Source organism: Serinus canaria, chromosome 3 (genome assembly GCF_022539315.1).
Source record: "Serinus canaria isolate serCan28SL12 chromosome 3, serCan2020, whole genome shotgun sequence".
Lineage (NCBI taxonomy): Eukaryota > Metazoa > Chordata > Aves > Passeriformes > Fringillidae > Serinus > Serinus canaria.
Window position 1 is genome coordinate 89,903,788 of NC_066316.1, and position 142,184 is coordinate 90,045,971.

General features: G+C 40.8%; 6 protein-coding genes across 44 annotated transcripts; 4 read left to right on the top strand and 2 right to left on the bottom strand.

The window, feature by feature from the left end:
• Window positions 1-2,285: 2,285 nt before the first annotated feature.
• Window positions 2,286-21,472, bottom strand: FBXO9 (F-box protein 9). 2 transcript variants are annotated; one of them, XM_050972766.1, is made up of 13 exons: window positions 21,100-21,472; window positions 17,259-17,332; window positions 16,119-16,277; window positions 15,629-15,686; window positions 13,083-13,182; window positions 9,873-10,003; window positions 8,493-8,607; window positions 7,851-7,969; window positions 7,498-7,588; window positions 6,396-6,491; window positions 5,592-5,685; window positions 4,749-4,903; window positions 2,286-3,684 (listed from the first exon to the last, which is right to left on the bottom strand). In XM_050972766.1, exons 3-13 carry the CDS (start codon window positions 16,263-16,265, stop codon window positions 3,576-3,578), a joined length of 1,215 nt encoding a protein of 404 aa, XP_050828723.1. In that variant the 5' UTR covers window positions 16,266-16,277; window positions 17,259-17,332; window positions 21,100-21,472; the 3' UTR covers window positions 2,286-3,575. The 2 variants fall into 2 exon arrangements, with proteins under 2 accessions (XP_050828723.1, XP_009092908.1); XM_009094660.4 differs by having other exon boundaries at window positions 17,259-17,336; window positions 21,100-21,248.
• Window positions 21,457-48,808, top strand: CILK1 (ciliogenesis associated kinase 1). 19 transcript variants are annotated; one of them, XM_050972758.1, is made up of 15 exons: window positions 21,457-21,555; window positions 21,838-21,940; window positions 27,400-27,661; window positions 29,559-29,613; window positions 31,112-31,233; window positions 32,530-32,609; window positions 34,934-35,066; window positions 35,499-35,670; window positions 36,194-36,361; window positions 38,632-38,928; window positions 40,017-40,207; window positions 40,718-40,872; window positions 42,211-42,342; window positions 44,643-44,756; window positions 45,226-48,808. In XM_050972758.1, the coding sequence occupies exons 3-15, from the start codon at window positions 27,561-27,563 to the stop codon at window positions 45,378-45,380; spliced, it is 1,875 nt and encodes a 624-aa protein (XP_050828715.1). In that variant the 5' UTR covers window positions 21,457-21,555; window positions 21,838-21,940; window positions 27,400-27,560; the 3' UTR covers window positions 45,381-48,808. The 19 variants fall into 19 exon arrangements, with proteins under 19 accessions (XP_050828715.1, XP_030092398.1, XP_050828714.1 ...); XM_030236538.2 differs by having other exon boundaries at window positions 27,479-27,661; XM_050972757.1 differs by having other exon boundaries at window positions 21,492-21,555; window positions 21,824-21,940.
• A 1,258-nt stretch (window positions 48,809-50,066) lies between these two features.
• Window positions 50,067-59,082, top strand: LOC103820060 (glutathione S-transferase 3). 2 transcript variants are annotated; one of them, XM_009094673.4, is made up of 7 exons: window positions 50,067-50,196; window positions 52,531-52,637; window positions 54,427-54,478; window positions 55,217-55,349; window positions 56,509-56,650; window positions 57,637-57,768; window positions 58,314-59,082. In XM_009094673.4, the coding sequence occupies exons 2-7, from the start codon at window positions 52,551-52,553 to the stop codon at window positions 58,455-58,457; spliced, it is 690 nt and encodes a 229-aa protein (XP_009092921.1). In that variant the 5' UTR covers window positions 50,067-50,196; window positions 52,531-52,550; the 3' UTR covers window positions 58,458-59,082. The 2 variants fall into 2 exon arrangements, with proteins under 2 accessions (XP_009092921.1, XP_050828711.1); XM_050972754.1 differs by having other exon boundaries at window positions 50,173-50,272.
• An 8,670-nt stretch (window positions 59,083-67,752) lies between these two features.
• LOC103820069 (glutathione S-transferase-like) lies at window positions 67,753-97,069 on the top strand. 15 transcript variants are annotated; one of them, XM_050972269.1, is made up of 13 exons: window positions 68,737-68,796; window positions 71,023-71,045; window positions 72,533-72,649; window positions 73,330-73,381; window positions 76,546-76,678; window positions 76,999-77,140; window positions 78,152-78,283; window positions 82,302-82,415; window positions 83,081-83,132; window positions 93,669-93,801; window positions 95,704-95,845; window positions 96,312-96,443; window positions 96,766-97,069. In XM_050972269.1, the coding sequence occupies exons 3-13, from the start codon at window positions 72,563-72,565 to the stop codon at window positions 96,883-96,885; spliced, it is 1,239 nt and encodes a 412-aa protein (XP_050828226.1). In that variant the 5' UTR covers window positions 68,737-68,796; window positions 71,023-71,045; window positions 72,533-72,562; the 3' UTR covers window positions 96,886-97,069. The 15 variants fall into 15 exon arrangements, with proteins under 15 accessions (XP_050828223.1, XP_050828226.1, XP_050828225.1 ...); XM_050972268.1 differs by having other exon boundaries at window positions 68,739-68,808; XM_050972260.1 differs by lacking the exons at window positions 93,669-93,801; window positions 95,704-95,845; window positions 96,312-96,443 and adding exons at window positions 84,889-85,021; window positions 85,893-86,034; window positions 86,691-86,822 and having other exon boundaries at window positions 68,771-68,796; window positions 70,988-71,045.
• Window positions 97,070-99,734: 2,665 nt separating this feature from the next.
• On the top strand, window positions 99,735-110,539 carry GSTA1 (glutathione S-transferase alpha 1). Of its 5 annotated transcripts, XM_018920082.3 has the most exons (8): window positions 99,845-99,983; window positions 100,331-100,410; window positions 103,853-103,959; window positions 105,366-105,417; window positions 105,650-105,782; window positions 106,345-106,486; window positions 109,342-109,473; window positions 110,200-110,539. In XM_018920082.3, exons 3-8 carry the CDS (start codon window positions 103,873-103,875, stop codon window positions 110,320-110,322), a joined length of 669 nt encoding a protein of 222 aa, XP_018775627.3. In that variant the 5' UTR covers window positions 99,845-99,983; window positions 100,331-100,410; window positions 103,853-103,872; the 3' UTR covers window positions 110,323-110,539. The 5 variants fall into 5 exon arrangements, with proteins under 5 accessions (XP_018775611.3, XP_018775627.3, XP_009092963.3 ...); XM_018920066.3 differs by lacking the exons at window positions 99,845-99,983; window positions 100,331-100,410 and adding an exon at window positions 99,735-99,804; XM_009094715.4 differs by lacking the exon at window positions 100,331-100,410 and having other exon boundaries at window positions 99,852-99,983.
• Window positions 110,540-112,083: 1,544 nt separating this feature from the next.
• On the bottom strand, window positions 112,084-120,202 carry TMEM14A (transmembrane protein 14A). The gene is made up of 5 exons (XM_030235636.2): window positions 120,157-120,202; window positions 118,794-118,879; window positions 117,021-117,122; window positions 113,565-113,652; window positions 112,084-112,553 (listed from the first exon to the last, which is right to left on the bottom strand). The coding sequence occupies exons 2-5, from the start codon at window positions 118,867-118,869 to the stop codon at window positions 112,514-112,516; spliced, it is 306 nt and encodes a 101-aa protein (XP_030091496.1). The 5' UTR covers window positions 118,870-118,879; window positions 120,157-120,202; the 3' UTR covers window positions 112,084-112,513.
• Window positions 120,203-142,184: the final 21,982 nt, after the last annotated feature.

Consider the following 142,184-nt stretch of genomic DNA (forward strand, 5'->3'; position numbering starts at 1 on the left):
TTGCAGTTGCCAAGGAAGGATGCCAATCCCCAACAATGCAGGAATGTTGTCCTCAGAAGCAGTCATGTCCCATGATTTTTTTTCCTATTCCTACTCTGAACATGTGTTCCATGGAATCACTGTGCACTGTAAAGTTAACACTTGTCTTTTACTGCCTTGAATGATAGGTACACACCAGCACAATGCACCTTTCAAATGGGCTACACTACCAGAGCTGAAAGCAGTTCTAGCTAAAAGAGAATGCCACTTTTATAATGGACCTTCCTCAGAAGGTCCATTTGATAAGAGTCTTGTTTTTCTTCCCAATCCTTTGTTTCAGTCAGTTTTAAACAGGACTTCTGGCTCTAACAGTTATTTTAAGGACTCAGAAACTATACAGTGAACAGACCAGAGGCAAGGCAAAGATGCTAACTGTTCCTTTTAAGCAAACAATTAGACAAATTATTTTAATAAGCAAGCTGCTTATTAAGCATAAAGGACAAAGCTTGAATCCAGACTGACCAACAATTAAACGAAAATCTTTGATTTCTCTACAGGTGTTAGTAATACAATTAATTAGCATAGGTAACAGTAATTTCTGAAATCCAAATTTCACAAATATATAGCAGATTTTATGTTTTTCTCATATTGGACTGAAAAAAAAATGGTGACGCATCAGTCATTTTAAAGCCAACAAAAGTTTCCAAATACCCTGGCACACATTCCAAGGGAATTCTTTTGAATTTAAAAAAAAAACCAAACAAACAAAACAGATTCTATTGTTCTCTTCCATTAAAGAACTTCATGTAAACACCACATGTTTTTTATATCCTGACCAAACTGGCTCAGGGGTATCAGTGACTCAGGAGCTGAACTAGCAGCTGGAAAATGTCTACCTGCTGGTCCCTTGCTCAGGGCACTGAATTAGTTTCTTTACAGAGAAGGTTTAACTGATGCTAATCTCCAATCAGACTGAGACAAATCAGTTTAACACTTGATCACCTGAGCATCTTCTCTACACTAAACAGTGCACCCTGCTGTCTTTAATTCAATGCATACAAGAAATCTACAGCTCGAAGAATTATGTTTCTGTCACCTTTTGTAGTCCCCCTTCAATTTTTATAAGTTAACTTGTCTCAACGCCTGCAGTAAACTCTTGAAAAAAAGGGCTGTATAGGTGCACACCTTATTCTTTTACTCAAGTTACTAATACAATTAGTAAAGAACGATTTCACAGCAGTAAACTAGTTATACCAACTAATGTCATTATATGGTAATTACAAGGACAATAAAACTAAATTATAAAAACATAGAGCCTCTAGTAGTTAGAGCCCTGGACTACTGGAAAACACTATACAGAATGAAGGAAAAGCAACTAGTCACCAATTCTTTGCTGAAGCAGGTGCTATTTTAATAGCTGCACAAGAACAAACAGTAATAGTATCTGCTCATTAACCATTTCAAAACACAAAACTAGCTTGACTCTTAAACTGCTTAATGCAAGCATATTCATCACATCTCAGTCTTATAGATAGGAGGCTCACATAATTTTCTTGAAGGAATATTTAATATAATCTCAAAATAATCATTGCTTGAGACTTCTGTCGAATCAACATCTCTGTTTGTAACTAGCTATCTTTTCCTTATGCCCAGACTAATACATGGCCAAAGCAAGGAAAAAAAAAGGTGAGAAGAAGCAACTAAGTCTTGGTATGAAAAGAGCTCTGAGTTAAAAGGCTCCTCTATTACATCCAACTTACTTACCGGACAAGACTGTACCTAAACTAATAATCACTATCATCATCTGACTCTTGTGGCAAAACTTTGACACTTCTCAGCAGGCAGAATCAGACCTTTACCTTTCACCCTCAACAAAAAGTGTAGCTAATTAACAGATTTTCCTGTTTACAAACTTTGCAATATTTCAGAACCTCAAGCAGATATTCTAAGCAGTTGCTTTTCCTTTGAGCAACACAGCAGACTCCTTATTAAACATTCTGTTTATGAAGTGTTAAGTGAAACTGCAGTCTAAGGACACAGACCAAAGTCTTATAGGCAGAGTCTTACTAGAGCAGCCAGAAACATCATCAACTTTCAGATATACATATCCTTATTGAGAACTCATGCACCTGAAAACATCTATTTTTCTCAGATAATCTGTAAGTAGTGTAATAAAAAGTCATTAAGAGGTTAATTCTACCTGTCAATCTTGCCTGGCATGTAGTTTATGTATGGTAGCTCGTAACTAATCACCATTAACTGTATGACAATAAGAATTTCTTGGGAAAATAAGAAATTGCAAGGGATTGCATGTTCAAAATCATAATTTATTGATGTATTTTTTTAATCATGTAGCTCCTTGCAAAGATACAGTTTATAAATTATAGAACAAGTATAGTTCTTTCCACAGCTTCCATATTTTAGTCCCCAAGTCCAGGTCAGTATTTTGAAACAAGACGGTCAAAAGTAAATTATGCAAAATGGCTTAAAAAAAAAAAAACTACAGTAAAAAGCTTCAGTTCTTCCAGGATCCAAGATACACACATAATAAGCAGCATTACAATGTCTGCACTACACCCCCAAGCGATATATGCAGGAGAAGCAGCGTACAGTACCTGTACCAGACCTCAAGGAACACTTCATGATTAGCAGTACACAGCACCTGAACATCTACAGCAGCCTCAAAATTTATTTAGTAAAACAAATGCTCAAAGGGTTTACAGCATGTGTGGCAAGGTTAGATGATGGGTGGTAGCAGGTGACAATCGTGTCCAAGTGAGCCCTGCCTACCTGTGTATTCACACCAGGCCAGTGCACAAGCAGTACACATCACCATTTCACCCCTGCACTGTGACACTGCCCAAGCAGGGCCATGTACCTGCAAACTCATCCTACAGCACAAGGGAACAACTCACTGCCTGTACCCTCCATGCACATCCTGTGGAGAAGGCAGGCTCCACTGAACTTCTACCAAGATCAAATTACACTGATGACCAACTGACACCACTGCATTGGTGGGAATGTACCTCTGCAGTTAAATTTTATATTTTGTGCTTGCTCGCCATTGACGGTTTTTCCCTAAGGTTGATGTCAACAAAATGCCAGATCTTAAAGGCAAACAAAATAAGTTTAATTTAAAGAAAACATTTATTTGAAGTTCTTTTAAGTCACAGATGACAACTTTCTCCCTTTTCACATTTCAAGTCTTCAGCAGAGACCATACACACTGTCCCACGGACAGTGAGATTTCCTATTGATTCCTTTTGAATGAATTGGTGTCTAGGCAGATGAAGAGACATTTTAAGCAAACTGATTTAAAAATATTAAAAAAAAACCCAACACAACAAAACAAAACTTTGTTTATCAAATTCTTATCACAGATAAAAGGTGTTTAACACTCATAAACTTCTCAAAACAAAAATCAAAACAAAATCTCAAAACAAAATCCCAGCAATTCACAATCAAATAAAACATACTGCCTTCAAGACATTTCCCAGAATTTTAAAATGCTCCAAATATATACACATTTATAACTTAAGTGCTTATTAGCTACAACCTTTTACTCATGCAAAAGTTGTGAGAGGAGAAGGTGTTTCTTAGAGCGGCTTTTCTGAATATGCAGTAAAACTCTTCACTCGTGCAAAGAACAAAGGGGTGTACATTTTGTCAATGTCAAAAGTAGTAACAGCTGTCTCACCAGTCGATCTGCAAAGAGCATTGTAAAAGTTAAATGAGACACAAGTTGCTGTTTGAGTCCCTCATGCAATCATCTTCCATAGTACAGCATGTGCATCAAACTACAGTTGGAATAAAGTCTCTTTTATAATGCCTTGTTCTGAAAGCATTTGACTTTTAGCTGAATCACACTATACAGAATCCACTTCTACATTCATACCTAAGAAACCACTTTCCTTTTCCACTCATGAGCTCCAAGACCTGAGCAGTACAGAAACTTCATACTGAGAAGAATGTCTGCAATATAAATTAGGTATGACAACACTAACTTTTAAAAAAGCAATTTTTCTGTTTATGGAAGTTACCTATACTCCCAATACCCAAGAATTTTATTTCCTGCATTTTATATTCTCACAGCTCAAGAGCTGAGCTACATTCCTATAAAAACTGAATATTAAGAACACTGAAAGACAAGGACTAAATCCACCCTAACTGCCAACATCCAGCATCTGGAAAGCCAACTTGCCAGTAATTTGAAGTGTCAGGTGCAAGAACAGTGGTCATGGCTCCTGCCTGGCAAGTGATCAGAACAGCTGGTCACATCCCCATATTCTGCATTGCTGAATTATATAGTTAGTAACACTGCTGAATTATTTAGTTAGTAACATTAAGGGTTCTCACATGAAAAGTACAGACATCTTTAGGCTGCACAAACCCAGTGGAAAAGATAAATTTCTCAATGAATATCCACTTTCCATACCCCCTTCACTAACACATCAAGTCATTCAACCCTGATTCAGTTCTGAAATCAAACACTCTGCATAAATCTTTTAAAAAGCTAAAAAACTATAGTTACACTACTTAGGAAACTTCCTATTATCATTAAAACAGGTTACCAAAATCTTGGGATTTCTTTACATAAAAGTTCATTCTGTATTTCAAATCAGGACCAGTTACCATTTTCATTACATTCTGTTAAAGTCACCTAAGTCTCAGACTCCTCACGTTTTCTGTACTTAGTACTGGACAAATTAACGTCACCTTTAATTCTACAGTTTAGTATCTTTCTTGACTCTTGTTCTCCCTTTACTGACCTGCAAGTGATGTGACAAGAATGATGTATCCACACAAGTTTGTTGAACCTCTGGCGCCCACTGGAGCATAACTGTAGTCCTACATGGAAACTGTGATCCGTTTCTTGAGCAGGAACTCGGCGGAAATACCTGTATTTGTGGTAATCAACTGGTTTCTGTACAGAGAAATAAGAAGTTTCATGACCTACAAAGAACACACTGTGCAACTATTTATCCTAAGTAACTGTGAGACCAAATTGGTAAAGCTCTATATTTAAAAACAGGTACTACTGCTCCTTCAAAATACATAAATGTGTATGTTAACAATGGAAGAAGTTTTCACAGAAAGCAAAAGAAGCATGCAGGACTCCACCCAACTGTGCACAGTCACTGTAACACTTCTTACTCTTCACAAGTTTCTCTTGACTAGCACTTTTGGTCATCAGAAGAACTTATAAGTAAGTTGATCAAATCATTCAGAGTTCAATTAACATCTAGTTTTACTAAATGTTGTGGAACATAACTGCACACAGTCAAATCTGTTCTCTGAAAATGACCTGTTTGTCCTTCTTTCCCGTTAACGATGTTGACACCGAATAGCACCATAAATAAAAACTAGGGGTGAGAACAACTGTTTCAATTTGAACCAGGTATTTATTTGCCTTAATAAATTAATACAGATTTGGGGACAAATGTAAGTGACATCACCATACTTATTTATTTATATTTTATTTTTAAACAGTTTAAAAATTAATTTGATTTTTAAATCTTTTGGTGTAAGGCAAATCTTTAGGTCCCTTTAAACACTTAGTCTGAGTAAAATACTGTAAATCTATTTCTCCTCTATTCTGTTGTTCTACCTACCTCTTCCTTTTTCTTCATTATTACAGCAAATACTTTGGTTTGATTGTCTGTTTCCTGGGAAAGGCGATAATGGCCAAGCAAGATTGCATCCGTTCTGGAAGATTAAAAGGAGGATAATGTCAAGGACATGAAAATATTCTGTGTCTCAAAAGTGTGCTGTTCTTATAATACAAGCATCAGCAATGAAACAAAGACGGACTACATAGCATTATGATACAAAATATTTCTTACTTCCAGTCAGTAAAGCCTAATCAATTGTATTAAATGGTGAAAACGTTTTGGAAACTTGTTTCTAATTTTCCCAAACAGGACAGTAAACATAAGCTAGTTGGTTCTACCTAACCTACTGCTAAATATTTATAGATTTCTGGTGAACAGCTCAAACCTGTTTTGAAGTTCCAAACAATTTTCAATGTTTTTATGTCCAAACATCAAAAAGTACTAATCGCAACATATCTCACTGAAATCTTCACTTTCTTTCAAGTTAAGGAAGTGTGAGAAGGCAGGCAGTAACAAAATAGTATCTTTAAAAGGACTGTTCTGTTTACTTGCCTTAAAAATTTCAAATCACGTAGCCCATAAAGGAAATGTAATTACAATATCAGGACCCTAAAATTAAAGATATCTTTGCATAAAGATCAAAATTTTTTGTAGTTCTTAGGAGACAATCATAAACATCTATAACACAATATAAATAACACTGTTTTGCTAAGACAGGATATAGCATCTGAGACAAAAGTAAATAGAAATTGCTAGGTAAAAGCAAAATGAAAACTGTAGAGCCAAATACTTTATTTCAATAACCTTGTGTTTTTAGTCCGTAAGCGAGGAACTATAGATTGAGGATCTTCAGGAGTTGTCAGCATCATAACTTGACCATCTGGAAAGAATCTCAAATACCTGCAAAAACATAATTACACAATGCAAACCTAGAAAATATATCCTTTTCCTGTTTTTTTTTCCTGTTTGCTGGCTTTTAAAATCACAGGATGTTACCCAGAAGGATTTAGAACTTAATTGGTAGTAGCATTTGAAAACACATTTCTTCACACATAACAGAAAAAAAGATCAGAAATCAGAAGAGAGTTATGAATATTGAAAGAGGAAGTTATGAAGAGTTATGAAGTTTTGTCACCTCTACCAAAGCAAGGTGGCTACTCTGGGATCGAAACTGACCTCAAGTTTCTCCATTCCTATCCACTGAGACCAATGCAACAAAATCTAAATTATAGTATCAGTACAAAAGTAGTAATGTCATACGGACTTTTTCAGGTTCTGGAACCTGATTGATTTTTACAGCACTCAAGTACTGTGCTAATGTTTGAGAGCACAGCAACAGCCATCAGGTTCAATGCTTTCTATGAACAGTTTCCAGCCTCAGAAGAGACAGCAGAATGAAACAATAAATTCTGGGAGCAGCAAGATGAACAACAGCAAAAAATAAGGCTGAGGAAACAAATGGCAAGGCATTTACAGCAAGATGAGAAAGCTCAGTCTCTTCATTTTTACAACTGATTACACATATGCTAAATGACTGATCTTGCATAATCACATGTATTCTCTTTGCTGAATTGTATCATGTGTTGTATCAGACATGGAGAGCAAATGTCGTTTAGGGAAAGAAATCTGTAGGTAAGTATTAATTGTTATAAGCCTTCAAGCTTTTGCCACACGGCACGGTTTAAGTGAGGATGAAACATGTTTCTAAGCTACTTTCTAATTATCATAGAATTATATTATTAGATTCTATTTCTAAAACCTATTCTCAAAAAATACATATTGCTTTACACACTGCAGCAGTCCCATTCACTTTTACAGAATGATTATTGTCTGTGATTGCCAGGGGCGGATTTAAAGAACTTAAGAGAGAGAAACATTTCACTCACTCATTGTACTACAGTTCTACCTGTAATATTCCACTTGGTGCCACGCTCTATAGAAACCATCAAGAGACTGTTCTCCTTGACGTATGTATTTTGTCTTGCTGACATATACACCTACAGAAAAAGAAGATATATGAACAAAAACTAAGAATGTAAAATATTTACAATGAAAAAGCCAATTATCTAAAACTTCTGAGTATGGTTTTGTTACTTGAATACATTTTATTTTCATCCCTTGCACCTTTCCTTTCTCTTTGCAGATATTCTACGAATTGCAATGCACAAACAAATTCAGATTAAGTCTACCAACATCACAAACATCAAACCCACCTTTTTTTGTCACACAGTTACAACTATTTCCAAAAGTACAGCTTACCATCAAATCGAACACGAGGCCTTTCCAAAAACATGTCCCTCCAAGACGCATATGGAACAAGTTTATTGCAGCTCCTGCCCCATATTTTCAAACAGACTTGATGCCAGATTTCAGGATCTCTAGTGAAAACAAGAAAAAACCAAACCCCATAACTTCCCTACAAACCCTGTTTAGCTTTTATATATCAAAGTAACGCTCTCTTACTTTGCTTGGATGCAACTAAAAGAAACTTTCTTGGACAAAAATAGCTCATAATTTAAAACCCTTGACAAATTTACTTAATCCTGGATTGTTAAAAGCCTTTCCTTCTTCCCAGTGAAACTGAAGAACAGAGTGTAATTTTCGTCCAAGTACAGAACCACAACACTGCAGCACCCTTGCACGTCTCAGTGTGGCTATATGAGCATGACAAGATTATTCTGGAGACCTTAAACACTAATTTACAAACCAGGCAGAACAAGTAATACTTTCTGCCAGATTTTTATTGCAGTAAAGTCATCTATCTCACATTCCATTTAGTAGTGTATTCAGAAGTTCATTAGCACTATGAGGAGCTTAACATGAAAATGTCCATGGGAAGGAAAAGCAGGACATATTAGTGCAAAAATAGAAGTTTCACTCTAGATAAATTATCTACAATACCTGGCACAAATGTAAAATCCTCGACAAACAAGAGATAATTGCTCCAATGATCTCAGATCCAAGTCACTTGAAACCACCCATCGGAAAATGTACATTAGTACTTCCATAGGCAACGCTAGAAAGAGAAGATAAATCCTTGTTAGATACAACCTGAAAATCAACAGGTTATTTATAATCCCAGGTTTGGCTTTTGACTTTCCATTAAAAAATCCTACATTTCACATTGTAGCCCAATGCCAGAAAACAAAAAAAAACCCAAAACAAAACAAAAAACCAACCAACCAACCAAACAAAAAAAACCACAAAAAAAAAATTAAAAGGTCACTACAGATAAGATGCAACGCCCATAAAGGATCCTTTTGATCCTTTTTAGCTTACTAACTTCTGAAGCTGATGTGATCTTTTAAAAGTTTTCTTTCTGCGATAAAGCAAGTCAGAAAAATGATACTAGAACACAGGACTGGCTGGAAAGTAAAATATTAATCTAGAAAGACCAACACTGCTGCTCCAAGGACACATCTCCTGAGATCATTTTAGAGTAACATCTGCAACATCTTGTCTTTACGGGTAAAAAAAGGAAATACATTTTCCCAAGTGTACAATGCACCAGTTATTAAAATAAAATAATGCTTAAAACCCTGTCTTCTTTATGTTCTGATTTGGTTCATTTACTTTATTTTCTTTTCTTGACCACAACAAAGGAGATAAGGACAAGATTTCAAAGTGCAATTGATAATTTAGGATGCAGAACCAAGCCATCTGTCTTTAAGAGAGATCATAGCTCATATAAACTGTCTACAATTTAGATCTCATAAGAAAGTCTCAGGATAACTGTCCTAGAACTGAAGCACTGAAAGTCATTAACCTTCAAAAGACTTTCTAGCTTTGTTATACAGTCTTTCTGACCCTGAAAACACACTTGTTGCAAAAATCTCATCCACAGTCAGATAAAATCAAGAAATATAAAGATGCATAGTCTGTAAATCAATTGTCTCTTACTCACACTTAAATATGGTAGTAATAACTGTATTTGCAAACCAAACCAAAAGAACTGGAAAGAAAACTGGAATACACTTACTTCAGCAAGTCCATCCATAGAAATTTCTACTTATAAGTATGCCTCTGATCCTGAAAATTCTGCTCAGAAATACTACATGGAAAAAGCTTGTGTGATAAAGGCAAGATCTGGTATGAGAACAAGATCTGTTTACCTAGCTGATCATTTTTTCTCCTTTGTATCTAACTACAGAAGTAAATAAAGAGATTATGTATGCACTTCTTCAAAGATGGCTTTTAAATGAAGGAGATAAATGTTTTAATAAAGTGAAATGTCAATATAAATTCTTCCTCTCAACTCTTACAGCGCATCTTAACTCTTACCTGAGATGTGGGTCTGGCTGACATAAACTTCAGGCTGACAAAGTTTGACTGAAGATTCTTGAAGAGTTAACTGCTGCTGGAAATCCGTCAGGAGGTCTGCCATTTTGTCATCCTCTTTGCTATCCTCAACACTAGAAAAGGGGCAATCCAACACTGTTAGTATGTTTTGTATTGGACAAAACATACCAACAGATGTCCTCATCTTGGCATCAATCCACTGCCATACTCGCATTCAACAGAGTTGTTTCCTGTACATTTTTAAAGCAATCACATTTCATCATACAATAAAACAACTACTGAAATATGAGCAACATCATTAAGACATTGCTGAAATGCCTCTTAGAGTAACAACTGGGGCTTTTTCATTAAATTCCCATCCCAGTTTTTATTTAAGTTACTGAAGAATTTCTTGACCTCATGAAAAGAAAAATCTCATCCTTTACTTTGTCTAAGATATGGCATATGCAGGAAATAAAGTGTTGTTAATTCAAGTTGTATTTTGTAATTCCACTCATTATGTAAGATATTGGAAACAATTAAGGATTATTTTTCATGCTCATGTAACTCACTAAAGAGTGATCCTTGGTAGGTGTATTCAACACTAATGAAGGTAAACTACTTTTGTACGTATTCTGTAAATAGGCAGAAATAATAAATTTCAGGCGCCAGAACAAGATAGCAGAACAGAAACAACAAGCTTGCTACTCATCAGTAAGTTTGAAGGATTACTAAGTAATAAAAGAACATTACCACATTAATAAAAGAAATCTAAATTTAAATTGTGTATCATAATATCATCTTTCCATAGCTACCTGCTTGCTTGCCCCAAATAACCAGAAACAACACAAAACTCCTTGAGCACATCACAAACCACCTTTTCTTCCCTGACTTGGTATACACCCTAATTAAGAAATTTTACAGTACTTTTTAAAACTGTTCAATTCTACTCTAAACAAGGTACTAGAATGAGTTGAGAATATAAGCAAGCAACTGGTAGACCTACCAATGGGTTTTGAAGTATCATACAGAAGACAATTATGTTTGGGCCTGTCCTAACTAAGACTACAGTAAGAAGTTGCACTGAACATACCTTCCTTTATTTTGATGAGTATGACTGTCAGTCCCAGTACCTACAGGCCACACTGTAAACTGTTTTTTCAAATCTAATTGTGTAATTTGTTTTTTCTCATCAAGATTGTATGAAACACCTACAACAGTAATTCAGAGAGCACAAACTGAAACCTCTTCCAAGAAATACATCTCTACAAACACTGCTTTTAAACAGTAGAGTAACAGCTGAGACTACTCATTTTTTTTCCCTCACTGCCACAAAGTGCTTGGAAAGTATGGCAACATTTAAAAAAAAAAAAAAATCCATGCAATTGTAGAATTATTTAGGTTGGAAAAGACCTCTGAGATCATCAGGCCCAACCATTCACACAGCACTAAACCAAGTCCCTAAGTGCCACATGTCACATCTTTTAAATAACTCCAGGCATGATGACTCAACCTCTTCTCTGTGCACCCTGCTCAAGCACTTGACAACCCTTTCTGTGAAGACTTTTTCCCAGTATTCACTCCAAAGCACACCCTGAGGCCATTTCTTCTTGTCCTGTCGCTTGTTATTTGAGAGAGGAGACTAACCCCTACCTCAATATAAACTCCTTTCAGTTAGTTGCAGAGAACTTAAGATCTCCCCTGAGCCTCCTCCTCTCCAGGCTAAACACCCCCAGCTCCCTCAGCTGCTCCTCACAGCACTTGAGCTCCAGACCCTTCACCAGCTCCACTGCCCTTCCCTGGACTGGCTCCAGCCCCTCAGTGCCTTTCTCACAACGAGGGGCCCAGAGCTGGACCCAGCACTGGAGCTGTGGCCTCAGCAGTGCTGAGTGCAGGGGGACAATCCCTGCCTGCTCCTGCTGGCCACACTATTGCTGGTACAGGCCAGGATGCCACTGGCCTTCCTGGGCACACACTGGCTCATGCTCAGCCAACTATCAACCAGGAGCCCAAAATCCTTTTCCAAAAGGCAGCTTTCCAGCCACTCTGTCGCCAGCCTGTAGCTCTGTATGAGGTTGTTGTGACCCAAGCACAGGATCCAGTACTTGGCCTTGCTGAAATTCACAAAATTGGCCTTGGCACAATGATCCAGCATGTCCAGATCTCTCTGCAGAACCTTCTCACCCTCCAGAAGGGCAACTCCTGCCCAACTTCAGGTCAGAGAGTCTTAATGGAATGGAGAAAATGATGCTAAAGTAAGAAAATAATCCTATAAAAATCAAGGTTTTTACATGATTATAGCACATGATCCAGTAGTTTTCCTAATGCACAAACGCACAGCAAAGATTTCATGCCAGCAACACATTCAGATATGAAACTAATGGATGGAAATAAAGCACTTAGCTCATCCTGCACTCTTTTATATTAAGTCAACAGCTGCATTGGAGCTGTACTGTCCTGGGGCAACAAGACTGAGCTAGTAATACCACAGTGATGCGGTTGTGCTTTACTTTTTCATTCTCCATGTTAAAAATCTGGATTTTTTTATGCAGCTGTCAGGGGCACCAATAGCTGCTATGAGTAAGCAAGAATTTGGGAAGCTGTTCCATAAGCTTGTCTGTGTTAGGCTGCAGGGGCTGGAACAGAAGTTTCGGCCCTCCTTAAACATGAGTCTTGGGCTCAAGTTACGGCAGCCCTAAGTCACTGCACATCTGCTGCACTGAGGTTAGGTATTCTGATGTGTGTCCTGATGAAAGACTAGACCACTCAGATTGCAGTCTCTGAGCTTCTAAATGTATTGCTCTGCCGAAAATGCTCTTATTTGGCAGTGCTGGCACAAGAGATTATGCCTTTGCTTAATTAAGATGCTTATTTTATTAGTATGAAGCTTTAGCTAATTCCTCTTTTTGCCATCTACAACTTTGTATATCATCCTAGATATGAAAATCAAAAATCAAAATAGTGACTGATGCTTTTTTTAAATTAAGTAACAGCCTAACTATTTGTAATCCTTCCCCCTGAAATTAGCTAGCTCCAAACAAGTTTGTTACTGTCTTTGGAAAATATAAGCTGCTCAAGTGAGAGTAGGTAAGTTTTCCAGATACTAAGAGACTTACAACTGCATATTACAGCAGAATATTGAAATCCTTCAGAAAAAAAAAATGTTATGTTTCAGTACTCCTACGCACTTAATTAGTAAAATTTCATACTCACCACCTCTTTCCAACTCCATCACCATCTGGAGACCGTGTATAGGTGATCTTAAACTCTATATCAGGTACAAGCTGCATGGCTAGACGGTAAAACTTGATGGCTGAAAATAAAGGTTTGATGTTCAAACATATCCAATGTCCAAACTAGCTTATCAAAGCAAAGACTGTTTTCAGAGATAGTTTCACCTAAAAGCACTAAAAATGTGGAAAATGCCCTTGCCTAGGAAAGCTTGTTTAGTCTAAACTGCAGGTTTCAATTCAATGCAGAAGAGAGGAACATTAAAGACCTGTTTTCGAAACTAAAAACTCATGTATTTTTTCAGAACAAACAGTTAGTTCAGACCTGTTTCAGCTTTTACAGATTTACCATAATTACCACAAATTCAGCTATGGAGTACAAAATTTTACACTAGAACATTACAAACTCCTGATGTTGTTTGGTGCCTGGCACTGGCAAAGATTTCCCAGAGAAAGAGGTTCAGGAACATCACTGTGGCAACAAACTGTTATTTAAGCTGCATTATGTTTTCCTCCTGAGTCAGCTCTGTGAATGCTTCTTAATTTAAATTAATTTGATGTATGCATATTCTATCTATTTTAATACCAGCAGTAAAATCATATATGCATGTATATGTTACTTTGTAGTCCATCACAGTGATACCAAGATCAGAGGACAATTCTTCTTCAGCCTGGACTCTTAAAACCAAAACTCAAATAAAACATCAGTGAGTGTGGAGCTCAGAATTTGTCTGATAAGTCTGAGAAACTTCAGTTTGGGACTAGTAAATGTTCCTATTTCCTTGAGTTCATGTCAGGGCCAGTGACTGACAAATAGTATCCTTTGGCTGTTGAGGATCGAAAATACCAGGAACCAGCTAAATAGAGATCAGTCTCAACTTTAGCATTTAATCTTGCAGACAAGGCCTCTACTATACTTAAGCAAGAACAAGCTGCAGCACATAACTGTCTTACAAACATCAGGTATCAGCAGATTTCAGAAGCAGGCTTGGATTCTGGTGACCTGGGCCAGGTCAGCAAATAAAAGCCTGGTATGAAAACAGATGTCCCAGCATATGCTCAGTAATATATCTGTGTCTGGCATAGGACTGTGCCTCTAAGGTCTCATACAGATCTATGTGTAGAAATAGTTCAGTTTAGTTTCTCTAAGTTCCAAATCAAATTCAATTGAGAAAGATGAATTCACATTTATGCAATCCAGATGTCTGAAATGCTTTTGTGAACGAACTGTTCGATATTAGTATTTCTTCCCTGCTATGTTTAACATACAAGGAGAGCACTGAAGCAGATGAAGCCACAGCTTTCATTTTATACACACAATGTTTAAATAGACTGCTTTCCTCACCTTTTTTTAAAATTTATTCAGAAATAACCTTCACAATCTACTGCATTATTTCCTAAATATGTACCAGGTTTTCACTGACATATTTTTTACTGTGCATTTAATCCTTTACCAAACATTCATCATATCTTAGCCTAAAGTAATTTTGCCCTGTAAAAACAGGTAACTAATTAGAAAATGAGATAACTGATTTAATTAAATACAAGGGACTCATATTTCTCTCAGTTAATATGAGATATGAAAAAACAACCAGAAATCCCTTGAAAATGAAGGAAAAATTCCCATGGTGAAGTGAAAATTTTGTATTCAGCAGATGGCTGAGTTCAGGAGCTTCTAGCATTCTCCCAGATTTCTGTATCTTATCTTATTTTGCACCTGCACTATAAACACAGTTGCCAAGCCCTCTGGTGGATGAGCAGGATGGCACATACATTCTGCTTTGCATTCTTTCACACATGAAAGAAAGAGAAAATTAGTATCTCCACTACTGACCTACAGGACTTGGAAGTTAGAATAGTCTTCTTACTCTCTAGATTCTGAAAACTAAATATAAGGAAAAAAACTTTGAATTTCCATTGTTACTACTGCTGATAGCAAGAGTGCAGGTAAGCAGGCTAAGCACCTTAAATATTTTATAACACACCTCAAAGACTACCAGATTTGAATGTTCATTGCAGGAATTCTTGAAAAAGCTATTTAGCATGCTGTGTTAATAAAAAAAAAAACAAACAAAAACCCCCAAACCCAAAGAGCCCTCTCCAAAAAAAGAAAAAAAGCACCAAAAATTTCCAACAACCAAACAAAAAAGCACTAAAGCAGTAGATAGCAGTAGATTTGTTCACAGTAGAATGATGAGAACTGTGAGCACAGGAAATAGTTTATTGCCTTGATTAATTATTATGCTAATTTCAAGTTGCAGAAGTCACATAAAGAGGCATTCTAAGATACTGTTATATTGCCTGAAAGTCAGAAATTCCTTCCTTGATGTCATTTGAACTTTACCTCAACCTTAGAACTGATATGATGGTTCCTTCTATAGCATGTCTGTTTGCTTCTCTGAATGACAGAGCTCTGAAACCACTGTTAGCCCATAGTTTATGTTCACTGGCACCATGAAGATTTGCCCATAAATCACAGGTGTTAAATTTCTCTACAATAAGGGTGTCCATTGTAGACTTTCATATTACCTTCATAAAGGGCCCCATTTCGTTCTTCTTCCACTGCCTTCAGGAAAAGTTCTTTTGCCTGCACAGTAAATTACACAGAGCAGTTCTTTAATTCCTTATAAATACAAGTGCAACAACACTTGACTTAGAATTATTTTTGATCTTACCTACTATACCTATGACAGAGATACCAAAATAAGTCCATAGAGGAGACATACTCATGGGCTACAAAACATAAGATGACTGAAATTCCCAGTTAACAAACTACCTGTATTCCTGCTGCTCACCCCTTACATACAGTCTTTCAGAAAGCAGATTGTGAAGGTGACACCAAGGCAAACATAAAGACTAGAAAAATCACTGCAGTATTATGCAGATATTAGTATGGAGATAATGAAATAATAACCTCTGTTGTTTCTCCAGATGTAATTCAGCATTGCTTTTAGAAAAGTTATAGTGGAACAATAATACAGACAAATAAAACCTCAATATTATGCATATTTTTCTGTACCTTTTCCTCTTTTGCTATCTCCTGTTTTCCCCTGGCATCGACAGACTTTAGTCCAGGTTCTCTTGATGATGCCCTGCATGGCAGAGGTTCCAACCCACTAGAACTCACACCTGGGGCAAGCTCAAACATCCACTGAGCTCTGAACATCTGGAGCTCTGCCTAAAAAACATGATTAATTCTACATAGTATCACATATTCAGACAGTGTATCTTCTGAGGAGAAATTATAAAGTACAAACACAAAAAGAATTTCAAAACTATGCTTTACATTTCCAAGTCTTAGATGGTTTCAGTAAATTTAGGCACAGAGAGTTAGCAATTGTTTTATTGTAAATTAAAACAAAAAAGTGCACAAGTACTTGTTCAGTCTCATTCAATAACAAAAATGCTTTTTTCTGGACTGTTCACCTCAGAAGGAAAACTGATGTTTCAAGAAGTGCTTGTTAGCATTATGGTTATGACCTAAGATTCCACAGAAAAGTGATCCTTCCAGACGTGATCATGTTTGTTCTTGTTCACGTAGAATTATCATAAGCAATAAATCAATTAGCTCTTAACATTGAAATTTAGAAAATCCAGGTTTTTGTACACAAGCATTCAAAGTTATCTAACATTCAAGATGGCAATTTATATAATATACAAATAAGACCTTACTCCTTTCTCTTTTAAAAGTATGGACTACGCTTCGTGAAATAACACAAGTTGCAATTCCCGTCATGCCTTTTTTTGGAGCATCTTTGAAGTTACACTTTACAGGTCTCTTGCAATCATCAGAACTTCTGGGGAGCAACTAAGTTCTGGGAGAACACACTTTTCTACTACACTGCTTTTATCAGCTTTTTGGTCCAGTACAAAGTGACAAGTTAAACTGGAATTCGATCACAGAAATTGCTGTCCAAGTTCTACAGCTCTTCAAAGAAATTCCAGATCTGTCACAAGCTTTCTTTTCATCTACACTGACAGCTGAAGACTGAATCTGACACTTGGAACACAATGTAAAATTTATCTCACTTTTGGAGGGGCAGGAAGATTAATCATTTGTCAGATCAACAAATGTGTGGTAAATAAATGAAGATAAGTGATGCAGTTTAAATCACAGCAGTACTATGTTTGTAAAAACCCACAAGCATGAGAGACATACCTGAAGATTTGCTTCACCAGATCTTTCACTGTCATCGGTTCTTACCAAATCAGCGTGACAATCTTCTTCAGCTTCTGCCTAGTAGAGAGCAGTGAAATGTGATTATAGGGTCTGCATAAGTCCCCAAAGACATAAAGAGCAACTGTCACAGACACACATTAAAATAAAAATTAGGCATACTTCCCTTTTGATGATAAAAATTAATTTTGAAACTAATGAGATCAGTTGTACTTCCATATTAATGAAGTTCATATTCAGTGAAGATGGGTTTTGCATTTTAATCCAACACAGATTAGTTGTGTATCATTTGAAGGCTTCCATGCTGCAATACACCAGCATACCTGACTAAATACACTGTGTCTGTGTCAAAGCACAGAGCAAAAGCTTCAGTATTAAACAATAATGTCCTATGTCCAACAAATTAAAATTTAATCACTATCTTCTCATTGTGAAGATAACCAGTAGTTTTGATTTGTTTAATATTTGCAAGACCATAAAAGTACTCTGAATTAACAATAGATACTTTACATTTACATGTGAAACTAAAAAAGAATGTACTGGAAAATAAAATAAAAAGCTAGCATGAGAGCTTGACAGTTGGTTTTATTTACAGTACAGCTGTGAGACAGGTTAAACAAATAAAACCTGAAATAAGACCTTTGATTAAACCTAACATGGCTCTACATAGAAAGTTAAGCTGGCTAGTTTAAGAGGAAAACTTAAAAATATGCAAATTAATTATTATAGTGAAATATACTGAGATTTATGGAGTGTATACTAAAACAAAGGAAAACTCATTCTGAGCATTAGTGAGAAGCCACTATAATACCATCAACAGCAAGATGCCAGTAAGGGGGAAAAAAACACCCCAAAATCTCAACTAAGACATTTGTTTAAGGTTCTTCCTACAGCTGAAGCAAACCAGTTTTTCTGCCATTCTGCACTGAAATTCACATCTATAGTTCTGCAAGTAGATAATGCAAAGTGAGATTACAAGCAGACAAACCTAACATTAAGATTATCACAACTACTTAAACAAATTTTATTTCCCACTCCTTCCTATTGTACTCAGAGACCTGAAGTGACATTCTGTCAGTGAGATTCTACCAAGCTCTCAAAAAGAAATCTCTACCTCCTGCACAATCAAAGTGCAGAAATCAAAGCATTCTTGTACTCAGAAAATTTATACCATTTTTAGAGCACCTGGAAGTTCTGACCAAACTACAGAATACTAGCAAGCGTGATGGGAAGGCAACCTGTAATGTCTCTTCTTGGTGACAAGCACCTCCTTGAAATTAGCACATGTCTTCATATTCCCCAACAACCATAAACATAGTGGTTTGCCAGCTGTAAAAGTGTTTTCACTGAGGTTTCAGATAATTTATCATTAACAATTGACAGACATGGTTGGTTGCTGAAGATAAACAGATATTGCATCTATTTCTACATTCTCGTTTTTAATTTCCCAGTAGAGGAAACAGGTGAGCCAGAACACTATAAAACAGTAGTGGCATTAAATCTCAGCAAGAAGTAAATAACTTGGAAATTTCATGGGCTTTGATTCCAGAATTTAATTGCAGGCAGTTAATGCCCTATGAGTACGACAGTCCTACCACATTATTAGCATTCAGGAATATTTTGTTGGCCAAGCAGAGCCAGCCTAGGAATGAGCTAGCTCTGAAATGGGTGTCTGAAAGTACATTATTATGGCAGTGGGCTGACAGAAATAAGGCCTAATTCTGTCTTTGCAGAGTGCAAGTCTTCTGGTTTGCAGCTGAATTATGTCCAGGCAGCTCTCCAGTTTGGGCAGAATAAGGCTGGTTTTATCTGCAAAATGCAGAAATTAGCAATTTCTAAACTAAATCAACACACTATCATCTTGTGCATAAAGCCACGCCCATTAAAACCTTTAACTCCTGAAGTCTGTAAACAAACTCATTTAAGCTCTGAAACTACTTAGAAGGTTAGGAAGCTGGATGAAGTTTACCTCATTCAAAAATTTTATATTTCACTAATCTGTTCAACTCTTGATTTTCAACTCCTCCTCTCCATTCACCTGCCCTACTTCTTCATTTCTGAGTCACAGTCAGACATGGTAGTGGACCAACTGCATCCAAAATGTCATTTGAGGCTCTTTGAAACTTAAATATGCTCTCAACTCAAACCAAAAGTAATATGAAGACCTGGCCTACAGTCTAAAAGTTGTCAAAAACCATAATGAAATTGATTACAACCAAAGTGTTGTCATTACCTTCTCTATACCGTAGGCATGTGTGATGTGCAATCTCTCATACCAAAGGCCTGTCTTGTGGCAGTAGTAGCAGCCTAAGAGCCCAGCCCTCTGAACTTACCGGTAAAGCAATTAATTCATTGCTACTGCATAGGAATGAACTGGAAAACTGATGTCTATTAACAACCTTCCACTATTTATCTGACCTGCTGAAACCCTATGGTTTTGCTGGGACAAGTGAGTAAACACAGGTTCTGTGATGCAAGGACCTTTACCAGCAGACAGCTCATGAGATCACACCTAAAGCACTTGCCCCCACTCCGAGAATGCTTGTGTTGTACTTACAGTACACTGTAAGTACACAGTGAAAATTCACTAAAATTCACAGAACACTGTGCTCTAACTGCTACTTAGGGGATAAATCTAGATAGTTCATTGTTGTGCTGCTGGCCTTTCTCCTGACACAAGTCAGCTGTCACATGGAACAGTGACTTTATCCTGATTGAAAGGAAGACATCGTATTGTGTACTGGCTGATTGGCTTGATTCATTTTCCATGAGGAAAGTAGTAGTCTATCAAGCCACGAAGAAGTAACATGTCGAAAGTAAATATCTGATTTAGGCAGTAACTCATAAAAAATGAAGTCAGCTGAGTAGATTCAATTCTGATTTGCTTGCAAAGCTTTAGAAACCATTTGCCAAATGCAGAACTAGTTTATTTGCACAGTTCAGTTTTGTCCTGCAATCAATAATTGCATGCTGATTTCCTCAGAGTACATTAACCGCTCACTAAACTATCTGGAACGTCAGGACCTTTAATAGTTCTGATCTGTGTTTCAGCAAAATAAAACCAAGATCAGAAACAGTTCAAAGTTGAGTGTCACCAGTTGAACAGGGTTGTGTTATGTGTGAACCATACAGAACTCAGGGAGGAGCAAGCATGGCAAAGCAAAACAGTGACTGCCAGCTAACATTCCTCTTGGCTTTATTAAAAAAATGAGAAAGCCACCCTATTTTTCTGTAAATGTGGTAGAAACAACACTGTGTTCAAAACCAAGAGTTTTTATAACCGTGGTGAGACATTTTAACAGCTCCTGTGTGACAGAAATGGTTTAACTTTGAATGATCGAGTTCTCATCATGGATACTTGAATCCATATTGAGGCGCAGTCAATAAATCAATGCCGAACCAGAGTATTTCTGATATGTTAAATGACAAGCTCTACTAGATTCCCTGGCCCACAGAGTCCTTTGAATTACTGAGTGACTTTATGCCACCACATTTTTGAGGGAATAAAGGGAAAGGAAGGGCACGCTCCCCTGTAATGACACAGGGATTTTGTTCACGCGTTCCTACGGAGGGCTAGATCGCTCCAGAAGCAAGCAGCCCCACTGATCAAAACCCTCTGCTGGAGGCGGCCGGGTCAAGCCGCGGTGGGGCGGGATCACGGCACGTTTCCCACAAGCATCGCTCGGTGCCCGGAGGCGGGCAGGGCAGGGCTGCCTGCCAGCAATTCGGCCAGGGGGCCGCTCCCACACACACACCCCTTGTCCCGGTCCCGCCCGGCCGTCCCTGCACGGCAGCTGAGCCCCCGCCGCCCGGGCCCGCTCACCATGCTGCCGACGCTCGGGCGGCGCTGTCCCGTCCCGGGGGCTCTGCTCCCCCGGTTGGTCCGTGTGTCCTCCCTGCCCGCGAGGGGCACTTAGCAGAGTTCTCGGTCGGAGAAGCGCACCACGCAGCGGGAGTCCCTGCGGGCCCTGCGGACGGCAGCCATCTTCCCGGCGAGCAGGGCCGGCGGCGGGAGCGGCGGGACACGGCCCGGGCAAACCCGCCAGGTCAGAGCGCCGCCTCCCGCGCGGGCCGCTACGACGCGCGACTGCACAGACTCCGCGTCCCAGTGCGCACCGCGCCCCGTGCCGCCTCTGCCGGCCGCGGCGGCGCGGTGCAAGGTCTGCTGGGGAACGTAGTCCGCGGCGGCACACCAGGGGAAGGGCGGCAGAGCAAAGGCTGCTGGGAACTGTAGTGAGGGGGAATCCCGGCAGGAACGATCCCAGGAGTGGGAACCGAGGTAAAGCGGCGATGTCCGGGAGTCGCGATTTCCGCCGCGACTGCGGTCAGGCCGGGACCTTGGCACAGGCAAATTGCCGACGAGGTAACGGGAGAGCGCTCGGTGTCGCGCTATAGAGATAACAGCGGTACCGAGGCCATTGAATCTCGTGGCCTTGGTAATTTGCCCGTCCAGTTCAGTGAGCACAGTTATCCGCTGCTGTCAGTACACGCCTTGTCAGGTTTTCTAAAATTGGATGAAACCCATTTTTTTAAAAAGCGTACCACAGTCTTTTTGTTTCAGAAGAAAACCACGTGTATGGATCTGTGAACCTTTGTGCACGTCTCCTGCCTTGAGCGGTTTCAGGAGGAGGATGAGGAGGCGTGTGTCTTCTCTGGAGGGGCAGGTGAGTGCCCAGGCTTGCGCAGCGCGGGCGGGAAATGGGGCTGCAAGGGCTGTGGGAGCCGGCATCCACTGTGGGTTTCAGATCCAGCTGCTGACTGTAGAGCTGCTCTGTGGAGAGGAGAGAGTGAGAGGCAAGGGAGCTGCCGATTCCTGGCCGGCAGCCGAGGGTGGTGGGGAGCGGGGGAACTGGGTGCTGGTGGTGGGCTGTGTGAGCAGTTGAGATGGCACAGCATGGCCACCTGAGTTTTGAGATTGGGTGCTCATGGCTACAACTGGTTATCATTAGTGCTGCTTCTTGTTTGGACTCAAAGCTGATTTTCACCTACCTGGGTGTGCCTCTTCTTAGATATTAAACGTTACATATTAGTAAAAAATCCTTTACTGTGAGGACCGTGAGGCACTGGCACAGGTTGCGCTGAGAAGCTGTGGATCCCCCATCCCCGGCAGTATTCACGGCCAGTTTGGGTGGGGGTCAGAGCAGCCTGGTGTAGTGAAAAGTGTCCCTGCTCATGGCAGGGTGGTTGGAACTAGATGATATTTAAGGTCACTTCAAATCCAAGTAATTCTATTAGTCTACTGGGAATGAAAAAGCCTTGTCTGTAACAACAGGAAAACGGCATCCTGTGGCAGTCGCAGGGCTGAGTGCTAATACGTGATTTGCACATGGGATGTAATATAGGTGGCTTAAAGCAGAGATCTCATGTTAGTGTACGCTGCTCCTCCTGGCTTCTCTGAGAATCATGCCCTGTGTGTTGGAGGGAATTGGAGTCTTTATGATATATTCGTGTAAATATAAAGATTAGCCTCTGACTAGATGAGGTGGGGGAGGCACCCAGAGCTTTGTTTTTCCCCACACCTGTTTTAGCAAATGACTGTCTTGTCCTCCACTGTATTCCTCAATTACAGCACTAGCTCATCCTGTCTTTCCAAACCCTGGGAATTAACTCTATGATTTACTTTTAAAAACTAAAGGATGAAGTGTAAAAAAGAAGCTGACACTTCCTGAATCACTATTACAGTCCTTAAATCAATTGTTTTAGAACAGTTTTTTGTTCCTTGTTTTCCTTTTACTGCTCTTCCCATTATGTTTTAGGCTGACTCTGTCAGAGCCAGGATGAGCTGCTGGTGCTTGGGTGAGGAAGGCACAGGCCCCCACTTAAAATGTCAATATTCTTCCCACTTGTTTGCAGTTTGGTATTTCTGCATTTTAGTTTTGTTGTTGAAACTCCTCTCTGAGATGTGAGAGGCCCGTCAGTGTGGAGTTCATCTTTGTTCGGCTGGGTTTTGTTTTCACAAGAATCACAGAACTGTTAGGCTTGGTTAGGTCCTCTGGAAGTCATCTAGATCAACCCCCCTGCCAGGGCAGGGTCACCTAGAGCTTGTTACACGGGGATGCATCCAGGGTGGGTTTTCAGGGTCTCTGGAGAGGGAGTCTAGACTTCCCTGTGCAGCCTGTCCCAGTGCTCTGCTACCCTCAGTGTAAAAAAGTTCTTCCTCACGGTTGATGGAACCTCATGTGTTTCAGTTTATGTCTATTGCTCTCCTCTTGTCACTGGGCACCACTGAAAAGAGTCTGGCACCATCTTTCTTGGTACCCACCTCTGAGATAAATCTACGCATTAACGAAATCCCCTCCCAGTCTTCTCCAGACTGAACAGGCTCAGCTCCCGCAGTCTCTCATAAGAGAGATGCTCCAGCGATGATTTGGTTTGTTTTTTTCCCGTTAACACTCAGCTCAGCGCCCTCTCTGCGTGGGGCCCGGCGCGCCTGCCCCGGCCGCGGTCGTGGGGCGCTGTCCCCCCGCGGGGAGCCCTGGCGGGCCGGGCCGGGCCGGGCCGGGGGCGCGGGGGGCCGGGCCGGGGCCGCGCCATGGGCCGAGCGAGGCCGGCACGGGTCCGCTCTGGGCCGCAGCTGCTCCGCGGGGCGGCGGCGCCGCCATTCCGGGCCTGTCCGCAGGCCGGGCCCGAGCGGGGAGACGCGTCCGCGGTGAGTCCTGCCGGCCATGGGCACGGGCACGGCGGGCCGGGGGACCCGCAGTGCCGTACAGTGAGGAACGGGAGCGGGGGCACTCGAGTGTACCGGGGCCGAGGTTGGGCGGGCGCGGAGGCCGGGCAGGAGCCGGGACCTGGCCTGAGCGGCGGACCCGCTATCGCACATCTGTCCCTGCCTGGCTGTGCAGCTCATGGGGCACCCTCAGAGCTCTCTGACAAACGCGGCAGCCGCTGGGATCGCACCCATGGACACCCACGGCTTTGAACCGCGGCTTTCTCACTGCTTCCTGCTAGTAATATCTTCGAATATTTGCCACAGCGCAGAACAAGTTTAAAAAGGCACATGCTATTTGTTTACTTGTCTGCGTTTCTCAGCTGTGGCAGAACGAGCCAGTTTCGCTTTCAGTTCTCAGTGCTTCGGCACTTCAAACAGGAGTGGATACGTGTATAAAGGGTTCATGAGCGACAACAGTAGGTTTGAGTTGTACTTAGTTAGAAAGCACTCTCGATATATTGAATTAGGCTTGGTATTGAAGGCGTTTTGCTGTTCGATTTCTGTGGAGAAAAATGTATAGTAGGTGAGTTTGTACACGGTGTTAAAACATGGTGGAAATAAGGGGTTTACATTTTACTCTTTAGTAACAACCCACTTTTTGCATTAAGATATTTTTGCAGTTTATATTTACATTCTCTGACGACGTGAATATGTGTGGAATATACTTTTAGATTAGATTGTACGTATTGTACCTCTGCAGACTGCTTGTCAGACACTCATGCTCTTTTCAGTAGTTTCAGTGGGACTCAGGAGAAACAGTCTGAAGGCCGAGTAAAGTAGATTTTTAAAACAACCTCACTATTGACAACAAGAAATGGTGCTGATCGAGTTAACTGGAGAAGACTTCATTCAGGTTTTGTCAGTGGGTTTTCACACAGGTGGATTTGTGCTTCCAGGGGAGCTGGGTTAACTTCTGTGCATTCTGGCATTTCTTTTAGTGTTAATTTCTCACTGAAATAAGTGTTTTCTGACTGGTTTGGTTTTTGTTGTTTTTTTTTTTTTTAATTTCGTTGGGGTTGTTTGTTTGTTTGTTTTTGGTTTTTTGTTTTTGTTGATTGGGGGTTTGGGGGTTTCTTGTTTGTTTTTGGGAGGGTTTATTTAATTTGGGTCAGGGTTGTTTTTTTTGTGTTTTGGCTTTTTGGTTTTGGATTTGGGGGGTTTTGTTTTTTGAGTTTGTTTTTTATGTTTGGGATTTTTGTTGGTTTTGGGGGTTTTTGTTTGGTTGGTTTTGTTGGTTTTATTCCTCTACTCACTTTTATTCCTCAAAAAGTATTTCAGTCTGTTTTGATCACATTTGACAATTGCAAACATAATTTCATACAAGTTTTTTGAAAATTGGTGGCTGTGGGAAGGAGAGGCAATTTAATATCCTCAGTAAGCAGTAAATAGTTAGGCTCACCACTTGTATCTGTTCAAGAGATATCAAGCAACCAATCTATCCAGCCATTGTTGATTACTGCTAGTAGTGTTCAACATCTTTAGTTTTGCTGTGGTTATCAAATATGAGGCAAGGGTGCTCCTCCACTCTTCAGTCACAGTTCTCTGAAAGGGATATGTGAATGGTAAATCAGGGACAGCATAGGAGTCTGAATTTTAAGACATCACAGCTGTCAGAACTCTGTCAGAACTCTGTCATCAGGGCAGTATGTGCAGAAGAGTCCACAAGTCCCAACTGTGTTGATTTCAAATTACTGTATAAAATTTCTTGGATATTAGTAAATTTTAGATTTTCAGACTAGGGAAATGTGCAAGACAATGTCCATGTTTGAAATCTGGTTGCCAAGGTTATGAATGAAGGCTTCTGAGCTGCCATGCAGTCACTGACCAGTTGGAGTAAGCAGGTTAAAGCTTTTTAACTTGGATGCAGACCACTGAACATAGCTTTGTGCTATTCAGGTGCACAATCTGAAAACCAGCCAAAAAGGAACTGGTACTTGAAACTGCTGTTGTTAGAGACAGGCTCTGTGTTCCTTGGCAAGTAGTACAGAATGTGGGATTAGGTCTCTAATGTAAGGTGCTTAGTCCTGGTTCTCTGTAGTAGTGAGTGTGTGGAAAGAAACAGGTACTGCTAGAGCGCAGTTCCTCCTGCCTGTCTGAGACACTGACCAGTGTCTGAGGTAGATTTAGAGACATGATGCACAGTGGGTAAATTGCCAAAAGGTCTTCTGACTTCAAACTTCCTGGTCTTTATTCCTGTACCAGTATTAGTAGGGCTAGTAGGCTTAGAAGATGGAAAATAAAGGATGTTCACAACATCCTGCATCTGTTTACAATATCCTGCATCTACAGGATTGTGGCTCTGCACTGATGTCAGTTCAGAGTTCCAGTAACATAATCCCATTACCTCAAAAATCATAATACAGTTTTGTGAAATAAGGGAGATATAATGCTACTACAGGAAAAAATTGTGAAAATGTAGTTAAAATACACACTACAGGCGGCAAAAGTCATAAGCCATGAATATTGTTGTCTATTTAAGAGGTGAAGAATAAGAGAATGCAAGTGACCAAACCTTCATTGCAGGGGAATTTTGTTTTATTTCAAGTGTATGATTAGTTTACGTAGAATAGATTACATTTTTTCTAAACTGCAGTTGAGGAAATACCAGCAACAATTACATTAAACTAGAAATAAGAAGTTTTTTGCTTTATTATCCAGCAGAGATTCTGTGAATGCCCCATCCCTGGAAGGATTCAAGGCCAGACTGGGTCAGGCTTTGAGCAGCCTGGGTACTGAAAGGTGTCTCAGCCCACGGCACAGGGGTTGGAACTAGGTTATAAACTGTTCTTTGGGTTTTTTTTTTTTTCTCATGCAGTTTTACAACAAAAGATTGGGAAGATAAGCTGATGTTGCCACTATTTCTAGAGACTGATTTATGATTAGAGTTACTGTAGTGAAAAACATTTGGTCTTACCTGACATGAATGTCATATTCTTCCTCTGCCCGCTTTGTTTAAAGGAATGTGTATGTGTGTGTTATCTCACATAGGACCATATGGAAATTCAGGATATTGGTTCAACTGATGGCAGTGTAACTTGTAAGATGGTGACTTACATGCCTAAAAATTTGGCTAGGACAGATCTCTGTCTATTGTATTGTAAAACTTCATTTTTTTTCTTTTAGTAGACTGTTTTCTCCAGGCTGTGAGACTTTATCCTGTGACTTTAGTAATAGTGTCTCCCATCAGGGCTGCCTGCAAGCTTTCTGAAAGATACCTTTAGCTTTAGCATGGGACTGGCTTTAGGGATTTTACCCAGTTACATCCAGATACAGGCTGGCCCTTTTTGGTTAGCCACCAGGACAACTGTTCATGTATGGCTGACAGGGACTGTTCTCTTGGAGGAGAGTGCAGTCTGCAAACAAGCAATCTCAGAAGGGTACAGAAATCAAATGTATTATGTTCTATGCTTTCAGACCGAAGGCTAAGTCTTGAAAACATGATTGCTGCAACTGTTCACACTGTCCTGAGTGCTCTATATTTATGCTGCCACAGAAAGAACTGGTTACACTCGGAGGAGAAAAAACACGGGAAACGCCAAGGACTGAAATGTGCTTGCAGCTGAAGTATCCTCATCATGAATAGGTACAAAACTATCAGACAGCTTGGTGATGGGACCTACGGCTCTGTTCTCCTAGGGAGAAGCATTGAATCTGGAGAGCTAATAGCCATTAAAAAGTAAGTGTTCTCATACATTACATAATAATGCATAGTCGAGGTTTTTCCTTTCTAGGTCCGCATCAACTTGGTCATGCTGGTTTGAGTACTTCACATTCCATGCAGCTTTTTAATATGGAGTTGTATTTGGGCAGCATGAAAAAGTTCCTTGTATCCTCCAAAGCCTCATCAGGGTATAAAGAGGGTGAGATACATAGGCTTATTGTGTAACAGCACTCTGCTGCCATGTGCAGTCAAACGTGTTTTACGTATTACTTAGAGTATTCTGCAGTGCTGCTTTGGAATCTATAGCCCTTTTGCTGCTGCATATATGGAACATGTATTTTGTAATCTAATTTTCAATAGAATATTAATACTGCAGTGATAAATAACACAACTGATCTCATTGTCCGTTATCTCTATCTTTTATGCTATGACATATTGGTCTTTTCAGCTTAAGATTTTCTTTAAATCCTTTGAGAAGTTGGCTTGATTTTTCTCTTCTGCTTCAGTAGTGACTTTAGTTTGTAAATGGCTTATTTGTCTCAGCTATGGTAAGAGACAGCTGTAAAGCATTGCAGGCACCTTCCTGAAATACTGACCATGACCATGACAAGGGACAGACTTGTCAAAAGAGCTTTTAGTACAATGCTGTTTTGTTTGAGGAGTCAATAGCTGGCTTTATCAACTTTCAAAATCCCCTCTGTCTGTATCAGACCTTGCTTAGAACGTCTTGCTTTAATTTTCAGTTTGCAATATGGGAAAAACTCAGAAAAATCAGAACAAGCCAGAAGTATTCTCTTAGCTTAGGTGTTAATGCTGGTCCTTTGTTAAAAACAGAAGCGGCCTGTAACTGAGTGCACAAGAGAGTAGCTGCAAAAACACTGCTAAGAAAAAAAATCCAGACACCTTCATGTCATGAAGGGCTTGTAGTTCTTAAACTAGTCTAATTGTGAGAGCCAATTTCAAACTGGAAACTTGCTACAATAATAAGTAGTATTGAATTATCATTAAAGGCAAAGGCTCAGATCTTCAGAGAGTGCCTAATTCACTCTGAAATCCAGACTCTACACAGTTGAGTATTTTTGTAAGTTTTAGTCTGTGATATTCTGTGTGCATGTAAGTGTGAGCCTTCATCCTTTTGGTCCTGAAGCATAGAGTTACGTCTCAAAGAACTGAATGGTAATCAAAATGTGTATGAACACACAGGACCATACAATACAAACACACAAATATTGTGTTCGGAGTTACAGTCTGGCTTGGGAGAAAACTGCCACACAGTTTGTTTCTGTTTGTTTCTGTTCGAGCAGAGTTGCTTATAAGCTTGAAGGTGAAAGCAGAATTCGAAAAGCAGTTGGCATGATAGATGCACCTTGCAAGGGAAGGAGAAACATGGGGAGTAGTGGACAAAGGAAAATGTGGAAATACAGCAAAATACTAAAATCACAGAGAAATCAAAACTAGAGAAGAAGAGCAAGGAAAATATGATAAAATTGGAGACCCAGTGAAGTGATTGGATCTTCATATGATTTGTGTCAAAACTGTCAAAACTACCCTTGTTGTTTTCACAGTTAGACTCTATTCTACTACATCATAAGACCAGAAAGAAAAATAGCATGCCTGAGCTTGTTGAAAGCTCTGAATTATTTTCAGCAAGATATATATACAGAAAAATGCAATGCTGTGTAAGAGTAACTGTTATTTGACTGTAATTCAAATAACAGAAAAATTTGAGTGTGTTTTGTAGTAAATCAACTTGACTGTACCTTGTAAATGTAACGTTTTTTGACAAAGGAGCTGGCATCTTACATTTTCATGGAAGAACTGAATTGTTAAGATGCAGTGAGGCTTTTGGTTCTAAGAACAGCTGATGTTTTCAATGCATTATTAGTCATTCTTTTCCCCTCTACTTTTGTAGAATGAAGAGAAAGTTTTATTCCTGGGAGGAGTGCATGAACCTTCGAGAGGTTAAGGTACTTGTTTTGTTCAGTGGTTGACTTCAAATTAGGTGATCACTGTCACATTTGGGGGTTACATCAAATTCTTTACAACTCTTGTGTCAAAACACTACTCCCAAAGTGAGCTGTAGCATATGATATTTCAGTTCTGTTCCCTGACTCTGCATTGGAAGGGACTGTCAGTCATCTTAAAAAAACACATATTGAAATTCTGCAGTCTTACAAAAATTATTTGGTTGTAGACAGCTGCTTCCTCCCTGCAGTGAGGAGTGTGTGAATGAGAGCTTTCCTGTCACAACACCTGGAGTTGGTGTTTGTTTTTCAGAGCTTGAGAATACATACTCTTTGTGCAGCATTAACTTTTGTACATGCAGTTGTTTCTCTATAGTTGGCTTGGGGACAGACAGACAGTGTGAAATTCTGATGCTGATGAAACTTTGGGGGTAGGCTCTAGGGGCCTCCTTAATTTATAGTCAGCACAGAAAACATGCAGAGAACCTAGGTCATTTTTCTTATGGTACCCTGTAGAAATGGGCATTGAATACACTGAAAATCTAAAAAAATAAGGAAGACCTAAGTTTACTAGTTTTAGCTAGGGTAGAGTTAGTTTTCTTTGTAGCAGCTTCTGTGGCTCTGTGTTTTGGATTTCTGACCAAAACAGTCTTGACAACACAAGTATGTTTTAGTTATTGTTGAGCAGTACTTTCACAACCCTCAGGCCCTCTCTGGTTTTCTTGCTTCCCTGTCAGTGGGTAGGCTCAAGGTGGGCAAAAGGCTGGGAGGGGACACAGTTAAGACCGCTGACCAAAGGGTTGTGCCACGTGACATTGTGCTGAGCAACAAAAGGTGGGGAAAGGAGGAGGAAGCAGGAGACCTTCAGAGTGATGGCATTTGATTCCCAAGTAACCATTATATGTGATAGAGTCCTGCTGTACTGGAGGTGGCTGAGCACCTACCTGCCCATGGGAAGCAGTGAATGAATCCCTTAGTTTGCTTTGCTTGCATGCTTGACTTTTGCTTTACCCATTGAACTCTGTTTCTCAGCCTATGAATTGTCTCACTTTCTACCCTTTGATTATTTCCCCCATCTCACTTGGGGGGCTGAACAAGCTCAGCTGCCTGCAAAAGTTAATCCACAGTACCAAGAAAGACTTTCCAGGGTTGTTTTTAGTATTGACTCTAACCTGACTGTTGCCAGTGCAGGTGCAAGAAGAGTGTGAATTTTGCCATTAGGAAGTTTCTTACAGAGAAAATGCAATTGTTTTGGTGCTTACAGTGATAGCAGATAGCTGCCTTTTGAATGAGCAGCACTTTAAATTGATGTATAGACTGTATATGCATGTGGTAATACTTGGAGATCTGGTCTTGGTTCTCAGAGCTGTCTGATTATTTAAGACACGTAACAGTTTTTGAAGTTAATCCTTCTGCAACAGTGAAATAACTTGATTTTTTTTTTTTCTTCTTCACTATATTAAGACCCTTGTAAAATTATCTTTGTATTTTCTGTTTCTAGTCTTTGAAGAAATTAAACCATGCCAACGTGGTAAAGCTGAAAGAAGTTATCAGGGAAAATGATCATCTGTATTTTGTGTTTGAATACATGAAGGAAAATCTTTATCAGTTAATGAAAGAGAGGTATGTAACAGCATCACCCATTCCTGATATAAATTAATTACTTTGCCTTTTGTAATGTGCTTTGCTTTGTAATGTGCTTTTAACACCACTGATTCTGTTCAAAGGACTTCCTATTATTTGTTTAGGCTTGGATCACTATAGCTTAAAGCTGCAGGCTGCAGCAGGACCTCTCACTGTCCCCTTTGAGCATATCCCAGCCAGTCTAGTGAGAGTTTCCAGAGTCTTGTCCCACATTAGTGTGGTAGGGTGTTCTTTTCAGAGGTAGGAACTATGCGTTTTAATAGTCCTCACACTGAGGAGGCATTGGACCTAGAACTTCTGATTTCTATGTAAGTATTCCAGTGATACTTTTAATAAGAGATTGGTATCACCATCTCTTCTTTTATGGCTTCCTCAAATAAATGAATAAATAAAAAGTCATTGGAACAGTAATCAAGAGGTGTCAAATTTTGGCTTGCTTCCAAGAATTATTTTTCCTTGCTGTTTGAACTGACATGATCAAAGACTGCTTATTTCATTTGTCAGCATTCTGAATAAAATGCAGCTTTTTGGTATTTGCTGGAGCATTAAGAAAGTCTTAATTTTAGCCTTTGGGCCATGGTAGCATCCACCAGAGGATAACTGACAGAAAAATTTCCTGCTTTGAATTGTTTTTTCTATGGACCATAGTATCAGCCTGGCAGATGACAAGAATCTTCCTTGATTTAACAAAGTAAGGTTATTATTATAATATATCTATGTGAATGCCACATTAAATACCTTTTTAAGCATGAAACCACTATTCGTGCACGGGTATAGAAAACTGTAATTTAATTGGGCACATACATATGGATGTATGTGAATATTATTTCATACATATAGATGTATGAAATAATGAACTTTGAAGAAATAGTTCAAGACTATAACAGAAACCAATTATCTTTGGGAATTTCACAGAAATGCTTGATATCCTGCCTTCTTATGAAAACAGAAAGCCCAGATGTCTCTAAAAGTAAGCTTTGCATCATACACTCTACAGTTTAGCTAGGCCACGGACTTGTTAAGCATTGTGTAAGTCAGACCTTTAAGAATGTGAATTATTTCCTTAATTCTTAGTTAATTGCCAGTTTTGTGCCAAGGGACTATAGAATAAGAAATAAGAATTTCTTCTGTAACAAGAAAAGAAAGTAGGCAAATATGAAAAGCTGACTAGCAGTTTTATTTGTCATTGCTACCTTTTATCTTTGATTCATTAGATAGCATAAGCTGATGTATGAATTTAGTCATTAATATTTATTTCTTCCCTTTATTCCACAGAAACAAACTGTTCCCTGAGTCTACAGTTAGGAATATTATGTATCAGATCCTGCAAGGGCTTGCATTTATTCATAAGCATGGTAGGTTATGTTTTAGCTATAAACCTTCTGAATTAGAGACAGATAGTGTTTGTGTAAGTTTTTCGATTAATAGAAAAGCAATTACATTACTAACTTGAGCAGAAAGAATGATCAAAAGAGTGGCTGTGTATGAGAGATTCAGATGATTGAAAACACCTGTATTTTATAGTTGCCTAATACTTCATTCTGGAGGTTTTCTCAGTTGTTTCTCTGTAGATTTTCACTTTCTCAGTCTGGCAGCTGGCCACTCAGACTCGTTGGGTGTTAATGAACACATTTCTTGATAGATTTAAAGGTCCCCTGAGACTGAAACAAAGAAGAAACTACTCTTTTCTCCAGGTACACACAGATACCTTAATAAAACACACATTTTTCTATAGGATACATTTAAAGTAATAGTCTGAGTGATAAGCAGCTTAACTAATAAAAAAATCTCAAAACAAACACCTTATTTTAACAAAACCTTCCTCGCCTGCTGACCTCTGCAATTCTGTCTGCTAGATACACTGAAGGGTCTGTTGCTGGGCAGATCTCTGGGTTATCAGAAGAGAGCTGACATCGCTGGCCAGAGTGCTGGAAGCGAAATGCTTATAAGGACCAGCATTGCAGTTCACTTGAAGAGCACGTTTAACTGTGGTTTGCAAAATACTTTCCAGCTAATGACTTTATTCACTCTTCTAATGGAGCTTGGATACTCATCTGAAACCTAACAATAAATTCCAGTCTGTTTCAGTGACATAGATAATATGTAAACACAGAAAAATATCATGCTTGATTTGCAAAAATCTAAGCCAGCTTTTTTTAATGAATTGTCAAATGGATCATAGCTTTTATTGGTATTTAGCTTACTGTAGCTGTTAAGACTGAACAATTCTACGTTGGAACTGCCTTCTTCACTGACTTGCTGCCACACTAGACTTGTGTTTCTGCCAAGATGTTTCAAATCTGTAGTTAAGAACACCTGGAAATATTTGGCAAACCCAACAGGATGATTGTGATGATATTGTGGCTCGCAGTGTAAGAATGAGCGTCCCAAGATTCCTTCCACAACAGTTTTGGAAAAAATCTCATGACCATTTTTTCCCTCTCTGTTTCTCCATTCTGCTGCTGTGTGGCATAGAAATGCTTGTCAACTAAACTTCTTACATTCTTTGTCCATCCAAAGTCTTAAGCATCTTTTTTTATTTGAGTACACGACAAATTGATCTTTCTACAAGTTTTGTCATGAACTAAATTGCCTCACGAGCATTCTCTTGGTGCATGTCTGTGCAGCAGAATACAGAAGTGATTGTACTAAATGCTAAGAACAGCCTTGATTGTTTTGCCTGGTATCTTTCACAAAGAAACAGTAATTCAGGCTAGTACCAGAATATCGACTCAACATCCCTAGGAAGGATGCAGTCTCCTGGTTAGTAGATACCTACAGCACTATGTCTTCAGGCTGATATACATTAATCTAATGAACAAAAGCTAATCTAGTTATACTGGACAATCCTGTAGATTGTCCTGTAGACATATCCTGTGTCAGTGTTTAGTCCATTCTCTGTGGGAACTTATTCAAAGCCATGGAAGAAGTAAGCATATTGAAGTCTCTGGAAAGGAGCTGGGAGAGCTTCAGTTAGGTACTGCAGAGGGAGCTCTATCTCAGAATGGTGGTTCAGGTGCTTGCAAGAAAGATGCAGAAGGACAAGATTTCTGGGCTAATGGTGGAAGCAAATTTCAGACAGTAGTCAGTGATACACCAGCCCTCTTCTCTCATTTGTATTAAAAGAGCTCTTGCCAAGCACTCATTCATGATCAGTTTTTGCTGAATGCAGGGAACACTAAAAAAATATACTGAGATCCTCTTACGTGGTGTTGAGTAGCTCAGTGCTTGCAGATTATGGTCTCAGATTTAAAAAGAAGTTTGAAGTGCAAAAAACTTCCTCATTTAAATTTATATTCTGTTTAAAATAACATTTTATATAATTGATTGATAATTTCATTGGTCAGTTTCCAGTTAGAATGATTAAAATGGTGGAATAGTTAGCACCAGTTAGCATTAAAATGGTGGAATTTTATTTATGTTAGAGAAGTGTCACTTGAAAGAGAGCTGTCTGAATAAATGCTCTGAATTGTTACAAGATAGCCAACTTGTGTATACTGTTCTTCACAACTTAACAACACTGTACTGATCAGCTCTGCTGATCACATAGGACTTTGATATGTGTGGTGCTGTTCCAGCTTCAATGCTAATAACTAAAGAGAAACTATCCAGTTAGAAAATAAAGGATACAGCTCTGAATGACATTGCAATCCACATCAATATTTCATTTGAATTTCAGGGTTCTTTCACAGGGACTTGAAACCTGAAAACCTGCTTTGCATGGGACCAGAACTTGTGAAAATTGCAGATTTTGGCTTAGCCCGAGAAATCAGATCTCGACCTCCTTACACAGATTATGTATCCACGAGGTGGTAAGTGCTAGTACTCACTTACATTGTAGGAACTTGCAATCAACACTTGAAAGTAGTACAGTACTGAATTCGTGCTGATTGTTATGCTACTTTTGATGCCTTCTCGTTATGAAACTTTTATTTAAGCTTGGTGTAATTTGAAAAGCTTCAGTTAGTGCAAGATAGTTTAGAGATGGCAACAGCACAGGAGCAGAGTGGGAGTGTAGTAAGGGAGGTGGGAACGTGCTAGGATTGCTGTGTGCCAGGTGTGAGCGTTTACAGAAGATTTTGTAGTTTTAATCAAAAAAAGAAAAAATGTCTGTGTACAGGAGAGGAGAGGAGGTTTTTAAAGAATGTTTGCTCTTAATAGCAAAGAGTGAAGAGGTGAGCAATTTCATGTATGTTTGAATTGTGTTGATTGTTGGGATTTCCTTTTCTTTCTTTCCTCTCCAGGTACAGGGCTCCTGAAGTACTTCTGAGATCCACCTGCTATAGCTCTCCTATAGATATTTGGGCTGTTGGGTGCATAATGGCAGAAGTTTACACGCTCAGGCCTCTCTTCCCAGGCGCTAGTGAAATTGATACTATATTCAAAATTTGCCAAGTCTTAGGGACGCCAAAAAAGGTAACTGAAGTGATATTCCAGACTGCAGTAATCCTGGAGCTGTTCTACAATACACAATGGCACGGTAGAAGTAAACATAAAAATAGTAATTTTCCTCCTTACTGTTAATTTATGGTATTGATCTCAGATATAATAAACTAAATTAAGACTTATTTTCTGTGCAGTAATTATGCTATACCTGACACATAGTGGAGGAAAAACAGACCCCTACAGCAAACAAAGTTCTTAGACTGTGATTTCTTTAGGTGGGAATTTAATTTTCTCTTGTACATTGCATAAAAACCTATGGTTTAAGAGGTTAAAAACTGGAATCATGGGAAGATTCCTATTTCCTCATTCCATTTGTGCCCTTGACTCTGTCAGATGTACAGCAGGACTCACCTCTTACCAGGTGTTTGGGGTGAAGATTTGTAGTGAAATTTTCAATGCAAGACCATAGTAAGCTGGACATGGCCTGTTACTGGTAGAATATGTGCTAGTGTGCTTAGGCACTGATACTTGTTTGAAAATCTCATTCTTGCAGAACGACTGGCCTGAAGGCTACCAGCTTTCAGCTTCCATGAATTTTCGGTGGCCTCAGTGTGTACCTAACAACCTAAAAACTCTCATACCTAATGCTAGCAGTGAAGCAGTGCAGCTCATGAGAGACATGCTGCAGTGGGACCCCAAAAAGCGACCAACAGCTAGTCAGGTTTGACTTTTTTTTTTTTTTGTCTGCTTGTGTTTTTTTCCTTGTGATTTTTTCCTCATTTCCTGAATGACTGCAAGGAGCAGTCATTTAGCAGTTGCTCAAGGGTGCGGTTCCTAGAAGGGAGGAAAATCCAAGAACAATTTGAAAGACAAAGGAGGTTAATTAAGAGTAATTAATCTTTTGCATGAAACATCAACTGCTTGGGGTATGTGCTTAATAATCAAATGTGTAAATACATTTGAATTAAGTGTAATCCAGTCACTGTGAATAGCAGCAGAGTGAAGGTAGGATGTGTGGCTGAAGGTTGTGATGCTGTTCTTTCATTGTGGTGTGCCACAGAATGACTGGAATCTGTTTCAGTCACCTTGCCCTAGGCAGCCTGTGCTAGTGCTCAGTTACTCTGAGAGTAAGAAAGTGTTTCTTGATGTTCAGAAGGAGCTTCCTTTGTTTCAGTTTGTGCCTACTGTCACTGGGCACACCTGAAAAGAGACTCATTCAATCTCCTTTGCATTTTCCCTTCTGTTTTTTTGCATACTTTGATAAGATCCTCAAGAACCTTCTCTTCTCCAGGCTGAACAGTCCCAGCTCTCTGTCTTTGCTCATATGTGAGATGCTCCAGTCCCTTAATCACCTTTGTGGCCCTTTGCTGGACTCTCTCTGCTATGTCCATATCTCTCTTCTGGGAAGGCCAAAACTGGACACAGCAGTCCAGGCATGGCGTCACCCATGCTGAAGAGAGGGGAAGGATCACTGCTCTTGACCTGCTGGCAACACTCCTGCTCAGGCAGCCCAGGACTTAGTCTTACTTGCAGCAAGGGCGTATTTGGTAGCTGTTCCATGTTCAGCTCGGTGTCCACCAGGTCCTTCCCTGCAAAGCTACTTTTCAGGTGGTTGACCCCAGCATGGACTGGTGCACGTGGTTATTCCTTCCCAGGACTTGGTATTTGTCCTTGTTAAATTGGTGAGGTTCCTGTGAGCACGTTTCATCAGCCTGTGGAAGTCCTGCAGGGTGGCAGCACAATCAACCAGTGTGTCAGCCCCTCCTTCTACTTGTGTCATCAGCAGAATTGCTGAGGGTGCACTCTGCACCACATAAATGGAGGTGTTGGAACAGTATTTTTCCCAGTAATGAGCTCTGGGGAACACAGATACTTCCTGGCCTCCAACCAAGACTTTGTTGCACTGACTTGGCCTTGACCTTTCAGCCAGCTGTTAGTCCACCTTGCTCTCTGTTCCTCCAGCTCACTGCTGCCTGGATAAGGCTTGCTTTTGCTGGGCAGCCTCAGCTCAAGTGCATTGCAGTTACATTCCGACATCCTGTACATAAGCATTCCCCAAGTCATCAGTATTGCACGTACAGGTGGTGGTAGCTGCTGGTTTTGGGTAGTACTCAACTAATACAATGAGCAGGGCACCTTTTGGAAAACAGATGGGATTCTTGACACTTGACTTCAAGGGCCATAGCTGAGCCTTTGTGATTTAATTAAACTTTCAGTACAAAGTGCAATTAAAGTCTTGAAATTTAATGAAAACTGTTAAAAAATGAAATAGATTATGAACTCTCAAAGGTAATGAAGAACAAAAAATCACTTTAGGAGTATTAAAAACATTAAGAAATGTTTTACAGTAAAGTACAAATAGAGTGAGGAATCTGAGCTTTTAGAAGCTTTTTGCAGTAAGAAGTCTTTGGGAAGGGAAGATGAGTGTGCCTGGAACAGCAAGATAGATTAATTGCCTTTACTGACAACTTCCTAATTACTTGTAAGGCAGATAAAAGTACTTTTACTAACTAACTTTACTAACTTTTCAGAAAAGGTAGATGCTAATTTCCATAAGGGTCATATTTCTTTCACATAAATCAGTCTCAGAAATGGAGAATGGAGGAGATATCTCTGGGGTCATTGAGTTTTGCTGGCTGAATCTGTAATGATGAGTGGGATGTGTTTCACACACACACATGGAGAGACAGCATGTAAGGAAACATGCCTTTAGCTGCCATACACCTGGGTAACTATCTCAATTCTACAGAACCTTTCCTTCTGTAGTAGCCCACAGAGGATTTGATAACTTGGTATCTCTTGAAAATTCCCTACTATTGCAACTTTTTTTTTTTTAAGTGGGCTGTACTCACTAGAATCTAGTGTTGAGAGATGGGTCTTCTACTGTTTCCTACCCCACAAAAAAAGGAAATGAAATTTGTGCTGACACATGGGACTGGGGTAAATGAAAAACTTTGGTTTTCTAAGCCTAACATTTCTATTACTTTTTAGGCACTTCGATACTCGTACTTCCAGGTTGGGCATGCCCTGGGCATTCAGGAACTGGGAAAACAAAAGGAGCTGCAGAATAAATTGTCTCTGCAGGTTAAGCCTGTCCCTCCAGCACAGCCCCCTCTGAAACCTCATGCCCGAATTTCATCAAAGCCTTTTCAACAAAGCCAGTCTTCTCAGCACATGGTGTATGCATGTAAGACAGACAACTCTGGGGCTGAGCACAGTAACTATTTACAGGAGGACAAGTCTAACCAGGTTCTTCTGCCTGCAATACACAATAAGGTTCCTCAGCAGGTAAAGGTCCACCTAGCATAACATTAGCTTTCTGATATAGTGCCTGACTTTTTTTCCTTGTGTTTCTTTTTCTTGTTCTTTTTCAAGGTTCTTGTACTTCACTAAAATGACAATGAGTGGAACTGAAAAATGGTTCCAATGTTCCAACTTACTGCTAGAAACTGGAAGTTCCTCTCTTGAACTCTAAATCCAGTTGCTGTAAAACAAGGAGGTCAATTTCTCATTTTAGAGCCATTTTGTGGTACCCTTTACACCTGCACCACTTACAGGATGACACTGATTTCATATGAATAAAACAGATGTACAGTGTTCAAAATATTAATGGGATTGATGCCAGAGAGAAAAGTATGAAACTAAACAGGACTGAAATGAGGGAGACTATTGCCTTCATCCATTTAAGGCATCCAATTTATTGACTGGGAATAATAGTCCCTTTGGTCTTCCAAACTAGAAATGGAAACCAGCAGATTCTTCTTGCAGCATGAGAATGTGCCCTTTCTGTCTACTAATGAGGAGACTGGATTCATAACATAGGTGATGGGAGCAGACAGTGTGACTGCTGCTGCTACAGGGTCAGTCATAAGCAGGGTCTGTACTGACCAGTGTCACATGAAGTCGAAATGTACTGCTGAGTCTGAATGACTGAAATTTGTGCCTGTGATGTCCTGCAAGAGAAAAAAGAAAAAGAAAAAAGAAATTAAATGTCTAGACACAGGCTTGTGGAAACATAATCATTCATGCAGTTTTATATTCGCAACGTGGGTCTAGAAGTAAAAATTGAGCATAATGTAATGGTTTGGGAGGTGCATACTGGATCATGAATAGTATTGGAATTGAGACCCAAGAAATTTCTTCTTCTGTAAGTTCAAGGCACTTTATTGCAGGACAAAATGCAGAAGATATGTAATAATGTCAGCAGGCTATAGATTGTGTTCTTAGGATGTTTAATGGAAGTTGAAGATTGTATTGTTACACCTCTACTCCCACTATTACTCTTTGAGATAGAGGAAAAAAAAGTCCTCTTTGTTCCTGTCACTTAGATTGTGGTCTGAGCATGTGGGTTGGTTTCTTTTCAATCTTTGTAACAGAAAACGTCTGCTGGGTCTGAGAATTTAAATGGTGAAGTTAAACCAAAACCTAGGCGCAGATGGGGACATGTTCCCAGGACAGTTAAGAGTTCTGAAGACTGGGATGATTTGGAAGACCTTGATTTCAGCTCTTCCATCATGAGAACGGACTTGAAAAACAAAAAGAGGCAGAATGATGAAACTCTCTGTAGGTAAGGGGTTTTTTATGTGTACATGCTATTTGGTCTGTTTCTTTGCCCTTTTCCTCTTTCTTAGTAATGTTGCTCTTCATGCTTTCTTTGTATCCAGAAATGTATATCTATACAATTTCGTGTTCTTTTTTTTTCTCCACTGAAAATTATAACTGGCTTAAGTCTCACCAAGTTAATTTTTGAATATATACTTTCGATTTTACATGTGGACCATTTTGACATATTCAATGCATATAAACTGTTTTGAACAAGTCTGAGCTGCAGTTTCCACGGATGGTATACAGAAGAGACAAACTTGCTGACTGACTTAAAAACTTTAAGGGAACTAGAAGCACAAATCTGATTTTCAGGGTCACTTGCATTACTTCAGCTTGATAATACTCCCAGTTGCCTGTGTGTTTATGGTGTAGCAAACACATTACAAGGAAATGATTCCTGGAGATGGGGAGTAGTTGAGAAAGTCAGCTGTGAATATACATGTGCTATAAGAATTGAATTTCTGAATTACAGATTTGAAAGCATTTTGGACCTGAAGCCTTTGGATGCTGTAGGCTCTGGCAGCAGTGCACGAACTTCCCATGGAACCTTTTTGCGGCAGGACACTCCTACATTACAAGTTTCTGCAGCAAAGCAACACTACTTAAACCATTCTAGGTATCGACCTGGTTAGTAAAATACTTTTGTTTTCTTCCTGAAATTCCAACAGGAGTATGAAATAGTCATTGGTGCATTAGCTCTTATCCTTTGAACTTGTGGAGGCGGGCTACTGCTCAAAGAACACGAGGACAGAAAGAGTTTGTAGTATAGATGGCTACGACACAACTACATTCTAGTAGTCCAGCAGTACAAACAAAGGGACAGGACTGTTGGTATTGCTTCCTCCTGATGGATACTTAGAAGTGCATTAGAAAATGTCTGTATATATGCCAAACTGTTTCCTGTCTCCCTAAAAAGTATAAGACAGTTCTTCTAGACTGGAAAAGAAAGTGCCATGTGTTTATCTCATGAGCGCATAGTGCCATGCACAACAGGCAAACTAGTAGTGGAATATGCTTTGCTGTAGTTTGGAGTTAAGTAAAACGCAGATCTGTGTCTCTGTAGAGAATTACATGCCTGTCTTCATGATAACCTCTCCTATACTGACACCAGTGCTGAGGCAGGATGAAGTACAGGAGGCAGACAGCATGTCTTGCCAGTATTTAAAATGAGACAAAGTATATTCTTTCTCATAATATCTATTCATAAAGGTAGTGTTAGCTATTTATTCATTTGTAGTATTACTACTTCAAAATTAATTAAGTAAACTAGACGGTATTGTGACAGCAAACTCAGTCTTTTTTCCTGAAATAATAAATGACTTCAAATTGTTTCACTTAGACAGAGTTTTGGTAGCTAAAACTTGTTTTACTAGAGGACATTGTGAAACACATGGCTCCCAATACTGCTTTAGCCATATCCTAAATTGGGAGTGCATCCTTGAATGTTAGGCACCCTGCTTAAATATAGGAGCTATATTAAATACAAATAATAGGTGTCATCTGAACTGTAGTGCAAACTATTTGCATAATCTGAGGTTTCAGGAGAGACAAAGAAGAGTACAGTAATAAGAAATGGAATTGCCATTATTGCCTCTCAAGTTATCTTGTTGCTGTTAGGCTTTTATTGGAAACACAGATTTCATGTATGTAGCAAGGTTCACTTTCTGTGACATGAGAGTATTTGTGGCCTTGATGTAAGGACCCTGTCCTGTGATATAAGCAGCCATTGATGCTAGTGGAACTACTTATATTGTGATGTCTGCAGGATTAGGGCCTGTGGCTAGTTCCAGCATTCCTGTATAATAAGAGGATGGAGAGTGACTCAGAGAGTTACTGAGAGGGGGGAGGTATTGGCTAAGTTGAACCAGAGATCTTCTCTAAGATTGTGCATTCAGGTGGAATGAATGCAGGCCTGTGTGGCAACAGGGATTTTAGTGAAGTAATCTTTGCATTTTTGCAATACAGGAATAACCACCAGGAATAGCATAGTCTCCACTTCAAACAAAGAGTCTGCTCCATCTAATCACTGGCCCAGTTCTGGTTTGTCTGGGAAAACCTCTGGTCTGGGAGGAAGTACTACCAACAGGATGAATTCAGGTAAGAAGGTGTACGTAAGACTCTGAGGAATGATAATAAGTGATGTCTGTTCAGTTCCCTACTGTTGTATTTTGCAGTCATCTATTTCCAGAACATTGTCAGCTCTTAAGACACCTGCTCACCCTGTGTGTTCTTGAGTTAAAATCTGTGATGAGCGCTCTTTGGGGGACTGCCTTAAAGTGAAACTTAATTTCTTCTAAGGAATCTTCATGAGGCTGAAGTACCCCATGCATGGAAGGCTGGACAGCTTAGATCTGTTCAACCTGAAATACTTCCTTCTGCTTTCAGTTTCTCTCTTCAGTTTCTTAAGTCATGTTTTCTTGTTTCCAAACTATTTTAGTCTACCTGGTACATAAATGGCTGTCATTACCAGAGGAAGCTGGTATAAATTGAACTAGCCCATATGCACCACACTTGCTACATGAACTAAGCAAAAAAAAAATCTATCATTGTGTCTTTAAATTGATGTTGTTTAAAATAATGTAGTAATTATAGTTTAAAAATTTAGACAAAAAGCAAAACTCTTAAATCTTTCTCCTTCACTTTTTTTTTTTGCATTTGGTATTTCAGGTATTTAATCACTGTTGTTTGAGTTGAAGTAATTGTAGATTTTTACATTAGTTTTTATTAGATATTACATGTTAATAACATGTTGATGTTTTTAGATTGTATCTATGTATTTCCTCTCTAAACCATGGCTTCGGGTTTTCATGTGATACAGTTCTGCAGTGCCATACTTCTTTCGCATATATTGTTTTGAAAGTATTTTATTGCCAAAGTTTGCGTTGAATCTTGGCCCAGAGAAGCATTTTGGGCCTCTAGAAGCTGAGGTTAAAAACCCACAAAACAACAACTTAAAGTTTTGGATGTAATTTAATCAGAAAATTGCTCTTTAAAGATTCAAGATGGGAGGACACTGTAAATAGCAAAACTACATGAGAACCTTTATATACGTAGCACGTCTTCTTCCTGGCTCTTTTACAAGTTTTTGCTTCTTTTGTAGCAGCATAGGATGTCATTAGATTTTTCTTTTTTTTATTCATTACCATCATTTCCCAAATAGGGGAAATTTGCCACCGCTCTAGTACAGCGTAGGCACACATGTGATGGCACTGCTCTGTGCATGATTTCTTGTTTAGTGCCCCTCTGTGCTATAACTCTAGACTGTTTTGTTCCATTTCTATGGCTTATCCTACAGATCAGTCAAATCTGTTCCTGCTCATCTTAGGGACAAGTTTTGTAGCTGGATTTCAAAATCTGAAATGTGAATCTTTACCACATTTTTAAGTTGTGCTCTCACAGGCTTCACTTGAGCTTTTCACAGCTCTTCACTAAGAGCTTTGTGCAGCACCAAAGCCTCAGACTCCCTACTTAGAAACCATGAGTCAATGTATTCTTAGCACATAGTTGCTGAAAGTCAAGCAAAATAATTCCAATTGAAATGCTAAGTTTTGAAAGCTTTGAGAAACCTTGAAAAAGCTGAGATGTCAGAGAGAACTGCCATTTTCTCTGACAGGTACAATTTGTACATGTTTTCCATTCATCTCTAATGCAGTCTGATGCTGACACTCTCCTGAATGCAGGTGTTTATATAGGAGCTGTGGATTTCAAGTGCCTTCAATTAAGTTCTTGTTTTGATCAGTCCATGATCTTGAAAATGATCTCTCAGGGCATGCCTTTGTCTCCTGTTGACAGTATTGGAGATCCGTTGTAGCAGACACAGGGCTGGCTACGGCTCCGTGGAGGGTTGTTTAGAGATAGTTATTTGCTGAGTCATAGGAATTGAACCAGGAGTCCTCATTCTGGTCCTCCTTATCTCTCTGTGACCCCATAGGCTAGTTTCCCTAACCCTTACAATTGGTCAGTTTTCAATCCTCCCTAACCCTATAAAAGAGGCTGTCTGGGCTCATTTTCTTGAGAAGAGCAGCTTCAAGACCCTTCGTGAGACCCTCAGAATAAACCATCGTGGAACACTCTTGACCGCCTTCTCTCTCTCTCTTCGTCTGCCTTCCAGGAGCCATGGCCAGCCGCAGCCCCTACGAGCAGGCTGAGAGCTGAAATCACAAAAGAGCTGACTTTCACTAAGAGCTGACAATCACTAAGCTTGCTAGGGGTCACGGCTGTACCGCAGTCTGGCCTGGGGCACCCCAGCCCCCAGAGGAATGAGGTAGCCGGCCTTGAGACTGCTTGCCTGGGGCGCTTACCCTGTGGGCAACCAGCTATCCAGCTAAGAAGCTAGCCCCTGTGGCTCCATTTATTTTACAATCCATTGTAAAATTGTTCCGTGCCATTTCTTTCAGGGCCTATAGGATCAAGCGGTCCAACGAATGCTTATGTCCCTTCATTTCTGAAGAAGGAAGTAGGCTCTGCTGGGCAGAGGGTTCAGTTAGCACCAGTTGTGGACCCATCTTCTGGTAAGTCCAGTACTAAAGTTCTCTTGGTCCCTTTTTCAGTACTCCAGTAATGCTGTATGTATGCAGCACTGAACTACTTATCTTTGCTTTATTTTATTTGTCAGTATATGACTGACTAGAAGTATTGTTTGTAACCTTGAAGAACTTCATATGGGGAAGGATTTGATTTGTGTTTACTTTTGTTTATTAACAAAAGTAATATGTGGGTTTATCTACAGCTTATTTCGGTGGAACCTATAGGTTGGTGTGAGAGCTGCCACACAACTCACGCTTGCCAAATCATTGATGTAAATACTCTTTGTCTGCTAAGGTTTTAGGGATTGGATCCACTACTGTTTCACATCAGCAAACTTTGTCAAAAAAGGAGACTTACCTCCTGAAGAAGTAGGATCTGGACCTGTAACGAGTTGTTGTTCAGTATGGACAGCTCTCACTGAACCTTTATATCACAGAATTTTTTGTCCTTTAGATTTTGCATCTCTGACATCGGTCAGACCCCTTCTTGGATGGCCATCGTTCAGTTCACCTACCAAGAGCTCGCCACGGTTAATGCCCCTGCCGCCGGCAGCGGAGCCGATCCACGGGCGCGTTGACTGGTCTGCCAAGTACGGCACTCCCCGGTGACCTGGGAAATACCCTCTGAGCAGTACGTGCTTCCCCGGAAAGGGTGTCCAACGTGGGACATTTCATACTGCTTTGTATACCTGTACATTTAAAAGGAGCAGGTCTTCCATCAGTGATACATTTTGAAGGAGTTTTTTTACTTACTTGCATTAATCTGAATGCAATCTTGTACCTTTTTGTATAAAAATGTTTTGTTATATACTTGGGTCCAGTTATTTTCATAAAAGTGATGCATTTTGTATATAAGGCTTAGGGTATTTGGCATTTTTATACAGTAAATTTTTATAATGAAGCTTAAAAAAATTTAAATTTTTTATTAGACTCAACTTTTTTATAGAAATGGATAAAAAAAATGTGGTGCAATATTGCAGTGAAGGAGAAGTACGGAGGAAGGAGCATTCATTAGACATTTTCTGAAGTTTTATGTGCTAATTGAGGCTGTGTAATTTCAAGTGATGCCATGTCTCAGTGCCACACTTCTGTTGTCCTATGCTCATTGCTTCATACTCACATCAGAGGAGTGAGTGACTTAGCCGTCTAAATTCTCCTTCACAGTCACAGTCACTGAGAGACTGCTAAAAGATACAGGGAGGCACCTTTTTTTAACTTATTTTTGCCTTTGAAAGGTTTTTTTTTTGGACTGCTATTGAAATTTAGGACAAATCTGAGGACTCTTGTTTGGTGAAGGGTGAATACTCTTCTGTAGATCCATTTTCTGACACAGTGTTCCTTTTTCCTGCTTAAAAGTTGTTCTTTGGCATTGCTCACAATGAAATAGAATGTGGACCTACCTCTGTTAAATTCATGTAAATGGTCTAATGATTTCTAAGGAGAAAAAAGAGATTCTATTTCTTCTTTTTCTTTTGTTGCAAATGTAAGAGCTGAAGATATATTAAAGAACATATTAACAGTAAATTAATAGAACTAATAAAACTGGTTTCAGAGTAACAAAATACTAATGATATGCCAGCAACATATTTTAAGGAAACAAGATCTATGCAGCTGACTTACTTCTCACAACTGTTCTAAATCACTGCTGTTCTAAATCAGTTAAGGAAAGAGAACTCCAAAAAACCAAAACAACCCAGAGGAAGTGACTCGGTCTAACCTTACTTATGTTTATACTCAGTTCTTCTTCACTCAGTACATCTTTTACAATGTGAAGAATATGTCAGCTTCCATAAATTAGGCCCAGAGGCTTTACAGGAAAAAATGGGATCTTATGTGGTCCTGTTAATAAAAAGTTATAAAACGGTGGTTGATTTCACTAAAATTGATACAGTTCATTGAAGAGCAGTTTAACTCAGTTTATGGGAGCATGATTTATATCAAGGTATAGAGAAAAGGAAGTAGCCCCATAATCTGGTTTAGTTCTACTCTGGAAAGGTGTGCCAGTTTCCAGCCATCAGCAGAAGATGCTTTTAGAGCACAGTCAGCATTTGTCTGTTCTGCACCTCCTTCTACAGAAGAAAGATAAAATTGTTCAGTGCTGTGGGAGAAGACCTTCCATAGCTGTATTCTAGAGCAGTGCAGCCGAAGTTGAAGTGTGCTGAGAAAATGCATCTCCCTGCAAAAGTGTGCAGAAATGCTGATCTTTCTGAGCTCATTGTGTGATCAGCTCAGGAAAATAGTTTATTTCTGAGACTTAAATCCTGCCTGAAGGGATCAGAGCAGGTGCAGTTCTCAGCTTCCAACCATTTCACAGGAATTTGAATAGCTTGTGTGTTAGTGAGATCCTCTCCATGGGATCTGCCAGGACACACAAGGGGCAGCTGCTGTGGTCAAGATTGAGAATTGATTCTGGCCTTTTCGGTGCTTTCCATGCTAAAAGTGTGGGATTTTGAGGAAGCTACCCTAGGGTAGGCTGCTGGCTCAGTACTACGGGGGAACCACAGGGAGCACTGGTCACTGTTTGCTTTTGTAAGTTCAGCCCACAGTGAGACAGTACAAGACAAAGAGGGAGCAAAAGTGTGCATGAAAGACTTACACATGCCAAAGACATCTTGTGTGTCCTGCAGCCCTGGGCATAGCAAGTACTAACTCAAAACCATACCTAACTGCTTCCACAACAGTGATGCCAATGCTTAGCAGCAAAGCAGCCATTTGATTTCTAAAGTGCACGCTGATGGGTGTCTGTGGGTAAGTGGAAAGGGAAATACGTATATTTGTGATAGAACTGGAAACATACTTGTTTTTCTTGGCAATAAATACCTGTACTTATGTCTACATATAATTTAATTTATTTTATCACCAGGTAATTTGTCTCAAGAGTGAGCTCCCTGAACCTATCCCAGTATCCCTAGACCTAAGCAGGCTATGTAAGTAGTCTGGTCTGTACACTTAGTTCCTACGAGTGGAAGGACACGAGTCATGAGAACAGGCAGCTGAGGCTTGGATTCACCATACCTAAGTGTGAGCTCCTTTGTTGTGAGGTGACTTACCTCTGGTGAGTGAGAATCATGTCAAAAGAAATCTGTCTCATCTGAGAGCATACTAACATTCTGGAGATACCTGAGTCTCTCCATTGAGGAGGGGGACAACTCTGGGAGATTCAAATAGGACAGGATGAATCTGAGCCTTTATCAGACCATCAGTGATTCTTTTGGCTTTAGCATTCAGGCTTTAGTCCAGTCAAAAGATTAGAAAAGTATGTTGTACTTAAAATTTTCTTTTTTCATATATCTCCTCCTTTCCTAAGTTAAAGCCTTTTATTTTGGGGGAAAAAGCTAATATCTTGACATTGAGAATCGCAGCCAGTTTTAACTTAGTGAGACAGAAAATTAGCTAGATGTAATGGCTGTATCCTTTACTCAAGCACATTCTTACTGAAGCTGGAAAAGTTCTTTTTGAGCAGGACAGAGCTGAGTTTATGTATTTTATTGTGCTGTCTCTGTGCAATACAGATATGGAAAAGATGGAGGTCTTTATATACTGAAATCTGGACAAGCAGCATACCTGAGAATTTATGATATGTAACCTACTACTTTGTGCTTTAATATTTAGCAGTATCTTTGTGGAAAATGTTTTTAGAATTGTACTGTTTACATTTTCTCAGGCTTAGGTGTAACATGTAATAATAAAGGAATCTGACAGTCATTTACCCCTGTAACCCAGATAGTCCAAAAAGCAGTGTGTAAGTGCCATGATGTTAACAAGAAGAAAAAAAAAAGCCAGAAAATCCACTCCCTTGGTGTTCTTGTATCTGATATGGCAGTTGATATGAGCAGGATGTTCCATAATGTGAGGAGGAAAATGTGTACTGAAAGAACATTTTAAAACTTAATATGGAAGGAGGGGGTGGAATTGTCAGAGGTATGGAGAAATAATGGTTCTTGTTCCATGTTTTTGTTCAGAAACATTGTAAATGCTTGTTTCATCCCTTCTGTGTCAAATGTCCTGCCCAGAATAAAGTTATCCTTGAGGAAGTACTGACTGACTGACTTGCTTTTTTATTCGGTTTTTAATGAAAGCACTTCAGTTTGTTTTTTGTTTGTTTGGGTTTTTTTTTTGTTTTTTTTTTAAATAAGTGACCTTGAAGGGGCACTGGCACATTCACCGGCCACATGGTTTGAGTCTAAGCATGTAATTTCTGCAATACACTGTGAGCTCCCTGTAAAACTGATTGCTTAGTCTTCCTTGGCTGTCAGCTCCTCTGAAACTACCTGCAAGACTGAATTACAATATGCATAACACTTCAGGAGGACAGGCAGCTGAACTAGATTGTTGTGGGTCCCTTTCCAAGGGAAATTATTCTGTTCTGTTCTGTTCCTGTTCTATTGTACTTGTGTCACCTCTTTAGCCTTCTCCCTGGCTTTCAAGGCTGTAGAAGCTGAAAACAGTTTATACCTTGCAAGTCCAGCCCTTTTGTACCTGTTGAAGTGGGCTGACACATGCATAGGTGAAGAACTAGGTGAAAAATACATTTACATTTGCAAGGATTCCCGTTTTATGTGGTGGGATGTGGGGAGGGAAGGTATGACATGAGTAACTCGCGGATTTGTAGGTGAGTGAGGAACTGAAGAAGTGATAAATAAATGACACAATTTTCATACGCATGCCGTCACTGTACATGCAAAGCACAAAACAATGGCAGACTGCCCCATGCAGCGCCTCACTTGGATGTGTCTGCAGTCTTGGAAGCTTGACTACCCTACGTTCTCCTACAAATGGACCTTGAGCTTGTTTGGAGGTTCTAGCAGGGGAGCGCAGCTACCGTATACCCTTGACCGATGAACGGTACCGTCTCTATCGGGGAGGTCGTCCTCTTCGACCGAGCGCGCAGCTTCGGGAGGGACGCACATGGAGCGTTGAGGGAGGAAGGGGACACCCGCCTAGCCAGCCAGATCAGCCGAATCAACCCTGGCGATCAATGGGGTGACAGATGTCGCAGCCAGATCGCCCTCACATCCAGACAAAGAGCGTTTCCCACACAGTATTTATAGCTCAGTACTGCCGGCTCTTTTACATCATGGTTTGTACCATTGTTGAAAACCCAGTGACAAAGCGCACGGAATCAGCACTTTGCAGCGAGGAAATCTCCCGAGAGAAACGGGTTCTTAACCCAGAAAAAAAATTTTAACGAAATTCTTTGGGGCGAGATGTCCTTCCAGAAGGCTTTGCGAAACTTGCAAATTCACGGCTTCCCATTGGCGGCTGCTCCGCTCGTCGCCGATCCGCGGCCTGGGCGGGGAGGGCTGCAGGCGGGGCCGGCGGCTGCGGGCTGCAGCTGATCGCGGCTGCGGGCGGGGCTGGCCAGAGTGCCCTGCCTTGGGGTGTCGTGTGCTCGCTCGATGTCACCGCTTAACCCTCCGTGTGTGTGAGTAATGTGGGCCCCTGGGATTTCTCTCTTCCTGTTCCCCCCGCCAAGCCGTGCCCGCGGTCGCTTGGCTCAGGTGAGGCGGGGAGCCGGGAGTCTGTGGTGGTCTCGGGCCCGAGTCGTGGATCCGCTCCCGGTCACCGGCTCCCCGTGTCACAGCACAGACCGGTCGTCATCTCCTGCCTGCCAAGGGCTTGTCCCCGGGAGGGGTGGGAGCTGCTGCCTGTCCCACGCTGAGCACGGGACGTGCCCCGGGCTGGTGTTGCGGGTGCAGAGTGGAAGCGATGTTGGGCTGCTGAATGCAGGCAGGGAAAATCGGGCCCTAGAGCCCTGGATCTGCGGGACGTGCGAAACACAGCTGCCCCCCCGGCCCTCTTCACCGATGTTCTTCTGGTCCGTGTTCTCCTTGCGTGGGAGCAACCGCTTCTTGCACTAATATTCATGTTCCCTCATACCCCCGTTAGCCCAGATGGCCTTCAGCAATCACAGCAAGGGAGCAAATTTTTCACAAAGCCCACTTTCCTGTTGAGGAGTCTGGCTGAGGGGAATGGACAAGAACCTACCAGTAATTGCAGCTCCTGGCTGCAAATTGCCTCTTTGCCTCTTTCTGATGAAGGGCAGAGAAGGGAGAAGCTCTTTGCCCATCACCAGGGTGCTCCTTCCATCCGATTTATTTCACAAGTTGGACTTTCTCTTCCAGTATGGCATAACAGGCTTAGTCCTAGGAACCTAGAGTGCTACAGCTCATTTCAAAGTTTGTTGATCCCCCAGTATTTAAGAAGATATTATTTATAAAGTATTGTAAAAGAAGCACCCACCATGCCTTTTCCTTGAGGTGTGTTGGGCATCAGTGACTTGCTTATGTCCTGTGACCTGATCACTGGCCTGCTAAGAGCAGGTTTCCAGAAGTGGCAGTGAGGAAGAGTTGACTCTTCTGTTTCTTAAGTTTTTAAACTACAACTTAAAAATCACCTTTGGCTTTTTTCTTCTTTCTCTGTGAATGTAACTGTATTACAAGTAGCACCTGTTTAATTCTGTTCTTTTGTGTAGTTCACAGTGATACTTTTCTGATTCACTTCTATATTTATCAGCAGTAGAGATAGTACTTGGCAGTGTTTCAGGTGCTTGTCACTTACCTAAGAGCAGTCAGAGCCCCCGAGCAGGCAGGGGTGGAATAGCCTGGCTGGTTTGAATTCCCATGGCCTGATGCACTCTCATATTTCGTGTTCTCTTTTCATGCCTGTTGGGTAACAAGCGGATCACTTTGTGCATGCTCAAGGTCTTTTTTCCTTCTGCTTATGAAGCAGCTCTTGGAACACTGGAAACTGAAGGTTATTGTTTGCATGCCAAGAGCCTCTTTTCCAGAATTACTTGAACTGTGGATTGAAGTGACAATAAATCACCTTACAGAGGGAAAACACTTCTCAGCTGCAGGAAGCACTTGCTATAAGGGAGTTCTGCATGTGAAATGCCAGTGTGATTAAATTGGATTGCTCTTTTGGTTTATGGCTCTACAGTGGAATCCAGTTCTTGATGAGGCCTAAACAATAGTCCATTCAAAAAATAACAATTAATAGCCTCATTTATGAAGTCATTAAAGAACTAAAATGCTACTTGCAGAGCAGCATTGGATCATCTGAAAAGTCCATAAAGTTTTGCATAGCAACAGGGTTTATTAATAGAAAGAAATGCAGCCTGTAGAAGGATAAGTAGTGCAACACTCTGAAACTCTGGATTTTAATCTGGATTATTACTGAAGAAACAGGCCATTCTTCTGAAGTTTCTACTGATCCTCATATTGTGATATATTTGAAGTTTCTACTGATTGCTGGATAACCACAGCTAGGGAAAAAAAAGTGAGAGGCTAAAAAGTACATTCCCATGCTTCACCCAAATGTGTAGAATTAATGTTTAGATACTTTTGGCATTCCTTGATACAAGGTCTGCCAGTTTTGGAAATTTGGTTTAGTACCTCTTCTCTTTGATCAAGACTTGACTTTTAGTGGTGTCTGCATAACTTCAGTGCTAAAACTTCTATTTCCTAAATGTTTTAAGGTTTTTCTTCGCGGTGATTTAAATTTTTTTTTCTGTTATCTCCTACTTAGCAACTTGATGCTTACTTTTCCTGAATTTCAGGGGGATGAAAAGTCTATAAAATAGTTTGACTTGACTGTGCAGCAAGAAAATCAAATCAGTTTAGACTGAACTTTGCTAAAATATTTCATCAATAATTAATTTAAATTATTGTTGTGTGAGTGACCTGTGAACCATTATTCCAGCTGCAATCAGATTTCTGTATATTTAATAACTTACTATCTGTTATATCTCTTTTAGGTAACAGAAAGTTTGAAGTCATGTCCACAAAACCAAAACTTTACTACTTTAATGGAAGAGGCAAGATGGAATCGATTCGTTGGTTGCTCGCTGCAGCTGGGGTCGAGGTTTGTCTTAGAATTTTTAACTTCTAGCTGCACATTGGTAAGCTTATCTTTGGGGCAGATCACATGTTTTTAGTCAAAAAAGAAAAGGCATCTGGAGATGCAATAGTAAATGAAGGTTGGCTATTCAGTGTAATTAAATACTTTTACTTCAGGCATACAAAAGCATGGCTTCAAGTTACAGTGTTTTCTGAGCAGTGACACTGTAAGCAGTGACACTTGCTTAACACAAGAATGTGCAGTCCTTAATTAAGCACTTGATTAGTGAGCAGAGCTGCTGAGCTGATAGATGTGTTGCTTGCATAACAAGTGTTATCTGTGCCTGGTAAAACAGCGATTTACTTTCTCTAGTCTTCCTGTTTTCAGTTAAATGCTTACATGGAGATTTTTGTTTTATTTTTCACTCCACTGGCTGCATCCTCCATAAGCTGTAACACAAAATATGTTGTGTCTAGCATCATTTAGATGAAACTTAGCAGGGTGAAGTCAGCAAATTGACCCACATGTATAGGGAAATCAGAATCTCTAAATACTTGGGTAAAACAGGTAAAACAGCCTTTATTTTTTCTGATGGTATATCATTTACTTATACATTTGCTGGCCATCTTGGTGGTAAACTGGTAATACAGTTTGAGGACACAAAGCAATAGTATTTGCTCTGAGTGTCCTCTTCTACACAATAAGCTGTTACAGTACATACAGTTACTTGTGTACTGAGCCAAGGAATACAAGTTTTTTTTAAAAGACCACCAGTCTTTTTTTGAAGGTCTTGCAGAAGACAGAACTGTCTGCTTCCCTCCATCATTTGTTCCTATGTTTTAAGTCCCTCTCTCTTCTTTTTTCTTTTTTAAGTTTAAAAAAAGCTGTCAAGAAGTACCAACTACTACATTTTTTCCATGGAATATTATTTTCTCAGCTTCTCATCAGCAGAAACCTGGGTTCTGAATTTTAGACTGTGATCATACTTGCTATGGTTGAGCATTGGCAGTGTGTTAATGTGCCTGATCTTCTGGCGTTTCTCTAGTATAGCAAATCTTAATTACTGAGTGGCACAGAAGTTATGAGAGGCTGACTGAGCAAGGCATTTAGGGATTGGTATCAACCATTTTCTAGTCTCCATGTTGAGCACTGGTCACAGACATGTATGGCACATACAAACACATACATGTAGATGTCTAACTTTGGTGTCTTAATCTTGAAATCAGTTTCTCCATAAGTAACACTGATTGGACTGGCTATCCTCAGCCATATTGAGTACAACTACATCCATCTGATCACCAGCAATTCTGTATCTTTTTTTTCTCCTCTTATGAATATTTAATCTTCAGGAATCTGAAACATGCATCTGTATCAAACTTCGTGCAGGGCTTGCTACTCGTACACTATTTTGTAAAAGCTTTGTTTTAACTTCTGTTCCTGTCCAGCTCCCAAATTGAAATATTGCACAGCAGATTTTTTCCACATTCCAGAAAGCATCTTAAGGACAGCCTAGACTGTATTGTTGATTGTTACACATTACATTGCCTGTTTAATACCAAACAAACCATCTTCATTCCAGTTCTTACTGCCTGTTCTTCTGCTAGAGTTGCCCTTAGGAGCATTTATCAAGTGTCGCAGCCCAGGAGATATTGCCAGGACTTCTGTCCTTGGTGTGTTCTCCCTTAGAGCCATATCTGAAATGAAAAGAACCATGATGCATATTCTTTTCCTTTTATGTTGCTTTAAAAATTAATCTCTTCTAGAAATGTGAAAAGATTCTTATTTCCTCTTCTTCCTCAATCTCTTTTGTCAGTTTGAAGAAGAGTTTTTGGAAACCCGAGACCAGTATGAGAAACTTCTGCAAGGTGAGTCCATGTGAAACCTCAAGAAAAGTGTAACCAGACTTAGAGAAAATGTGTGAAGTCTTTGAAGACTTTATGTGTCTTTCCACACAGAAGAGTAAAGCTGAGAGCTGTGAGCAGCTGCAGAGGCTGTTTTTTCATACATGTGGACAGATGAAATTGCAAACTGAGTATCTTTCCAACCTGCAGGGTTTCTCAGGCCTCTGGATTCTTCTGTTCTCCATTTGTCTGTGCATCCCACCTGGTCCCACAAACTTAACCATGGGCTTCAGTAACCAGAAAATATGTATCCCAAAATTTCATGTTATGTCCTGATATAGCCTAAAGATTGATCATAAGAGAGAAATCTGTCAATCTCACGTTTGCTTCAAATAGTGTTTGAATAATGGAACAGAGGGGTTTTTTACATTGTTTAGAACTAGACACTTTTTTACTCAGTTGAGATGTTTAGTGTGATTGTCTCCACTGCATTTCAATTTCATTTCAAAAGCTGCTGTACACAGTCCTGACTGAAACTTCAGTGAAAATTTTTTAAAGGAAGGATGGTAACCCACAATAATTGTGCTTTTCAGTTTAATTTGTCTGCACCACTGTAGTTTATTTTTCGCATGGAAGAACTCCAGTTTAATACAATGGCTACCCACAGCAAGCTCACCATAAAAGCCACGTTCCTCTGAAGACAGCAAGAAATCCAACATGGAGTTATTAGATCAGTCAAATAACGTGTGTCTGTCCTTTTAGGTGGATCCCTGCTGTTTCAGCAGGTGCCCATGGTGGAGATAGATGGGATGAGGATGGTGCAGACCAGAGCTATCCTCAGCTACATTGCAGCAAAGTACAACCTCTATGGGAAGGACCTGAAGGAGAGAGCCTTGTATGTAAGAGTATTACTCTTCTTGAATTTAGTATAGTAGTTCAGATGCATCTAGAATTAATTGCATAGTTGCACACATACCTGTGCACAATCACCTATGGGCCTCGGTGATACACAACTTGCAGTGAGCCTGAGAAGTCACAGTTAGGTGCAAGCCAACTGATTTGTCTAAGTCAGTTACTTTTCACATAAAAATATTTGAGTCACGGCTTTATTGTGCCTTACTGAAAGATTAATACAGCCTGACACAGGTATTCAAGAGGTGACTGGCATGTAGATGCTGGACTACTTTTGTAACCAGAAAACTCTGGAAAGAAATGGTTCGTTTCTAACTTGGCTGCAAAATAAGAGCTGTCATTGACATTATCTGTGGTTGCATGATGTCCCACTACACTGTAAAAAGTGTGTGGTTTTGATCTTTGGGAGCTGGGGAAAGAATAGCTAAAAGCTGTTGAAAATATTGGTTTCATGTGAAATAACATCCATGTGAAATTACATCTTGATGTTGTGTCTGTGGAGGGGAAAAAAAGTATGATGGGGCTGTCTCAGTATGTAGCCTTTTTAAGGTCCATCTACAGTACAAAACCAGCTCCAATAGCTCTGGAAAAGGGACAATCTGAAGAACTGCTGTACTGATAATTTAGCTGGATGAAGAACCTGGTATATTACGGACTTCCAACCCCATTATTTATCTATTTGGCACTACTTGGACTTTGGATGAAATTCTGAAGATGGGATACATCCAGAAAATTAAGTCAGTTGGTAATGACTCCTTGTGGTGCTGTGTGTTTCTCTGGTGATTTTGAAGTGATCTGTAACCCCAAAGGTACACACTTAATCTCTGTGCAATCCTATTTTAAACCTGCACAATGAAGCAAGTAAAGAGCCAAAATCACTACAAATACAAATAAGACTCCCACTGTGACATATTTTTTTAATTGCAGAACTAATTTCCATGAGGGGGTGTGTTTGAGATTGCTTAAAAAAGCATTTCTCAGATCACACTGCAGCTTTGAAAGGAGTGGTGGGCGGTGGGGGGGGGAAGGCACCACGACAGGGGGATGGGTAATTCAATGTTTACTATTCTAAAACAAATATAAGGTGATTTGGCTTGTGAAGGTGCCTTCTGTTTAAGGTTTTTGTTTGCTTTTGTTATAAGGATTGATATGTATGTTGGAGGAACTGATGACCTTATGGGCTTCATTTTGATGTTCCCTTTCTTATCAGCAGAGGATAAAGAGAAACAACATGTTTTAATAGTTCAAAAGGCAACAAGCAGGTATTTCCCAGTGTATGAAAAGGTATGGAAGAGGATCATTTTCTTCCCTGATTCTGGAGGGCTAACAATGGGAACACTGGGTATTTCACCACAACCAGAAGCAGAAGTGTCAGTGCAGTACTTTACACCAGAGCATCCATGCTGTCTGTTGGCTGGAGGGGGATCATTGGGGTGGGTGAACCCAAGAGACTTTCAGTGTATTTTTTTCCCCATGTCCAGGTGAGGAAAGGAGTGGCAGAGCAGCTTTGATGGACCCTGGTACCCAGCCAGGGTCAACTCCACCACAGTAATTTGCATTGCAAAACCTGTGCTAATTGTCTTCTTTGTTTAACATTTCAAATACATCTCAGTTGGGTTTTTGGAAACACAGTAATACACTGCTATCACTGCTGCATTTTAGCCATACTGGAATCTTGGTGTTTCTCTAATAGTTTGAGAGGTAGGACCCAAGAGGTACTCTCAATGGAAATTAATATGCATGGACGGGATGATCTAGCAGAAATAGCTCCTCTCCATTTTAAAGACTGAAGAGAAAACAGTTTTTCACTTTGCAAGGTCTCCTATAAGTGGTTGCCAGGATGCATTCTACCCTATATTCCACTTGTTGCATCTTAGCCTTTATGCTTTAGGCCGATCACCTCTTTTATAATCTCAATTTTCCCAGTGAAGCTGTAAAAATGTATAGATAAATTAGACTTGAAAAAATCCAGATAAATTAGACTTGAAAGATGTGAATACCAAGAAGGTATCTAACCCTATAGTCTAGTACACAAGGTTACCTAGAGCTGTAGGAAAAAAGGATTGATAAGAAAAACCCTGGGATTCTGGATTTCTGCTGTAATATGATCAGTGACTGCTGGCATATCCCTGTTCCCCCTGTTAGCTGCATGGGAGAGAAGAATTAAAAGGAGACAGTACTGTTGCAAAGAAGGTGTGCCTATGAATTTTGAAAACCTGAACCTCAGCTGGCTATCCACACCTGAATGTTTTCATCTATAACATTTCTAGGTTTTGAAAGACCATGGGCAGGACTTCCTTGTTGGCAACAATTTTAGCTGGGCAGATGTTCATCTTCTTGAAGCCATTTTAATGGTAGAAGAGAAGAAGTCAGATGTGCTCTCAGGCTTTCCTCAGTTACAGGTACCTTGCACTAACAAGATGCTCACATGGCTATAAATGTCATAAATTATATTTCAAAGTCTGTTCTGTGTAAATAATTCCACAAACATTTGTTACTTTTTCATTGTAGTCTTGCTTTTCCTGCTTTAGGAAGAGCCTTGTAAGATGTTTCATCTAGAAAAACTCTTTATTTTCTGGAGTGACCCCTGTACACATCTGAAGAAATGCACCCCCCCTTTTTTGACTCTCACCAGTTCTGTGATACTGCTAAGTGGAAGATATTTTCTGTATCACAAGAACGATCTGAGTAATGTACATATTAGAAACCACAGATACCTTAACACTTCATCCCATATCAATGCAAGACAGATGGCTCATCTGTTACTGTGGAAAATAAAATGGTTGAAGTGAGTGGGAGTAAAATTCATCCACACTTAAAACCATATTTCCTGTCTTCTCTCCACATACAGCTTGTTAAAGGATGTTACACAAATCAGTAAAATAGGGTTTTTTCTTGTGTTACTTTCTGTTCTTTAAATACCATGTACTTACTGTTTGCATTTTAGGCATTTAAAGCAAGGATAAGCAGCATCCCCGCAATCAAGAAATTTCTTGAGCCAGGAAGCCAGAGGAAACCTGTTCCTGATGATAAATATGTAGAGACTGTCAGGAGAGTTCTCCGCATGTATTATGATGTAAAAGCAAATTAGTTTGCCTGGCTGCAGGCTGTAAGAGAGCTGCCAGATTGCACACATCCAATTACACTGTGAAGGAAAGCAAAGGGGTGTTCCAGAGGTGTTTCAATGGGCAAGAGGTCATGCCCTCACACAAAATACTGTAGGCAGGTCTCTTTTATAACACTTCAATACTAGCCTATTTTCTCCTTCATCCATCTTGAGATTTTTTCTAGTAATTTTAAGCAAGTGAAATGGCAGCAAGCACACTGTCTTCCTAGAGACTTTGTGGAACAGCAGAAAAGAGAAATGTGAGTTGCTGACTGATAGCTTCATTATGTCATGCTATTTCTGAGGACTTTTTTCTAGATCCAGATCAGATTTTTATATGATGACTGGTCCCAATGTAGGCCTTTATTCTTCTTTAATATCACTGTTGGCAAATGAAACAAAGAGTTTTTAAAGAAAGTAGGAGTGAGGTCTTTCTCCTGCCAGTTCTACTGGACATCAGTGACTTGTCTAAATGTCAACCCTGTGCCTTTATAGCTAAGCTGCACTTTTATTACTGAATTAAGAAATAAACTGACTGCCAAATAATGTTTTTGTTTAACTGCTGTATCCAGAGGAGCTGTACTAACCAAATAAACTTTTTATAAAGTCACATTGTCCTGTTGTCTTGTGAATGAAAGCTGGGACTTGAAAACACAATTTTTACTTTTCTTGGAGGATAAATTTCTTTTTATTTGATATGAGGAGGGTCGTTGTTAACTCACATGCCTCATGGAAAGGTATATTTTGTTTGTGTTTATAAACAAGAGTGGAGATGTGAAGGAGAGGTAGTAAACCATCACACAAACTTGATATAGCTCCATTCTAGTACCAACGAAACTCAAAATGTTTCTTGTCCTTTTTTAAAAAAATTCTATGGTTTCCACAGATAGCTAGACAAAGGAATTTTAAATTATCTTAATCACCTAAAAAAATGGCACTTAAGGTATGGAAAGCTGCTCTGCAGGATGTTACTTTGATGTTTCATATTTGTTATTTATGGTTCTACATTAATGACATAGCTTATAAGAAAAGGCTTGTAAGCTATGTCATTAATATAGAAGGCTTGCTCAATCTCTAATGGCCCTGGTGTATTCCTGTGTTAGCTGCGGGTTAAGAAATAAGATGCTGCTTGACAGTGGGATGTTGTAAGGTAAGATAAGTACACGCATCTGATATCTGATGAACAAGTTCACTTGAGAGCTCATCAGCCTCCCCACCTTCAGCATGATTGAAGTTTTCAGTGCTACAAACGCTTTCCCCTCATTGCCAGGTATACAAAGTTTGTATTGACCTATAGTAATTTATCAGCTAATGTAATGTCATTGTAGTTACAGTTCAGTCCTTGGTTTAATCTCAGATTAGTTCATTAGAAAAGTTTGATCCACTGAAGTTGTGGATCATAATTCCTTTGCTAAGTGAACTTTTTCTCCACAAAAGGAGGAAAGTTGTGTAATGCTGTTCAAGAGTGCCACAAGCAAAGATGCAGCAGATGTAGGAGATGCCTCTGCCAGTACTTCTTGGTGATAAGCCTAACAGCTGCTGGTTATTCCTATCAGTAAATAGAATGGTACAGCAGCAATGAATGTCAGCAGAAGAACAGCTGGCACTGATGCCTTGTCATCAACACTGCATGTGTTTGGGACAGGGTTAACTTCAGCATAGCTCAAGAGTAGTTGTATGGACTGAATGACACTTAAACAGCATTTGGTGCACTCTTGAAGCACATTTTTCAGTTTAATTTCATCCAGAAACAATCCAGTTTGTACACTCCAAGATCACACTATGATGGGAGCCAAAGCACAGTTAAGAAATTAATTTTTAAAACATCCTCCTGTTCCAGACCACTAATGTAGACATACCCTGTAAGGCTCCAGATCTGGCCCAGGAGATGGTTCATTTCCTGATATTTCAGGAAATTGTTGATAAGAACTTCCAATTTTGTTTCATTATTTTTTACTTATCTTGGTTTGTTTTGAAATTAAAAATGCCTAAATGTGTTTATACATTGTGAGGACTTCTCCATGCAAAATTTAAAGCCATGTTTGCTTATGCAAGGCTGCACAGTGCTGTGGGCTAACTCTGTCTGATAACCTTCTTATTTTTATATTCTCATGCAGGTTTGTCAATTTACTTTCTAAACTGTAAAGAGCAGCAGGTTTACAAACTGTTAGTGTGATCTTCCATATTCCGGGCAAACTAGGGATGAAATCATCTTACATCTAAGTCTTTTACAGAATACCTTTTTTAACTGAGCAACCTTGAGTCCTGGTAAGCACTCTAGCAGTAATTATTTAGGGTGTTAGCTGACTTCAGTAATGCTTTTGCAACACATAAGAGCTCTTCAGTTCTATTACCAACCTTCAAGACAGTGGTAAACAAGTAAAATGTACAGATGTTTGGTGCTGTTTCTCCTATGTCTCTCAATGCTGCCAGCCCAATAATTCCTGGTTAAATGTTACTTAATGCACAATAACCTCAGGATTTGTTTCACTCTTACCTGTCACAAATCACTTAGGTGTTAGACAAGCAGTTTTGATGTGTTCCTCAAGAAGGACTAGGGGTTTTCTTCAACTCTTGCTTTGCTAAGACCTCCTTATGTACAAATCAGCCTAACCATCATTCTGATAGCCAAGTAAATTATGCTTAGCAGGGGTAAAGGTTGTGATCCTATACAACCATTTTTGGTTTAAAACACTCTGCCAATGGAATGACAAGTTCATTTCCACTGAAAACACTGGGATAATTCTCTCTGATTTACTAGCAAGTACAGGGTATTTGCTTTTGCAAAAATTATGGTTTCTGATGACAGTATGGGATCTTTACTTGTGCTTGCATTGTGCTTGCTGATGTTTTGATAGATTGCAGTTAATTCCAGTGGAACTGTACTATTTGTTTAAACACATCTGAACGTGCAAAAGAAGCATCAGCTTTTCATAGGAGTTTTTCAAGTCTCCTGCATGCTTCTTGTGGCACTTCTCATCTGACTATAGCAACATGAACCATAGGGAAAAAAAAAAACAAAAAACAAGCAAACAAAAAACCCCAACAAGATGCCAGATTCAGGAAAAACTAGCCAGGTCGACTGGAGGGTTTCTAACACTGCTTCTAGCAGGCACTTGGCGGATATTCATTCCTCTGTTTAGTATCACTTGCCAACTGCCACCATAGGCAAAATAGACTTGATGTGGGGAAAATTTCTTTATTACCAATTAATATAGTTGGTGAGAAAGAAAAACAAAAACTTGAACACCTTCTTCCCACTCCTTTTCTTCCCAGACTCATCCTCCCTCTTTTGTTCCTGACACCTCTGCCTTCTCCCCTCCTTTTCTTGGGCTCTCCCTCACTTTCTCTCTCTGTTTTCCCCAGGCGCTCTGTCCTGCAGTGTTTTGCAGCTTCTTAAACTCATTCCCCACGCCCGCCCCGGCCCTGGCCCAGCCGCGCCCTGCGGGGTGCGGTTGGAACCGGCTGGGGCAGCCCCGGCCTCCCCTCACCGAGCCGCCGCTGGAGCCAACGCCCCGTACAGCCGTGCCTGGGTCGGTGCCTGGTTAAAAAGGCTGGTCCCTCAGCGGGTTTCCAAGCGGGTCGCGGGCATCACTGGGACCTTCTGGTGCTGGCCAGACCTTTGAGGTCCAAGACGGCCGAGATCGCGTTGCAGCGGCGTGTAGGACCTGGACACCAGGGCGCCTGGACGCTGCTGCTGCAGAGTTCTCAGGAGGCTGCACTCTGAACCCAGCCTTGCTCCTAGGAAAGGCTATTTTATTTGCTGCTGGGGGGAAATTTGAGTCGTAAGCAGCTCCTCGGCGTGTCCCCGGGTTCCCTTTATCAACTCGGGAGCTCTGAGCATGGAATTAGCCTGACATTACTTTTCCTGCCCCCAGGTGGGGCCCTGCGCTTCCCTGAGGGGCCCTCGGTGGGGTCTGGCTGGAGCGAGGCGATGCAGCCCGGAGCCATCCTCAGCCACAGAGTCCCAAAAGTACACTCGCCTGAGGGACAGACCCTGGTGCAGCGACTTCAAACCTCTACCAGATGCTCGGTTTTAATATGTGAAACTTACGGAGTCAGTGGCAACAAATAATATTATCAGAATGCAACTGATCTGTAAGGTATGGTTAACCTCTGAGCGCCTGAGTGGAAGCATGTCTGCAAGCCACTTTGGAGTACAGGGCAGAGAGAAGAGTATATACACACATTTCCAGCAGCTCCTTTCAGGCTTGGTTTCCGTGCAGATGTCTGTTGGAATTTCTCGTGCTGCAGCCTGTGCCTGTTGTCTTTCTACTTTAACTATGGTCCTCTGAGGAGAGTCTGGTCCTGGCCCCTCCATCCCTACATATTAGGTAGGTGAAGAGAGAAACCAGATCCTTGGCACTTCACTATTTCACATTTTTATCAAAGGGCTAAAAGAAAAATTAGCACATTTCATAGTAGATAAGGCAATAATAGGTGGGAAAGTTGAAATTCAGTGATCTGAATCAGTATTCCATACATAGGAATAATAATAAACCAGAGGCATTTAGTCTAATTAAATGCACTTTACCTAAATTCCCACTGATATGAGAAGCAGGAACTCAGAGGAGGAGGAGCTGAATACAATGGATAATCAGCCACATGCCAGCTCCCAGTGTTCCACTGACATCTGAAAATGCTAATGTGACCTTGGCGTATAGTGGAAATTTTCAAATAGCATCATTGTATGTCTGACTCTGACATTGACCCAAGAGCTACCTAGCTGTAGGTACCACTTAATCCTAATGCAGAACAGGGGACAATTTTGTAGTTATGCTGCAGATTTGAATTGCTTACCCTACAAGCACTACTTTTCATTTCAGACCAATTTCAACACTGCACCTCTACCATTTAATCTCACACCTGGAAACGTCATCCAAGAGAAGATGGAATGGAATGTTAGCCTTTCTGGCAAGAGAAGGGGAGAGTTCCCCTCATCATTCAGCCTCACATACCAGAGCTTAGTACATAGGCCCCAGCCCTGCCAGTCTACTTGGATACACATTAGTTCAAGTAGAGAATATTCTTCTACTCACTTTCTCAAGGATGTAGTTATCTTATTTAACTCTTGCTATTATTCAGCAGACAGTTTTGCTGCAGAATGTTAGTCACGGGGTGCTCTGGGAGACACCTCTTCTGGATTTCTTTGAAAACCTGATTTGAACAATTATTTCTGAGAAGTTTCAGAATGGGTTGCACAGAGACAGCTTTGAAATAAGCAATGTAACTCTGATACTTTTCAGAGCATCTTGTTGTTCTACGTTCTCCCAAAGTATTCCCACACAGCAAAACAGAGCTGTGACAGGAGTGTTTGTGTCTTAATTAAACAGGCACACTATTTTTCTAGCGCCATGGTGCTTTTTTGCTAATAGTAACAGGTGCTAAAATTAGGGCAGTGTAGGGCTGAGGCTGGAGAACATGTATCTGCAGGATCTGGGGGCCATTTTTACCCTTACCATGTAAGACTTCACTAGTTGGATAGTGTCCTGGCTCTCCTTGAAGCAAGAGGGATGCCTCTTCAAAACTAGCAAATGAGCTGTATAGGTTAGGACCCCAAAGATTTTTGTGTCTTTTCTGCTCATTCCAATATAGAAGATTCGGAATCTCCACTTTCAGCAGTGAAACATATCCCTATCAACACTTTTCCAACATAAGTGTATGTCCTGTATTTTATTATTACAACTTCATTACCTTGTGTATAAAGATCACAGGCAGTTTCAGCATGGGTGATCTTAAGCACACCCAAGCCATCTTTCAGTATTGGTGCTACTGTAAGGACAATTCAGGTCTCTGTGTACATCCATTCAGTTTAACCTCTCACCATGCAGGCTGATGAAAAGAGGCCTGTGTATGTGTAAGGGAGCTGTTACCTTTGTGAACAGGGCACTGAGGTCCTGCTAACTACCTGGGCAAGATGAACCAGATTCCTATTCCATTATCAAACTTGCATTGAGAACTTCCCTTTGAGAACAAAAGAACAAAAGCACGTGAAGGTCTGCGGTAATCCGTGGTTTTCCTGGGCCTTATATGAGTCCAGTCCAGATAGCTTAAGACTCTAGCCCACACGCACCCACATAGACGAAAGTAAAAGACGAGAGGCGCTCTTCTCCACGTGGCTGCAAGTATCCTGTTTATTGGCTTGGTGCAAGACACAGGTAGTGGGGTCACCCAGGTAGAAAAAGAGGGCATGGAACTCTCACACAGGAGGTTTTATACTCTAGGGGATGGGGGTGAGTGAGAGGGGACCGGAGCCAATGGGATGCCACTGGGGAGGGGCGAATTACCTATGGGACAGGCAAGGTGTGTGTAACGGGAGGGGGGGGGGTGTGAGGGGGAGACCATGTAATGAGGGAGGGGGAAAAGCCATTTACTTGACCCAACATGCTCAGTAGAAATTGCCCATCACTAGTGCAACAACAACAACTAAATAAACTATTTAGTGCAATACAACAAAGGTCTGTATCTAATCCAATGCACTTATCTTTCCCTTCACTTTTTATGTATCTTGTACCATATTGCAAATTTCTTCTGATATTTTTTCATTTGTAGTTTTAATGGAAATGTAACAACTGTTGGACATGTGCAATATACAGAACTGACTAAGGATGCAGAAATAAACCTGAAATGAAGGTTTAGATTGTTAATAACTTCATTGCCTCTGCTCTGGAGCAAAACTCAGAAAAGTCATTAGATTTTTAATTCCTGTAAACATTTTTCCTATTGAATCAAGCTGGTTACAGTCTTTCATATCTGTCAGACTTCTGTGGACACCTGTCCAGCAACTGATGGAAGCTGTCCTGATGGTAGAAGAGAAGGTGCCCTCCATTCTCTCCAAGTTTCGTTTTCTGTGGGAAATTAAATCAAAGAGTTATTAATTTCAAATACATATTAATTTCAAATTTTGAGGAAGACAGAATGTTTGGCAGTTTCTTGCACTCTTACAGAATGCAGATGTAATCAAGAGAGAATCAGGAAATACAACCAATACAAAGAATAAAGAAGGAAAAAAGCAGAGCTGAGAAATGTATGTGAAAAGTGAATTACAAATGAATTAGTTCCAAAAATTATTAGATAAATTGTTTTTTATGCATGTGATTTCAGTATGAGAGACAGAGAACGGCTTTCATCTCTCCTATCTTATAATAGAAGTGGAAGAACACAATTAAATAAAAGCAGCAAAATACAAGCAAATAAAAGCAACATTTTCACACTAAGACAGTGGATCTCATTGTTAGAGGATGTCATTGAGGCCAAGAATTTAAATGGATGAAAGTAATGTGAAGGATATAATGAACGCAGTGAAATCTGGAAAGATATTGAACATTCAGGGGCTAAGCAGCTCTCCGGTGCAAGAAGATTAAACTGTGAAAGGCAGGTAATCCCAGTATTGCTCACTGTGTGGTTTTAAACCTTGTGTTGTAGGCTTGTACCATCTGACTTGCATTTGCTTTTCTCTGAAGTTGGATCATCTACTCTTAGGAAATTGCCTTCTCCCTCATCATCAGCCCTGAGCCACCATCTGATGAAGCTGATTTCATAGGCTTTTGTTGGCTTGGTTAAAGGTTTTCCCAACCCTATTCTTAGTAGTAAAAAATAAAAACATTCTTTAAACCTAAGTTTAGGTTATTAGTAGTTTTAGTTGTCATAATGCACATAAAGTGAGAGTCTTAGAAAGACCCCCAGAACACAACAGATACCAAATAGAGGAAATAAACACTAATACAAGTTTATATCAAAATATGATGTAATTACGATCCATGAGCTATTTAAGTTAAATATTTTACAGTTTGTAAATTTGTAAAATATACTAAAGGTAAGTTTCAGTTGCGTTTGAAACCTTGATCTTGCCTATCTCGTGTCTTGATAAAGCAGCCATTTGACCATGTTGAGATAGTTAAATCAATAAAGACTAAACAATCTAAATAACAATGTACTGAAAACCGAATCTCCATTGAAACTCTCCTCACAGCACTACAGTGGGTGTAAATCAGAATTAGAGTTATTGTTTTCAGACTTTCCTATGCCAGTGGTCCAGCTGAGAGTCAAAGAGCTCTAGGAAATATGTGTGAGGGTTACTACAGGCTTGGTTAACCTTGCTTTGGGCAGTCAGTAAAGCTTCCTGCACAGAACCAGAGCAGTCACTGAAGGATTGCAACAAGGCTTAAGTGATGCATGACTTGTTTGAACTATTCATGTGGACTCTAATTATGTTTATCACAGTGGTGTTGTGTGTTAGTTTAGGAGCGTGCATGTTTAGGAGTGCAATAAGCAGCATGGGGAGAATCCTCCTACCCTTCTATGTTTAATTCTTTGGTGGCATTTAGTGATGTACCCTGTGCTCACCTCTGAGAGGATGCTGCAATCAGGCGTCATTCCCCAGGCCACCTGCTTTGTGAGGATTGCAGGTAGGTACATTTTGAGAAGGCTTTGAACTTACTTCATCTACAGCACAAGGAGGTGTGTCTGCAGAGCACAGTGGGAAGGTGGCATGCCAGGGCATGGTATACTCACTAGTTAAAATCTGCCTTTGCCCAAGCCCAGATCACTTCAGTGGCTCCTGGGCCCCATGCCTGCTTCTTGAATACTCACAGGTGTGGCTTGACAAATCATGTATAAAAGAAACTTATTTTCTTTTCTGCTCTAGAGGTTTTCAGAACACCTATTCAAGTTATAGATAACAGCAACCTCCTAGATATGATTACCTTCAGGTTCCAAAGGAGCTTTGTAATTACATTATGAAAGGCTGTGCTGGAAGCAAAATAAAAAGAGAACAAGGGAGAAAGTCTTTTTGCCAAACAAGAATGGGTAGAAGAAAAAAAATAATTTATTTAATCTCTGAGTATTAGCCATGTACATTCAATTTCAAAAATTAGTGCTATTGCCTTGAGACATAGGGTGGGTTGTGACATAAACTGCTCATCCATTTTTATATCAAGTAAGCTTGATACTGTATTTCAAAGTAATTGAGCCCTGTTATTCCATATTTTGAGTAACTTCTCTATGCCAAACAGCAGCAAAACAAAAAACCTGCCAAATAGTTGAATAAGCCTAGAAACTTTTGTGATTTTTCTTTAAATGATTACTGTTACCTTTAATATGACTCAGGAAAAATCCATAATTTTCTCAGTGTTTTCTAACATCTTGCTCTTGTATTTGGGTAAAATGCCCCCAAAATTCCAAGAGAACAGTTCAAATAGATGGTTACCTTAGAAACTGAGGTTAGTGTCATGGTGTAGTCAAATCAGCAAGACTGTCTGCATAGGTGTCAGTTTTTCATAAACATGTGTCTTTAAACTGGATAGTGTCAGTGTAAGAGCATTGGGAGGCTTTTTTTTCTTATTGGGTATGGCTGGAAACTCCCCCAGGCTGCAGAGTTTAAACGGCCCTGGGGAACATGCCTATGATGGGTGGAGTCTGAGTTAAGGTCAGAAGGTAAGAACTTAAAAATTCCTTTTTCTTAAAGCATTTGCATGACTATTTTAAAGTGCAACAACTAAGTTTTTTAGGGCATCTGCTGGTCTAATGTAAATTCTCTGCTTTCCTTAGTTGGTCTGTGTGCCAGGTGGACTAAAAATGGCTTAATAATTATCCACCAGTAGAAGCTGCAGGAGAGAAAATGCCAGAGAAAGATGTGTTTTAATTAGGAAATTAATTCTGTGGTCCAGTCTAGAGCTGACCAAGGCAGCCATGAAACAACTGAGGGGAAAAAGTGCAAGTCTCGAGCACTGTGTTGTTTCTTCTGGGTTTGAGCAGGAAATTTAGCCTGTGGGATATGCTGGAGTCTAATCTCAGTTCCAGGGCTAAACAGCACTTCATGCTGAGTGTTCCTGTTTTTGCAAGATTATGATCTCTTAAATTGTTCTTGCATCCCTGAGATACGTGCTCAGTGAAATTCTGGACAGGCATGTTACTAAGGCTCACTAGTAAATAGGAAATAGGACAGAAATATAGATTTTAGAAAAGAACAATTTTAAAAATTGTATGTAGTCAAATTTCATGTTGAGGCTTTTGCTAGATGTCAGGGCAGTGTATGCAAGATGCAATTATTTATTTTGCTGCAGCATAAATTCATGACATGAACCAGTTCTTCAGCAGTGTCTGGGTTAGTGCAGTAGTCCCCAAATGTCCTGTATAGTGAGGTATTTTGGCTATAGGAATCAGATATTACTTAATTAAAATTATAAGGTTTTCCATGCCTGTTCTCAACAGTCCCCAACATTTGGCTGTTTGTACCTTTTGCAAGAGTCAATTTTCTTCAGCAGGAGCAGTCAGACAGAGCTTTTCAGGAGCAAGAAACACCAGCTCATACCATGGACTACTTGTAAGCCTGGTGGTTTGTACTGTTGTTATGCAATATATGTTAGACCTTTTCCTATCTCTTTTTTTTGTCCTTCTGCCATGTGGTCTGGCTGATGAATGATAACACATTTCTCTGGCAATTGTATAACTTTAACAGTTCAGTAATTCATGGAGCATTTGATAGTTACTTCCACTAGGAGTCATAAATCCACACCGCTTCCATAGCTGCCTGGTGGCATGGCACGCTCCAAATGCATACTGAGAATCAGCATAAATATTTACAGACTCAGAGCAGCTGATAGGTCTTTGTTAATGCAGTTAATTCAGCTGCTTTTGTGCTCAGCTTTGGACTGAGTGGTGGAGCTTCTGCTGCTTCATTCACAGTAGTTAGTCAATAACCTGTATTCCAGTTGCTGCTCTTATAAAGTGACCACCCACAAATAACAATTCCAGATTTGTATTTTGAAACAGTGTATCTGTTACATCTGCTTGAAGCTTTTAGGCTTTATGGGTGGTTACTACACAGCTGTGGTGTCATTCCTTCCCCAGGTGGAAGGAGTAGTATAGTGGGGTTTGGCATATCATTTACTATCCCAGAGGCCTTTCCTTGCCCTTTTTGTGCAAACAAGGTGAATGATTTACTGTGATGGTGTTCGCAGGTGAATGATTTACTGTGACCGTGTTTCCCAGGATGAGGGAAGAGATGAGAAAGTTGACTCCATGTTTCAGAAGGCTTGATTTATTATTTTATGATATATATTATATAAAAAACTATACTAAAAGAATAGAATAAAGGATTTCATCAGAAGGCTTCCTAAGAATAGAAAAGGAATGAATAACAAAGGTTTGTCTCTGACCGAGACAGTCTGAACAGCTGGACTGTGATTGGCCATTAATTAGAAACAACCACATGAGACCAATCACAGATCCACCTGTTGCATTCCACAGCAGCAGATAATCATTGTTTACGTTTTGTTCCTGAGGCTTCTAAGGAGGTAAAAATCCTAAGGAAAGGGTTTTTCATAAAACATGTCAGTGACAATTTACCACAGTCTGGCAGTGCCAGGACAAGTGCAGCTAGCTTCAAAATCCTGAATGTCTGCCTTATGTGTTGCCCAGTGAATGGGTTCTTCATCACCTTAGGTTATCAGTATCAGGGGTTGTTCTATTTCCTTGAAAGAGCTGTCTGGCCCTGGCAGCATCCTACAACTTCTGAAAAGTGTTAATCTTTAGTACCTAGTCTTAGAAGATTTTGAGATATTTTAATATGATTTTCGGATAATAGCTACTCATCTTGCTGACGAATGTAACACAGATATTCTATACTTCTCTTACACAAATTGTAACTTATATAGAAAGGCCCAATGACCATTTTTAATTAAGGCAAACAATAAGGAATGGGTGACAGCTGTACAAGATTACTTGGCTACTAATAAAGCATCAACATATTCTATCAAAAATGAGTCAACTTTTTTAAGCAGTATATCCTGAAAGTCTCTTAGTAAAACTAGAAAAATAGTAGAGGTCTGAGGGTAATCCTGAGGCCTTGACTTTGTAGGCTGTATCTTTCCCCAAATAAATGAAATAGGTGTTTAGAGTCTGGATGAATAGGTTTGCTTTTTTAACGTAGAAGTTGCCAAGTTTCTAGTTAGTTGAGGGTTGTATCTTCTGATCTTTAGGGAATCTCAGGTGTCATTACTCATAGGGGAATGAGAAACTAAAATGACCCCACCAGACAAGACCCAGTTAGTGGGTCTGGACCTGAGTGGGTCCAGACCCACTAACTGAAAATAGCTGCCTGTATGTGAGCTACGCGTGTCAGCTCCTGTATAGTCAATAGAGATGCATTCAGCAGATCTAAAGATTAAGGTGACTTTTAACCAAGACTCAAGAGGGGTTTTTTTGTCTTTTTTTGTTTGTTTGTTTTTGGTTTTTGTTTGGTTGGGTTTGGTTTTAGGTTTTTTGTGTTTTTTTTTTTTTTTGTGGTGTTTTTGGGTGGTTTGGGGGTTTTTTGTGGGTTTTTTTTTTTTGGTGTGTGTGGAAAGGTTAAGGTAACTAAAATCCACTCAGAGCTGACAGAGTTTTTTAATTTAAAAAGTAAAAGTAAAAGTATTTATGGTAAATTTTAATTCTATGTTTGTCATTGTTCTTCTCTCATAATTCAATGCCGCATAAAATCTCTTGTTATGTGAAATGATAAAATGATACCTGAGGCTTCTTACTCCTACTCTTCTTCTGCAAACAAAAGATAATGTTTCCAGGAGGATTGAGGTTTGTATACTTGATATTTCATTCGTTGGCTTTTTTTGTTAAAGTCTTATTTTCTGTAAGTTTCTGTGCGTTACAAGTTGGGGCAATGTGTGTTGACATGATAGAGATGTAACAAAGCTGAAAAGTATGATAATGAAAGAAGCACTAGCTAGTTGTTGTGAACTATATTGATAAACTGCCTTTCAGTGAAAAGTAGTCACACAAGATGCAGAAACTAATAAAACACTGTCTCTAGAGCCAAGCATTGTAATTAGGAACAGCTATTCACACTTTGAAACTGAACATGCTTTTTTCCATAGTGTGTATTTGGATTATATTTATTAAATTACCCTAAATATCCCTATTTATTTTAGTACCATGACTGGAATTGCTTAAGGGAGAACTCTCAATCTTGTTTTTATTTAAGTGAAGTTTGGGCAAAATATGGTCCAAATGTACTTTTAAGTACAAGTACTTTGTTTTAGTACACCTACAAAGCATTGTGGCTAGAAGAAAACACCACTGGAGTGTACTGAGCCTGATTCAAATAAGAAATGTCAAATGGATGCAAGGTGTGACAGATGTAATGTTGCAGCTGTGGCTTTAACTCTGGGAAAACTGGAGTCATCTGGAAATTTTTTTAAGTGAGGCACTCTGAGCTGTTAGGATATGATTAGGAGGTCTGTTTTAAAGGGCTTTTTTTCTTCTGCTCATCAGTGTATGATACAAGTGTCTTTGTGAAGGGGAATGCTATTAGTGATCTTTCAGAGATTAGGGTGCGAAGCATCAACAGCCTCCATGTGCCAGGCCCCCTGGAAACACAGGGCCCCCATGCCCAGGGGGTACTTCTCAGGGCACATGAAGCCGATGCAGCTAGGTTCCACATCTGGCTTTGAGGGACACCTTGAGGCTGCTGTAAGCAGCAAGGAAATGGGTTGTAGCCATGCAGGATGGCCAAAGAAGCTCATCCTGTTTCATGGAATACAGGGGATATCAACAATTTGTTCACCCGTATTTGAGGAAAGAAATGGACTGCATATGAAGTTGCAAATGCACATATGGCAAACAAAGCTAGACAAATTTCAGCCTACTGGTAAAACATGTTTTCCTTTCCTTCTTTTCTTCTTTTCAATGATGATGATGGGCAGTGAGGCTAAGTGAGTAATTTCCCTAAGGATGTGGCAGGATTTTCAGTAGCTTTGTTTAATTGTCCTAGGCAGCAGTGTTCCTGCTATAGCTAGGGACTCATATCACTTGTTTAAACAGGTCTGTGTTTGCTAGCAGTCATAAGAAACCTCCCCGGCAGCACTGGGGAAGGCTTTACAGAGTCAGACATCTTGCCTTTCCTAGCACTGGCTGTGTGGTGTCACTGGCCTGACTCTCATTTTATGTTTTGAACCAAATGAAGTTTAAACTTCAACACGTATAGTGAGAATAAAAGGTGCTATCTCCCCTCAAAATAACGGTGCTTAATACACCAGTTTTATGAGATGCTGTTTTCTGCTTAGTGTCTTTCAGGGAACCAGGAGCTCAGAAAAATGTCGGGGAAGCCCAGGCTTACCTACTTGAATGGAAGGGGCCGGATGGAGTCCATACGATGGTTGTTGGGAGCAGCTGGTGTGGAGGTTGGTTGACATTTCCAGTAGAGTGTTACAGACTGGTGTTCTCTACTTTCCTCTGTGAGGGAGAATTTAACGTGCACGTGGCAAATAAAAGCTGCATGAGGGTGGCTAAATTCTTTTGTTTGGTGGCACGGCATGTTTGTAACTACCTTGTTCTGTGATTGATACTTGGGATGCAAACTCAGTGGTGTTTAGAGTTTATTAGGAGTGGTAGCAATCTCCTGAAGTGATTAATCATAAGGGAAGAAAATGGGGATTTATTTAAAGGGCCTTTATTAATCATAAATTATCTATCTGTGCTAACAGTCTTATTAAGTTTGCAGTTGCAATGTGTGTAAGCTGGGGTGGGGTTAGAAATACTTGATGTAACTTGTGCTTCCCTTGGCACTGGCTCCATCCTGTCTTGTTTCTGTAGATGCCTGCACTCTGCTTGTGCTTGGTCTTCAGTTATTTCTAAATCAGTGCACTGATGCAGAAGTGTCCGCGCCCTTCTTCTGCTCCCCATCAGCTACCAGGGTGTGGGAGGGATCCTTGGGACATCTGCACCTAAACAGTGCAGTTGCAGGTCTGGCCCATTACCTTTTGCTTGACTCAGTAATTCTGGGCATGGTTATGTGCTATCACTTAACAGAAGAAAAATGTTCAAATACAGCAGCGTAACACAATTCTCATGCCTTTTTCAGTTTGAAGAAGTTTATTTGGAAACAAAAGAGCAGTATGAAAAGTTAATCAAAGGTAAGAATCCTGGCACCTGAGACTTCAAAGGTGCTTCAAAATAATTGTCCAGCCTAGCTAACCTTATGGTTTGAAGTAGTTTGTTTAAACCAGTGGAAACTTCTGGGTGCACGCCTTGAATAGTGCAATACTAGTTTTGAGTAACCTGCTATTTCCAGTGCCAAATAACTGGTCTAAGCTAAAAGCCAGATTTTCTGTGATTGTGTTTATTGTGGTATGTTAAACAGGCAAACACTTCTACTTAATACAACTTACTTACCCATGCTGTTGAATTGTTAGCATGGTACCTGGCACATTTTTGGTCCAGGACAAATAGAACTCCTTGAGCCTCAGATGTGAAGCTTTCACTAGTTAAAACGCATGGAGCCATCAGGGACACCTGTGGAAAGCCTGGCATGGTCAAAGCAGCATGCCACAAAGGCTTCAGGCCAAGCTTGGGAGCAAGACCAGTTCTTCCCACACATCAGTGCAGACCCCTAGCCACTGCCCTTGATATCTGGTCAGAAGAAATCCAGCAATGAACCCCTCTACAGACACCCTGGAAAGAGAAGACCTTCCTGCCGGAGTGGGGAAGGATTTGGGACAGTGAGCAGCAGAAGAGAGTGCATATGCCTCACAGTTTACCTGCTGCGTAATACATGTGAAAGAAACCTTGGAGCAGGCTGGGCTTGCCAAGCCATACAATGAGACTTAGAAGAGGTCTTGCCTGCGTTGTGGCTGAACTCAGAAAGAAAAAGCTGTGTCTAAAGAAATTCTGTTAGGGAAAACTAAAGTGAACAAAAATAAGGCAGAAGTGGCAATAAGTAGATCAGAATTAAATTTGCAGGTCCAATTTGCTGGGACTCTTACAGTCTGGGAGGATAGTGCAGTGTGCACAAACCCACAAACCAATTATAGCTCCAAATGTAAGAGCACAGGTACTGAAAGCCCAAATCTGTATATCCTTCATAAGAGTAGGTTATCTAGAAAGAGTGATACTGTAACCAGGATTGTATCTGAGTTTATTGATGTCCAGAGAGAAGAATTAAATGGTGGTGAAAAGGATAGGGAAATTTTATAAAGATCAAGTGTTTTATGTCTATATGTTGAGCTTAAGATGGTGAGAACACAAAGAAAAAAGGTGTGGTTTAATAGAATGGGTTGAAGAAAGATAGATAAATTAGTCATCCTGATAAAGGGGCCTCTGGAATGTTGACAGTTGTGCAGGGCAGGATTCAACAGGAGTAAATCCGCACTGCTACTCCCTTCAACTTTTTTCTCTCCCTACCGGTATGTTTTTTGACAGTTTCCTGTGTTTAGACACTACCACATTGTTAGACTGGCCCAGGCATGACTTTGGCTTGTGCCAGCTGATGGTCCTCCAGGCAATGCCCCAGCAGTGTCAGGATGATGCCTGGGCCAGGGGCTGTTCCCAACAGGCAGCTTGCAGAGAGACAGTTGTTTTGGAGGCAAAGAGAGTTAAATGCCCTTGGCCTGTGCAGACCTGTACCTGTTGGCCCACAGGATGACTAATGTGGCTCAATCTGTGCAGCCAAAGGTTGCCTAAGTGGTACCTGGGTATCAGTGAGCTCTGCTGGTTGGTTACAAATAGCAGGTGATTGTTTTCTTATGTGTGCCGCACAGACCATGTTTGGACAGCACAACCCAATCCCTGGAATTACTGGTAAACTCCTTTTAATCCTGCATATGTATCTTGTGCTGTGGTTATGTGAAGTGGTTCTCCCTACAAAATGAGGGAGGAGAGGCAGTCCATTACTGATTTTAAGAGGGATTCCTCTTTTCTGTAGCTAAGAAACAAATTGTGTATTCAGTCACATTTGCTGTGTTGCTTTTTGTTAAGGGCCAGAAAGACAAATGTTATTTTTCATTTCACATATTTCTGCTGAAAAATATCCTTCCAGATCTTTTAGTTTTCCTATTCTATTGTTTCTGCTAGATAGATACCAAGTAATGTTTCTTCCTTAAGATGCAGAGGTGTGTTCTGGAAAGATGAGAACACACATGATCTTTCTGTGAATGCTTACAAGAAGCAAATAAAAGGTATTTGTTGCTGCAGAGATAACTACTCTGAATTTCAACTGTAAATTAATAATGTAGAATGAGTGAGGAATATGAATTCTAGCCTTGCAAGGTATTTTAACAGCTCTGGAGAAAAAGGCAGGCAGATGTGCCTGTTGAAATGAGCCTTCATATCTGAAAGAAGGATTCACCAAACAGATACAAATTGAGCAATTAAAAGAAACCATTGACTTTGAGCAATGCAAGTGGCAGCTGCCTATTTGAATTTTGAGTTCTGCTGTGATTATAAACAGGGCAGGATTGTTCTCTGGATGCCATTAGTGTGTAGAGGAGGGACTGTCTCCAAAACCAGTGAATCAGTCCAGCATAAAACTGGTCTAGAATAAAATGACTTTGCAATGCTAAATCTCTGTGTGTACTTAGCTCTCAGAGCTGCATCACTGAAAGCTCAGACAATTGCTTCTACCAGCACCAGCAGAAAATGGGACTATAAAGATGTTTTTATATATGCCTAAATTGTTGTAGAATGGCACTGAGACTAGGCCTGTAAAATCTATGGGGACACTCAAATGCTGGTCCTGAAGTGACTATGTGAAGCTTATTCAAACACCAACAGCTGTTACAGGCTCTGCCTTTAGTTCTGTAGCTTCAGGATGTTTAAACTGGCCTGACCCCTTCCTGTATTTCTGCATGCAGGCTTGGTCTTACTGCAGTACTACCCATGTATGTACCTGACAGGGAATTGATCTGCATTCAAAAGAATTGGATTTTTTTTTAAGTTCAGATTTACCTGGTATCTTTATTCTCCTCCTATTCCTTGGGCTGGAAGTGCTGGTTCAGGCTTTTCCTGCTAGCATGAGGCAGGCTCCAGAAGTGCAGAGGTACAGGCAGGGCTAACTCCCACCAGCCAGTGAAGCTCATGCTGTGAAGCCCAGGGCCCAGCTGTGCTGTGGTGATTTTGCTACAGGAGTGTGATGCAGGCTGTTTGATCTTCCCCACAATATTAGTTGAATTCTGTGAATTGGACAGTTAGAGCAAGACATCAGTGGTCTCCTACACTGCAAGAGAAGTGTGCTCAGTGTCTCACTCTCCTGTACACCTTGCAAGAGGAACTGACCAGGCTTTCCTTCACCTCTTCACCCTAGATGGATTCCTGCTCTTCCAGCAAGTGCCCCTGGTTGAGATCGATGGGATGAAGATGGTGCAGACCAGAGCCATCATGAGCTACATAGCAGGGAAATACAATCTCTATGGGAAAGACTTGAAGGAGAGAGCCCTGTAAGTAACACCTCCTTTCACTAACAGAGCAGTCTGTTATTTGATAGCTACATTATATAAACCAAATTAAATCCTGCAAATCCCATCTAAGGCATCAAAAAGGCTAACAGTAAGATTTAACCCCTGCTTCTGAAATGTTCCTAACAGAAACAGGCTTCTATTCTTTTAGAAAAATATTCAGGTTTTGTTCATGCTTAGCTTTGGCTGTGAAAATTGGCACTATGTTGGTGATATAAAATTCCTGTAAGTTGCCTTAGTTAATTGGAAAACAGATGAAATAACTTCTGTGCTTTTTTCTACCATCTTCCCCTGACCAATAGGATTGACATGTATGTGGAGGGACTATCAGATCTGATGCAAATGATTTTGATGTTTCCTTTCTCTCCACCTGATGCAAAGGAGAAAAATCTTGAGTCAATTAAGGAGAGAGCAACTAACAGGTACTTTCCAGTCTTTGAAAAGGTAAGTGACAGCAAGTATGTGTCTGTCAAACTTGCAATTATCCAAAAAGTTTCTGCAAAATAAGAATGTGTTTGTAGTGTAGGTCGGTTCCCAATCCTCAGCTTTTTTGGCTGTCCTCAGCTTTTTTCCCCTAACAAGGGGAAATACAGCAGCACATCTTCTCTCTTTGTTTGCTTGTGTTGTCAGGGCTATTTGAATATCTGCGAAGCAATATGTTCTCCGCTGTACAGAAAAAATTTTCACTAAAAGTTTTGTGATTATTTTTCTTGAAGGAGTAGTTCTATACTTATATTTGTTTGAAGCCCGTCTCTCTGCCATACTTAATTTCATTTGGAAAAGTTTCACTGAAGGAATGCAAAAATCCCTTGTGCACAAACACTGTAGAGAGGAGTACTTTAGTAAAACTACAGTCACAGATTTATAAAACAATAAAACCAACCCATATGATTCATGCATTTGGCAATATTTCCCGCTTTTGTAATATTGATCTAGTTTTCTTGCAAAACAATAACGAAGGCTGAACATCACACAAGTTCTTAGCACTAAAATAATCTGTTCCCAAAGGCAGGGATTTTCTTTAGTTAGTTGTTGCATTTCTAAGTTTGCTTCCTGATATCAGCATTGGACATCACTTCACATGAAACATCTAAATGGGGGTATTATGAATTCCTTAAATTGCTTGTTGCTTCCTTCATTGTCCCTATTTCTAATTATAGGACTGTTACTAGTCTACTTAAGCATATGGTTTTGTTTCTTTTCCTGGTGCCCATCATCATTCATTATTACTTAGCGACCAAAGTTTGTAATCTGTGTACCAGAACATGAAATGAACAAAACTTCATTTTTTCCCAGCAATAATGAAATTTAGGCTCAGCTTCAGCTGAAAAATTCACCCTGAAATTTCAGATAGAATTGCTGCTTAACTCTACAACTGTGCTGTGAGGTTTAGCTGCCAAGGATGCCCGTATGCCCCACTCTCATCTGCAACCCATGTTTTCTTGTCTTCTCCAGGTTTTGAAACAACATGGCCAAGACTTTCTTGTGGGCAACAAATTCAGCTGGGCAGATGTTCAGCTAATGGAAGCCATTTTAGCAGTGGAGGAGAAAGTTCCTGACGTGCTCTCAGGGTTTCCTCAGTTGCAGGTAATTTAATTACTGAGCATGCTGTATTCAGGAGCTAGAGGTCAGTCCTGGAGTAATCATCTCCTCATGCTGGGTAAATCATATTTGTGTGGCTAGAATTCCTCTCTTGCTCTTTTTTTAAATGATTTTAATTTTTTTAGGTGTTTAAAAGCAAAATGAGCAATATGCCTACACTTAAGAAGTTCCTGCAGCCTGGCAGCCCAAGGAAACCCCCACCAGATGCCCATTACGTAGAAACTGTGTTGAAGATTTTTAAGAAATGAAAACTTTGCCACCTTTGGTGAGACCCAAAATGCTGGAAGAGCGGGGGAAAGCAGAGCAGCAACCCCAAACCCTAAACCAAAGGAGAAGGAAGCTCAGCAAATTAGTATTGTTTTAGTTAAAACCAGTGCTAGAGGAACAAAGCAACCCATACCAGAAATAAAGCATTCTGTTACACTGGCAATGTGACAGCAGCTTTGTCTTTATTGGTATCAAATACTTGGCAAAACATGAAAACAAAGGAGTATGGAGGCAAAGAACTGTTTGTAGGGTTGGGAATTTATTATTTTGGAAAAAGAACAGTGCAGTATTAGTATTGTCAGAATGTAACTTGTTGGAGAAGATATTTTCTACATGACAAGAAGCTTAGAGTAAGAGCTGTGGAAGAGACGAAAGAGAAGACTCACAGCACTGCTTACCCTTTAAAGAAGCAGACTTGTTTCAAATTTCCATTCTCAAATTTAAAGAGAGAAAAATGATTACTTTTGTCTATAAATCAGCTATTTCAAACCTGTATGGTCATACCAGCTACTCACAAGCTGCTTACAAATATATTAACTCGTGAGAGCAAATTGTTGTGAAAGCAAGGTGAAGTCTGCTTTGCAGATTCTGGCAAGGTAGACGGGGGTTTATTTCTACACATTTAGGACAGAACACAGAGCAACAGATACTCATGGTCCATTTAATTTCAAATAAAAGTATTTACACCAGACAATAAACAGCCTTGTGAAGTGGCCTGATGCAACAGAGAAGCAGCTGCTTAGAAGGAAACTGTTCCAACAACTGTCAGTAACCAGATGTGATGCTTAATAGTTTATGACATGAGTAAAGAAAAAAAGAAATTAGAAAAAATATGGGGAAATTAACCTGAGGGAGAAAACAGAAGAATACTATTTCCCAAAATAGCTCAGTGAAGTGACATTTCCGAAAGTCAAGTTATGAGACAGACTATATTGGACTTAGTTGCCTGAAATCTCAATGGATACTTGTGACAGAACAAGCAATGTCAGTGTTGGTGTTAAATCACCCTCTGAAGAGGGTGCTCCTTTCCCCTACCTCTAAGGAAAGACTGAAGGGACTGGCTTCATCAAAACTTTTAACTATCTCAGTTGAGACACAATCATTTTGAGTAGTTCAGCTGTAACTGAAGAGCATGGTGAGGGATTCCTCCTGAATGTGGACCTATTGGAAGGAGACTAGAGAGCTAGACCAGATGCAGGTATCTACAAAGTTAGGTGAGATGGGTTTTCCTAAGTTGTTTACACTATCATTAACTTTTAGGCTTGAACTCGTGTTTCCCTACCAGGTGATTGCTAGACTCAGGATGTCTCCTAGAGTTTATTGGGGCAGGCCTATAAATAGTGAATCCAGACAAGTTACCTGAGAGGGAGTTTGGGTTTGTCAAACAGGCAGATGCATCTTGGTGCACATGTCACTGTGTGGAGAGCTTCAATCTCCTACATTATCCTAGATTCTGTGTCATAAGTCATATGTGTCCAAAAATGTGGAAAACACTGTTTTCAGCAGTGTCAGAGGCTGGATTGAAGACCTTCCCAAAATGTAAGGAGAGGACAGAGGGACATAGAGCCCTAACCAGAATGGGGAGCTACAAGAGGTGCTCTCAGTCAGGGGTCCTCTTTTGTGAAGCCTGGCTCCCCTTATGTGCCATATGGGATACAGAGTGTTCCACCTGGGGACTAGGCACCTCCTAAAAGACAATACCTTGCAGTGGTGACTCTTGATGCCTTGTCCTTCCGTGATTCTAGCTCTAAATAAATTATTAATCTTATTTTATTGTCAAGCAAGGAACACAATGATGTAACAGGTACCAACAGTAAGGATTGACAGGATGAGGATCATTTTCAGCTACCAAGTAATGAAGTATGCATACAGGAAGGACATGAAGGAGACAGCCTGCTGTATTGTAACTGCAGGTGATGGCTAAAACAATATTAACCAGATAGGTTAGCTAGGCAGGAAGGTTCATGGGAATGTATGCTGTATTTGAATGTATGACTTTCTGAAATCTATTCAGTTGTCCAAAGAAAGCAGTCAGGAGTTCAGAGTACAGTCTGCCTTCTGATGCCAGACGTAATTTACTGTCTCTTTCAGCTGTCTTTGGTGTGTATTTTTACTGAGTCAAGTTCAGGGAAACCTTCTTCACGGGAAAAATGAAAAAAAAAACCCAACCCAGATGTCCAGAGAGGATTCAACACAAGTGACCTGAAGGAATATACACTAAGCAAGGCATTGAAGCTTGTGAAACATTTGAGCTGAATTAGTTGATGTGGTTTATGTAAAATGGCAATGTGTAAAAAGTACACAAACAAAAAAACCCAAAACTAGAGTAAAAGTGAGATTGCCATAGCAGTATTCTTTTAATCTGAGTGAGCATTTCAGCTGTTAAATTAATTTTTAGCTAGCACGGTACCAAGCAACAACAATAGGAGGCATATAACCATTTTGTGCCAGCACAGCTTCCACTGACCACGACATCTGATTTATTTTACATTTCTACATTGTCAGCATTAGTCAGGAATTTATTTTCTGTAGATGGGAAGAAACTTAACAGAGCTAATTGGTTTTGTTTGCTTAAGAGAGAGAAGTCTCTGGGTTGTAGAGAGCTGTTTGGAATGACCAGTGTAGGAGGGGGCTCCACAGTTATATAATCTTAAGGCAGAACTGCTGAGAGCATAGAGTTACACTGTGATCAAGGTAAGTGGGTTTTTTGCTTTATTCTTCCCTAAAAAAGCAGGGACTTGTACATAAAACTCAGTCATTGTATGGGTTTTATAGATTAAACTTTACTAACAGGGTTATGTGTACCAAATGTTAAGCTCTTAGTCAGCTGCTTTTGGGGGGGACAGAATTAAGAAATAGAAAAGTATATTCCACAAGTGGGGAGGGTTTCCTCTCACCTCCTCCTTCCCACTGTAGAGGAGCTGACATGTAATTTACAAGGGAAAAATGGTGCTGCTTTGGCCATTTTCCTTTTGCTGCTGTTAAAGCTTCAGCCTTGTTGCTGACAGGGTGTTAATAGCTGTGAGGCTGATACAGGCTGGGCATTGTTTGTGTGTTTGTGGCTGATGTGCACGCGTGGTTCTGAGTGGGGGTGGGTGACAGTCTGCCTAGAAAATGTTGTTGCTGTAAGAGTCTGTCTAGGAACTGCTGTTGTTTGAAATTCCAGCAGAGTTGGAACTGGACCAAGCGGGCATTGCCCTGAGGCTGTGCCTGTGGTAAAGGCAAATCTGATGTTAGCAGAGGCAAAATTAATTTCCATGTTTTGGAGGTTTGTCTAAAGAAATTGCTGTAAAAGAGGTTGACTGATGGAAAGAATTTTTTCCTAGCTGGTTATAATGGAGCATAATGGCTGCTGGAGAAAGCAGAGCAATTGCTGAGTTTATAGCATGTATCTGATTAAACAGTAAACTGTGTTGTGAGATAATGCCAAAATACCTAAAGGGCACATGCAGCTTTCTGGTCAGAACAGAACAACATGGAAACAAAGTTTAAAATAGTTTAAAAGCACTTCTTCTCAGTCTTGGCCAGTTGGTCTGATTACAGAATTCTGCTTAAATATTCTGCAAGTGTAAGAAACATTTGAAGGCAGAGTGCTACGTGGCAGTCTCTCAGTATAATCTTTTACCTCCACAGTTGCTTGATTCAGGTCTTGAACCATGAATCAGTTGTTTCAAACAAGACAATTTTGAGAGCCAGTTACAGACTCAAAAGTGCAAACCACCTTTCTTCATTGCAGATACCAGGGAATCAGGCACGTGGAAACATGTCTGGAAAACCCAAGCTGCACTACTTCAATGGACGTGGCCGCATGGAACCAATTCGGTGGCTCCTGGCCGCAGCTGGGGTTGAGGTTGGCTTCTGGTCTTTTCTACTGAGATCCATGTGACAAATATGTGCTTCTTCTGTTCCTTCTGAAAAGTGTGACTGAGCAGCAGTTTCAAGCTCTGCGTCGAGTGCATTGCTGAGCAGGCCAGGAGTGACAACAAGCTTACCCTAAGCAGGGGGCAGGTTCCTGTTTCACTTGCATGCATCATTTGCAAAGCCTGCAGGTAGCACTAGAAATGCTTTTCCCCTGTAGCTGGAGAGAGAAGAAATTTAAAAGCCCAGCAGCAGTACCTGGCTTCTTAATCTTCTGATCACAGAGGTCAAGCACCTGCAATTCTGAGTATGGTCAGTTAAATTCCAAGGTCCAAAACAGCAAGAGATTATTATTGCTGCAATGATGTAGTTTATCTTTGAAGGTATTAGATATAGTAAACCACAAAGTAATTTTATTTAACCTCTGACATATTCTGATAATAAACCAAAGATGGAGTAAGGGAATCTGTGTTTTTCAATATCCCTGGGTTTCTGTCTCAGTGATGGCCAGTGTAGGTGAAAGATTTTAAATATGATTTATGTTATTTAAAAAAAAAAAAATTGCCCAAAACACATCACTTTAGGACTTTTTACCTAATTGAGTAAGAAGCTAAATGATGGACTGACAACAGAACTTTTCTTTTCTCCTTCCCCCAGTTTGAAGAATCTTACCTGGAAAAAAAGGAGGATCTGACAAAGTTACAGAAGGGTAAGTTTCCTTCACTTTTAAATTATAACAGCAGCAATAGTAAAAATAAGAAGAATCAGAATTAGAATTAGAATTAGAGTTACTTGTCTGAGAACACTTAAGAATTGGTAAGTCTTAGTGCCTTAAAAAGAAAATCTCTTAACTGCATTGTACAAGAGCTCTCAGAGGTGCAGACTGCTGTGTGTTAGGTGCTATCATCCACCCAGTTGCTTCAACCTTCACTGAATCACGGAAGGGCTAAGGTCAAAAGGGACCTCTCAAGATTATCTACTCCACCTCTCCTCTTCAAGCAGGGCCCCCTCCAGCCAAGGACTCAGGACCATGTCCAGCTGGGTTTTGAGTATCTCCAAGGATGGAGAATTTACAGCTTCTCTGGACAGCCCACACAGTCAGAGAGTCTTTCTTGAAGTTCAGGTGGCTGACTCTCCTTTGTTTCAGCTTGTGTCCTTTGCTTTCCATCCTCTGGCAATAGAGGCTTTTGTCTTCAGATGATCTTAAAATTCATTAGCATCTTAGGTGGCCTACAAAGGTTTTGTTTTATAATCCCTATGAAAACAGAGTTCCAGATTTCTGAGTTTACCTGTTCCTCTGCTGCATTCCTGCTTCCCAAGGCAACAACCCTTCATGCAGGCTTCAGCTTCTGTCTTCCTGGACATGATAATCATGTTTCCTCCAAACCAACCTGCACGTCTGTGCTCTTCACCTGGCCTGTGAAAAGCAATCTGAGCTAGGGGTAGTATTTGCAGTCCTGCTGTCCTGTAGGAATAATGACTTGGTCCCCCTGTTACAGGCTGCCTTTCAAAACATATTTTGGGACACAGGCAGAAAGCTAAATGCACCCTTGCAAAGGGGACCTAGCTGATCATTTATCTGAGACAAGAAATAGGATTCCCTAAAGCAAAAACCCTTCCTGACTCTCTGATCTGATACCTCTCTTTCTGGAGAAGTATTTTTACTTCCTTCAGGCTAAGATAAGACTTCTGCATTCTAGCAAAAGTGTTGCATGGCTCCAGCATCGCTGCAGGTGATATTTGGTTCCTGCAGGAATCTCGTGGAACTCACTTCTTGTTCCCACTTCATGCCTATAAGGATGAGCTGCCATTTGTAAAGTCAATAAAGTTGTCACAAAGATCTTTTATGCTTTTATATTCACTATTATTTATATATTCATTATTATTCACATGATATGTTGGCCAGCGCTTAGAAAGTGTAGATGTATTTAGCCAAACATGACAGAAAATGCCTGGACCAGATCCTTCAGTCCTTTTTGTCTGTATTAGCCTCCATGAAAATCCCCTGTGCTAGAGCCATGCAGTGCTTGTATCTTTCAGTGTGTGACAGCTGCAAGTTCTGCATTTGGCTGTTTCCTCAAATCTGAAATTCCCCCAACTTCATTGCTATAGTATTAAGTTATTAACATGTCACTAGGAAGAGGTTGCTGCATGCTGAGCATTTTCCATTCCTTCCTGTAAGAATGAGGAAGGTTGCTCCCAAAAGGTTGTCAAGCATTGGAACAGGCTGCCCAAGGAAGAGGCTGAGTCACTGCATGTAGGCGTGCACTTGGGGACATGGTTTAGCAGTAGAATTAGGCACTGTTGGTCTTACAATTAGATTTGATGATCTTGGGATTTGTTATCCAGCCAGATTGATTCAGATTCCAAAGAAGAAGTAATACATGTGGTTCCTTTGCCTAACACATGCTGGTGGTTGTCATTGAGGGACTGAAGGTCTCCTTGTGTTATTCCCTTTGGCCTAGATGGATCCCTGCTCTTTCAGCAAGTGCCGATGGTAGAGATCGACGGGATGAAGCTGGTGCAGACCAGAGCCATTGCCAACTACATATCAATGAAGTACAACCTCTATGGGAAGGACATGAAGGAGAGAGCCCTGTACTGTAACAATGCCACCTTTGCTTGTTATCCCCCAGCTCAGCCTGTAGCTCAGTGAAACACAAGGGTATCCCAGCTCGCAGCTCCCTTCAGTGGGAGAGAGCGGCGCTGCTTTGTGCTGCATGAGATGACTGGGGCTGCAGCTGATGTCTACAGCAGAGATAGCCAGCTGCATTCCAAAGGGGAAGTGAGCCCAGGAATCCTCAGTCAGAGGGCAATGCACTTATCAGAAAAAAGCAGTCACGGGGGCAGACCGTCCTACTGATGCTGCTGTTCATTTCTGCCTGCAGTTGTCAGCAGCATCATTTTCTCCTCATCCCATTCAGGGCAATGTCCTGAAAGGAATCAAAAACCCTCCTCTCTCCTGTAACCAGGAACTAGTACAGATTTAATAACAGGTTAATAATGGCCAGGACTCCTAGGGCACATGTTTTGACCTGAGGTATTTCTGAATGCTTGAAATTAATAAGCCCTGGTAAACACATGTGTCAAGATATTTGCTAGATATTTGTATGGACCTGCTGTTAGACCCTGGCTGATTGGATTTTTAACATGAGTCTGGATGGCACAGGTGACCCCTCTAGTATTCAGTTTCACAGACCCATGGTCCAGACAAGAATCAGTCCCAGTAAGAAGTGGGAGGGCTACAGTCTTTAGGTTTCCCTAGGAATTTTGCATTTGCCTTTGGCCCAAGCTCCCCCCGGCCTGCTCCCAATGAGGCTGCATTCTGGGGGGAACTTTGCCAGGGCATGGGTGAGGGACTAGAAGGGGCAGGGATTTCCAAGCATCTCAGTGAGGCTGTGCCGGGAGTTATTGTGCTCTTCAGACCTACTGTGAATCTGACCTGAGCAAGTGGATCTATTCCTTTCAGAATCGACATGTACGTGGAAGGAATTTTCGATCTCAATGAGTTACTCATCATGTATCTTATCCAACCAGCAGACAAAAAGGAGGAACATTTTTCAAATATGATGGACAAGGCTGAAAACAGATACTTCCCAGCCTTTGAGAAGGTATGTGGCAAAGAGCTTGTAGCTCAAATGATGCTGTTACCTTGAATTTCCATCCTGGAAGCACACAAGTTTTATGGAGGAAAACAAGTGAAACCACCACTGGAAAATCCATGCTCTGGTTTTTACTGGTGCTGGGATTAAGGTGGAGAGAGGACACTACAGGGGGACAGAAGGCACTTGAAACCTGGGAGAGATGTACGGCTGCAAAAACCCAGCACTCACTGAGCTCCCCAAATGTGCATGTTTCAATGTGTGTGTTGTTTGAGACAAAAGACATCACAGCAGCATCTTTGACATCAAGTTTGCTCCTGAAGTGCAGATGGCCCTGTACCATACATGCTGTGGAAAAGCACTGCAGTTCCTTCTGGGTCTCACACAGCTTAGCCTTCAATGCAGCTACAGCAGCCAAGGCAAGATGAGGACAACTGAGCTGCCAGACAGAAATGTAGAAGTGAAAGAGCTGATAGATGATGCCTAGGATGGCAGTGCCTTCAGATCACTGTTTGTACTACAGGTGTTTGAACTGCATTTCCTTCTTGCAGTGACAACTCCGTGCAATGTGTGACCCTGCTTTGAAGATGTCATATTATTTATGAGGAAAGAATTGATAAAAGACAGAGAAACGACATCATCTGCTTCTGGTTCTCTATTTTTAGGTTTTGAAAGAGCATGGAAAAGACTTTCTGGTTGGCAACCAGCTGAGCAGAGCGGATGTTCAATTACTTGAAGTAATTTTGATGGCAGAGGAGTACAAACCTGATATACTTGCCAAATTTCCTCTCTTGCAGGTAAATGAATGGGCAGTTTGAATGGAGAATGAACAGGAAAGACCACTGATTTAAAGTGGCTGAGAAATATGGGGGAATGAGTGGGTCAGAAGTGACATGGGAATTAATCAGATACCCTACGAATTTTCAGCTGGCCTCACATACTCATTGTTGTTACCATGTTCTTTCACTCAACCCCAAAAGCATAAGAAGGGGAAGCATAAAGTTTCTTCTGCAGCATCCAGCTGTAATGTGACTTTCAGAGCATGGATAACATTGGAATGTCTGACAGTTGCAATGATTGTGAAGCTCTGTGCTGTTTTGGTTTTGTTTTGTAGATTTTCAAAGCAAGACTAAGCAATATCCCCACAATAAAGAAATTCCTGCAGCCTGGCAGCCAGAGGAAACCACGAACAACAGAGGAAGATATCGCCAGAGCAATAAAATATCAGCATCTTGAGCAGCATTCTAAAGCCGCATAGAAGCGTATTTCACTGTATTTGCTTAGTGACAGTGAGACAATAATGAAAAACAAAAAAAAGGGTTTTGATTCTCTTCCTAGCGACGATTTAGCCTACAGCAGACACTCAATGTAAAGTACATGAGTGTACCGCCAAGGAAAACTCCTAAATAGGGAGTATATTGGACAACTGCGGATGCCTTAATTAACAAAAGAGAATACCTGAAATAAATTCCTACTATTAATACTCAAAACTCAGCTGTTCATTGATTTCTTGCTGCTATTCAATGCTTGAGATTTGTCTGGTTCTTTTTTCTGGCATTCCCAATAATTGTTGGAAAATTAGGAGTGATTATCCCATTGAGTAGGTCTTTGTCACAGTACAGCTTGTCTGTAGTCGGACTGATAAATCTGGCTATAATATGAAACCTAATTTGGCTCTTCTAATTCAATCAACAACTCCCTAGGTGAAGAGTGATAGGATAGATTTGAACTCAGAGCACCCCAACTAATCCCTTTCAACCATAAATGCAGAGACATTACAGGTCAAAGTACTGGGCTGTGTTAAGACCCAGACCAACCAGCAGCTGAGGCCTGGTAGTTTAGAGCTGCCTGTATAGGAAACTGTGAACAATAAAACACCCTGCTTGGTGAGGACCACTCAGTGAGTCCGTGTTGTTACTGCCTCCAACCAACCAACCTCCCATAACGTAAGACGTCAAGTATTTTTTTCTGGGAAATGCCAGGAAAAGCCAGCAGGATCTGGTTAGCTGAGGCTGAAAGGTTTGCATTCAGCATTCCTCTGAGGTTAGCAAGACTGTGGAACTTTGATAAAATGTACATTTTTGTAGTGAAATGTGCTCCAGCTCAGGGCAGGAGGTTGGAACTAGATGATCTTTAAGGTCCCTTCTACCCCAAACCATTCTATGATGCTGTGATACTATTTAAACACCAAATAAACGAGGTTTGTAAATGAAAGAGTCAGTGCCCTAAATCCAGCTCCAGCTAGAGGCCTGGCAGTTTTCAGCTGGGCAAACTCAGGGCTCTGTAGCTCTTGCTAAAGCCAACAGTTTCTGCATAAGAAATGTCATGTAGCTGGAACCAGTTTTTGTCATCAAAAAAGGAAATAAACCCATGTTTTTCAGCAGCAAAGCATGTATTTCAGAGACTTGTTGCAGGAGCTGTTTCTCTCCTGCCTCACTAAAGCATTTGGACAACACTTGCAGCTGGTGTCCAGGCAGGATCTGAGGGAGAAAGCCCCTCCTACTGTAACAAACCAATTGTTTTGTGTGACACACTGCAATTTATACAACCTCCCTGTGTAACATAAGAGGAATGTCCCATCTCACTGCTATGTCCAGGGTAATTCAGAAACTTTTGCCTGTATTTTTTGACCTTGACTGCAGGTACTGCCTACATCAGTATTAACCACGTACATTAGATAGGCAGGATAGTGCATGGAGGATTATTATGTATTGACACTTTGAAATCAATACAGTTGGCAAAAGAAAACAGTCAGGAGTGCAGAGGGCACTTTCACTTCTGATACCACACTTCATTCACTGTCTCTCACAGTTCTCTTTGGTGTGTATTTACACTGAGTCAAATTCAGGGAAAAATTTTTTACAGAAAAAAATTCAAAACCAACCCCAATGTCCGTTGATGAAATGAAGCAGAAGTGTCCTGAAGGAATACACACTAAGCAAGGCATAGAAGCTTGAGACAGATTTGAGCTGAACTAGTTGATGTGCTTTATATAAAGTGGCAATGTGTAAAGAGAAAAAACCAGAAAACAATAGAATAGAAGTGTGATTGGCTGTGCAGCATTCTTTTCAACTAAGTGAGCTTTTCAGGCAATATAATTATTTTAAACTAGCAAATAGGAGGTGTGTAACTACTTTGCGCTATCACAGATGTTCCCAATGACCATGAACTCTCATCTACCCTACATTTTTGCATTGTCACCATTCGTCAGAAATTTATTTTCTGTAGGTGAGAAGTAACTTAACAGAGCTCATTGGTTTTGTTTGCTTAAGAGAAAGAGGATTCTTATTTGCAGCGAAGTGTTTGTAGTTCTCTGTAGGAGGAGCTCCACAGTTATATAATCTCAAGGAAGAACTACTGAGAGCATAGAGTGAATTACACTGTGCACAAGGTAAGAGGGGATATTATGTTGGACATGTATGGAGTTACTGTACATTGAATTCTGTAATTGAATGGGCTTTATCGATTAAATGTGTGTATGTACCTTCTTTACTAACATGGTTATGTGAACCAAATGTTAAACTCTTAGTCAGCTGCTTTTGAGGTTTACACAATTAGGAAAAAGAAAAGTATATTCCACAAGTGGGGAGGGTTTCCTCTCACCTCCTCCTTCCCACTGTAGAGAAGCTGACATGTAATTTACGCGGGAAAAATGGTGCTGCTTTGGCCATTTTCCTTTTGCTGCTGTTAAAGCTTCAGCCTTGTTGCTGACAGGGTGTTAATAGCTGTGAGGCTGATACAGGCTGGGCACTGTTTGTGTGTTTGTGGCTGATGTGCACGCGTGGTTCTGTGTGGAGGGGGGGGTGACAGTCTGCCTAGAAAATGTTGTTGCTGTAAGAGTCTGTCTAGGAACTGCTGTTGTTTGAAATTCCAGCAGAGTTGGAACTGGACCAAGCGGGCATTGCCCTGAGGCTGTGCCTGTGGTAAAGGCAAATCTGATGTTAGCAGAGGCAAAATTAATTTCCATGTTTTGGAGGTTTGTCTAAAGAAATTACAGAAGCAGGGAGTGTTGTAAAAGAGGTTGACTGATGGAAAGAATTATTTCCTGGCTGGTTATAATGGAGCATAATGGCTGCTGGAGAAAGCAGAGCAATTGCTGAGTTTATAGCATGTATCTGATTAAACAGTAAACTGTGTTCTGAGATAAAATTGTGTTCTGATGCCAAAAAATGCGAAGAGCACACGCAGCTTTCCGGTCAGAACAGAATACTTAGAATGAAAATTGTTTTGCTTCACTGCTTCTCAGTCTGGGCCAATTGCTCTAAGTACAGAATTCTGCTTAAATATTCTGCATGTGTAAGTAATAGTTGAAGGAAGAATGTTACGTGGCAGTCTCTCAATATAATCTTTTAGCTCCTCTACTGGGTGATTCAAGTATTGGAAAATAAATCACTGGTTTCAAAAAAGACAGCTTTGAAAGAGAATTAGAGAGTTGAATTCAGGATTGCGAAGGTTTATTGTGCAATCCTTCTGTCTTCATTGCAGATACCAGGGAATCAGGCACGTGGAAACATGTCTGGAAAACCCAAGCTGCACTACTTCAATGGACGTGGCCGCATGGAACCAATTCGGTGGCTCCTGGCCGCAGCTGGGGTTGAGGTTGGCTTCTGGTCTTTTCTACTGAGATCCATGTGACAAATATGTGCTTCTTCTGTTCCTTCTGAAAAGTGTGACTGAGCATCAGTTTCAAGCTCTGCCTTGAGTGCATTGCTGAGCAGGCCAAGAGTGACAACAAGCTTACCCTAAGCAGGGGGCAGGTTCCTGTTTCACTTGCATGCATCATTTGCAAAGCCTGCAGGTAGCACTAGAAATGCTTTTCCCCTGTAGCTGGAGAGAGAAGAAATTTAAAAGCCCAGCAGCAGTACCTGGCTTCTTAATCTTCTGATCACAGAGGTCAAGCACCTGCAATTCAATTCTGAGTACGGTCAGTTGAATTCCAATGTCCAAAACTACCGGGGGTTTTTTTACCTCTGACATATTCTGATACTAAACCAGAGATGGAGTAAGGGAATCTGTGTGTATCAATATCCGTGGGTTTCTGTCACAGTGATGGCCAGTGTGCCTGAAAGCTTTCAAATGTGGTTTATGTTATAAAAAATAAAATCGCCCAAAACACATCTCTTTAGGCCTTTTAACCTAAATAATAAAGAAGCTAAATGATGGATTGACAACAGAACTTTTCTCCTTCCTCCAGTTTGAAGAATCTTACCTGGAAAAAAAGGAGGATCTGACAAAGTTACGGAAGGTAAGTTTCCTTCACTTTTAAATTATAACAGCAGCAATAGTAAAAATAAGAAGAATTAGAATTAGAATTAGAATTAGAATTAGAATTAGAATTAGAATTAGAATTACAATTACAATTACAATTGCAATTACAATTACAATTACAATTACTTGTCTGAGAACACTTAAGAATTGGTAAGTCTTAGTGCCTTAAAAAGAAAATCTCTTAACTGCCTTGTACATGAGCTCTCAGAGGTGCAGACTGCTGTGTGTTAGGTGCTATCATCCACCCAGTTGCTTCAGCCTTCACTGAATCACAGAAGGGCTGAAGTCAGAAGGGACCTCTCAAGATTATCTACTCCACCTCTCCTCTTCAAGCAGGGCCCCCTCCAGCCAGGGACTCAGGACCATGTCCAGCTGGGTTTTGAGTATCTCCAAGGATGGAGAATTTACAGCTTCTCTGGACAGCCCACACAGTCAGAGAGTCTTTCTTGAAGTTCAGATGGCTGACTCTCCTTTGTTGTGTTGCACTAAGTAGTTCTTTTAGTTGTTGTTATGCAGTGTGTTTGGTAATTTGCTCTGATCACAAGTTTTGTCCCTTCCTCCGTTTTACCCCCTATGCCCCAGTACTAGTGTCTTCTCCCTGGTTTACTCCTCCCCTCTCCCGCTCCTCACTTGTATCCCATTGGTTGTGGCTCTTTTCTTCCACCCTCTATTCCCCAGGATTAAAATCTCCCACCATGAGGCATTCCTTCTCTTTTCTCCCAGAGATGTTGCCTGGATTTCCAGGTGATGCCTCTCAAGGAATAATGTCGAATTTGGTCCCGAGGAGAAGAGCGCCTCAAGTCTTTTCCTTTTGTCCTCATAAAGGCTGTGATGGGCCAGGGTCCAGAGTGAGCTGGATCAGAACCCAACGGCCCCAGAGATCAGCCTTTACATTTGGTGTCCCAGTGGTCGTCTCCCACAAGGTCTCACTTCTTTGTTTCACTATGTGACTGTTGCTTTCCATCCTATAGCAATAGAGGCTTTTGTCTTTGGATGATCTTAAAATTCATAAGCATCTTAGGTTGCCTGCAAAGTGGTTGTTTTATAATCCCTATTGTTATGCTTGCCCAATTATCCCTCTATCAAAAAAAAAAACCAAACAAAATTTTAAATAACAGCAATTTTATTTTAATAGCTTAGGATATACAAAATCGGGTACAATTAGGTTGTATCTGGAACCTTCGGGACTGCACGAACAAAGCGTGCCAAACGAAAATTCCCCCTTTTACTTTATCGGTCAGAGTCATCTCCTCCCATTTTTGATTCATCACACCTCTATCTCCGCCCTATCACCACCTTTCAGTGTGCGTGTTACGCCACTTCTGGGTGGTCTTCGGGGATCTTTGGGGATGAAGGCCCTCTTCTTCGTCAAGGTCCTTTAATTCATCTTTGGGATACGCATGCGCATCTACCTCGTATAATGTAAGCCAAAACTAACATAATACCATGTTCCAAGCATCAAAGCAATAAATCTCATATAATTAAGATATCCTTGAAACCGAACCAATTTTTCCTTCTTCTCGGGTAATTTTTAGTAACTGTTATCTCCTGCTCCTTCCTACTTGAAATATCTAGAGGAAAGGAGAGGGGGGGGAAGTTGGAACCACTCCTCTCCCTTTCGTCCTTACATATTTAACTATTTTATTATTCCTAAATATTAATTACATTACCAATATTGATTACTGTTTCAATTTTGTCAGCACAAATCATACCTATTTAAAAAACTATGAAAACAGAATTCCAGATTTCTGAGTTTACCTGTTCCTCTGCTGCCTTCCTGCTTCCCAAGGCAACAACCCACCGTGCTGGCTTCAGCTTCTGTCTTCCTGAACATGATAATCATGTTTCCTCCAAACCAAATGGCACGTCTGTGCTCTTCACCTGGCCTGTGAAAAGCAATCTGAGCTAGGGGTAGTATTTGCAGTCCTGCTGTCCTGTCCTGTAGGAATAATGACTTGGTCCCCCTGTTACAGGCTGCCTTTCAAAAGGGACACAAGCAGAAAGCTAAATGCACCCTCGCTTAGGGGACATAGCTGATCATTTATCTGAGTCGAGAAATAGGATTCCCTAAAGCAAAAATCTTCATGTAAGAATGAGGAAGGTTGCTCCCAAAAGGGTTGTCAAGCATTGGAACAGGCTGCCCAAGGAAGAGGCTGAGTCACTGCATGTAGGCGTGCACTTGGGGACATGGTTTAGCGGTAGAATTAGGCACTGTTGGTCTTACAATTGGATTTGGTGATCTTGGGATTTTTTATCCAGCCAGATTGATTCAGATTCCAAAGAAGAAGTAATACATGTGGTTCCTTTGCCCATCACGTGCTGGTGGTTGTCATTGAGGGACTGAAGGTCTCCTTGTGTTATTCCCTTTGGCCTAGATGGATCCCTGCTCTTTCAGCAAGTGCCGATGGTAGAGATCGATGGGATGAAGCTGGTGCAGACCAGAGCCATTGCCAACTACATATCAACGAAGTACAACCTCTATGGGAAGGACATGAAGGAGAGAGCCCTGTACTGTAACAGTGCCACCTTTGCTTGTTATCCCCCTGCTCAGCCTGTAGCTCAGTGAAACACAAGGGTATCCCAGCTCGCAGCTCCCTTCAGTGGGAGAGAGCGGTGCTGCTTTGAGCTGCATGAGATGACTGGGGCTGCAGCTGATGTCTACAGCAGAGATAGCCAGCTGCATTCCAAAGGGGAAGTGACCCCAGGAATCATCAGTCAGAGGGCAATGCACTTATCAGAAGAGAGCAGTCACGGGGGCAGACCGTCCTACTGATGCTGCTGTTCATTTCTGCCTGCAGTTGTCAGCAGCATCATTTTCTCCTCATCCCATTCAGGGCAATGTCCTGAAAGGAATCAAAAACCCTCCTCTCTCCTGTAACCAGGAATTAGTACAGATTTAATAACTGGTTAATAATGGCCAGGACTCCTAGGGCACATGTTTTGACCTGAGGTATTTCTGAATGCTTGAAATTAATAAGCACTGGTAAACACATGTGTCAAGATATTTGCTAGATATTTGTATGGACCTGCTGTTAGACCCTGGCTGATTGGATTTTTAACATGAGTCTGGATGGCACGCATGACAATTCTGTAGTCAGGTTCACAAACCCATAGTCCAGAAGTCCAGTCAAGAATCAGTCCCAGTAAGAAGTGGGAGGGCTACAGTCTTTAGGTTTCCCTAGGAATTTTGCATTTGCCTTTGGCCCAAGCTCCTCCCCGGCCTGCTCCCAATGAGGCTGCATTCTGGGGGGAACTTTGCCAGGGCAAAGTGTGAGGGACTAGAAGGGGCAGGGATTTCCAAGCATCTCAGTGAGGCTGTGCCGGGAGTTATTGTGCTCTTCAGACCTACTGTGAATCTGACCTGAGCAAGTGGATCTATTCCTTTCAGAATCGACATGTACGTGGAAGGAATGTTCGATCTCAATGAGTTACTCATGAAATATGGCTACCTAGCAGCAGACCAAAAGGAGGAATATTTGCAAACATGACAGAAAATGCCTGGACCAGATCCTTCAGTCTTTTGTCTGTATTAGCCTCCATAAAATCCCCTGTGCTAGTTATCCCCCAGCTCAGCCTGTAGCTCAGTGAAACACAAGGGTATCCCAGCTCGCAGCTCCCTTCAGTGGGAGAGAGCGGCGCTGCTTTGTGCTGCATGAGATGACTGGGGCTGCAGCTGATGTCTACAGCAGAGATAGCCAGCTGCATTCCAAAGGGGAAGTGAGCCCAGGAATCCTCAGTCAGAGGGCAATGCACTTATCAGAAGAGAGCAGTCACGGGGGCAGACCGTCCTACTGATGCTGCTGTTCATTTCTGCCTGCAGTTGTCAGCAGCATCATTTTCTCCTCATCCCATTCAGGGCAATGTCCTGAAAGGAATCAAAAACCCTCCTCTCTCCTGTAACCAGGAATTAGTACAGATTTAATAACTGGTTAATAATGGCCAGGACTCCTAGGGCACATGTTTTGACCTGAGGTATTTCTGAATGCTTGAAATTAATAAGCACTGGTAAACACATGTGTCAAGATATTTGCTAGATATTTGTATGGACCTGCTGTTGGATCCTGGCTGATTGGATTTTTAACATGTGTCTGGATGGCACGCATGACAATTTTGTAGTCAGGTTCACAAACCCATAGTCCAGAAGTCCAGACAAGAATCAGTCCCAGTAAGAAGTGGGAGGGCTACAGTCTTTAGGTTTCCCTAGGAATTTTGCATTGGCCTTTGGCCCAAGCTCCCCCCCGGCCTGCTCCCAGTGCAGCTGCATTTGGAGGGGAGTTTTGCCAGGGCAAAGTGTGAGGGACTAGAAGGGGCAGGGATTTCCCAGCATCTCAGTGAGATTGTGCCGGGAGTTATTGTGCTTTTCAGACCTACTGTGAATCTGACCTGAGCAAGTGGATCTATTCCTTTCAGAATCGACATGTACGTGGAAGGAATGTTCGATCTGAATGAGTTACTCATGACATATGGCTACCTAGCAGCAGACAAAAAGGAGGAATATTTTGCAAACATGATGGAGAAGGCTGAAAACAGATACTTCCCAGCCTTTGAGAAGGTATGTGGCAAAGAGCTTGTAGCTCAATTGATGCTGTTACCTTGAACCTCCATCCTGGAAGCACACAAGTTTTATGGAGGAAAACAAGTGAAACCACCACTGGAAAATCCATGCTCTGGTTTTTACTGGTGCTGGGATTAAGGTGGAGAGAGGACACTACAGAGGGGACAGAAGGCACTTGAAACCTGGGAGAGATGTACAGCTGCAAAAACCCACCACTCACTGAGCTCCCCAAATGTGCATGTTTCAATGTGTGTGTTGTTTGAGACAAAAGACATCACAGCAGCATCTTTGACATCAAGTTTGCTCCTGAAGTGCAGATGGCCCTGTACCATACATGCTGTGGAAAAGCACTGCAGTTCCTTCTGGGTCTCACACAGCTTAGCCTTCATATTATTTAAGAGAAAAGAACTGATAAAAGACAGAGAAACGGCATCATCTACTTTTGACTTTTTTTTCTTTTTAGGTTTTGAAGGACCATGGAAAAGACTTTCTGGTTGGCAACCAGCTGAGCAGAGCAGATGTTCAATTACTTGAAATTATTTTAATGGCAGAGGAGTGGAAGCCTGATACACTTGCTAAATTTCCTCTCTTACAGGTAAATGATTGGTCAGTTTGAATAGAGAATGAAAGGAAAGGATGACTGATTTAAATTGGCTGAGAAATATGGGAGAGTGAGTGGGTCAGAAGTGACATGGAAAAGAATAAAATGTCCTAAGTACTGTAGCTGGCCTCAGCTACTCTCCTTTTTAATTTATGGTACCTTCTGTCATTTAACCCCAAAAGCATAAAAAGGGGAAGCATAAAGTTTCTTCTGCAGCATCCAGTTGTAATGCGACTTTCAGAGCAAGGATAACATTGGAATGTCTGACAGTTACAATGACTGTTAAGCGCTTTGATGTTTTTTTTTTGTTTTGTAGAGTTTCAAAGCAAGACTAAGCAATATCCCCACAATAAAGAAATTCCTGCAGCCTGGCAGCCAGAGGAAGCCGCTTATACGACCGGAAGAAGTACCCAAAATTATCAGCATTTTCTACTGAGTCTAAAGCTGCAGAAACTATTTCATTGTGTTTGCTGACAGTGGGACAATAATGAAAACACTGAAAAACAAGTTTTTTGATCCTTCCAGCAACGGAAATAATTCACTTAATAGGGGGTATATTGGACAACACAGATTGCGTTAATTAACTAAAGAGAATACCTGAAATAAATTCTTACTATTGAATAGTCAAAACCCAGCTGTTCATTGATTTCTTGCTGCTATTCTATGCTTGAGATCTGTCTGGTTCTGTTTTTCTAGCATTCCCAAAAATTGTTTGAAAATTAGGAGAGATTATCCCAAACAGTAGGTCATGTTTTTTTTTTTTCTGAGAAATGCCAGGAAAAGCCAGCAGGTTCTGGTTAGCTGAGGTTGAAAGGTTTGCATTCATCATTCCTCTGAGCTTAACTTGGAATATGCTTGGACCAGAGATCCTTCTGCACCTCTGCTTTGTCACTAGACACTTGAAGTCCTGTACTGCAGCTTCACCCATGTTTCCTTTATCAGAAGGTCTACTGCAGCAGCTAAAAGCCCTTTGCAGACTCTGAGAAACAAATGCTAGTCACCTGATTAAAATTTATTGAGGAAGGATGGTGTTAGGTCTTAGTGAGGCCGTGGAATGTAGGAATCCATATTGACTTACATCACTGTATATTAAACCAAATTTAATACAAGTTGTACAGGAGTTGTTCATTCTAATCACTTAAATCACTTAAGCTCCCCAGCTGAGGTTAGCAAGACTGTGGAACTTTGATAAATATGTGCATTTTTGTAGTGAAATGTGCTCCAGCTCAGGGCAGGAGGTTGGAACTAGATGATCTTTAAGGTCTCTTCTACCCCAAACCATTCTATGATGCTGTGATACTATTTAAACACCAAATAAATGAGGTTTGTAAATGAAAGAGTCAGTGCCCTAAATCCAGCTCCAGCTAGAGGCCTGGCAGTTTTCAGCTGGGCAAACTCAGGGCTCTGTAGCTCTTGCTAAAGCCAACAGTTTCTGCATAAGAAATGTCATGCAGCTGGAACCAGTTTTTTTCATCAAAAAAGGAAATAAACCAATATTTTTCAGCAGCAATGCCTGTATTTCAGATAGTTGTTGCAGGAGCTGTTTTCCTCCTGCCTCACTGAATCATTTGGACAACATTGGCAGCTGCTGAGTGCCGTCAGAAACTCAAGCCAGAGACTTGTGCTGTGGGTACTGACTTCATGCCATGAGGCATGTTCCAAGGCCAAGCTCTGGGCATGGCCATGTGGTTTCAGGATCCCTCACAGAGATCCTGGGTTTTGGCCACACAGAGCCAGAGCTCCTGGGACAAGGAATGCTTGCATGCCTTGCAGAGGGGCTGCAGCCCCAGCCTCCTGCTGCTCACACAACCGCTGCTGCCTTGGGGGCCTCCAAGCTCCTCCAAGCTCACCTTGTCCTGGCCGTGAGGGACCTCCCCTGCTCACCTTGTCCTGGCCGTGTCCCTAACATGCAGCTGCCTCGGAGCCAGCCCAGTGGAAATGTTGTCCAGAAACCGAGGTTTGTTACCCAGTGTGCAACGAAGCAATAATTACACACTTACGTGAGACATTGACTATTAATTTCAGAGTTCTGCAAGCCTGGTTGCTTGGCGGTATTCCAAAAATCAATGACGAGTTTTTACTATTCATTCATTTTTGTAAGCACAGTCATTAATGTTCATTGACTACAGGTCTGTCTTGTTCTCTTAATAATCAATGTTCTCTCTTCTATTGGTTAATGATTCTCCCTCTTCTCATGCTAATTAGTTTACATGCTCACTGGGTCTTTCTCTTCTTTTGTGTTGGGTTTCTTGAGTCGGTGGGCTGTGAGTCAGTGGTGTGGGAATCTCTCCCTGCTGGAATTATCTTTTACCCATTCAGAGCTGATCTCAGCACAGTTTCTGAGTGGGCTTTTTTAGCTACTTCCTTGTCTTGGGAGTTCTGCCAAATGCCCTTGTGGCCTGTAAAGTCTGTATTTTATGTATCCACTATCAGAGGTACATTGCTCTTTCCAAGCCTTGTTAAACTCCCCCTAGGTTTGAGATCATTACAACATGTTCAACCCTTAACAAGGCAATTCTCCTGACAAGTAATTTCTCTTTCCCACAGCTAGACTTCACTTAGGTCTTGTTTGGTAGCTGGTCTCTGCTTCATAGATTAGAACTTCTTTCTTGTTGATTAGGCCTGAAAGTATACAAAGATTGTGAAAAATGCCAATCACTCATTTTTAAAATTTTAAAAGTTTAATAGTAATAAAATGGTTATAAAAATAGTAATACAATTAGAGTAATAATAATTTGGACAGACAATAGAAACAAAGAGTTACGGACGTCTGGGTACCTTTTTCTGGGCAGCACAAGCCCGAAAAAGAACACCGGTTAACAAAGGATTAACCCTTAAAAACAACAGCCTGTTGCATATTCATACACTTCATACATGACGCATAAATTCCATTCAAACACAGGATTCTGTCTGGTCATCGTCAACTTCTTCCTCTGAACCCTAACAGCGCCTTCGAGGCGGGAAGAAGTTTGTTTCTTCTGATAAGAGGACAATAAATTCTTTTTCTCTGAAAGATTTAGGTGTCCTGTGGCTGTTATCTCGCTGCAAGTCCTTTCTTTAAGAAAAGTATCCTACATAGCATAGTTTCTATTTTAACAGTTTTATAACCTGAAACTATATTTAACACACCACTTAAGAGAATTAATACAACATTACTTTCTAACACAACACATATAATACTCATTATAATATTTGCGAAAAGCCAATCATAAATACGCGTTTTTCACAAAGATCAAACATCAAAGCACATCCTTTGTCAAGAAAATGTTTACATATTCCACATTTTGCAACAGAAACTCGGCAAGACCGCAGGGACAAGGCTGGGGGAGGCTTTTCCCTGAGCTGCGCTGCTTGGGTTTGGTGATGCGCCCGGCGGGGCGGGCGGTGGGCACGGCCGGGCCGCGGCGGCAGCCCATGGGAGGAGCGGCCGCCTGACGGGGCGGGAGGGTCGTGTGTCGGGGGCCGGGCGCCGTGTCGGAGCTGTGTTGGCGCTGTTTCGGTGCAGTGTCGGAGCTGTGTCGGCCCGGGCAGACGGTACCGCGGCGGCGGGCGGGGGTCGCGGCGGGGGCGGGTGGCTCCAGCCCGGTGGAGTGAGTGGTTCTTGCCGGGATCAGGGCTCCTGCCCGGAGGGCAAAGGGCGAGGTGCGTGACAGACCGGCCGGCCCTCCAGGAACGTCCTGCCGTGCTGCTCCAGGGAGATTGCCCCGGGGTTATTCCCCAGCTTGTCTCCTGCAGCAGGGACCAGGACGGGCGGGAGGATGGGCACAGAAGGGGGTTGTGTTTGGCTCTGGGTAGGATCAGCGGGGAAGCTGAAGAGAAATTGCTCTTTGGAGTGTAAGTTTTGCAATCTCTGGGAGTACTTTGCCTTTCCCCTCGCCCAGAAGCTCCTCCTAGCTCCGGCCGTGAAAGGAAGGTTTTCGAACCCGGACTTGGCCCGAGCCCCAGCGGAAGCCGCCCGCTGGTGAGCAGTTGCAGGCTTAAGATGGGCCGGAGGTCGGGCCGGGCGAGGCAGCGCTGGGCTGCGAGATCGTCCTGGGCAACAGCCCCGGGCGGGACGGGGTCGAGCAAGAAAGCGTTGCAGAGAACTGTTCTGGGGCTCATATCCCGTTAGGAAGAAAGTTCAAGTTCTTGGATCAGATTGTGAGCTTGCTGCTAAATTCACTTACTTGTTGCTCACTGAAAGGCTGGTGCCTGAATTGTTTTGGACAAAACAATGTGGGGTGTTTTTAATACAGCGATCACAGCCTGAGTGGCGGTGGTCCAAGGAAAGTCTGAAGCACTAAAACATCAAGAAAGTTTGTGATTAATTTTCAGGTCCATTATTGCTATTCAAGAAAGACAACTTACCAATTTTGCGACTCCTTTACCACTGCTCAATATTTTACAAAGGGATATTCATTACAGAGCCATAAAAGGGTCACCAAATTAGTTTGCAGCCCTATGTAAGTGTTAATCCTGAACCCCAAATTCGGACCTTTAGGAGTGCGTTCGCAGGAAGATATTCCTGGCTTTTCAGTGGATAGGTCCCAATTTTCAGTGGAGCACTGAGCTGAGACTGGCAGTCAGGGCTCTGCATGGGCTGAATTTTATCAGTTCCAGCTCTGCTTCGTGGAGAGGTCAAGGGTGTTTGCTCTTTCTGCCCATGCTAGCCCGTCCTTACAGTGTGTTTCTCAGCCTTGATCCCACGTGCTGGAGGTTAGAGTGTTTGCCCAGTCTGTGAGGGTTTAAGTGCACTTCTCCTCTCTGGTGAAGTTGAAACCAACTCCTACTTTCTGAGCATCAGGGAATGAAGTATTTTTGAAGTATAGAAGGTCAGGAGCTCTCTTACCTGTTATAGCATAAGTCATACATGGGAAATAGAAATGAAGTGTAGGTCATGGTCTGTGTGCATAGGGCCTGGGAGGGAGCTGTGCCAAGTCCCTTTTTGAGTGCCTTGTTGCTGTTCCAGCAGTGCTGGAGTAGATGCCACCACTCAAGGCACAATCTATTGACAAGCCCATCTTTTTGTCTCAGGAGGACTTTGCTACCAGAGACTGAGGTGTCCAGGGCCACAGACACTGCCAGGGTATAGTGGTTTTAGTTTGAAACTGGGTAGAAATACTAATTTTGGGTAGTGGTTTTGGTTTGTTAAGTTGTGATTTTATTAATTTTGAGATTTTTTGGTTAATATATTAAAGAGTGTGGTGGGTTTGGTGTTGGTTAATTATTAATGTATTTAATTTTTGTTGTGAGGTAGGATTAGGAGAAAGGTAAAGTAGGCTTAAAATTTTAAAAGGATATAAAGAAAAGTCTATTAATGTTAATTAAAAGAAAGAGTAATAAGAATTAGAACAAAATTTTTAGAATATATCATTATTTTTTTTTCTTACTGATAATATAAAGAAACAGAATTTAAAATTTTAGTTAGTTTACTATTTTTAAAATAGTTTTTTTTAGTTTACTTAGGGAGAGAAGTCTTTTTGCTAATGTTATGGAGACTTTTCTATAAGGAAAAAACCCAGTTTTCTTGTCGTTTCTTTATGAATAGTAATTGTTCAGGAAAATCTGTAATTGTGAAGTTCTTATTTTTTATAAGCTTTCTTACAGTTTGTTTATGGGTTATGTTGACTTATGGGGTATTGTTTAAAGGTAAAAGTTTTTATTATTTATTTTAAAATTATTTTTATTTTAGGAACAGATTTTTTCTTTTTCTCTTGGGATATAGGATTACTTATTTTGTTTGTTTGTTTGTTTAAACTTTTAAAGGGATTACAGTTATTTTAATATTTGTTTATTTTAATATGTAGGTTTTTGTTTGATATTAATTTGATTTTTAAAAAAATATAGTTTTAGGTGTTATAGGGAAAAAGAGTTTTTCCTCTATAGTTAATAAGAGGATTTTAGTTTTAAAATTAAGGTATTTCTTTATCTTTTTTATCTGGGACTTGATTTTTTTTTTACTGACTTTGATGTTTTTATGTTTTTTTAAATATGTTTAAATTTTGTTGATTTTTTTTCTTATTTGAGGGAGGATTGAAGTACTGAAAGGGTTAACAAAACCATTTACATTTGGGTCTTGTAAATGGTTACTTGTGGAAGAGAAAAGAGGAAGTTCTTGGGGTATTTTCGAGTCTAGTTTTTTTGTGATTGGAAGTTTTGTACCATTTTTTAAAATTCTTCTCTTGCTAAACTATGACACAGGGCTAGGTGGAAGCTGAGTAGTGGTTTTGAAGACCTGCACTTTGGATCGGGCACCTCTTTCTCCTGTCAGTACCTGACAGTGATGGCTGTGTGCTGTAGGGCCTGTGGAAGGCAGCACCCAACACAAAGGACTTCGGTGGAGTGGGCCAAGGATGCCGTCTCCCTTGTCACTGTTGTGCTGTTTGTACCTCTTTATTGGTGCCTTGGGATTATGGCCAAAATTTTTACTTTGAGGCTCAGCTATGTATTGTGGAGTCAATGCAAGCATAAATAAGCCTGCCTGTGAACAGATAAACCTTTGGCTTAACAATGAAGTATTCTGTTAGCCTGTGCCTGTCTTACGAAATTTGCTTCATTCTTCTGTGTCCCATTAGAGATAAGAGGACAGTGTTAGCTTTGTTCCCAGCATCAGGCAAGCTCACATCAGCTGCCAATGTCATACAGTGGCATGTGACTGCACATGGTAGGGAAATTTGAAAGGAGCAAGTGTTTCATCCCAGTGCCATCATCTGATGGGCTGACTTGAGCCCCCTGCTGCCAGGGGCATTGCCCAGGCCTTATCTGCCCAACAGAGGTCAGTTCCATCCGTTTGGTTTTTGATTTTAAAGTTAAATTTTCAGGGCAGATAGAGTATAAATCTGTGTTACAATTTGACTGTAGCAGCTGGATAGTGAATGCAGAAGCCCTGGTGATATATGTTGCTTTTAAAAGCATTCTTGCAAAGGCACGTGAGCTCAGGGCTCTGAATTGTAATATGAGAGAGGTGAGAACAGTGCTGTTGGCACTAATTTGGTGTTCTTTGGAAGCCATTCATATGATATGAATATACCACATTTTTCAAGTATGGGATGACATGTGACAAAACCCAACACCTACTGAAGAGATTGCATCACTGCAAGGTTAAAAATGTGCTAGTTCAGGAACACCCTACAGTTCTGCTTTGGTTGTAAAACTCAGTAAGCTGTTACAACTACAATAATATAATATTTAGGAGATGCTTATTGTCTTGATGTGGTTGAATGGCTACATATTCTGGTAGTGTGTAGTTTTTCTTTTATTTCCTTAATCCACAGGAAACTTGGTTACATCAAGCACAAGTGTGTAGGACTTAATTGTTTTTCTACTTTCTCGTTCATCCAACTGTATTTAGTAGTTTGGAGTGAGACATTCAAAATGCTAATTTAAAGCATGCTTCCATAAGATCATCATCTTGATTTTATCAGGAAACAAGAACTCTAAAATCATGGCTGGGAAACCCAAGCTGCACTACACCAAGGGAAGGGGGAAGATGGAGTCAGTCCGATGGCTGTTAGCAGCAGCTGGGGTTGAGGTTTGTACTTTTTTTATAAAGTGATTTGTGATTGAAATACCTATTCTCTGGAAGGGTTTCCCAATTGCATCTCTGCTTAGGGATATGCACATCATCACATATTGTGATGCAGAATGCTTAGATTGAGTGATACACTCTTGTGTTTTATTCCATGTATTCCTTGAACCATAGTTACACAGTGAAGAGATTTTGATATACAAAGAGAATTGATGGGTGTCATTTTTGAAACATACTTTAAGATGAGATTGTAAATTGTTGCTACAGACAAAACTGTGACTTTTTGCTCATAACTTCCATGTATCTCGTGAGTCTTCTCCACTGAAAGAGCATGCATACCACATGAAAACTTTTGAACATTCTCTCCAAACAAAGTACCTTTTGTTCTTTGGGTCAGGACCTGAGTAGATAAATCAGCAGATCTGCCCCAAAGGCAGTGTTAGGGGATCTATCTAGATTCACATCAGGTGAAGGCTGTCCTAAGACATCTTAATTTCTACAAATTAATTTCTCCAAATTAAATTTTTGTTTGAATATGGTTTTTTGAAACTATTTATACTCTGTTGGAAATAAAAGGCTTCTTAAAATGGTGCTCACTTGAGAATGTTGCTGACAGAGAATTTGCAGAACATGAGTGCTGAGAAAACCAAGATCTTGTCCTCATTCAAATGTCCTTACTAAAGAAAAAATCCAGTGGATTAAACAAATCCAGTGGATGGAGATAAATGCTGTATAAGAGAGGCATAATTTGCAAGAAGTTTTTCAATATTTCATGTGGCATCAGCTGCTTTTTAATTGAGTGATTTGGTATCAGTTTATGGTTCATGCAGGTGACTCTGGTCTTTATAATGAGGAAGTCCTTTCTGGAACTTAATGCATTGTACAGTCCTGTGGGGTTGGGGACACCAAAGTCTTGGGTTATAGTCTCTGCTGGAGCAGAGATGAAGTAGGGGTCTGTCAAGGAAACTTTCCTGTCTGACCATCCAGGAGCCTCTCCATCAGTCCTTAAAAATTTTAATCATGGTGCAGCAACAGAGTAACATTATGCCTCCAGGGAGGGACCTGGAACAAAGGAAACTACTGGGCTTTTATACCCTTACAGTCTAAGTGAGGGTTTGGGGTCATGGGCTCCTGCTGTGGCTCACCGGGCCAGTGTCACAGGTCCCGTGCCCTTTGTTGAGCAAAGGGAGGCAGTTCCCAGCTCTTGACTTGGGCTCCCAGGGCTCCATGAGCAGCTGGAATTGCAGCTGCTCACCCAGCTCCTGACACTGAATGGATTCCTCACAGGGTCAACAGAATGAGAAAAGTACAGAGAATAGTATGGAGAAGTGGGGTCTAACTGCCAGACTTCCTTCCACTCCTCCACTGCCTTTGGAGTGACAGTGTTGTTTTCTATTGCTGCTTTTCAGTTCGAGGAGGAATTCATAGAGACAAAAGAAGACTTAGAAAAATTGCGCAATGGTGAGTCTGTAAACTGTACCTTAAACAGGAATTCACACAAACAGAACAAAAGAACAACAGGAGGTATTTTTTAAGACCTGCAGTATGATGTGACCTGTAAAGTAAAACTGCTTCCTTGTGGATGCTTTCATCCCTGAGAATTAGAAATTTCTTGGTATCTTACCAAGTCTCTTCCTTATTTTCAGTGCAGTATTTCAGCAGTCTGAGTAGCTTGCTCCTTTTTCTTCCCTAGATGGAGTCCTGCTGTTTCAGCAGGTGCCCATGGTGGAGATAGATGGGATGAGGATGGTGCAGACCAGAGCCATCCTCAGCTACATTGCAGCAAAGTACAACCTCTATGGGAAGGACCTGAAGGAGAGAGCCTGGTATGGTAACACTGTGCCACTTACTAACACTCCTCCATGATTGTTAATATTTACAGAAAGAATGTTGCTGTGAAGTATCTGCAGTAAAGGTGAGTATACCTAACAGACTGTCACTTCCTGTAGAGGGCTTATTTTGTGAGAATGGAAGGGCAGCTCGAGAGACTGTGAAGATTATTATGGACTGGCAATTGTTAGCCAGCATCCATTAGACCTCAACACTATTTTTTTTTCCCTTAAGTGGTTTGCAAAGCAGTCTTTTCTCTCACAACATAAATAAATAGATTATTAAAGGAAAACAGCATGAATTCCACTTTAAATACATTACTTGCAGCCTTTTTTTTTTTTTGCTTATTGCATATACTGTGAGCCTGTTTTACAATTTGTGCTTTGAAAAAAACTGGAAGTTTTCTAGAAGTGGAAGAACCGAGAAAATAAACCAGTGTATTACATTACATTCACTTATAAACATTTTACTCAGTGACCACTTCAGAGTTGTATTTCAGGAAAATAGTCAAAATGGAAAGTTTGAATTATATATGTTGAACAAAAATATTTATTTCAGGATTGATATGTACGTGGAGGGAACTACAGACCTAATGGGAATGATCATGTTTCTCCCTTATCAACCAGCTGATACAAAAGAAAAGAATCTTGCCTTAATCATTGAACGAGCTACAACCAGGTACTTCCCTGTTTATGAAAAGGTAAGTGATAAATCACCAACAGTTCACAAAGTCAGTGAGTTCTGGGTTCCCCCTCCTACCACACTCCCACATATGTACTTTCCAGAAGACAAGTGAGAGTACAACTCTAGAAATGTATGATGGAGCCACTATCCAGCAATGTGAAAAGAGGGCCACAAAATCATTTTTGCGCTGGTTTCAGTACCGGGTCTCTTTGCTGTCTTTCTTTTCCAACTTGGCTTAGTGGCTGATGGCTCACAGTGTTTTGCCTAAATGCACCATTTCAATATTTCTGCCAGCCTTCAGTACTTATTATCTGCAAGTGTAGTGTGTTATAGAATTATTAAGGTTGGAAAAAACCTTCTAAAGATCATTAAGTCTAATTGACAAACCAGCACCACCACCATATTCACCATCAAACTGCGTCCTCCTGTGACATACCCACATGTCTCTTGAACACTTTCAGGGTTGGTGAGTCCAGTTCCCTGACAGTCTATTCCAGTGATTTACAACCCTTTACATGAACAAAAATTTCCTAAGATCTAATCTAAACTTCCCCTGGTGCAACTTGAGTCCATTTTCTCTTATCCTGTCACTGGTTACCTGGGAGAAGAGGCTGACCCCCACCCTACTACAATGTCCTGTCAGGGTGTTGTAGAGAACAAGAAGGGTGAGTCTCCCACTCACCCTCCTTTATTCTTGCTATTCAAAGTTAAATATATTTGTGCTTTACAGCTAAGGATTTAATCCTATCATCTTCCTTAAATTCATTGCTTAAATGTATTATATTTAGCAACTATGATTTTCATTCTCTGAATTGGTACTGGGGCATCCTTAGGTGTGCAGAGAGGCTCTGCAAGCGAGATACATGTAACATAGAAAGCAAAAAGCAATTATTTACTGGCTAGCATGCATCAAAAAGCCTGATCTGTGAGGGAAGGCATTGGTGTGCCTGCCATCCCCTTAGAGCACATGAGGAGGTTTTGTTGGCCAGGGAGGAGTTGGTCAGGAGGGGATTGATTGTTCTTTTCTTCTCCCTGGAACATTGCCTGGATGTTACTGAACTGCCATTTTCCACCAACTTGATGTTTGTTTTGTTTTATTTCTCCTGTAAGGATATTTTAATTTTTTCTTGTGTTAAGATTTTCTTGTTTGAATTGAGCCAGCTGTGATCCTCATCTCAGAAGTTTGCTTCTGTTTGGATCTTTTCCTTTGGTGCCATGTATGGTTGTGCTGTACAGACTTTCTCCCAGTGCTCTTTCAGGGCATAGTGGTCTCCTCAGAAATCTGACAAGGGTACAAAGCTGTGTTGTTTCAGAGCTGAGCTGGGTTTCCAGCTTGAAGCCTTTGTTACCAGGCAGCTGAAGTCCACTCAAAAACTACAGGACTTGATGCAATTTCATGTCCCACTTCATTTGAGCCTTAAATTGCACTAACAAAACCCATAGAGGCTCCCCTGTAAAATAACAATGTAAATGATAATTCAGCACTTCTGTAATCAGAGTTCATATATATCCACTGAGTTCATATATGGAGGGCTGTGCTGAGAGATATTGATTACACACCCAAATCTTTCAAAGATTAAAGGCTGATATGAATTTTAAGTTATTAATCAATAAATAATACACAAAATTCTCTGAGCCTGTGCCTAGGTGGCATAAACTACTGTTGTAGCATATATGTTTTATATGTTTTAGCATGTAAAACATGTTATATGTTTTAGCATATATGCTCCATGAAAGTAACCCTTGTTTGCTAAAGACACAGCTGAACTTTTCCATTATTTTAGCCTAGTTAATTTTGTTAAAATGGTTAATAATTTTCTTTCTGTACCAGCTGTTAAGGAAGTCTATTGATTCAGCTTATCAGGGTTTGCATTCTGTATGTTATTCATTCTGGAAGCTGACAGGAAACGTACCTAGCTGTGAGTGTTCACTTTAAACACTCAGCAGCCAGATGGAGCAGCAAAAGGCAACAGAAAGCCCAGCAGGCAATCAGATTCAGATGCTATGTTTGGGAGTTTCCACACAGTCTAATAAACAAGCTGTGCTAGACCTGGTTAGAGCAGTGTAGGAAGTAACTACATGAAGGTATCAGCTGTGACTCTGCCCATGATTGTTGCCTCTGTGGTAGAACTGGCAGATGGGCCTGGAGAAGCAGTTGGCTTCCAGAGTCACAGACTGATGTCTTACTGCACATTTGGTAATTTAGAGTAGCCTTGGCGTGACTTAGGCACAGACATGGCCTTCTCTTGCTCCTGGTGGGAGGGTGGCAGTCTTCAGGACAAAGGCTGGAGAGCTGCTAACTGCTCTGAAGCTGTGCTGCAATTCACAAGTTGTTCATCTCAACTTGTCTACTACACTTGTAGTAGCTTTAGCAGGCTGTGATTCTTGCATCAGCAGTTTGCCATAAAGGAGTCCTTCCTTATGGGATAAGGGGTGGGAAGGTTGTATTCTTTCATTCTTTCATTCATTTCATATTTCAAACTGTAATGAGCAGTCTCAAATTTTGCTGAAACATCTAGAAATTCACTTAACTTTTTTCTTAAAAATTCGAGGTGTGCTTACATGTAAACTGGCCTACCTCTTCCAATTACTTTAGTCCTGGTTTTTTGTGTGATTAAGTCTTTCTTGTGGTACTTGGTACACAACTACCTGGTGCAGTAGGTTAGAGTGAGAGATGGAATTGCACACACTGAAATATGAATTCTGATTTAATTTTTTTGTTTAAAGAACATGTATCACTTTCTAACTTCATAGGTTCTTGCATGGCTTTGCTCTGCTGTGTTTTTTCAGAAATCTGTCTGCAATGAAATATCTAGATAAAATAGTTACATACCATGTGAATTTTCTTGTTTATTTGTTCATACTTTATAGGCCTTAAAAGATCATGGACAGGATTATCTTGTTGGCAACAAATTAAGCTGGGCAGATGTCCATCTGCTGGAAGCCATTTTAATGGCAGAAGAATGTAAGCCTGATGTACTGTCTGCATTCCCTCTGCTGCAGGTTAGTAATCATCTGGGGTCAATATGGAAAGTAGCAAACAAATTTCACTGACTGTTGTTAAAAGTTAATTATTTACATCTTTTGAGCCATTATACTGACACTTTTCAGGTCTGTTTGACTACAAAAACCTGCACTCAGTGCACTGCCTTGCCCCAGGGCTGCTGGGGACTCACCTTTCTGCAGTTCTGCTTTTCACAGCTGTTCTCAGCTGGCAGGAATTCACTCACTAGTGCTACCAATTTGGTCCTTTAACTGCTACTTCCATGTCTTCAAACACAGCAACAACATCTGGAAGAAAAGGCTGTGGCCTGGTGTATCTGCAGTTCCTGTCCTTTTTGCCAGCAAAATTACATTTTTAAGAAATCATATACCAAGAGCAGTTAAGTTTCCTATGTCTTGACTTCTGTAGTGCTTTGCACTGAGATATTCCTGTCCTTGCCTCTTTTTTTTTTTTTTTCCCCTCAAATATATCTGCAGGATTGGGATGTGGGGTTTTTTCTTCCACTTTTTACTAGATGAATCTTAACTCTTTAATATTAATTTCTACCATTCCCATCTGGGAAATTAAGGTATAGCTACAGCATTACAGATCAGAAAAAGCTAGTACCTTTTACTGTTCAGTAAGTATGTCTGACAAGTAAAAATCCAAGTCACCTGATCTTTAAACTATAAAGGATGGAATTATAATTTCCTTAATCTCACTGATTTTACTGTTGCTTCTTACAGGCTTTTAAAGGAAGAATCAGCAACATTCCAACAATCAAAAAATTCTTACAGCCTGGCAGCCAGAGGAAGCCACCAACAGATGAGAAGATTGTTGCTGTTGTGAGGAAAATATTCAATATCTAATCTGATGAAGATAACTCAACAGTAGTATATTACCAGACCTTGCTTTGTAAGAGTAAATTGCATAGATGTTCTATGTAACTTGCATCATATGGCCAGTGTTGAAACAATACACTGTGAATACACTTTTAAATTAGAGTAAAAGGCTGATTTGTACCTGTTTAGTCCAGAAAGAAGAATTTCATAAAGCAGTTATATGAAATAAAATATGCTGACACTTGGTGTGTGTTCAATTACAATGCATGTCTGGTAGGGTAAAATGTTCAGTTGTAGCTTCTGAGGCACTGTAGAAAAGGCCCATGATCCCCAACCTCCTTTTAATAAACTGCCTGAGAGAGGAGCCACACCCTGAAAACTGAAAAGTCATTTAAATTCAGGCCTAGAATCTTCTGGTTGGTTCTCTAGGTGGTCTCCTAGAAAGTTCACTGTCTCCCTGCTGTATTTCACAGCTTAAATAGTAAAGAAATAAAACCTTTAAAAATAAAAATTTAATTCATGAGCCTTTTAAGTTTATGTGCAGAAGTAAAAAAACCTTTCTAATCACTACATGAATCTCTTAGGAGTGATTTTTTTTTCACTGAAAGATCAAAGTCCTCATGTTTAATTGGCCTGCTGTGGTTTTCATCCACTGAGAGCACCTATTCCCTTGCTCTTCTTTTTGCTGCTTGGCTGGCTGGACAGTGAGGAAAATGCCCCTTGAGTGGCTTTTTGTAAGGTTTTACCTTCTGCAGTCACTTCCCACAGTTATAAAGCCAAGTGCACTGGCTGCTTACCTTTTCAGTAAGAGTGAGTTTTACCTCAAGAGTGCTTAAAGCATGCACTACTTTACCCTAATTTCATGGGAACAGTTACTGTTCCCTTTAAGAACATTGCCATAATCATCCTTCTTTGCACTTAGTTGTTTCTCCTCAGTAGGACTCCAACTGATTAGGCAAACAGTCAGCCAGTGTATAGGAAGAATTGCTGCCCAGCAAAGTTAACTCCTTCCCTGACTTGTGCCTAAGAAGAGCCATGTGCATTTCAGGGGTACAAATCACAAGTGCCCCAGTCACCTGGGCACTGCTGACTTTCAAACAGGTTTACATTAAGATTACCTCAGTAGCTGGAAGCAGTGCATTGCCCAGCCCATTTCACTGGGCTATTCCTCTCTTCCAAACAAGTGCTATGATTTAGGAACCATCACAAAGGGGGTATCATGATACACGATAACCTTTGTAAGCAAGCTTTGGGTGAAAAAAATGAAAAGCAGCAAAATTTCTGTTTATCTTCAAGAGTGCACCCACCCATACTGCTTCCCAACAATTTTGCTTATATTCCCTGTATACCAGACAGTCTTAGCCAAGCTTGGAGATCCCAGAAATATTTATTTTGTACACAAATCAAAGAACTTCAATCCCTGAATAGTTTGTGACTGAACAGTCTCTTCTGCTTACGGGAGGGAGTTCAGCAAGATAATCTGTGTGAGAACGGAATGGCAAACCTGTTCCAGAGTACTGAGAGCTTGCAACCTCTCCATGCAGCATGATGAACCTCAGCCATGGTTCATGTCACTGGCAATTTACAGCATGGTACATGTTTTCAACCACTACTGAGTATAAAGCAGAGCACCAGACTCTTTAATTGACAAAATGGCTCACTCCTCTGCTTAAAAAACTGACAAGCTTCAAACCTGTTACATTTTATTTGAGTACTGATTTTTTATATTTAGAACCAGAGGAACAAGAATGTGGGTTGGAAAGGAAGTTGTTTTTTAGTGCAACACAGTACAGGCCCAAGACTTCTTTTATTTAGAACTGATTATTTAATCTCAGAAACTACAAAAATATGCTTCAATGCAAGATAATTTTTAGAATAAACATCTATTTATAGATATTCTTTCAGAGATACAGTGCAAGAGTAATTCAATTTCCTGGGGCGCTCTGCACCCCTAAAAGAGATCAAACTTACAAAGAAAAATCCCATGAGTTAATAGACTGCTTAAATGAAAGTAGATCAAAATATACCAACAAAACACTTGCTTTAGTTTTTAAAAAAGCTTTTAAAATATCAACACATATCAATAATCAATTAACAGGTACCGATCTTTTACAGAAAATATAAATGCAGTGTAAGACTTATGTTCAAACTTGTCTTTCAAGTACAGGGAGCATGTCCATTTGGGGGGCATGGCAGTCATATTCAGTTCTAAATTCTCCTACAGCAGCATAAAAACAAGTCTCAAAATCATCAAAAGGCTGGAAAAAAAACCCAAAACAAGAAAACATAAATATGGCTGTCATTAATAAAATCAGTGTAAGTCATCATTAAATAACTGTTCATAAATAACTGACACTAGAGTCTCTATTAAGCCGTCTTTTCAGGTGTCCGTATCTCCCATCTCCGTGTCCAGAAAAACAAAGCCCCCCCTAGGCTGGAAAAGCAATCCCCAATGGACAATAACATTTTCCAGTGTAAGTCCTGATTCTTAAATTTTGCTTACATTTTGACAAATTGCTTCTGATTTTTTCCTCCCTGTATGTAACTGAAGTAAAACAGAATGGTGTTATATTAAATCTGTAATATTAAAACGACCAAGCAACAGTTATTATTCCTTCAGAAGATGGGGATTCTGATTTACACTTGAAAAATATTTTGCATTATAGACTCATTGGGAAACTTACTCCATAATTTAATTCCAAATTAATAGATTCAGAAAATTATATTTTCCAGAATGCTGAACAGCAGCAATAAAGCAGCTGGAACAGTCAGATTTTTTATTTTTTTTTTTTAATTTGCATTAATACTGGCCAAAGTTCTTAGGTTAGGTCAAAAATGTCCTGGTTTTCAACAGTACTGTGCTTCTAGTAGTTTTGAATGCAGCACTTCTAAACCAAAGTGTTGGCCTTTTTTTTCTTTAAATGACTGTGTTGTATGAAATTAGACTAATCTTATATGTATGTGTTCGAAAACGCTAAGGCTTATCTAGGTTCTTCCAAAAGCCTTACCAATATGCATTAATATTTAGTTGCTGACCTTTGCTTTCTGTGCTGAGAAAGTCACTTCTTACCAGCTGTATCTGTCTAGTAAAGGCAGATAAAAAGGCTGCTCACTGGGAACAGGACTGTGACCTCCAAACCAATTTCATTTAAACTGTGTAGTTGCTGAATGACAGTGACTTCACCACCAGTGTCTTGAAAAGGGTGTGAAATGGCAACTATTTGATAACGAGTGAAATCTTTACATTAGAATCCACAATATGTATTTACCTCAGGCATGCTACTAGTCCGGCTGGCATTAATTTCTTGGACCTCTTGAACCTCATTCCCATTATAATGGTCAAAAGAAAAGATGAAACTGTAAAAGACAATCCAATATATTTATGTTCTCACTTTTCTCAGTGGACCACTCAGGAACACACAGAGTGATCAAAGGTCATTGCTGTTTTTCTATGAACTGCAATTTAGTGAAACATTAGATCAGAAACAGAGTCTATAAAAACATTTTTGCTTTTCCAAAATACACCATTATGATTTCTTTTAGCTACAACTAAAGCTTCCATGTGCAGCAGAATGCTAAATCCTATTCCATGAAGACTAAGTAAGTTTGTCAGTCAGTCAATTCTACTCAGCCATATCTAAATTCGTGGGGATACCAGCAAAGTAGAAAGAATCCTGGCCATAGCAGTCACATGTATATTGAATTACAGGAATAGCGTCTCATAAATCCTACCAGTCTAGATCATTGCAGCTGTTTTCTAACTATTCAAGGAGCTAGAGCATTCAACTTCTTGTCTGTTTTATTTTTAGAATATTAGCTCTTTATTTGCTGAGCCTTAAAAACTGTATTGGAAGGTTTGCCACGTGTTTTTGCTACAAAATATGGCTATCAGCATCTCCTTCTTCATGACTACAATTCCTCTGGAGCTTTTTGCTGTGAGGGAACCATCCTTGCCTGTGATAAGAGATGGGCAGCCCAAGAAGGCAATAAATGCAGAACAACTATGAAATAAACTGCATCTTCTTCCTGGAGTAGTCTTATCCGAAAATGGAGGCAGCACTGAACTCATCAGGCATAGGGATTTCACTTTGAACTATGGCTGCAGAGTGCCGCATAAATGAGAAGACTGAGGAGAACACATGAAACTGCAAAAACAGCTACCTTCATTAAAGAACTGGCACTTGAAATGCTTCCTAGAAGTGGGCAGAGAGCAGCTGGGCTTTGTCACTTTCACACCCAAAGTAATGGCAGTCACACAGATCTCTTCCCTTTTTATGGTGTAGTTAAACCATCTGGCTAATTCTCTTCAAATTCCACTGTCTAATCCTGGGGCCAGTCCTGTGTTCATAGGTGTCAAACATTAGTTTTAAACTCACTTCAGCATATAAAACAAGCCCTGACAGTTACAAGTATCTTACAGAACTCTACCAACTATGTGCACTCATCAGAAATACACTGCAAAAAAATATTATGCTCCACTGTCCGTTGCTCTTATTTTCTAGTCACATAGCCTTGATTCTCTCGGGAATATCTCAAGGAGTGAACTATTCCACAGCATGTGTCTTGCCAGAGTCCTGAGTATATTTACAGTTTATTACAAGCTACAAAGCATATTCACTCTGTAATGTTCTTTTTTTCCCCCATTTCCTAGTACTTGGCTTTTCATACCTTCCAGAGACTTTTTAATGCATTCAATTTTCAGACCAGATTTCAAAAAGTGCTATACATTCACTGTTTCACCTTAAACCAAAGAAATTCAATAAATCAAGAGCAATTCAATCCAGCAAATCATATACAGATCAGAATCAACTTGTATTGTGAATGCTACCAACTCCTGCATACTGAGATTTGAATTTCTAAATCTACTTCAAACACATAAAAATGCATTAAAGTATCCAAGAAAACACAGAGCTTATTTCAGGAGAAGTAGGAAAATGCCTGAAATAGTAATTTATAAAACAACTAAGAGAATTTGCCTGGGGTACCCATTGGCTACATATTCTTTGTATGTAGGACAAGTTACAAAAACATTACTATCAAGCACTTGTACTAAAATATTACCTAAATTACTGCAGGAGAGTCTTGCACAGGTGAAAACTACTGTCAATAATTACGGTTTGGATCGATGGGTTGTTTTTAGATTTCCTAACCTTTTAAAGGTTTGGGTGTTCGCTTAATTTTACATTGTAATTTACTGTAGTGGTTTCTAAGCTCAGAGTGGTCACTTTCTTCCACTCAATTTCCATCTTTCATTTGTGCTCTAGCTGCTTTTCACATTTTGGCATGTTAGGCATAAGTGAAAACACTCTAGTTTTCCACAAAAGCAATACATATTTATAATAAAAAGCAATTAAAACATTTCTTTGTAAACATTCTAAACTAAGGCTGCTTTAAAAAGTCTTTGTTCCTTTTACTTTATGTAAGAAAAACTTTCTAAGGCAATTATAGTGAACCCTATCTCATCTCATTGCTGTAACTTCTAATAAATAAGTACTATATCTTTTTCCAGTTGAGAAAGTCCTCACATGCCTACGACTACATTACAGCAAAACACTGGCTATTTTAGATATCAGACATTCAAAAGCACATTAGTGGAAAATTTTATATTAGTCCTTTCAAAACCTGAGAACTGGGAAACAGGCAACATATATTAAGTTTTAATGAGTCTTCCATAAATTCTATATGTAACTTAGTGACTTAATTGACCCATAGGAGTACAATAACATATGCTAATTAAAAGCATCTCATATTAGTGATTATAAATTTACATATATTTAAGGTTATGTCTCCATTCCAAAAAAAGTTCTGGATTTTTTTTAAACAGGGGGATAACTTAATCTGAGCAAGGTCATGGTGGCAAAAATCCAATTTAAGGTCCTCTAGGAGCAGCTCAGGTCCACAATTACCACCTTTACTAAAGAACTCACTGGGAACACTTTGCTGTGAATACTACTCAACATTTTTTTAAAACTGAAATTTTTATAACTGTGATTAGTGCAAACCACAAAGCCAGAATGAATAATATACAACAAATTCTAATCTGAGAAAAACGAATTGTGTACTCACACGATCTGGATTAAATGTATTTTAAATGCATTTCTGCATGTGAAACCACAGCCTAAACCACCTTTGCTAAAACCATGAGTGAGACAAGCTCCCAACAGCTCTTATTGCAAATTCACTTGTGCAAGGTTTATGTCCCCTGAAGGGACTGTAGTTTTTTGCCTCCATAAGGGTTTCATGGCAAACTAGCTGCCACAACAATTATTGCACAGTCTGTATCCTGTCTTTCTTAGCAGCAAAGGAAAAACACTAAATTAAATTGTTCCATTCCCTGGGAGCTGAGGATACGTTACATCATGCAACAGTGGATCCCACATCTCCTTTACTGCTCAGATTGCAAAATTCAATCTGTAACTCTAACAATTTTATTGCAGTACTATCTCCTTTTTATCAGCTGGATTTCACAATATGTGCAATGTTAGGCAAACATCTCATAAAAGGAGGCGCTGCCAGGTAGTAACAAACACCTGCTGGCTTTCTGTCAATGATCTGCCTTACCTTGTAAATGGCTCCTGAATTTTGCAGGCTAAGCTGACATGTTGAACTCTAGTTAAAAACCCAACATTTAAACCAAAGCAATACCCAAAATTTAGTAAAAAGAGAATTTTACATGCAGTTCAGGATGCTGCTTGTTTGTTTGTTTACTGTAGTGAAACACTTACACAATGATATCTTCACATTTCTTGGATCACGTGTTACACAGTAAGCTCCATAACCAGCCACAAAGCCAAAGGTGAGTCCAGCAGCTAAAGAGATTTTACTACCTGCAAGAAATCATTGTAGTGTTATTTCTCAATACAAGGTCTTTGAGCTCAATTTTTATACAGCAGCTGTCTCTCTACAATAGAACTGATTTTGCCACATTCCAGCTTACCTCACCTAGTGTGAAGAGAGAGGTAATATTTCTGTAACTGGGTCATTCTAATGTGTGGAATTAGGGGCAAAGTCAACTAACTAAATTAAAGGGAGATCCAGTAATACTTGCAACTTGGGAAAAATACAACCCTAAATTTGGCTATTTTCTCTATCATACTTAAGAAGGATTTTTGTAATTTCTCTGAACTGTATGTTCATTTTAACTATATCTTACAGCACTTGGGAGTCTCCAAAAATAGTAGGAATGTACCAATATATATAAAAAGTAAATTAGAAAACATGCATAATCATAATGTCAGGCTTTTCAGTCTGACATCAATCCTGGACAAAGAAATGCTATCACCAACATCACATTTAATGAATAAAGAATGAAAAAACTAATAAATGGCAATGCGGATGAAAACCAGAGCTTCTAAAAGTAACTTGACATATTCTTGCAGTGCTATTGAAAAACTGGTTCATAAATCCCAGATATAGCCCTAATATTTTAAATTTCTGAACAGACATTTGTCTTGGTACCATATGATAAAAGTGTAGAATCTGCACAGCAGGCATTATTTGAATTAAACTGATCCCCAGATGTTTAGAAATAAAGAATTCAGACAAGACCCCCAATGACATTTAGTTCCCAATCCTTTTATTTCGAGTATAATCAACACTTTACAAGAAGATGTAAATCATAACCAATAAAAAATTATCTAGATTTGCCACGAGGATTGACCAAGTATTAGAGTGAAGAGAACAGGTGAATGAGACAGTGAGTGCAGCTGGCTGCAAACACAAAACCACAGCGTTTTCAGATGTGAAGTCGTGTCTCCGAGAGCAAACTATGTGCACACTACGAAGGGAGACGGTGACCCTAAACCACAAGAATGGTGACGGACAGTGGAACAGGGACGGTGAGCGATGCGCTGCCGGGGCTCTGCGGAGAGCGGACGGGAAGCCGCCCGCAGCTCCCGCCCGCCCGTCCTCGGTACCGCTGCGACCTCTGCCGGGTGCTGAGCTGGGGCACGGCGCCGCCAGCCGCGGGACTGCAAAAACCCCTGGAATACCGAAACTGCGCTTTGTGGTACGCTGCCACCTAAAACCCGACTCGTTATGTTACTGAGAAAAGGCACAATTCTAACAGTACCAGAGAATTAACCACCAACTCAGAGGACACAAGTAGAAGGTTTTTTCCCACCGTGCATCTGGAAATGTAAGAATCAAGGTGTGCTGTATTTCTCTGTATTTCAAGGTGCCCTGGATTTCTCTGTAGAAAATAAGCTTTAATCAATGATATACAGTGCCCAACATACGAACGATTGAAAGGAGATGAGAAAGCCCAAAATGCATTTAATGTCAAAGATAACATGACAACCTTCACTCTTTGCCCTGAAAACAAGCTCACTTAAATGCTTAAGTTGGCCCAAGAACATCTCATGAAATTTGGTGCATTTACAGCAGCATATGATGGATGTAAAATGCAGCTGTGCTAATTACAGCAAAGTTTTCATGTCTAATACTTCATAGAAGAAATCAAGTGCTTCATTTCCAAATCCTTCTGTCCCAGTACTAACCTTTACGAGTGTATGCTATAATACCTCCAACTATCAGCAATGAAGCATAAGCAAAACCAATCCAGTCAACAGCCATGGTCCCAATTCTGGAAAAAAAACAAATATATTTCAACTGAAGGCAGACAAATTCCTTCCTCGAGGTATAAAAGAAATCATTACTTAACGGGTTCTAAATAACACTACATTCTCCTAAGCTGTGCTTGACTACTGAACCAAAACATTCAGAAGGTGAAGGTGTGCCTGCTGGCTGTTGTACCATCCTTTCATTAACTGCTGCCCTTACTTACACCCCAGTATAGGGCTATACCATATTTCCATTAGGGGACTTTTTGGGATATATGTGGCATACATTTTTCCCAGTCACAAATACATGTATGCAGGCAAAAGGCTTGACACCATCCAAAGCTTATTTTGTTGCACTTGTGCCACGCTGCTGAGCTGAGAGCACACTATGGATACATACAGGTCTTCTGAGTGCTCAGCTCAGTGTTTGCATCTCCTTTCAACTGGAGAACTGTTTGCATCTCCTTTCAATTGCTCCACTATACCTGGAGCCCTTCAACGGGCGTGTAACAAACACTGCACCAGGCAAAAAACCGAATTTTTAAAGTCTGTTCAAAGATTCCAGACAGAAACTTAAGCTGTTTTGGGAAGCTACACTTTATCCTGTATACCTATCCAGGTACTTTATCCTGTATCTATGCCAGTTTTATTTCACCTTTACATTTTGATGCATTGTCTGAAGTTAGGCTGCTGTTCCGCAGAAAGCATTTAAGGTTCTTTTGCGATGCTGGTCCCTACTTCCGTGGCAGTGCTGTGTAAAGGCATGAAATGGCAGTGCTGAGCAGCCAGAGAGCCCCTGCAGCACCACGGCCTCTCTCCCATCAGCCAATGGAGCACACCTTTGCCTCCCAAATTAAGCGTACACTTAATTAAGCACATCTTTCTTGATACCTCAGCGTCTGTGCCCTTGACCACAGTGTTAAAAGGTGCTAGCAAAGAGTGCTCACTCAGCATTTCATGTCAAACCTTTAGTATTTAAAGTAAGCAACTCGCAGCGAGCCCACTCCTCCCGAGGTTGTAACCCCTCAGGACAAAAGGTGGGTTTAGGGGGCCATGGCACCCCGGAGAACAAGGTTTGCAGAGGCGGGGGCCAGGGATGCAGGGGCCAGGGATTCCCAGGCCTTTGATATGCCCAGCGTCCGTAGCTGCCTCCTGCACGGGCCCGCAGCCCGCATCTCGCTCCCCAGGGCCGCGGCGCAGCCACCGGGCGAAGGCAGGCGCCTGAGGGGGGCGGCTCCGCGACCCGCCCAGCCGCCCGCTCGCCCCCCGCCATCCCCGCGGCTGCTCAGCCCCGCCGTACCTCGTGCCGCCGCTCCGCCCTCCGACCTGCCCCGGCCCCGGCCCCGGCCCCGCCTCCCGCGCCCGCCCGGCTCCGTGGGGCGCCGGCCGCGGCGCCGCGCCCCGGCTTAGCCGCTCGGCGGCGGAAGGAGAGTGCCTGTCGCCGTCATGGCGGCGGCCCGGCCCGGCCCGGCCCGGCCCGGCCCGGCCCGCAGCGCCGCTGGCGGAGTGGCGGCTGGCGGCGCTAGGCGGAGCATGGCCGCGGGGACAAGTGGGTGACAGTGATCCGGCAGTGCCCTTGCGGCCAGGGGGCACTGGTATCCGGGGGTGCATCGGGAAGAGCGTGGCCCACGGGGGGTGATCCCTTCCCCCCCACTCGGCCCTTGTGAGAGCACATCGGAGTGCTGTGTCCAGTTCTGGGCTCCGCAGTAAAAGAGAGCCACAAAGATGGGATCTGGAGGATCTCTTTTATAAGGAGAGACTGCAGAATTTGCATCTGTTCTGTCTAGAGAATAACGAGAGAGGATCTCATTTATGCATATAAATCAAAGCTGGGTCTTGGGAGGGTGGTGCCTGACTTTCTGGTGGTGTGCAGCAATAAGACAAGGAGCAATGGCCGTAAACCAAACCACACGAAGTTTCAGCTCACTTGGACAGAGCGTGGTACTTATAATGAACTAGATGGTCTGCATGGTCTTATAATGGTCTGCGTGGTACTTATAATGAACTAGATGGTCTCCTTTCCACCCCCAGCAGTTCTGTGATTCTGTGAGTGGTGGCTATGCTGGTGCAGTAGGGCAGCAGGGCAGTAGGGCAGCGCATTGTGTTGGGCCCCCTCTGTTACTGTGCCCTGCTCCAGGGTGGGCATCTCCTGCTTGGGACTCCTTATCCAGCCCTTCAGGCTCTGGAAAGGTCCATGGATATTTTACTCTTTTAAGGCCAACCCCCCTTGCCGTGTTTGGGATGGAAGAACTCACAAATGGAGGAGTCTCATCTGCAGATCCACTTGTCCCCAAAGTGTGCCCATTCCACGGAGACGGGGTGAGAGTCTGCTTGCTGCCTGCCGCCCCCACAGTCACCCTGTGACTCAGCAATGGGCATTCATTGCTGTGTCAGGCACCCTTCTGCCCCCTGCTCCTCTCATAGGCAGGTTCCTCTCCTTGCTTGTGGGTTTTCAGAGGGCTGCTGCATGAAGTCAGGTGAGCAGGCACGTAGGCTGAATGCTTGGATGTGTTTGTCAGGGAAAACATCAGGCACAAGCCCTGACACTCTGATACTAAACACGTAGCTTATTTATGAAACTGCTTGATGTGGTTATTTTAACACCCTGACTTCTTGTCTGCTAGCCGTTTTTGCTGGATCTATTCCACCGCAAGCTATTTTTGTCCGTATTTTGTCCCCCTCCACAGTGTTTCTTTAGCTTTTTCTCAAGTGAGTGATTCTTGACCAGCACAGGACGTGTCCTTTGGGGGTGATACAGGGGTGCCTGTGTGTGACATTCCCCACACTTCCCTTGTTCCCACAAACAGACTGAGCATAAACATGGCCACAACAGAGAGAGACTCACAATGCCATGTGATAGGACTTGGATACCTGCCTTCTTCAGGGGTCATTTGAAAATCTCTGCCAAAATCCTGTGTTTCCTTTAGATTTCTTTTCTTAAAGGTGTGGGAGTTTTCCGCTCCAAAGAGCTAACTGGAAAGCAAATCAACATTCTCATTAGGGTAAACGTATCTAATTTCCACTCCTAACATTCCATTTGTTTTTTTCGGGTAGTGTTTAACTGCTGCAATACAAACCCACTCCATGTGAGCTGTCCAAGCCTGTTCTGCTCAGTGGAAAACAGCCCTGCTCTCCTTATCTCACCACAGTGTCTGGGGGAAGGAAGACTTAAGGTACACCAACTTTGGAAAACAAACACAGGACACTTGAGGGCAGGATGGCTCCAAAATGCAAACAAAAAGTGGATTCATAAGCTGAAATCCAGAAAGTGGATTTCTTGATGAAGTATTATGAGACTTGCGGCTCTTGAACAGTACAGTAAAATAAACAGGGAATTAAATGGAGCAGAATCATGCAATTCTTTTTGAGGGGATTCCTAAGTGCAACAAATACAGTATCTTTTGGCACTTCTAGGATAATGACCAGTTGCGGTTACTGATTCAATGATACTCATCACTTAAGAAGACTGGGTAACCCTGAAGTCTGCGTAAAATTTGAATTCACCTAATTATATGCTGCTTGTTATGTTCCCTTCAATTTTCAATTACAAAAAGTATTTGGTACTGTTTTCCTTAAGGTTTTACTTAGCTATTGTCTGATGTGAAATGGTTGCTGTATTTTACAGCACAGATGGGAGGTTTTGAATAGGAGGAGAATTAATTGAATTAGTTTTTGGTAGCATGACAAATCAAACACCTCAGTCCTTACAGAGAGCTGTAACAGAGCTAGCAGCATAGCCAGTGTTACTGTTGCTGTGTGCTTTCTAGTATAGTTTTCACTTGCTTGTTACTGCCAATCTGAGCTGAAATTCCCCTGTTGGGTGTCTGCTTCCAGCTGTTTTATTTTAGTTTGTTTTGGTTATTTTGTTTTGTATTATGATTTGTGTGCTTTGGTTTTGGAAAGTTCCATTTACAACAATTGAGCCAACTACAAGGATGAATTTAGGCAAAAATACACGGTTTTGTCCATTATAAACATAACTATTTCACTGAACAGCCCCTAGCCGCTCTTTGCTTTGGAAAAATAAACCTTCAAATCTGGCAAACAAATTTTCTTAGTTTCAGGGATATATTTTTCCATCTTCAGGATAATGTGACCTGAAGAGGAAGAGAGTTAAAAGTGTTGAGTGGAGGCTTCTTAAAATTGTACAACCCTGTCCCTAGAAAGTTTCACCTGTATTATGTGTTACCTTGTGTTAGCCCCAGCTACATTCTCACCTGAATGTAGGCATTCTTCCCTGAGAAAGTCTGAGCTTGTGCCTTGCTTTGCTTATGTCATGTGTAAAAGAAGAAACCTCTAAGGGGCTTGTGTAACACAGTCCATCTCCCTCCCCTGCAACATTTTTGCTGAGGCTACCTGTTGTTAGAGAAGGTGTTGGCCGGAGGAAGCACATAAAAGGCCCCTGTCTGTGGTGAGGTGTTTGTGCTTTTTGTTGGTCTTCCTGTATTAACACTAAGGGCTACTCATAATTGTAAGCTTCAAGTAAACTTTATTGCTAACTGCTATCCCAGAACATAAGGTGATTCCAGAAGAGATCTGGAATGGAATGGTGTCTCTGAATGGAGGGAATGGAAGAGTGCCTCTGAAATCCCACAGACAGAAGAAAAGGTACTGAGATGACACTCTGAGACTGGTGTCATTCTGGAATATTTTTGTGCAAAGGTTTTTCTCCTCATTGGGTGGGATTATGGAAAAGGAAGAGGAGATAAAATACTGTTTCTGAAAATCATGTTCAGAGGCTTCAGGTTTAATAATCTAGTTAATAAAGGAAGGAGTCAGTTATTATATTCCAGTACAAAAAAGTGACTGTTAGGGATAAATTCTGTAAGCTTTTATATACACACACGTATGCAGATAAGCAGTGAGAGGGACAGTGGTGTCAAAGTAACAGAAGGTTGTTTTAAAAAGCTGAGGAGGCTGATGTACAGCTTTTTGGGCTGACTTTATGGGTTATTACACTGCAGTTCTGAGGTGTCACTTCCTTGAAAATTTAGTATGAAAGCTTAAATCTGGAATCATCAATCAAATAGTAAAAGCCAGATATACTGCTTTTAATAATAACTGTGAAGTAACCTGACAGGCAGCCACCCAAATTTAAGCCTTTTCTATGACCTAAACATATATTAACATGGACTAAAGGCTGCAAAGGAAAAAGAGATGGGTTCTTGGGCAGTGGTTTCACAGGAGATGGTTCTCAAGTTTAACAGGTCACTGCTGCCAAAAGGGCCTTTTCATTTCCAGTTTTGTGTTCCAGTCTGTCATTTTGTGAAGTAAATGATGAGTTTTGCTCCATCTCTCCCAGTTCTCAATGACTGAGTCAACTCAGTAGCGTGGCAGAAACATAACCAGGCAGAAAAATTTATCACCTTTTGCTGAATTCATTCAATCAGTCATTTGTTAAAATTAGTTAAGTCAGGAGTCTTTACTAAGCATCAGAGCACAAAGGAAGAGATGGGATTGCATAACCAGCTGGGAGACTGTGCATTTTCTTTGACTTGTCAGGAAACTTTGCCTGCAAGAAACCATTAGGTATGGCACTGACTGAAATTCTTAGTAAATTTGGGGAAATGCAACCCGTGATTATGGTTGGTCAGTGGTATCTCAGGAGTCTTCCCAGATGCTGAGTCCAGCAAACACTGAAATAAGGTGCATGCCCACAGAAACCTACCCGTGGGCCTTGCAAGCTGATAATATCCACAGTATTACTGTGAGAAATTAGGTTCTAGCTACATGTAAAGGTGGAGAGGCCAATAGTAACAAAATGCAAGAATGGAGTTGTGGTATTCAGTGATTTGAGAGGGCAAATGTTAGATTGTTTCTGCTCACCAGGTGTGATCAAAGGGCTGTAGGTGGTGTTGAGAGTGAGTGGTTAAACTGCCTTGGCATCTGCTCAATTTAGTGGTTTTGTTTTCCCAGCTGAGTTCTCAAAAGCTGATAGATTTCTTCTGAAGAAATGGAGGTTTTTCTCTTCAGTATCTCAGGAATCCTTGGTCTAACTAAATCCAGATTAGGACCACTATCTGTTCTCTGCTACTGATACATCCCAAATTTTCCATCTTTACAATAAGCATGTGGATTTTATAGTTCATGAAGCCAGAGTGAAACTCTAAGGGATTTCAAAGTTATTTGAAGTGGCTTATTAGTCCTTATTTGGTGTTTTCAGCTGATTGAAAATAACTCATGAGGATGAAATTTTCTTGGGTCAAGGAAGGGATTTTTGTGTGTGTGTGTGTTTTCAGACCCTTTTCCTAATATTTGTTGTCCTATGATAAGACAGCAGATCTCTGATACCTCTCACCACTATGTGCTTGTCCAGAGGGGTCTGTTTTCACCTGCACATACTGAGAGACAAGTTTTTCAGACAACAACTCACTAAAGGACAGAGGCACAGAGGCACTTGCCCTCTCCAAGATATACCAGATACACCAAGAATTACCTAAAACCTGTATGTGCCTCAAAGCTTCCTGGTCTGAAAAACAGTTTGAGGCTAGGGAAGCTTTAGGATGAAAGTTCATATATAAAGGGAAAGCCCTGTCCTTACTTTTTCCTAGACATGAGTTCATGCCCACTGTTCTAATTCTTCCTCTCCTGCCCATGGCCATAGAACAAGATAGGAGCATGAGCTGGCTGAACTCTGTTCAGGTCCAGTATGGGCAAGCTTGTGAACAGGAGTATCCACATCATAGGCTTCCAGATTCTCACACTAAAAAGAAGGAAAAGTAAGATACAACATCCCTCCCAGATGGAATGGGTCTCTGAGATCCTAGCTTTTAGGGGGTGCACAGAGTGTGGCTCAGGCTGTGATTTTGCAATAACTTATTTCAGTTGCTGAATTCTCCATTCTCAGACTCTTCTTTGATGCATTCAGTGAGCTTTGTGCTGAGCCATGATGATAAATCATCAGAAAATGTAGCTCACTGCTGACATTTTTGTTCTGAAACTGTCTTAGATCTGATCCTTAGAGATGATCTTTGCTTGTGTATTGAAGAGGGGACTGAGAGATGGAGGGACAGTCCCACTCAAACCCACATCCAATACTCTCGGGGGTCAGATACAAGGAAGTGAAGCTGCCCACAGCATGAGCCTCAGTTTGGAGAGAACAGATGTAATCAGAATTTATAAAATCAAGGCAGTGTGTAGAGTGAATAAAGACTGATGTTTTCCAAATCCTCCAGAACTAGAAGTAGGGGCAGTTGTTGAAACTAGTAGGAAATTGGTTTAGAAAAGATAAAAGGGAATATAATTTTTTAATGTAGCAGATATAGTGAACTTGTGTAATTTACTGCTGGCAGAGGTTTTAGAAGCAAATGGGTCAGCACATTGGAAAGGAGACTAAACAGTTAAATGGACTGCATATTCATAGAGAGATGCAAAAAGAATTTAGTAGGGATATGCTCCCTAGCATCCCTAATACAATGATTGTGGATGCTGGAGAAGAGTAAAGGAAATTTATATGCCTGCCTTGTTCTCTTTAAATAGAATCTCATGTTATTAAAGAAAGGATACTGAGGGTAGCTGGATGTTGGTCTAACCCACCAGGACATCCTTTGTGTTCTTTTCAGGGCTCTGATTTTGTGTCTACAGAAATGTGAGTATAAATACAATGTTGGTAGGAGTTTGTATTTTAATTTTTGAAGATGATACCTCAGGGTTCTCTTACTTCAGTGGGACCTGAACCATAGGTCACTTACTCTGCTTTGTACCCTATTAAGGAAACATGCACTTTTAAGACAGTCCACATAATATCAGTGCTTATATAAGGACTCTTAGACTGAACTATAGCCCTCCTGATGTTGCACTTTCCCCTGAGATCTTTCTGCTTTGTCTGCATAGAACTTGATGAATACTCATGTCTCAGGAAAGATTTCGTAAGTTGTGATAGAATTTCCCCCAGGATATCAGTGTATTTTAGAAATATTATTTGAGAGTCATCTGTTGAATAATATCTAGTGCAGCTGAAGGAGAGAGTGCCAGATTAGACAGATTACTAGGCATGAATCCCAGCCCTTATTTGTATGAGTACTCCTGCCTTTAGATAATTACATTAACATCAGGAATATTGCTTACAAATGTACTACTGAGAAAAAGTGGTGAACAGGCTTGGGCCCTCAAAGCAACGTTCTTTTTCCAGCACTTTCCTATTGAGATTCTGACCTTTTTCTCATCAGAGCTCATTAGAGTTGGTACAGCCACTAAGGAGGACCACCCACTACTCAGCAACCTCAAGTAATGATTACCAACCCATCTTTTACATCTATCAGAAGTAACATTTTTAAGAGTTCAGATGTTGTTTTCCTTCCCTTTCCTAAGCTCTTCCCACACTTAGAGATAGATACACAAGTACTGTGTTTCATACTTGATTGCTTATGAAGCCAGATCTTTTGTCTCCTCTGAGGGTTTTTTTGGTGCTTCTCCAGTGCAGATGAGCCAGGAACCTTCCACAAACATGTGCTAGAGGAGCCCCCAAGTGGGTGGTGAGACTGGTATCTCATAGTGGTTGTCATCAGGCAGAGTGGGTTAGGATATGTCTTGCCAAGTCTGCCTGGAGAAGCACAGCTCAGTGAGACCTTAGGGACATTGCCTAATAACAGCAGTAACTTAATTTGAAAAAAAGAGAAAAAAACTGTCTCCATTTTTTTTTGTGGCTGATGATACCCAGAGGAGTACCACTGGGAGTGCAAAGGGATGATTATAAGCATCAAATGATAGAAAGTGTTTACATGTCTACTGTTGGGTGCAATTAGTCACACATGGAAAAGATGAAGTAACTTTTATTTATACACCTAAAAGAAGAAGCCAAGTTAAAGTACTTACACAGATCAGCCACAAATGTGAAAGTGTGAGATAATGCCAACAACACTGCAACATAAAATCCAGGTTTCAAGCCAAACATCCATGAAGGGAGAAGTATTCCATGGAAAATATCATATTCTTGCAGTCTTTCTGACCACAGAGTTACACTCATTATGGTAAAGCTATAATTTCAGCTTTGTGAATACAGTGCCACAGACAATGGCCTGTCAGTTTTTTTCCACTATAAACTCTCATGTGAGGTTTGCAATTTTGTGAAATACAATTATCTTTGGCTGGGATATTCAGCTACATTCTCATCCCAGAAATTGACCTTTTTTGTGTTCATGTTTGTTTCCTTTAGCCAGTTGTTCAAAGTTCATTGTTTGGTAAGTGTTTGAGCCTTTCTGATTGCTTGGCTGCTTGTGCCTTATCTGTGCTCTGAGGATGTGTGAGGAGTTTGCTGTCACTGGTAATGCATCAATGCTTTATAATATTTAGGGCTGTCAGGCTGTTGCAGAGTCCACACTTTGGACCAAACTGCCTACATTTGTAGTGATGTGGTTTGGGAAAGTCAGGGCAGCGGGATTTTAGCAAATTAGCACTGACTAGCATACCCAGGCATGCACAGCAAAACGTGCTTTAGGGAATACTAGAGTATATTATTACAGCTATGGAAGGAAGGAGAATTGGCCAGGCCAGTTAAATGGGTAAAATTGTAAAGATTTGTCTGTTTTAAAGAAAAAAGAAATTCTGAATTGATGTTTCGAAAAAACCTTCCAAAACCTGTAGGATTAGAGAACCCGTGCAACATGCAAAAACCCCTTTTGCAGTTCTGATTGTGGTAATAGAGATCCAAATCAGACCAGTTCATTTTTTTCGCAGATAACTCAAGGGGGACAATACAGTGCCAACATTGAATGCTGATCTCCAGACTGAAGTACGTTTAGTTACAAATGTTAACCATGTAACACCTGCATATGAACTCCTGTATGAAATAGGACGTCTGAAATAACCATAGGTGTAATGCCTTACTTAAAAATAATTATTTTCAGACAATATTTTCTTCCAGAGACATGCTCTGTAAGAAAACATGAAATCCTTGTGCTACAGAGATCTCTGGTTGCTTCAGCGACTTGTTACAGGTTGTGGGGTAAAACTGCTGAGTTCACATAGTTTAAAATAAATATGAATCAAAGCAGTTTATTGCTTTATTAGCAGAGTGTAATTATACAGCAGTCAGTGAACTATGGAAATGAGATCAGTAGTACAAACATGCAAAGCATGCTAGAGATTTCTAAACAGTCTTCTATAACTAATCCCAGAAACACGCAAGCACACATATGCACAGAGTTGTATGCACCCCCTCAACTCATAGGCAGTATGGGTTACAAAAACACCTCCCTTCCCAAAGATTGCAGATTTCCCTGTTTACATGTCTCCTGTGGGAGATGTGGATCCTCTATCTTTTTACAGATCCCTGCAGTTCCCTCAAGTCATGGGCTGAGCCACACACCCTTGAGACAGTTGTTTGCCTTCTGAGGTCTGTCCTGTTACGAGTTTTCACACTTCTTTGATAATTTTTTTCAGTCTAGCTCCTACTTTGTGTCAAGTCTTTTTGTAATTCCCCAGTAACTGTTTAATCTGGTTGACGATCATCTTCTGTAACATGATCAGTTTGGGCAAATGCTGGCCAGGAAGTTAGGTGTGTTTTATCTGCAGACACACACAGATACTCAATTCAGGTCTTTATCTTCAGGGCTGACATTTACCTATGCCATTTTTCGATGGTGTGCTGTGCATCCCTGCCAGATCCATACTGAGGAAGAGCCCTCCCTGGGAGGTGCATGGGCCACAGGAGCAGGGAGAGGAGCAAGGGGCATGGCCGAGCTGCCTGCAGCAATGTGGCTAACACTGTTCAAATCAGAGTGACTTGTGTTCTGGATGCATCCCACTCAGTAGATGGTAATGATAAGTGGGCAAGCAAATCTATTTTCAGACTCCCTTCATACTCCAAAATCCAAAAATAAAATTAACAGTTCTGTACTAAATGTGTTTTGAACACCTATTATGATTCTCAATAAAGGCATCATAAATGGGATGGAAACAGCAAATTGGATCATTGGAAAAACTGCAGAGAGACCATCTGGACCTAGAGCTTTGATGGATTGTAAAAAATTTACATTTCACACTCCCACAGTTTACATTTTTTTGAGGTGATAAAGACATTTGGATAATTTTATTTTTTGGATGTTTTACATAAAATGAAGAGCCATGATTGAAACTGGAACTGGAGTCAGGAAATAACCAGATTGTGTACAATGTGGTAAAGTGCTAACAAATACCCACGTGCTACATGATTAATTTAGTATAAATGCCAGTTGTGGGTTTGATTTGTCAGCAGTTGGCTTGGGTTTTGTGATTACTGGCCAATAATTTAACTGATGATTTGATCTATAACAGAATCCTCAACTTTTGGGAATGAAAGAGAATTGCAGTGATAGTGAAATGCATTAACTACATGCAGAACTGTTAGCTGCTAGAATGGATACTGATACCTTCTGGGGTCCTCACGCAGCTGATGACTAGCCTACAGTATGATTTATGGTGGTAAATCAGGACAGGGAATAGAACCAAGTGACTGCTATTGTTTCAATATGTCTTCATGCAGTGTTTTTGAATTGCAAATACAGAGGCGAAGAACACTCTGGGTCTGCCTATAAATACAGCTGCAAAGTGTGGCACCGCTCTTGCCTCTGAGTCAATCTCTAATCTGTTTTCTTGGCATATCAGCACTGGGCCGTAGGGAAGGGCCATCTGTCAGAGGTAATTGAAAATGGAGGCACTGACCATCTGTAGGTATTTAAAGTCTCCTGACATTTTTTTGTGAGCTGGAGGGTAATTCAGTGTTAGAATTTATATTGTGTCTACAGATTATCCTCTACAGTTTTCAAGGAAATACATTACTCTTGCTCTGTAGTCTTTAGTTTCCATTGCCCATCTCTTTATGTCACACAAACCTATTTTTCACCCCTCTCTGCTGTTCACTCTTGACAAAAGTGACCCCTGTAAATCTTTGTAATCATGAGAATTTTTAAGAGTATGTGCCATGTAAATTACAAGTTACTGTTATTGCTAGACCAAGCAGAAGCTTCCCTTAAAGCCTTACGATTTGACCAGGCTAAAATGGTATTAGATCTGGTTTCTACTTTGCAAAAGTCAGTCATTGCTGTACTACATTGCTTTCCTATTGTCGCTATGGTGTAAATGATTTAGCAAATGGAAAGGCCAGCTCTATTCCAAAGAAAAGATGTCTAAATATATAAAGGTGCCTGCAGACTCCCCTGTATGTGCACAGGTACAGCTGTTAACACTAAGTAATAATATACACTGCTTGTGGGACTAAACTCTTGATTACATTAAGAAATTAATAAAGATTTGTAACTCTTATTTTACATGTCAAACCATTGAATTTTATTTAAACATTTATTGGGTGTGTCAGTGTGAAGGAAACCAGCTCTGTCAGGTACACAGACACACACAAAGAGTAAGTTTTCTTTCTTCCAGAAAAAAAAAAAAAAGTTGTTGGAATATTTTTGTTAATTATCCTTCTGATCCAGGCATTCAAATACTGTACATATGCTGAGGTCACATGACGAGAAAGAAAAGATATAGAGAATTTTTAATAAAAATACACTCCCAACAGGATTTGAAGCACACTACTTTGAAATACAAAGCCAGAACTTTATTATCAAAGCTAAGCCAATTTTCTGCACATATTCAAGGTACTGTTATGGTAAGTGAAGGAAGCCTGTGAAGTTGCATGGAGTTCAAAAGAATAAAAAGTAAAACACATTTACGTGTCAGCAGATGGTTGGCAGAAATCCGAAAGGAGCCCATTTTTCTGAGCAGGATCTACATTGCACACAGACTACAGAGGGAAGAGACTAAAGGTTCATTTTTTGCACTGCCTTGTTCTCTTTCTAGGCAAACACTCCATCAGCATTAGGCAGTGGGGCCCTGAGTATGGGATGCAATATGGAGCACAGAGCAGCTGAGTATGAAGGCTCTGTATTTGTGTCCCAGGGAGGCCAGGCAGGGAATGTGCAAGGGTATTCTACCCTTTCCCCAAAGCATCCGCCTCTCCCATTTCATCTTAATACTGCAGTGCCAGGAGAAGAGTGCAGCATATAGGAGTTGCAGAGCAGAGAATGCAGAGACTGCCTATTGGCATGCTCATCCCTGACACCTTAGAGTAATGATGATGTTGGCAGTCCTGACCCCTGCAGTGTGCTGGGGCTGCAGTGCTCTGCACACCTGCATGAAGCGGCATGATTTGGACCACAGAGAGTGCTGTAACCATCTGCCTGTTTATTTTCAGAGTTGGAAGCTGGCAGCTGGTTGAGCTGGGAGGAAGGTGACTTTGTCACCTCACTGTTCTTGCCACCTCCAGAGCCTGCTTCTAAAGGCCTGAAATGAGTTGCCAAAAAGTATCACTGGAAGACTGACTCTTTCTTAGGGTGGAAGTGTTCTTCTCAACCACCAGAGACTGTAGACCAACTTGCTTTGGTTTCCAGCAGGAAAAACAATCTATTTGGATTTTAGTGGTATTTTTCATCCCTCAGAAGCCTTTTGAGGTAGAACTAACTACGTGAATCCTGTGTTAGGATAATTAGTCTGAGACAAATTATCTATCAAATTCATCACCTGAGTGAGTTTCTGAGCTAGTCTTGGGTATCATATTACTTCACAGGAGCTTCTGCTGTCTATTGCATTCCTGCTGTTGTTTGCTGTCTCCAAGGAAAGGAAGGAATTTGCACTTTTTTAGGGGTTGGTTTGGAGGCTTTATAGAGGGAGGAGGTAAAATTAGTTCAGAATCTTCAAGCACAGACTCTATGAAATGCTTGTGTTTCCAGCATGGACATGGTGTTCCTGGTCAGATTCACACTTCTAATACTGCAGTGAAGGAATGTACTTCTGCAGCTTCTAATGCTCTACCACTGTTATCTCTAAGTCACCATCGTCTTCTGGGACTAGAAGCATCTAACTTCAGCCCAGTCTGTCAAAACCTCTAGTGATCTGAATTCCCTTTTTATGCCTTTGCATAGAGCAACATCTTAGCTGCACTTGATGACAGTAGTTTTGAAAGATAAGGAAGCAAATTTTCACTCTTGTTTATGATTTCAGACTCTTTTTGAGAAAAGGCTCAGTGCACCCACATTTAAATGTGACTTAGTTTTCTTCCTTCCTATTTTTGAAGCTTACTGTGCATGTGTATTATGGAAGACGGATGTAACTAACACAAAACAGTGTGCTTGTTATCTATTATACCATGATATATTTACTGAGAAAATTTCAATAAATAAACCACAGGCTTGAACCTCTGAACCCTTCTAAACCAGCTGATTCCCATGGTGGGTTCAGGAGTTTTTATGGATGGATGCTGTGTTCTCATGAGAATTTTACTGAAGCTCATAGACTCGAAACTGGACTAGCAAGAGAATTTATGAGGTTATGTGGGAACGATCACATCTTCCATTCCAACACCCTATGAGTTTATAAAATGAATCCTTCCTTAAAATGTGTTAGAAGAGTGTTAATACAACTTTAATAAAATACCCCATGTTATCAATGATTTCTCATCAGTCAGAACAGCTGGTTAATTTTACCAACTTTTCAGTTATCCTATATTAGAGAGTTGGTTAAAGGTTTTTTGCTAAAAATTGTGGGAAAAAAAATGAAGAAGGGGGAAGGTCATAAGTTACTAAAGGCATCAAAGAACCCTTGTAAGGATGAATAATAGAAAGGGTGAATAGTGTCCACTATGCATTTGCTTAGCCTCTATTCTGTTTATCCTCTTGAATCCTCTCTAAAATTCCTCCTGTGATTTTGTTTAAATTTAGAACAATCTCGAAGCTCTGTAGCTGCTCATTATCCCACTTGAAATTTGACTTAAAATGTTATTTTGCATCATATAGTTGAGCTGGAAAGTTGCCTAAGCCAGGAATTGAGGTCTGTGCTAGTGAACTACAGAGGAAGTGGTCTAAGCACGACTCCGTTCTGGGGATAGTCCAACATTTTATTACATTGTGTGTACTAATGAGTAGAGAAAAGGATTGTGAGCCAGGAAGGGCAGAGTTTTAATCAAATGACTCATGGTATGGCCCTCAGCAAAATACATGACCTTGTAATTCAGTCATCTTAGCTGTAACAGTGGGTAAAAATAGGGATTCAGTGTAGTGTTCAGGCAGAGATACAGTTGTGCCTGCTTCAGCTGCATTCAAGGTCTGCAGGTTTTTTCGTCCTATAGAATAGATACAATGGGAAGACATAAGATCTCCTTTCAGCTGCTCCAGAGAAGCTCAAATCCAGTCTGATATATATTTTTCCTTGAACAAGAGCTTTTAAAACTGTCAGATGGAGGTCAGTCCTTTGCTCTGTCTGATTCACCCATGAGTGATCGAATTTTTTGGCCCTGGTGGTGATCAGGTGCCAGTGAGACCAGGTACAAGGAGGATGAAGATGCACATTTTGAATGGTTGGTTCAAATTGGGTGCATTGCAGGTGCAGTTTGCCCCACCAGACAGAGCTAGGAGACTGTCTGGACAGCACAGTTTGGGACACTGATGCCCAAAGGCTGTTCTTTAATTGGTACATGATATGCATCAGATTTCCAGTGGCACTGGAAATGCTGGCTTGGCCACCAACAAGCTGTGGTTGTTTAAGATGTCACAGGCCTTGTTTTAAGTCAAGGGTACATCTTTGGTACTTGGCTAGTGCTGTGTTATTTAAGAGCAGCCTGTTTCTTCTGCTGCTTCCTTCAGCTCTGTGTGTTAGTCCTTATGGCTGTCTTGGATCATGGCCCCAGAACTCCACCTGGGAAGCTTCAGGCAGTGTGTGAAAGCACTCACCTGTCCCCAAGATCCTGTCAGACAGAAGGTGCCATACAGAAATATCAAAGAAGAAACTTATTGTGTGTCTAAAATTTCAGGCCCTAAAAAAGGAAAAGGACTGGTTCACTTTGCCAGATTTGGAATCATCCATTTTATTTCAGTGTCACATTACACACTGCATTCTCATTCTTTCAGAAATGTGGGGAAGGAAATCTGCTTACCTAATCTGCTTTCATATCTTAAAGATCTGTTGTGATGGCAGAACACAAGGAGTTGGAGTACCCTTGATTCTTAGCCTACAGACTTAGCAGAACTGCATTTTCATATGATTGTTCAAGCATGGGGAAAACATAATAAATATATCCCATATCTCTGATCTTTGCTATCTCAGGACAGGAAGGAATGGGCAAGGTAGATACTGTACTGCCTTTTGTAAATTAATTGATCTGTGTATTTTCACATGTTTATGCAGAACAGGTTGACTAAGCCTCTTGTGCTTCAGAGAGAAAATATCCTTGAGCTAATATTTTACCGATCCTGTGAAGATCAAAATAGGAGGAAACTGCATACAAACAGGACTACAAATCATTGAAGTTATTTAATAAGAAAAAGGCACTAGGTTGACTCAAAACCAATCTGGAAAGGCTCTTTGTTGAAGTTATCAAGGTGACCACATCTGGCCTAATTTTTTTTTTTTCTATCTTATGTACTTTTATGAATCTGGTTATCTACTCTTCGACATTTCACATTCGCTAGGTTTCTTGGTTTTCTGGTTTGGTTTATGTGATCACAGCAGTTTGGAGTTGGATCATTATTCCTCAAGTTCTGCAGCACTTAAGGAGCAAATGCAGAAACATTGTTTTCTTCTTTAATAAGATCTTTATATTTTTCTCATGTTTATCAGCCCGCAGCATAAGATGAACCAACAAAGAGGCTCATTTTATATCTCTGAATGACCATCAGCTTCTCATGGGACTACACTGCAAAGTAATGTAACTGTTAGGAATGGGCCAACAACAGGTTTGGTATTTGGTGTCTCTGGCAAATGAAAAAAATTGTTCCCCTCATAACTGTTTCCCTCAGTCATATTGCTGGTTATCTGTATCCTTTTCCTGACAGCCACTGCCCAGCAGAGGGGATGGTTACTGAGCCTGTATCTCTACTAGAACTGCCCTATTTTGCTCTCTGAGCAATTATTTCAGGCTTTAGCAAACGTCTGTTTGCACAACCAGCTGGCCTGGTGCAGTGTACTGGCTGACACTGGCATGCTTTTATTGCCTTGTTCAGGTCAGCATCCTGCCCTGCTGCCTGTTTGCCAGCTCTGGCTCTGCCAGCTCCTTACGCTTCTTCAACCAGGGCTGCAAAACACCAAGCTTACTAGTATTTGTTTAGTGGTTTAGAGGTAGTTTTAAATGTAGGAAAACAGATTTGATTGCTGTGACCTGGCTAGGAATTATGATTTCAACTTCTGCTTCCAAGAGTGCTACACTATTTTAGATATTTTCTGGTAAGATATTATTTGACCTTTGTACTATCTGTCAGTGATGAATCTCTGGCCTAATTTAGGATTGTGGTGCCCTATTCATCCATTCTGTTTATCTGCTAGCAAGAAAAGCACTGGCTGTTCCCTACCCATCCACAAAGAAGGAAAAAATGCCAAGGGCCTTCTCATTAGCAGAGTTCAGGCTGAGAGAAGGGATGATCTGAGCAGCATTTCAATTTGGAGAAGTTCAAATGTTAAAAAAAAAAAAGAGGAACATCAAAAGAATGTTTTCTAATTATGACTTCTACTGGTTTTTAGTTGGAGTTTGGATTAAAAGAATGAGAGAAGGAACCTCCTTTTTGTTCAGGTATTGATGTTGCGGAATAGCACAGAAATGATTTGGAAATACTACTCAGCCATTTTCCTTCACAGCCAAAGAAAGAAAACCCAAGGGAGGTGTTGCCTTCCTAATTGTGGAAAAGTACAGGCCTGCAACTCAAACATGCTTTTCCCATCTTCATCTAAATTGTGCATTATACTTAAAACTTATTTCCATAGTGTGGAAAACAGTGGATAAATTTGAACTCTAGGTCATGAAAGATATACATATGAATATTTGCAGAAAATGTCCTCATTGGGTGTTGCTTCAGAGTATCATTTCCATTTTAAAATTCCACATCCTTAGGAAAATTATGCTGAAGAAAGTTAATTTCATCAAATATAATTTGAGTATATAAAATGTTCTTTAGATATGTTTAAAAATATAGTCTGAGAAAATCTCTTTCTAACGGCACTACCATTTTATTAATCTATCTTTTCAGGCATGTTTTTGTTGGCATTTTCATCTATGTTTGGCCTCATTTTTAATGAACTTTTAACTGCTTAATAGTGATTATCTGGAACACAAGAATCAAAGGTAGTTAAAGTTTCTCAGACCTAAGAAGAATAGACAGAAGTACTGCTCAGCATTTTATACAGTAAGCTGTGGAACAATGAGCTATAATTATCTCCTGTTTGAACAGCAAAATAAGAAATATGCCAGTTTAGGTTTGAAGTTGGCAGCTGTTCAGAAGGTTGAGACAATGAGAAATTGTGGAAATTCATTGCCTTATTTTTTTTTTTCCCTTCATGCCTCCTCTATGTCAGTTTTTTAGGTTGTGTATGGATGCTCAAAACTTAGTTGCTCTACAAGCTCTGTATTTCATCTCCTCATTGTTAATAGTGGTAGCCTGAAGCCAGTAAAGCTCAAAAAGATGTCCGTTGTCATTTTTTTCTAGACACCAGGCAAAACACCATTCAGCCTAACATAGTAGTTACATACAGTTCAAATAGATGGGAGAAAAAAGGAAGCTGTAGCATCCTCATTTTACAGATAGGGAATTAAAATAAATTTAAAAGATGGCAAGTGTATGGCTCATCTTATTGACCTGAGCTGTATGCAAGTTAGATGTTTTATCCTGAGCTAGCTGCTTAAGCTCCTTCCCTGGTAGAGATAGATAGCCCTCACTAATTTATACCATGACTCTTAAAAATCTGTATTAGAATGGATAGAATGGGTGATCCTGTGCTAAGGCTCTTGCTCTATCGCTCCACTGACTATAAGGGAAACCAGAAATGAAAAGTTTTGTCCCCAGTCCTCCCATTGCAACTGGAGGGACTTCATGCAGGACTCAGCACTCAGTAAACATCATCTTACTGGACTCTGCCCATCCATCCAACCATTCCCAGTCTCTCTGCAGAGCCCTCCTTCCTACCTTCCAACAGATCAACACACGCTCCCAGCTTAGTGTCATTGCTGATGAAAGACTCTAAACCCTCATCCATGTTGTCAGTAAAAATACTAAACAGAACTGACCCCAGCACAGACCCCTGAGGGACACCACTGGTGACTGGCTGCCATCTGGATGCAGCTGCATTCATCACCACTCTCTGGGCCTGGCCATCCAGCCAGTTCTGAACCCAGCAAAGAGTGTTCCTGTCCAAGCTGGGCTGCCAGCTTTTCCAGGCGTGTGCTGTGGGAGACAGTGTCAAAGGCCTTGCTGAAGTCCACACAATATCCACGGCCTTTCCTGCATCCACCGGAGGGTCACCTGGTCATAAAAGAAGATGAGGTTGGTCAAACACAACCTACCTCTCAAACCCATGCTAGCTGGGTCTGATACCCTGGCCATCCTGCATTTTGGCCACAATAACCCCCTGCAACATTACAGGCTGGGGACGGTGTGGCTGGACTGTGCTCAGGAGGAAAGGCACCTGGGGGTGCTGGTTGACAGTCGACTGAACATGAGCCAGCAGTGTGCCCTGGTAGCCAAGGCTAATGCCATCCTGGCTAGTATCAGGAATAGTGTGGCCAGCAGGAGCAGGGAGATCACTCTTCCCCTGTACTCGGCACTGATGAGGCCACATCTTGAGTGCTGGGTCCAGTTCTGGCCCCTCAGTTTGGGAAGGACGTTGACACACTCAAGTGCATCCAGAGGAGGCAACAAGGCTGGTGAGGGGCCTGGAACACAAGCCCTATGGGGAATGACTGAGGAATCTGTGGCTGTTTAGTCTGGAGAAAAGGAGGCTCAGAGGTGACCTTATCACTCTCTACAACTTCCTGAAAGGTGGCTGTAGTCAGGTGGGGGTTGGTCTCCGGGCAGTAACTGACAGAACCAGAGGACACAGTGTTAAGCTGCACCAAGGGAAATATAGGTTGGATATTAGGAAAAAGGTTTTATGGAAAGAGTGGTAAAGTACTGGAATGGTCTGCCTGGGGAGGTGGTAGAGTCACCATCCCTGGATGTGTTTAAAAAATGACTGGATGTGGCACTCAGTGCCATGGTTTAGTTGATGTGTTCAGGCATGGGTTGGACTCGGTGATCTTGAAGGTCTTTTCCATCCTAGTGATTTTGTGATTCTGTAAATAAAACGCCGGAGGTGCCATCAGAATACAAAGAAACACTTTTTTCCTGTGAAGGAACTAAGCACTAGCACAGATTGACGAGAGAGTCTGGGGAGTCTTCATCCTTGGAGGTATTCAAAAGCCAACTGGACATACTCCTGGGCAGCCAGGTCTAGGTAACCCTGCTTGAGCAAGCAGGTTGAACCATAACATCTACAGACATCCCTCTGAACCTCAAAAACTCTGTGAAATAGCAATATTAGGAAATATAAAGTATCATTAAAATTATAAAGCTATTCATGTTAAACTACTGAGCCTGCCAGGAAGTTGAGCAATGTTTCTGAGAAAGAAGGAGGGCTGTTCAAAGGAGTTGTCAGCCACATTTTTTCACATGACCAATACTACAGTGCTCTATGTAAACTATTCTTTTGTGAGGATTGTCTTCTACTGGAATTAGACTCTTCCTGAGGTACAGATGGGTGAAATCATAGCTGCCATCCACCAACAATTTCTTTAAAAATGTCTCAGCATGGCAGAATACTCCGGAGCAAGTGTGTTAGATGACTAGGCACCTACCTCTTGTTCAAAGACAATTGTCTTGTTTATACAACCCAATTTTTTTGTTCAGCTTTGATGCATTTCTCTGGGCAGATACTTTTAGCTGAGCTCACAAACACAGCTGCATTCAGACAACATGAATTTTATCCCAAGGAGAAAACTGAAGTGTTTGGTGTGTCCACAACAGCTGTGGACTCCTCAGTTTACACCTCTCCCTGACTACTGCTCTGTGCTCATGCAGAGAAGGTCTGCACTGCAAACACCTAAATGAGCCATTGCTGTGGTACTCAAACCATCAGTGAAGCACTGCCTATCTGTCTTTCTTTTTACATGAGCTTTGCAACCTCAGTACATGGAGTTATCACACTTGGTTGTGTCTAAACCCCAGGTTTACATGGGTGCCTCTTTATGACACTGCAATCCCGACAGCAGATTTCTCCAGCTGTGCATACAGCATGCCCTTGCTGCTGGCCAGGTTTGGCATTCTGCAGGGAGCCTGCTTTGCAATTGAAAGAGTGTAAGACAATGCTGGCTTATCCAAAAAAACTAGATAGAAAGACAAAATATACTATTTATTGATACTCATTACCAGAATGAACCCTGAAACCCTGCAGTTTTCCACTGTCCAGTGTGTAAGATTTTCTATTGCCAGTTAACCTTTTAATTTTATTCTTACATAAACAGAAAGAGTCAGGACAATGAGGGGATAATTCACTTTTATCTTGGGCTTTACCCCAAGGCAGTATTACCAAGTGAAATAAATGCTTTGTGTACTAAAGCATAGAGATTTGGGTCTAGACAAAAAAAAACACCCACCAAAAAACAAAACAAAACAAACAAAACAAACAAACAAAAAACCCAATAAAAACATAGACAAGATTAAGGTGGATCTATATGAAGCTGCAATTCTAAAAATTACTCTTGTTCTGCCCCAAATTTGGAAGATTCAACAGAACTGAGCTCTATTATTTTCAAGACATATATACAGATATATGTGCCTATTTATATAAAGAGATACATGTACAGACTTTACAAACTTGAGCAGCATCACATTTGACTCAAAGAGTGAGAACAGAAAGTGAGGGTCCCTTTCCCTTCACCTTTCCAGTGTGGATTCTCATGGCCTTCCTTGGCATGGAGTGGGCAGCCCACACCGAACACCAGAGAGAAGTTTCCTTGAGAAACTCCTTCTGTATTTGACACAAACACATTAAGGTTAGGTGGAATTTGTGTATCCTTTGTGAAATATATTCATATTTAAAAGTGAAGTTTTGTCTTTCTGCATGTTCAATTTTTAAGATATAAAATATACCAGGCATTTGTGAGATGGAAAACTGATGACAGTCCAACAAAACAATGTACAGATAGAAAGAGGAGAAGAGATAGAAAAATATAATGCTGAATTTTTGTGTCTTTGACTTCATGCTGAGTTCTAACATATTGTTTCATGCTTTAATCTTTGCTTGGTATCTCACTTGTTATTGTAACCTTGCCTAATTTTTCTCTCTCTTTTCTTTCTTTATGCTATTTCTTCATATACATACGAAAAGCACAGCAGTAAGCATTAAAAACAGAGAGATCAGAATGACTTCAGCTGGCTTACAGCAGGGATGAATCTTCTCCCTTGCCATAAGCAGAACCAAGGAGAGAGAAGTTGTGAGGAATGGATTTCTTTAATCAGATGCAGACTTCTCACATTCATGCAGTTTAAAAATCATCAAGGCCACACTGTTTATCTTCCTTATTGTCCTTTGCTCTCACCATCAATGCTTTGGTTTTCTTGAGATATACTTTAAGTCACATTGAAATGACTGAGAGGTGGTTTTCTTGGTGCAATTCATTGACTAAGAAATGAATGTTACGGGGACACCTCTCTATGGATTTACATGTTACTTTGGAAAGCAGACATGAAGCTACAAAGATGGCACAGTAGCATTACAAACCTACCTGGCAGAAGCAGTTTCCCAGCTTGACATGAACAAGAGCAGTGAATGAGGACCACAAGTTTAATGCCCTGAGTAGGCAAGGGAGAGCAAATGCCCTTTGCATGCAAGACAGGAATTGGTTGCCTTGACAGAGTGAAAGTCAGATCAAAAGGCTGTTCAAAAACCATGGCTTTTAGAAGCAAAGATGGGAAACAACATCTTTCTTTTCTAGCTCTGGAGTTGGGAGATAGAGGAAACAATAGCTATTATATAGATAGAGAGTCATTTGAATTCTGCCTCTCTGCACCTGATCAAACAGCTTGCAGCTGAAAGGCTGATGTGCCATCAGGCTTCCTGTGTAACACAAACATGATAAAAATTGTTGCACCCGAACCACCTGAAAGCACAAAACTTAGAAGAAAACAGATTCCAGGAAGGAAAAGTGGTGCAACACAAAAAGAGCCCTAACACAGGGACCCTGTCATTCTGGCATGCATGGACTTCAAAGAAAGAACAAGGGGAAGAGAGAAATTGTCTTTTCTCCAAATATGCCTTGGATGGGCTGCACAAAACCACTAAAGACACACTTCCCACCTCACATTTTATTTAATATAATCTTATCCCACAACACTAGTACATAAACCCCATGTACCCCTCTCTTATTAGAAACCCCCTCTCAGTCCAGGATGATAGTCTCCTACCTGCTCCTGGAATTCCTAACATACTCCAACCTTCCTCTCTTGCTACAGCAGCAGGAATTCCATATCTTATCTCTCTCCACAGTAGCAGTGTAAA

Bases quoted from the DNA above. Each gene is read 5' to 3' on its own strand.
- FBXO9 (XM_009094660.4), bottom strand. The intron at 16,278-17,258 runs GTATGTCTCTCA...CATGTTTTTTAG, and splicing joins CTGGTGAAGCAAATCTTCAG to GCAGAGCTCCAGATGTTCAG. The intron at 7,970-8,492 runs GTATTGTAGATA...TGTTTTCACTAG, and splicing joins GGATTTTACATTTGTGCCAG to AGATCCTGAAATCTGGCATC.
- CILK1 (XM_050972758.1), top strand. From the start codon at position 27,561: ATGAATAGGTACAAAACTATCAGACAGCTTGGTGATGGGACCTACGGC. The intron at 29,614-31,111 runs GTACTTGTTTTG...TTCTGTTTCTAG, and splicing joins TGAACCTTCGAGAGGTTAAG to TCTTTGAAGAAATTAAACCA. The intron at 38,929-40,016 runs GTAAAGGTCCAC...TCTTTGTAACAG, and splicing joins ACAATAAGGTTCCTCAGCAG to AAAACGTCTGCTGGGTCTGA.
- LOC103820060 (XM_009094673.4), top strand. From the start codon at position 52,551: ATGTCCACAAAACCAAAACTTTACTACTTTAATGGAAGAGGCAAGATG. The intron at 54,479-55,216 runs GTGAGTCCATGT...CTGTCCTTTTAG, and splicing joins GTATGAGAAACTTCTGCAAG to GTGGATCCCTGCTGTTTCAG. The intron at 57,769-58,313 runs GTACCTTGCACT...TTTGCATTTTAG, and splicing joins CAGGCTTTCCTCAGTTACAG to GCATTTAAAGCAAGGATAAG.
- LOC103820069 (XM_050972260.1), top strand. The intron at 78,284-82,301 runs GTAATTTAATTA...TCTTCATTGCAG, and splicing joins CAGGGTTTCCTCAGTTGCAG to ATACCAGGGAATCAGGCACG. The intron at 82,416-83,080 runs GTTGGCTTCTGG...TCCTTCCCCCAG, and splicing joins TGGCCGCAGCTGGGGTTGAG to TTTGAAGAATCTTACCTGGA.
- GSTA1 (XM_018920066.3), top strand. From the start codon at position 103,873: ATGGCTGGGAAACCCAAGCTGCACTACACCAAGGGAAGGGGGAAGATG. The intron at 105,418-105,649 runs GTGAGTCTGTAA...TTTCTTCCCTAG, and splicing joins CTTAGAAAAATTGCGCAATG to ATGGAGTCCTGCTGTTTCAG. The intron at 109,474-110,199 runs GTTAGTAATCAT...TGCTTCTTACAG, and splicing joins CTGCATTCCCTCTGCTGCAG to GCTTTTAAAGGAAGAATCAG.
- TMEM14A (XM_030235636.2), bottom strand. From the start codon at position 118,869: ATGGCTGTTGACTGGATTGGTTTTGCTTATGCTTCATTGCTGATAGTT. The intron at 113,653-117,020 runs GTAAGTGTTTCA...TGTCTTTTACAG, and splicing joins AAATGTGAAGATATCATTGT to TTTCATCTTTTCTTTTGACC. The intron at 112,554-113,564 runs GTAAATACATAT...TTTTTTTTCCAG, and splicing joins GGACTAGTAGCATGCCTGAG to CCTTTTGATGATTTTGAGAC.